A 144,179-nucleotide genomic window follows, 5' to 3' on the forward strand; every position below is an offset into this window, starting at 1 on the left:
GATCCCGGTGAAGTAGTTGTGGTGGTAGATAATATCATTCCCATGTGTTTTCCCCTAATATTCCCGTTTCTTCCCACATTTAATCCCCCCAGTTATTCCATCATCAGTCACTTTCCTTAATCATCCATTTACCTTGGCCTAAGGACATCATTGTGGGACGTCAAACTAAAGTTTCATTTAATCCTTTTCTAATCTTTTTGTTAATTCTAATGTACGCAAAAAGACGACAGTCTTAGAGAAAGATTAATTAAACAACTAAATGGCGTGGATAGTTCATTAGCTTAGTATTTCGTCTGGCCTACATGATTTCTTATTCTTAAGGTTTTGGATGATAAATTTGGTTTCTTTTCCATTCACAGGTACAAAGTACAAATTCTGGTTTATGCTTATGCTTTCTAAAGTTGGTTTATTTACTTGTAATTGTCAGTGTTATAATTCTTCGAGTGATTGTATAAAATAACTATTGATAATATTTACTACTTTCAGTGGCGTATTCACAGTTTTCTTTCGGGGGGCTTTGCTAACTTTATTAATGGAAATGTGAAAATTCTGCAAGATATTTCATTTACTTTAATATAGAAAATAAAATATCGGTGGGAGCTTAAACCCGTAATCCTCCCTTGATTACGGCAGTGGCTACTTTGGTAGGATAATGTGTTTCAATGATTTTATATTTATTGTTGTTTTGGAGTTGGGAAATTTTGCGAAGGAACGACTCTCTTATTCTTTGTATAATTTGTGAATTGCAATACTATAAAATATTATGAGACAGTTAAGTTATTGCAAACACACTGGAGTCAGGACCGTTCAACAGAACTAAACAGTTTTTATTGCGTTGACGCATATTGCTACTGAATGAGGACTCGCTATTTAGTGAGATCTAGGTAGCCCGAAGTTTGACTTTCCAATGTTCTAAAAATGTTTTTCTAAAAATATTTCCACGTGTCAGGGTACCGATAACCTATAATTTTTGTGTGTTTTGTAGTTTTTTTTTTAATAATCAAAGATTACTTTTTTTAACAACAAAAAAAAAAAAAAAATCCGTCCAGCACAGAATATTTCTAGTTCACTTTTCTTCTTCAGTTTCTTAACACCGGTGATGGGCGAAGCGAAAGTTGTTATACTTTCCCACAGTAGACGAGTGTGTCCATAAAACAATTTTATAATATTTATAGTTACGTAGATCGAGGGAGCAAAGAGAGAGAACTAAGTGCTAAAAGTTTATGTTTTGGTCATGATCACGTATTAATTATTTTTAAAAACTTTTTTTCTGAAAATGGACGTAGATTTTGAATTGTTTATAAGAAATATAGTGTGAAACCTACAACCTTCATGAACTTATAAGTAAATAATTAATAATTTTAGAAAAAAAAGTTTATGTGTACATATATGTAAATACAATGGTTACATTAGAACAAGTAAGGAAAGAATACCCTTTGCACTTGATGGTATGGAACAACGATTACAGGGAACTGGACAAATTATTGACCAAAGATTTGGTAAGTGATATTTTCGAAATTATTAATGCTGAGAGGTCTAATGTAATTCTTTTAATGAAGGATAAAAATGAGTTCAAGATAATTATTATCGGAAATCTGAGAAACGAAAAGATTACAACCGAGAGATTGATGATGCAGTCTAGTGTTTCGGAACCAAGGGATTGATGCAGTCTGGTGTTTCGGAACCAAGAGATTGATGCAGTTTGGTGTTTCCGAACCCAAGGGATTGATGATGCAGTGTGGTGTTTCATTTTTGGGTTAAATTCCGTTAAGCTTCACCTCTATTATATCATGATAAACCAAACAGAACCTAACCTACTGTAAATCAAACTACCTTGACCTAACAAAAAAAAAAAAAAAAAAAAACTAAACATCCCAACATTCCTAATGTATAAGCTGACAAATAATCAGAATTTGTCATTTTTTCAATATATTGAAATGCCCAGCTTCAGTATCACAGTAAATCTGGGCACGATAAGAAAATAATGGTTTACTTGAAGCACAATGTTATAGATTATCAAAAGAAACTTTATTTCCCACCACGCTTTCGCTCAGGGTGTGATAAACTTAATATTTGTGTTCCTCTTACCACCATCAATTGATGCACATGGAAGTTTAAAACATAATTATGTATAAAGAATTAATCATGAACTTCATAACAACACTACATATTTTTAAACACTATATTATATTAAACTGCATTAGTGAGAGAGATAGGATATATTTCAATATAATTGAATATCTGTCGTTTATACGCTAAGCTGAGCAGCAGTAATTTGAAAAGATTTCTCTGAAGGGAATCTGAATAGACGTGGTGTGAAAGTAGTAAGCAGACTAGTATCAAAGTAGAACCCAATTGGAAAAATGCCCTGGATGGTTTTTCTGTCAGGCTATCCTCTTGTATCATCACTTGTTGGGTGTTGTGAGATGATGATAGAATGGTAATTGATAACAGAGTTGGCAATTGAAGGGGCAGTATGGCCTGCGAATGAAAATTCTTCATATTAACTACGATAATTATGAAGACCAAGAAACATTTTCGAGGGTCACGATTCTCATCTTCAGCATATTTTTAAGTCTGAAAAATGTTAGATAGTCGCTTAAAAAATCGAAACAACTGCATGACTTCACATCATTGCCGTAGTGTTCTGTATGTATAGTTGCTTCGGGTTCACTCGAGCAGACGGTTCTACTAAATAAAAAAATTATCTAGGTAAAATGCGATGTGAAACATTTTATCGTGAAGGAATGAAAGACAGTATAAATAGCCTAATTTATGTACAACACATTGAAATGAAGTTTGAGTGATAGTAAAGGTATTGTATATGTAAGTGTGCTCTTCCACTATCTTCGTTTATGTGTATACCCCCCGAAGCTGACTCACCTGCTCCCTATGGACGCACCCCCTCGCTGCCGCTCGGACCCCCTGCTGTGTTCTTAGATAGCACTCGTGCTTTTTAGTGGCCACCTAGCACAAGTTTGGGTATATGTGTAGCACACGGGGTTCAGAAGTACGTAAGAAGTATAAAAATTTACGGGAGAAGTGAAAGATACAAATACTTAGACCTAACGTACCCTAACCGAATCTAACCTAACATAAAAAATTAACTTAAATTAACCTGAATGAAATATGCGAAATTCTATCATTTCGGAAATTATGCTCTACCCCTACACTAATGAAATGAAATCTTTAAGTTTTACGTCCCACACTTATGCCGGTTAAGCTAAAGGAGATGGTGATGATGAGAGATGAGTAAAAATGGTGAATGAATAAAGTGGGAGGAAACGAGAGAACCCCGAGAAAACCCACGAGCACGGTGTTTGTCTACACGGCGCGAGCTGGGATCGAACCAGGGACCCCAAACACCGGAGGTGAACGCTTTACCACTGAGCCACTAACATAAATAACCTAACCTAGCCGAAACTAACGTAACCTAACATAAACTAATCTAATGTGAACAGAAACTACCGAAATTGTAACTTTTTTAGAAAAAAATAGTTGGACCCCGTCTGCTAAACATTGTCCCAAGTTGGTTCGAAGTCTGGAAGTATTAATGGAGCCCCTTATTTAGTGCATGCTCTGCTAAAGGAAACAAAGCTCTAACCTAACCTGAAAATGTGTCAAAATTTGGTAGAACCGTCTTCTCCAGTAATGCCGTTGCTTCGAATGACGTTTTTATCCCTTCACTTTTTTAAAATAGTTTTGTAGTTTTTTTCAGACTTACAAATAAGCTGATGTTGAGAATCATGATCTTCGAAAACTTTTGTTACTTTTAATAATTATTATAGTGAGTATGGAGCATTTGCTTTTGTTTAGAATTGTGACTATTATCAGTGCTCGCAATTTAGCTATATATTTATAGTAACTGCCCTTTTGATTCCCTGCTTTGTCATTGTTTACCATTTTATTGTCATCTCACGATCACCGACCAGTAACGGTTTAAATGGGTGGCCAGGGGTAAAAAAACCTACCCGAGACCATTTCTCCGTGCGAGTTTAATCTGGGCTTCAAAAATATACGGACCAAATAACACAAGATATTGGGAAGAAAAGCTACGAAGACAACAAAAGTCTGGCCTACGATAGGGATGGATGAAAACTGAGCCAAACCAATCGAGAGATTGCTGACCTGAGGTGAGAAGATAAATGTTTTATTATTATTATTATTATTATTTTTTTAATGAAAACATCTCATTCTTCAGTTAAACATCTTACAACCTTTAGGCTAAAGCAGATGCTACTAAATTACTGTTGTGGATTGAGTAGAGTGAGAGTGCGGGAGGAAAAGGGAAATTCCTTAGAAAACCGACGTAAACAACGTTGTCCCGTAAATTCACATATTCTGCGATCCAGCCTTCTGTAACCATGCAATAATCAGTATAATGTGTCTGTTCATTGTTGCAATTTCGTTCAGTTAATTATAGATTTGATCACAGGCAGTTCCGACGTAGTAATAGTGACGCAACAAAATGGTAAAGCACTACCTCATGGAAAACTGTGGCCAGCCGCTCAGGGGTATACTAGTGATGCTGTAGACTTCACTCCTTCATTATTGACACATTTTTACTCAAAGCAGTAGAGTCTATTGGGAATCCTTTGAAATATTTACGCTATATTACACCAAATTCAAATGATTTTGTTTTAAAAATCAATCGTGAAATTTTTATTTATTGATATTCAATTGCAGAGAAGATCTCCCCAAGAAATGACGAATGTAACCGTTGCACTTCGCTGCAGCAAAAAATAGTCAACTGATGGAGCTGAAATTTAATACACAGGTAAACTCAGAAGTTCAAGGTCTGAAAGGACGCTACTGAATATACATTAAGGGGGTGGTTAATAAATCGCAAAACTATATACATAGAGGTTGATTCAGTTATAGAGTCGAATTCAATGTGCAACTGTACAGTCCACAGCAAAAACTCTGCAACATGAGCATGTAAGTTTATTGTGAAACTACGCCTAACAGCCCAGGGAATCAACATAACGTCTAAGTGGCACGAATCACGCCAGGAGAAACCTCGGCGTCCTCCCCTGCACACTTATTTTGAATCAAAAGACTTCGTCGTTTCACAATAAACTTACATGCTCATGTAGCAGGTTTTTTGCTGCGGACTGTACCATGCATGTGCAACCCAACGGCGTGAGTTTGCCACGAGTCAAACAACAGTATCTCGGTTCAGTCACGTAGTAGAGCTGTGTGGTTGAACATACTCTAATGCCGCCGAAACTGAACAGATTCTAGCAGCGGTCCATTGTGGCCTTTTCCGACGATAAGTTCACGGTGTCACGCGACGAAAAAAATATGCCAAGTACGTAATTTTTGTGTAGATCGCCGGGCAGTAGTCAGTAGAGGTATCCTGCAGATCGAACACAAACGGTGATAGAAATACGGCAGCCTTAGTGCGTTTGCACACGGCAACGATAATATCGGTGGAAGCGCCGATAATGTCGGCGGTGGAATCGACTTCAATCTACTCAAATCGTAGCTTGCAAACGCCACCGACATTATCGGCCAATCCTTCCGACATGGCAGATGCTGTCGGCCAAGCCCGCGATGTCGCCGACACCGGTTTTGTCGAGGGCAATGTTTTCTTATGGTTGGATGCACATGCGGCCGGTAATGTCGGCCGGCCGGTGGTTTAGGTGAAGAGAGAGTGAGTGACAAGGCGCTGTCAGGGCTCATAGCGAGTCACTTGTTTTTTTTTTTTTTTTTTTAACTAAAAGTTACTTTTTTTTCAAGTTTGTCACTAAAAGTTACAAATAAATGGAAAAAGGCAGAAACTTGTTACTCATTTCTCTTCTGAAAGCTTCAGTACTTGCTGCCACATGTGAAACAGTCGGTATTATTCTCACTTCAGCTTTTATTCTTTCTAAAGCACAGTGGATGGTTGGTGGGTGCTTAAGCTCTCAAGGTGGGATTGAGAACCCTTCTGTGTCTATTCTTCTATCATAATAATCTTTTAGTTTTCTCTCGTAATAGTTAACGCTCCGCTCAACATAGTGTGTATGTGTGTTTGAGTAGTTCATCGTGTTCGTCTTGTGTTATGCTTCTTGTATGTTCTTCTTAACAGTAGGTGATGAATTTGAATATTTCATAGCTTTGAAAAACTGTCAATGCTAAGTTAAGTATAATGTCTGGGATGAAGAAATTCGGAAATGGGCCAGAACTGGTTCCACTTACTCAGAAGCTTCTTATATCTGCTAAGTCTGCTTACCGAAACTACAAAGCATACTCAGAAAACCTAAGAAAGGAAGAAGCCCGTAAAGAAGAAAAGATAGAGAGAGAGCTAATGGAGAAATTAACAAAGGAAAAAGGGGGCATGATGATATTTTAGTGAATTTTTCGTGTGCTTTTGGTCACTTTTCAACTATTTACAAGAGACCAGACCACTATGAGCCCTGCGCTGTGTATTCTTCTTTCGTTTCTTATCTTTGGAATTTTGTTGTTTCCATTTTTTTCTATTACAATTGTATATTATTATTATTATCTTGTCCTACAAACAACTTCGAAACGGCTTATTATTTTCTTTACAGTCTCTGTTTTTGAGTAGCTAATTCTCTTTACTAAATAAAGTATAAAATGTGGGAATTCTAAAGAGTACTGATTTCCCTCTAAATAGCTATTATCAAATAGAATATAGGAAATTTAGATAACCAATTTCGGTTGATTATTTTATACTCCCTTTTTATTTTTATTCTTTCTCTCTCTCTTTGATTGTATCTTTTTTAATCCACTAATACGTTTAAATTTTATTACTTTCTGGAAATTAATTTAAGCGTAATTTTCAAAGTTTGATATACTGTGAACATAAGCGTATGTAAAAAATCCCGATTATTGTTACTTCCTTTTATTTTCATCAGAATTGTGTGCAGATAATTTTTCTCGGCCCTACTCAATAAGCAATGATTGAATAGAATATTTGACAAGGTAAAGTAGAATTGAAACGAAACCAGCACAATCAAACACTCTTTGGAAAACTCCCAAGGACAAGTGACTCATTTGGCATTTTCTTAGCCAAAGGACGAAAGAATGGATATGATTTTCAAACACCTTGTTGTTTGTTTAGTAAAATTAATTAGCTACTCAAATCTTCCGTTTTTAGGTGAGATATACTAGTTATTTTTTTTTTTAATCTGAAGAACGAAAACCGGGACAAACAGGCACCCCGAAAGCGTTTTACGGGACAGTTAATTCTTTCATTGAAAACCGGGTCGTCTGGCAACCCTACAACCACAGGGAAGCAAATAAAGGAAAAAAAACGAAGAATCTAGGAGTAGTCAGTCAATCAGTCAGTAACTTTATTAGAGCTTTATATTATATTAAATAATAATAATAATAATAATAATAATAATAATAGACTTTCCTTATAGCAACTGCCAACATTTGGATTGGTGGAATACAGGGTCTTATTTCTGTATTCTGGCGCTGAATATGGTTTCCAATTCTTTTTATTAGAAAATCAAAGGTTAGTGTGGACATACGATAGTAATTTAAAAAAATTCGCATCGTCTTCTGCTTAGTTTCTCATATAGTGTGTAAAAAACACCTACAGAACGCACAGTCAATAATGGATGAACCCAAAGCTTTCGTGACCTACATTTCCTGTTTCTGTGTCTTAAGTACAACAAGGCAAGAAGATATCTCTTGTTGGTAGCTGGACTCATCTTCTCTCTTTCACATCCTATCTAACACTAGCGCCGACATTGCCGGTCACGTGTGCAAATCATCACCGGCATCACCTACATTGTCGGCGACGTGTGCAAAGTACGCCGACACCGATATTAGCGGGGCTTCCGCTGATTTTGTCGGTATCGTGTGCAAACACGCTTAATCATCCGTCTCTGTTAGCCTAAGAAGCATAAACGTGGGGCGTTAAACTGAATGATTTCATTTCATGTTTACATTATTTCGAAAAGCTGTTTAGATAAGTAACTCATCCAAGTATTTGGTTTGCATACTATCTTCAAGACAGCAAGCGAGCACTACTAGTGTAATAGGAAGCTATATGGTTTCTAATCCAATCTCTACTTTTATTTTTTAACGTGTCTTTTCTTGATATAAAAAACTCACAAATGAACGTAAAAAATATAGATACGGAACAAGACGCGGCTTGGGGCATAGTGAATTAAAGATATATATATATGTTGTTGTGAAACTTTGGGCTTGCTTTCTCGTAACTGACTACGAAGTGCACGTAACTAATATTTTTCTTCAATAATTACGCGAAACTAAAATTCTCTAACCGGACTCTACCCTTGTAAAAGTTATTTTCTTAAAAAGAAGACGAGAGCAAACTAGGCCCAACTACAGTCTTTTATCACACGTAATCCAGCACAACTATAAGAAAGTAGTGCGTTGGTTTCCGTGGTGTAAATGGTTAATACATATCGTTTGATTTAAGTCCAGTGAGTGGAAATGATTGCAAAGCCTCAAGAAATATGCGTAGAGTTCCCTTGTGGCTATTATTTGGTTAACGTACTGGGCTTTGGCACGGGATACCTGGGTTCGATTCGCGGTAGCAACTCATGTAGTTCGGATCCCACGTTAAGCTGTAGACTTCTTGCAGAATGGAACACTAAACCCCAGTCCATCTAACAGAAAAATAAGCGCAGTATTGAACCACAATCGAACTATTGTTAGGAAAGTACGGAAGTTATCGTGCAATACTTTTAAGAAATTGAGGTGGAGGAGTGATCCACCCTTTGCTCTTCATTAATTTTAGCTCAGTAGAGAGGGAATGATTCAAGAATCTCAGAGAATATATGCACCAAATTACATCAAAAGCAAACAATTTTAAATAAAATCAACGTCGAACATGTTTTTTAAATGGGAAGGGAAGGGGAGTAAATTCACCCTTTGGGTAGGTTGTAACCCCAAGCTGTGGAAATAATCGGATCTTCTTACAGAAACTATACATATATTTTGTCAAAATCAAGAATTTTTAACGTATTTTATTCTGTAGAATTGTTTTATATTCATATGTTCAAACTTACAACATGGGGTAGATTTGATCCTTTATTCTTCATGGATTTTTATATCCCCTATTGTAAATTTTGTTTCTTTAAAGAACAATTAGTGCAAAGTATTCAGTGACTTAATATCGATTTCTGATTGCCGTTATTCACCATATTCACGGAAATTAAATGTCGACTAAAAGCAGGGAATTCGTGTTATTATTCAGTTCAAAATCTGTTATTGTCGCGAATTTTGTCGAGGAATTTGAAGCTTAAAATATATAAAACGATAAGCATGCTTGTTGTTCTCTATGGTTGCGAAACATGGTTGCCTACTCTGAGGGAAGAACGCAAACTGAAAGTATTTGAGAATAAAATCCTGACACGAATATTCGGACTCAAGAGAAACGGAAATGGGGAATGGCGGAAGTAATAAAATCTAGGAGGCTTAGGTGGACAGGTCATGTAGCCAGGATGGAAGAAAGTAGGAACGCTTTCGAAGTCTTAACTGGAAGACTAATCGGAAAATGACCATTAAGAAGACCCAGGCGCATATGGGAGGACAATATTAAGATGGATCTCGCAGAAATAGGAGTACAAAGTAAAAACTGGATCCAATTGGCTAAGGATAGAAGTCAGTGGAGAGCTTTTGTGAACGCGGCATTGAACCATTGGGTTCCATAGGCCATAGAATTAGTTAGTTAGTTATTTCCCGTCAATTCACTGTTTTTACAAAAACACTATTCACATTAATAATTTATGTGGAATTTCACGATATGTTTTAATTTGTGCTGTATATGGTTGTCCCTCAATTTGTGAAGATCTTGAATGAAGATAAAATCCAGCTCTTTTGAAGGCGAAATAATGTGATGGAATGATCTGTACTGTGAGAGTTGATTTTTACCTTATCGTCTTCTCACCTGCCAACTGCACCAGATTCAATCCGTATCGTAAGTCTACAGAGTCCACGTTAATAGTAGGTTCTGTCCTTCATAACCCTTGGTGTTGCACAAGCGCGTTAAACAGAAAACTCAGTTGAACTCAGAAGATAAAGACTCAACTGTGAGGGCACGCTCAATGGTAGAATGCTTAGCTGTGGAGCGCGGGGTTCGTAGTTCGATCCCCAGCCAGGTAAATTTGTGGTAGACAACATCAGGTCCTTGAGTTTCTTCGTGGTATTCCCGTTTCCTTCCACATGTCATTCCACCAATTCTTTAATCATCATTAAGTTGCCCTATTCACCTGTCTCCCTTAGCCTAATGTGCATAATTGTGGGACGTTAAACTGAAAGATTTCATTTCATTTTCAAGACACCAAGTGTTTCATGTAGCGTATTATATTCTACGGGGCAGGAACATGCAAAACTTAATGAAAATGACTCGAAGCTTTTCTAAATGTTGGTATGGAGGAAAATGGGAAAATTAGCTGGGTCGAACGAAAAACCAGAATTAAATGTATATTCAGTGGGATTTAATTTAAAAATCTGTAGAAAATAATAGGTATTCTACTACAAACACACTTGAAGTCATTCAATACATATTTAGGTAAATAAAGGAGAATTTGCTCCTTGTATACAGAAGAATAAAAATAATATGTAGGGGAAAGAGAAGTTCAAGATTCGACCTGAAAAAATTCGTTCTGAGGAGAATACAGAAGCAAAAGCAAGTGAAATACACGGTGGCTAAGTGGTTGAGTGTTCACCTGTGGTGCGTGGGGCTCCTGGTTCGATCTCAGCTCGCACCAAGTGGGCTTTGTGGTGGACAAACACAGTGTTCGTAGGTTTTTTCTTGATTCTCCCGTTTCTTCCCACTTCATTTATTCCCCATTGCATTCATTTCTCGTCATTGCCGTCTCCTGTAGCATATCCGACATAAACGTGGACGTAAAACTAAAATACTTTATTTCATTTTTTGATTATTGTGCTTACAGAACACAAGAGAAAATAGACTAGTTTAATGCTAATAATTGCGGTATTCTTCAGTTTTTATTGGTAAAATGAAACTTAATGTAATTAGAAAATAATCGATAAAGTTTGTATATCGCTAAGTTGTCTTTATATGTCGATTTTCATTGACAGCATGACAAGGAAAAACGAGATACCCGGGGCAGAACACCACTAATGCTTGCTGTAACTCTTGGCCACCTGGAAGCAGCCCGTGTCCTTTTACAACATGGCACTAACGTCAACACCGAAAGTAAGGAAGGTTGGACAGGTAAGTTACGTAGAATAATATTTCAGTTGTGTGAAAGTATTATACTTGCATTTTTTTTTTTTTTTGTCTGTTTCAGTGTTTTATCTTTTTTTTTTTTTCATTTAACCTCTGTGAACTACTGCTCAGTTCTGTCATTTGAGGCGTGTACCAATGTCAAGCTCAACATTTTTACCTCTGAATAAGGGAATCGTATAATGTAATGCACAAAAAAGTCTCACAGTTATGCAATGGGGGCGCGGTGACTCAGTGGTAGAGCGTTCACCTCCCTGGTTCAATCCCAGCTCGCGCCGTGTGGACTTTGTGGTGGACAGGGTGTCTATCGGTCACGAAAAAGTCACGAAATCAAAAAACGGTCATGAAAGTCACGAAATTCAGCTTTTGGGTCACGATTTTTTTAACTGTGCAAATATAAGTACAGATTGGAAAATTTTGTTCTATAAAACGTCAGAATTGAACACCAAAAATGTCTATCGTCGGCTTTAGACGCTACCAAATCGCAAGCAAATTACGTTTGTATCGCATGGATGAAAATTCGGCCTAATTCGCACCCAAATTCGCTCTTGAAAATGTTAGGAAATTTTATGATTTGGTGAAGAAAAGGTCACGAAAAAGTCATGAAATTTCATTGTGGAATTTTAGTAGACACCCTGGTGGACAAACACCGTGCTCGGGGGTTTTCTCGAGGTTCTCCCGTTTCCTCTCACCTTCATTCCACCATTTCACTCGTCTCTCATCATCACTGTCTCCTTTAGCCTAACCTGCATAACCATGGGACGTAAAACTTTAAGATTTCATTTCATTTCATTTTCATTTCTCACAGTTATGCACTTTAGGCTAAAGAAGACGAATGAAATTCGTATAATTAATTAATTAAAGTGGATTATTCTGATAGAAGTGGTCAAATGAGAATGGGAGAAGAAACTGGAATACCCTGAGAAAAACACGGACACGATGTTGTTCATCATAACTGATATGCCCTGCGATCCTTTGCACCAAAAATTAATGCTCTCTCATTGAGTCACCCTCTGTATAATATAATACATATCTTTTTTTCTCTTCCATTTTAGACTTCCAAACTATGCTATGTATAAGTGTCGGAAGTATTATGAAATAGCTTTGTCCGTCTGTCCGTCTGACGACAGGTATCAGAGCAAAGGCGGTAAGAAATATCTAATGGTTTTTTGCAATCGATTCAACGTCCTAAGGATAGGTCCATCTCCTTCATTAATTCTATTCAAATCGGGAATGGTTCAAATCAGTCATTTCCGGTTTTAACGTTTATCGCCATAAAACAAATACGGTAACAGATAGCGAGAAGCAGTTTTTTGCGAACGAATCAGCGGTCCAGGACAGTTTATCAGAGACATAACTATCCCGAACTCTTACCAAAATCGGAAGTGATTCAGATTTAATTTTAATTCCGGGATCGCGGTGGCTCAGTGGTAGAGTGTTCACCTCTGGTGCATAGGGTCCCTGATTCGATCCCAGCTTGCGCCAAGTGAACTTTGTGGTGGATAAACACCGTGTGTGGGGGGGGGAAGGTTCCTCGGGTTCTCCTGTTTCCTCCCACTTTCTACACCACCATTTCATGCATTTCTCACTATCACCGTCTTCTTTAGCCTAGCCGGCATTAGCGTGGGACGTAAAACTCAAAACAATTTAATTTAATTTTTTAATATTACTTCCGTTTTCAATACTAATTTCTACAGAGCAAAAACAATAAAAGATATGGAAATGCGTTTTTTACAATCGATTTAGCATATCAATAGGTTCCATCTTCTCCCTTAACGCTATATTCTAACCAGAAGTTGGTTTAAATTAACCATTTTCGGTTTTAACGTTTATCGCCATAGAACGAAAATTGTAATAGATAGCCAGAACCTGTTTTTCGCAAAGGATTCATCGTTTCAAAGGAATATATTATGACTATCCCGAACACTACTAAACCAAAAATGGTTGAAATTTTGTACTACTTCCGGTTTCAGTACTTACTTTCATAGAGCAAAAAGGATAAGAAATATTGAGATACGTTTTTTGCAGTTGATTCAGCATCCCAGGAATAGGATCCATTTTCCCCGTTAATCATCTGTTCAAACCGGAAGTGGTTCAAATTAACTATTTCCAATTCAGCATTTATCTCGATAGAAGAAAATGGTATTATATAGCAATAAGCGGTTTTCTGTAAACGATTCAGGCTATCAAGAGAACACACGATGACAATCCACAAAACTCTACCAAAGCCGGATATGGTTGAAATTTACTACTACTTCTGGATTCAGTGTTGATTTCCACATAAGGTATATGGAGATGCAGTTTGTTGCAATTGATTAAGCTCCAAGAACAGGTTCCCCTTCCCCATAACCCCGTATTCAAATCGGAAGTGGTTCAACTTAACCATTTCCGGTTTCTACTCTTAATAGCTATAGAACAAAAATGGTAATATAGGCCTATAGCGAGAACTATTTTCTGCTATCTATTCAGGCTATCACAAGAACATATCATGACATCATGCAACAGTCTACCAAAACCAGAAGTGGTTGAAATTTACTGCTACTTCCGTTTTCAATACTAATTTACACGAGCAAAGATGGTAAAATATATATCAAGGTTCAGTTTTTTGCAATCATTTTAGCTTCCGAAGAGATAGGTTCTACTTGTTTCTTTATCATATATTCAAACCGGAATTGGTTCCAATTAATGATTTTCGGTTTCAATCTTTATCACCATAGTACAAAAACAGTAAGGCATAGCAAGTAATGGCTTTTTGATATGGATTCAGCGCGCGAGTAACAGATTCTATCTTTGATCTTCTTAGTCTGTTGCAACCAGTAGTTATATATGTACTGCTCCAAGTTTGAGTATTGAATTGCCGTACTTTGGAAGTCTGCCGTAGCTTCACACTGTAAAACGAAACATTATTATTATTATTATTATTATTATTATTATTATTATTATTATTATTATTATTATTATTATTATTATTATTATTATATTTTTTGTTGTTGTTGTTGTTGTTGAAGAATCGTGTTTTACGTTTGTGTCTATAATCGTTTCTTTCATCAGGCAAAAGAATAAAATATGTGAAAAAAAGCGTAAGCTTGTGATTTTTTTAGATGTTAAATTTGAAGATGTTGTCACGTTTTATTTACAATACGAAATATGGAGTGGTTCTTTTAACAGTTCATTTTTTACATATTTTTCGTCTGTATGAATAATCTTGTAGCTTTTCTGCGAATTGGATCTGTGGAAGCCAAATAAGTGTGCTTGGGGAAACCTTTAATGCTGTTAATAGGAGGAATAGGAAGCATTGTAATTAAATTACAGCAGAAAATAAAAGAAACGCAGTTAACCCGATAGAATTCTCATGGTGAATATAGTATTGAGATTCTTCGATTTAACACAGAAATAAAATACCATTATTCAAAAATATAGCTTTAAAATTATCTTGAGTAGGTTTTCTTGTCTCACTGAGAGAAAGAAATGCTGGTCAGAAACAAAGAGAGAAAAAAGACTGTATGATACCAAGAATACCATGTGTTTAAATCTTCTGATTAGGCTTACGATCACAAAATTGATATTCATTCTTAAATCACACGCTACTGAGTTAAAAAGTTACACTGATGTGTAAAAAAAACTTTTTTTTTTGTTTGTTTGTTTGTTTTTTTGTTAGAAATGTATAGTAGTTTTGTGTTCACGATTGTACCCGACAGGTAAAAAGAGGTTGGGACTACATAAACCAATCTTTATTTTTTTATTTCTGTGATACTTTCCACAGTCCCTTTTCATGTAATTTGACACGTTGATTCACAATTTAAAATGAAATGTGGATTACATATGCTTTCAGAAACACGCACACAACTACTATCCATTTCATAGAGATAGGCCCCTGACTTCGCGGTGCTGCCGTGACGTTCACTCAAAACTTATATTGCATTGTCGTATCTCGTTAGAATTGTTGGAATGTTCCCTTTTTAATACTTAAGACATAAAAATTTTCTTTGTAGTGTGTAGTAATAAAAATACAAATTAATGAAAAAGTGCGTATTTTATCGTACTTTATTGGTAGATTAATGTTTATAGGACTATATCTCGGAAACGAGATTACGTGAAGTAATTTCCTGTGCACAATATGTAGGTGCATCTATTACCTGTAAATTCTGAAAATTTCATTATTCAACACCTAGTAATTTTCTTGTTATTCAGCCAAAAGTGAGACGTCATTATCTCTGAATTGCTGCGGTGTATTATCAATCTGAAAAACTATTAGAAAGATTTTAAAATAACTTTTTCAACCAAACTGTTTGGATTTGTTTTGAAAGATAAACAATGATAAATAATGATAAATATATTATAATTTTCTCTGCTATGCGCCTTTCGCTATCGCAGTTTATACGGAGTACTATGTTGCCACATTTTCCTGGCGTGTAACTCTTAGCTTGACGGGTATTTAAATTTGTCACGTACACTGTCCGGCACGTTTTTAAAAATATTTTTAAAATTGCATATCTCCACAGATTTTTAACGAATTTCTTAGAAATTAACAGGATGTACAGTAAACGTACCAATTGTTTAAAAATTAAGAAAACAAACTGTTTACCTTGTTTTGATTTGCATGTGATGGCCCTCGAAAATTCGTTGTTTTTTGTCAGTTTTTTTTTTTTTTTTAAATACCTACTTACTTACTGCACGCAGTACAAAATACACTTGCACAGAAACAAATACACTTACAAAGTTTATGATATGATGCAATCTTAGTTGATATGTAATATTGAGTTTACACTTCACAGAAAATCAGTTTTCAGATCTAGAAGTCAAAGTACTTCTCTTTAGTGTTGTACATTTCGAAGCACTTTCCCACGCAAAGTCCAACTTCATATATCAGACAATAAACGCTAATATTTTATTAAAAACTTCCTTTCACCTTGCGGACGCTACGCACTTTGCACCTCCTTTGTCCTACTCTATTAGGATTTGCGGATATTGGGGGAGCACTGGATGAGTAATGGCCCCTTGCTACCAGCCTTGTTAAACCGGCTGAAGATTGGAATAGTCTCTGTACTTCAATGCTGCTTTCGCATAAAAAGTTCGAAGTGCGATACTGTTTTCTTCCTGTACAGTATGTGAGCATTAACATGTGATAAGTCAAACAGCGGAAAAAAACAGCTTCTTCCACCATTTGACAGATATACTGATAGCTCTTGCGTAGTTAATTTGTAAAAATCGCGTATAACTGGCTTCCGTACAAAGCACATGCGAATAAGCACACATGTAAAAAATTTGTTATTTTCAATTGAAGTAACACGTTTTCACTTAGAAAACAAAATATTTTTGTTTTAGTAATTTTTCTTTTTTTCAATCTGCTGTTTTGCATACTGATTCATTTCTTTTTCTACTGTTCCCGGTGGGAGCTCATGTGGTTTGGATTCCACGTTAATCAGTAGGTTCACGTTTCATATAGCCATATGTAATACCGCCGCACGTAGAAGGAATACCCATAGTTTTTTCAATAAAAAAGCACGAGAAACACTCAGAAAAATATAAATGTACATTCGTCCGTCTTATTCAAATGAAAACATATGACGTGCGTGTGTAAGTTTTTGACGCCTACGAACTTAAGGGAAGTGTTGAAAACGTAATCAGTGCGACGTGATTAGACGCAAAAACAGCCCTCGTCACATACACATTGCATAGCTTTCTTTCATTGGAAGAAAACAAACATCAAGGACCCATGATTTTCTGTTACATTCCGCAGGGGGATTCATCGCAAAACAACTTGGGTGAACGCGTGATTGCCAAGGTTAAATTTCTTTTTTCCCCTTTAACATGTTCGTAAGCTGGAAAGTGTGTATACTGATAGATCTTGAGGTAGAAAAAGGAGCCATTGTTAATAAGTGTCCAGGAAGATAGCAGGAGCTGTGATGAGTCAACAAATGACAAAAGTGATTGAGTTAAATAGATTAAGAGATGAGTTTTTGGATGTGTTACTTCAACGTTTTATTTCTATTATATTGAGATATGTACATGCATTATTATTATTTTTAAGATGTTGTGAAAGGTTATGAGATGTTAAATACTTTTTCCTATTACATTCTTATGAAGTAGGCTTCACGCTGCAAGCTTCCTGAACGCGACAACACAGCACAACAGCGTTGTCACACTTCCAGTTACTTATGCTGTTTCTTTATATAAGCGCGGGGAATTTAAAGACTGGACTGCAACATGGCTCTCCGCTTAACGTACAGAATATGTTGGAGTGGACATTTTTTTTTTTTTTTTAAATAAATACTCTACCAACTAAACCCTTTTTGTTAAAAGTTTCAGATATTTGGAATACTAGAGTTCCAAATTTTCGAACTGTGTTTTGTACGTTTCTCTACCTACCACAGTAAAGGAGATCCGAGCGTCATACATTTATTTGAATTACACAAAAAGTATCAAGTGATGTAAATTGAACTTTTCACAACTTAAAGTTAATGGATGCATCTACATATTGTACATAGGAAATTATTTCACGTGAACTTATTTCCGAGATATAATTTAGTCCCATAAACATTGATTTACCAAAAGAATACGATAAAATACGCACTTTACTTCATTAATTTCTATTAAAATACTTCATTAATTTCTATTTTTTTCTCGCTACACAGTACAAAGAAAATTTGTATGTCTCAAGTATTGAAAAGACACCATTCCAGCAATTCCAACGAGGTACGACAATGCAATATAAGTTTTGAGTGAACGTCACGTCAGCACCGCGAAGTCAGGGACCTATCTTTCTTAAATGGATAGGTGGCTGTTCGGGAGCCCGTTCGGTTTAATAAATAATATATTGGGTGTTCTGAAAATGTTGCTTATGGACTACAGAGCACTATTCTACAAGTCAAAATAAGGCGAAAAATATATACAATTGTAACCTTTCCTCGCCTGGAGACGCGAATTGCATTATACGACAACGTCACAGATGAGAGTCATAGGGTACAACTACCAATCTATCAATAATTACAATCATTCTTTCCAGATAGAAGTTAAATTCGATATACGCTGACACTAGCACCACTTATGAGCATAACAATCGATGTAACTGCTGCTTAATGGGTTCGTAGAGAAATGCTAGTGGTCCCAACTTAATCTGCAACGTTGCTACAACGTGAAATTTTTATTCCTTATAGAAGCTCAAGGAGGCCCTGGAATGTATACCGTTATATAGGATTTTCCCTTATAACGGGATGTATTTTGACCTGAAATGAAATGAAGTGAAATTTTTAAGTTTTACGTTCCACGCATATGCCGGCTAGGCTAAAGGAAACAGTGATAATGAGAAATAGTGGAATTAAGAAAGTGTGAGGAAACGGGAGAACCCCTAGAAAACCCTCGCAGACGGTTTTTGTCCACCACAAAGCTCATTTGGCGCGAGCTGGGATCGAACCAAGGATCCTATGCAGGAGAGGTGAACGTTCTACCACTGAGCCACCGCGCCCCCTGTTTTGACGAAGAATAACGCTCTGTTGTCCGTGGGTGTCATTTTAGAACACTTGGTATAGAGGGTACATGCAACTTAAGACCCTCCCCCTACCACACACACCCACAGGCTTTTTATTATTATTATTATTATTATTATTATTTGAGTGAATAACCTAAAACCAATGAAGAACATTCTTTTCAAGAAAACTAAGTTAATGAACTACCTAATACTGCCAGAAATTTTGTCCCTCATAGGCATAATCGTATCTAGTAATAAGATGACTGAAGAAATTAACGTTGCCGTATTTATTCATCCAAATACAATAACATGAGAAACACTTAACGTTATTGAAATTGGTTTCCGTCATTCGTAATAGAAAGTCACAAAGGGCCAGGTCACGTGTCAAAGATATCACGCAATATTTGTAGAAGGATTTGCTTTACAATGTGGGTCTTTTTAGAGATTGCACATTGGAGTGACGTTTAGTACAGATCATCTCCAATTCATGCCACAAGTGATAGTCCAGCAGATTCAAGTCTTAAATAGTCATATCATAACTTACACTCTACCATACCATAACGGAAGACTCATGAAGACCTTCTTGAATGCTGGGAGGATCTTCAGAAACTTTCTCAGAATTTCGCGCATAAATCTTATAATTTTGGTGGTTGTAGAATTTCTGAATCGAGATTATCTTAACGTCTAAGAAGAACAGATTTGACTTTTGCACTTCGTAGCATACTAGACGAGCAATCTAATTTTTATTTTTTATTTATTTAATTATATATTTATTCTATTCAGAACAATAAAGCTGGAATTAAAAGCCGTCCTGTTCTATGGTGATAGGCACAGATTCTAAGATCATCGTGAATAAGACGTGATATTGTTTTGGGACTTGTTTTCATCTGTATGGCTATAATTTTTGGTTTCGTCCAGGATTTCAAGAGATTCTGGCTTTGACGGGTTTTATGGTCTTTAAAATTCACACTTTCCATAGTCTGTCAGATTGTGTCTTATTATTGCTTCTGCTAACTTTCTTAAATCTCGCAATAGTTCTATACACAACATTTTTTTTTTCTTTTTTTTAAATCCAAGCTTTTCTGTGAGCCTAAATGTCATTGGTGCATAATAGCCAGCCTTGTACAAGCTGATAATTGTTGTTTTGTTCTCTTTGGTTCTCCAGTCTAGTTTATTAACTGATGATATTGAACCTTTTTCAAGTGCAAAGTAAAGTCGAATATTTGTGCTCTTGAAGAAAATAGTATGCAGTACAACATTTAAAGTTTTTCGGAGTAACTATATAGGTGAGATTTGGGGCACAATTTACTAGATAAAATGTTTTGTCTGTTCTTCAGTTGGACTTTGTTTTGTTTCAGTGGTTCAAGAAGCTGTGGCTACTGGGGATCCCGAATTGCTTCAATTAGTCTTGGAAAGAAGAGATTTCCAGAGGTATTCAAGTCGTGTAGGAGGTATACCAGAACTTCTGCAGAAACTAAAAGAGGTAGAGCAGATAAATCAGATTTTTAAAAATTTTCTAATGCTCAAAATTTTGGTAATAGTAGTAATTTTGAAAGTTTTGTAAATGTTGCATTTCATAGCTTTAATTGGATGAGGTTACGTTATTCTACTTTTTCTTTCTTTCATGTCCGATTTATGAATACAATACAAACTGAAACGTAGAAAACTGTATGCCTTATGTTCAAACTAGTATGTAGTAAGTTACACATAGTTCAAGTTGAACGCATAGGAGATAATCCTATTGGGATTCTGTGTACAGTTAAAATCAGTGGTGAATATTGAATTCTCAGATTGCTTTCGTGATCCGCAGTGTAGATATTAATTTTTATCTTCAGGTAGAAAGGCGGGGGAAAATATGATTTTTTAAAAATTATTTACGGTTTACATTACGCTACGTTAATTTAAAAGATAGAAGTAATCATACTGTTTATTGATATTAATATTGTTTATTTTATTCGTTGGTGTTAAATTTTGTTGCAGGCACCTGATTTCTATGTCGAAATGAAATGGGAATTCACAAGTTGGGGTAAGTACATACTTTTTGTGTAAAAGTTGCCTTCAGTTTCTTTGTGTTCATATTTTCATAACTGAGCTGAGATAGCGAAGCTTTTTTATAGACTATATTTGCGAATTTTCCCAAGGCACCGGAAAGATAAAATCTCAGTACAATTTCGAGGCACTCCTCACCTCTTCTTCGTAGACTTACTGCTGCATAAAATATATAATATATATGAGATTCCTAGTACGTTTATTCTGTAGAGTCAAAACAAATTTCATACATCATTGTTTTTATGTAGCAGCAAGTTTTCTTAGGTTGCGCAGAGAATAGGTGAGAAGTGCTTCGAAACTTTACGCATATTTTCAGTCCTGTGAATGTTTTACGGGGATTTTTTTTTTTAATTTACACTCATGTTTCGGTTATTTTTCGTCATTTTGATTATTTTTTTTAAACTCATCTATCATTTTAGGATATTTTTCTTAACTTTACATCAGTTCAGTTATATTTCTAAGAAATATCACATTTTGAGCATAGTGTTTTTGATTAAACATACTTGTAGTTGAATGACCTCGCTGATTATTTGGGGCGAAAATCTTAATTATGAAGTTGCGGAGTCGGTTCCTGACATACTCTTGTTTTATGATGAAGTTTATTTCACGTTCTAGACTGAGGCAGGCACGTAGCCAAGGGGGGAGGGGTCCGGACCCCCCTGCGAGACCAGAAATGAAAAAAATTAAGGAAGGATGAAACAAAATGAAATGAGAAAAAGAAGGATCAGCGTTAAAAATAAAGCACAGGAAGCTTTTGATTACTCTTTCTTATGAGGAAATTTGTATTACTTTCAATACATTGTTGCGAGGTGAACTATATATCCTGGAAGAGTCAGGGAATTTGAAATTTCTAGAAAAGTTGCGGAATTCTCAGAATTTCTGCTACTAGTCAGGGGGATTTCAAGCTTCCGAAAGCTTAGTGCCGTTGTGTAACAGCGTGGACATTTTTTATCATAATTTTTCGTCAGCGCATCCTTGCAATATCAAACATGTTATTTCAAAAACAATTTTCTACTGCTCCTTTAACCTGTCATTTGAAACAGACAGTAGTTGACGGAATAATAAAAACAAAAATATATGTGGAAAGAAAGTTCTGTTAACATTTGATTGAACAGAAAAAGAAATGCAGATATTGTAAAATATTTTACAAGACATTATTGAGTATGTACTTTTTTATAATAGTGAATATGTACTTTCTATAATAGTTGAGATCGTAATGAAAGGAAAATTGTTATGTATTTGAATAAACAGAGGAAAGATGTAAATATTGTATAATCTTTTTCAATACTTTTTTTTATTATTATTATTATTTTACTCGAGATTTCTCTAGTTTATTAAAATACTTACCAACATATCCTCACAAACCAATATATGTTGATAGTAAAGTAGTTTAGATTGATCGAGCTCCTGGGCCTTTAGAATTTCATGTCACGTCCCCCCTCCTCCTCCCCGTTACGAAATCCTGGCTAAACGAACCAATTTATGTTCCAGTAAAATTGTTTAGAATGATCGAGCCCCTGGTGTGATGACCACAGCATTTCATGTCACGGATCCCCCCCCCCTCCTTCACGAAATCCTGGCTACGTGCCTGACTGAGGAGATATGAGATAGTTTAATTTGGGGCTCGAAAGACACAAAACACGAACTTCTAAGTCCGTGTAAGTGTCACAGCGTTTTTAAAAATCATGAACAGGGTTCCAAGTATATATATACGAGGAATAATCATAAATTTGTAATTATCACTTCGAAAAATCAAGCTACGACCATGAAACTTGGTATCAGTCCTTCCGTACATATTCAACCTCCAATACGATACATTTTTCCGAGCGGCGGATGACTTGGCGGAGACCTTAGTTGCAGAAGTCTTAATTTTGGCTGTTCAGGAAACGTTTCACCTCGAATATCATCTCATCATCACTCCAGAAATGCCTGCCACGCAGGTTTTTTTTTTTTTTTTTTTTTTTTATCCACGGAAAGAAAAAAAAAGTCACTGGGTGCCGTGTCTGGAGAATACAAGAGTGAGGCAAAATTTGATTGCCCAAAGAAGCAGCATGTGTGACTCTGTCCTGTACAGAATGAGCTGGAGCATTGTTGTGGAACAAAAATACCCACTTGGACAGCTTCCTTGACACTTTGTCTTGATAACCTCTCATAACCTCGTGTGGAAATTTTGGTAATATGCTTCTGTGATGATTTGTTTGCCTCTTATGAGCATAATCTGTTAGCACCACACCATGGAATTTCTAGAAAACTCAGCATCATCTTGTCCGACAATAGACTGGAATAGTGGTGACGTCATTTCCTCTCCGTTACCATGGTGATCGCCATTTTGTTTTCTATACAAACGTGAGTGTGTAAATGAGGTGTTGAGTAAACAATGGCTGTGAAATTATTTAGAATTTTTAAATACTCTAAGAACGAAGTAAAGTTGGTGCAAAAAGGCGAAAATGCTCTTGAATCTAATCACGTGTCCTCCGTAATGGATGGTGGATTTAAATATTTAAAAGGCAGAGTGCAGGCAAACATGAAGAACTGAAGTAGAGGTAAGTTTGTATCCATTATCCGTTTGTATCCTCGATATATTGCACAGAAGGGGAACAAACCATATGTAAAGATCGTGTTGATTTGTCTGTATTATGTAATATTACAATTGTGTGTTCTTATCGAATCATATTTGGTCATTTATTTTGACTTAGTAATTTTACTTTTGCGATTAAGAATTTTATGTTGCCTACAGAATATCGAAAATCTTTAGTAAAGAATTCTAGGATATTGCTTGTTCCATTTCTGCTCAATTACATTAATGTTTACAATTAAATACATAACCCATCACCATTTATGCGTTATTTCTCAGCCTTTGCTCGTTTTTGTATAGAAAATAAAATGGCGATCACCATGGCAACGAAAAGGATGTGACGTCACACTATTTCAGTCTATGGTTGGGTCTTCACTTTGTCGGTGGTTGTAAATCCACATATTTCCACTGCTTGCTTTGCTCATTTCAGGGTGTCTATCGGTCACGAATGTAACGAAAAAGTCACGAAATTTAGCTTTTGGGTCGCGTTTTTTTTTTTTTTTTTTCGTACAAATGTAAGTGCAGATTGGAAAATTTTGTTCTATAAAACGTAAAAATTCACCACCAAAAATGCCTATGGTCGGCTTTAGACTCTACCAAATCGCAAGCAAGGTATGTTTCTATTAGTGCTGTCGAAATCGGTTTTTGAAAAAACCGAAAACCGGTTTTTGAAAAAAGTGAAATTTCATAAAACCGAAATGTCGGTTTTGAAAACCGCTTTTGCGGTTTCGGTTTTGAAAACCACATTTGCGGTTTCGGTTTTGAAAACCGCTTTTGCGGTTTCGGTTTTGAAAACCGCAATTGCGGTTTCGGTTTTGAAAACCGCTTTTGCGGTTTCGGTTTTAAAAACCGCTTTTGCGGTTTCGGTTTTAAAAACCGCTTTTGCGGTTTCGGTTTTGAAAACCGCTTTTGCGGTTTTCGGTTTTCAGAAAATTGGTTTTCTGAAAAACCGAAAACCGCAAATGTCACAAAAATACGACAGCACTAATATCAAGTAACGAGAAAACAGCAAAGAATCTGTCCCCACTCCGGCTCACAGTTGCCTGATGGAGGGAAATTTCCCTCGGCGTAGGGAAAAAATGATCAAAATTTGCAGAAGGAAAAAAAGATATTTTTTTCTTAAAATGTCTTAAAGTGTGGGAAAATTCTTGGTGAATATACTTTTACAATTGGCAGAATAAAAAAATAAGTTGCAATTTCTCAAAGAGGCACGGCTATCGTTATTGGGAAGTAAAAAGATAGAATAAAATATGATCGGTGTTTCCTTCACGTATAAACTACTGCAGGTGTCTGGGACTTGCGATAATAAGCCAGTCAACACATGCAAAACCACAACATTCACATTTATCGGAGTGGCAACAAATCAACAATAAAATTGTGTATTGAGATAGAGATTTTCTTTTTTTCTTTTTTATTAAAAAAGGGAGGTGGTGCCTTTTTGTTAACAAAAGAAAGAGTGGCAGTACTATTTTTAAAAACAAGGGGAAAGAGTAATAATAATATAAAAGATGTCTGTCTAAGTGGATGATATTTCAAATTGAATTTCATGAGTTGCATGTGTATAGGGATATACCTCATTTCTATTGAGCTTAGTGTTGGCTTATTACCCCATTTTAGCGGGAACCACCCGATTTTCAGGTTCTATATTCGTCCCCCGCTTAAACATATCTTAATCACGAAAAACCACCCGCTTTTTGGGATTGGAGAAAAATCTAAGAGGACTTAGTTGGTATGGTACATTCAACGTAAACCGTTACACCTCTGACAATCTCAATCGCGATTGAGTTAAATTTGGACTCGCGCTCGGGCTCAGGCTCAGGCTCTGGGCTATCTGAGCAGTGCGCGTGTGCAGAATCATTTGCTAATAAGAGATCTGCTCTAATGCACAATGGTTTTCTTTGTGTAGTTCATGTGTTTTTAATGTAATGTATTGGAAGTTCTATACGAATGAATATTCGTTTGTAGATGTTGTGACAAACATACTTGAATTAATCATGCCTTCATAAGCTACAAGAATGCCGAACGACAATTTCAAGTGTAACTTTCAAGACTCTTATAGAAGCGAATTTACGTTTCTTAGCCAGGGCAGAACTCAGTTTGAAGCAAAATGTACACTCTGGAAAACTGTTTCGTTTGAAAAGTAGGATGCAGGGAAGCAAATTGGACCTCCCCTGATTTTTATATAGTTTGTAAATTAGACCACAAGGAACACGAATCTGAAGGAAATTTGACATTCCGAGTTTCAGAACTCGAGATATTAAAACTTAAAGTTTAATATAGACGCTATCTATCTATATGAAAAAACACAATATTCTCTATACGAAACATATTATGTCCTGTGAGATATATAAAGGTAACCAAGAAAGTTCTGTCGCTTTTTGTGGAAGTCTGTGTTCAATTGACCTTCATACCGTGAGTTGAATGCGAATGGATATAAGGCGAAGGTCAGTTGTTGGTGTGGGTATATCCAATATTCTACCTGGTTGTGGCAGTTCAGTTACAACGTGAATTTGTGTAAGGACTGAGTGAATATGGAACCTCCACAGAGCATCATAAGGGCGTGTATGCTATACGAGTTCAAACTTGGATCGAACACCACTGCAGCAGAGCGGAAGATACCTCAGGCCTTTCGTGAAGGTGTCGTGATTACGCAGACAGTGCAAGGGTAGTTTAACAAGTTTAAGAACGGTGACGAAACACTCACGAAAGACGCACCACACGTGCCGGAAGACCAACACATGTACAAAATGAGGATCTTCAGGTAGCAGTTGAGCCGAACTGTGGACAGACATGTGAGGAACTGGGGCTAATATTCAATGTTAGTGGAGAAACCATTCGCCAGCACCTCTATCAATTTGGGAAGCACTGATTTGTCTCCGGGCCAGAAGGCTACGCGTGCAGACACCTGTGATTCTTTGCTGTCTCGTCTGAGGAAGGAGGACAGGATGTTGACATGTGTTGAGAAGTGGGTCCTGTACGAAGCTCCACGGCGTCGTCATCATTGGTTAAAATCCCATGAACTGGTTCCAAAACAGCTGAAATCAGCAATGCAGCAGAAAGTCCTCCTGTGTGTTTGGACTGCTCACGACATCGTGCATCGGGAACTGCTACCGGGTGGTCAGAGAGAACATCAATGCAACTGTCTACTGTCAGCAGTTGAGCCGTGTTCAAGAAAAACTCAAAACCCTGGAGCCAACACTTCTCAATCGCTATGGGGTTCCCCCGTTACGGAACAACGCTATACCCCACATAGCTAGAATGAGCCGGGACACCATCCTACGCTTTGGATGGGAAACACTATTACATGCGCCATACTGTCCGGACATTGTACCGTCCTGTTATCACCTGTTCCTTTCCTTGGACACTCACTTTAGAGGACTCCAGTTCAACTCTGTAGTAGAGGTGCTAAATGCACTTGATACCTTCTTCGCTTCACGGCAAACCAAGTTCTACCGCGAAGGAATCCATGCCCATCCCAAACGTTGGCAGAAAGTCATTGATACTGATGGGTACTATTTTTGATCTTCCAGGTACGTCTTAGGTGATATATCAATGCTCTAAGTCATAGGTCAAAAAGCGACAAAACTTTCTTCGTTACTTTTTTACATATTACATAAAACTACTGTATAAGTTCTAGTATCTCGAGTTCGGGAAGTCAGAATGTCAAAATTCGTTCAGATTATTGCTCATTTTGGTCCAGTTTACAAAATATATAAAAATCAAATGGGGTCCTTTTTGCTTCCTGGTCAGTTTATGATCGAATATCTCGAGTTCCGAAATTCGGAATGTCAAAATTCCTTCAGATTCGTGTTCCTCGTGGTTTAGTTTACAAAATATATAAAAATCAATTGGGGTCTAGTTTGCTTCCGTGTTCACTTTATGTTCGAATATCTCGAGTTCCGAAATTCGGAATATCAAAATTCCTTCAGATACGTGTACCTTGTGGTCTACTTTACAAAATATATATAAATCAGGTAGAGTCCAGTTTGCTTCCATGGTCAATTTATGTTCGAATATCTCGAGTTCCGACATTTGAAATGTCAAAATTCCTTCATATTCGTGTTTTTTGTGGTCTAATTTACAAAATATATAAAAATCAGGTAGAGTCCAGTTTGCTTCCATGGTCAATTTATGTTCGAATATCTCGAGTTCCGACATTCGAAATGTCAAAATTCCTTCATATTCGTGTTCCTTGTGGTCTAATTTACAACATATATGAAAATCAGGTGGGATCCAGTTTGCTTCCCTGCAGCCGAAAAGTACATTGGAAGTGTCATCAAAGAAATAACTAAAAAAAAAAAAAAAAAAAAAAAGGACTAAGGATCGCAGGTCAGTATTTGTAACACGGAAGTTCACATCAATACTTACGGTTTAGAACCCTCACTTTTCTGATTTTAAAATATGGCAACCCTAATTTAACTGTGACTTGTACAACCATCGAACTATCCCTTTCGCACTGTGCTGCACATATTACCATAATAGCCTTGGAAAAAAAAAAAAAAAAAGTTAAAACACACATATAAATCAATTTATTTGTCTCGATCGATAGATGCTTTCACAATTGTTAAAAGGTGTAATTAAAAACAGCAAACATTGTTTCTGCTTTGAAAAGGGCAATCCCTTATAAAACCGCAAACACGGTTTCGGGCGGCTTTCGCTTTCGAAAAGAGCTTTTGCGGTTTCAGTTTCGAAAACCGCTTTTGCGGTTTCGGTTTTGAAAACCGCTTTTGCGGTTTCGGTTTTGAAAACCGCAATTGCGGTTTCGGTTTTGAAAACCGCTTTTGCGGTTTCAGTTTTGAAAACCGCAATTGCGGTTTCGGTTTTGAAAACCGCTTTTGCGGTTTCGGTTTTGAAAACCGCATGTGCGGTTTCGGTTTTGAAAACCGCATTTGCGGTTTCGGTTTTGAAAACCGCTTTTGCGGTTTCGGTTTTGAAAACCGCATTTGCGGTTTTCGGTTTTCAGAAAACCGGTTTTCTCAAAAACCGAAAACCGCAAATGTCACAAAAATTCAACAGCACTAGTTTCTATAGCATGGATGAAAATTCGGCCTAATTCGCACCCAAATTCGCTCTTAAAAATGTTAGGAAATTTTATGTTTTGGTAAAGAAAAGGTCACGAAATTTCATTTTGGAATTTTAGTAGATACCCTGTCTTTTGTCTCGGGGTCATAGTGGTACACCCAGCACTCATTCATGGTGATTTGATGTTTAAAGAAGTCATCTGGATTGGCCTGACGTAGCTGCAACATTTCCGCTGCTGGCTTGGTTCGGCGGGCGTTCTTGAGTGGTTGTGAGCAGTCGCTGAACCCAGCTGTCGGCGACCTTTGTCATGTCCAAGATGTTGAAAATTGATGCGTGATTAATTTTCATTTTTCCCATTATCGCCTTGATTCTGATACGCTGGTCTACGAGCACCTGGACCTCCACTTTTGCAATTCCCGGTTCTTCACAGAGAAATAATCTGCCATTTTGTTCTTTGTCATTCAGACTTGTCTGACTACACTGCAATCGTTTGCGCCACCGCAATCGTCTGTGTCACATGAGGTACAAAGTAGTTTTACTAACACATTAATAATATCTTTAACTAAGAATTACTCGATAATTAGTCGATTTTAAGACGTCCTCGAATCTAAGATGCACCCTGATTTCGCTGGGTTAAATTAAGGAAAAATAGTAATATGTTCCGTTTTTACTATTACGAAAGCGATCTTTGATATTGGTCATTTTCGTTGATTTTTATATATTCCTCTCCTCTCCCCATGTTGCGGGGCACGGCATGATAAAAATTATCCCAGCCCCGAATGACATGTATATTGAAAATTTGATTGAGATCGGTTGGGTGGTTTAAGAGTTAAGTTCTATTTATTTTTATATATTAATCTCCCCTCAGCCTCCCCTAGGTTCTACCGTCAAAGTGAAAATATTAAAAAAAAAAAAAAAAAAAAAAAAATCCAGACTCGAACGTCATCTATGTTGTAAATTTGAACATGGTCGGTCACGTGGTTCAAGACAATAAGTTTTATTTATTTTTATATATCTCTCCCCTCCCTTCCACCTACCCTAAGTTCTACCGTCAAAGGGATATGATAAAAACCAGCCCAGGTCCGAACCTGATCTATGTTGATAATTTGATTAAGATCGGTTCAGTGGTTTAAGCGTAATGAAGTCACAAAGACAGTCACTTTTATTTTATTTTGTTTTATTTATTTATTTTTTTACATATATGTTCCCCTTTCCCCTCCCCTACATTGTGCCGTCAAAGTAAAATGATGAGAACATCCCAGGTCCGAATCTTATCTATGTTGAAAGTTTGATCGAGGTCGGTCGGGTGGTTTAAGATGCATTAAGTTTTATTCATTTTCATATATTTACCCTCCTTCCCTCCCCTTCCCTAAGTTCTACCATCAAAATGAAATAATAAAAAAACTTCTCAAGTTCGAACTTCATCTGTGTTGAAAATTTGATTGAGATCGATCGGGTGGTTCAAACGTTATTAACTCACGAACATGGCCATTTTTATTTTAATATTTATTGATTTTTGTATATCTCCCCTCTTTTCCATCCCCTACGATATTCCGTCAAAGTGAAATGATAAAATCCATCCCAGGCACGAACGTCTTCTATGTTGAAAATTTCATCGAGATCGGTCGTTTGGTTTAAGAGTTATTAAGTTTTATTTATGTTTTTATAATTCCCCTCCTCCCCTTCCCCTAAGTTCTGACGTCAAGTGAATAGCTAAAAACACTTCCAGGCCAGAACTGCATCTACGTCAAAAATTGATCGAGATTGGTCGGGTGGTTCAAGAAATTAAGAGTCACAAACATAAGTCACTTTCAATTTGGATATGAAGTTTTTTTTGTTCACAGACACCGCTATTAATATATAGATGTATAAATTACGGAAAGTGACTCCAGAGCAACAGTTGGATTTTATTTTTTAAAAAATTAGTGGTATTAATACCTTTTAAAAATTATAATTTTGGTTGATTTTGAAGCAAATGTAAAGATGTTAGGTACAATTTTACTGATAAAATTTTTCAATCTGTATACTAATTATCACAATCATTACAGTATCGTACTTTCTTTCCCCCCGTTTTACATCGTACACAATCCCTTTATTTTCCATTAATTACAGATTTATTATTATTATTATTTTTAATATGTACGGACCTCCTTTATCCAATGATTGCATAATTAGTTAACTGTTACTTTGTTCTTTCAGTACCACTGGTGTCCAAAATGTGCCCGAGTGATACATACAAAGTGTATAAGCAAGGATCAAATGTTAGGATTGACACTACATTGTTGGGTTTCGATCAAACGAGTTGGCAGCGAGGGAGTAGAAGTTACATATTTAAAGGACAGCGTAAGTAAACCTTGGATTCTTTCAGCTGAACTTCTTAAGCTAAAACTATCTGTTGTAACTCTCTTTCTACAGTGGACTCTTTTTAATTCGAAGTCCAAGGGGACACGAAAAAACTTCGAATTATCCAAAATTCGAATTATCCATCAACATTCATTTTCACATATATAACAACAAACAAACCAAAGTACGGTGCATCAAAAACATATTCATATGGTGTAGACTTTATCTTTAAAGCAGCTTATTATTTGCTTGATCGAATACCCGCAAACTAACAAACGACATTGACTCCACATGATTCAAACTACGTGTACAATGGAAGATATATTTACGGACAACATCACAACATCCATTGAATAGCCGAAACAATTAAACTCCAGTAACAATTTGAATATTCTGTTCTCACTTTTAAGGAGCCGTAAACCTCATTTGCTTTAATTTGATTGTTTTTGTACGGTCAATAAATCTTGAATTTCATGTATTGCGTGGAATACGATATTAATAACATTTGGTTGACTTTATCAATGATTCAACTTAAATTTTCAACCAATCCTGAAACAAGATGAGATTGGCATCCGTTCTCTATCTTTACTTCTTCCCCAACTCACCTTCATCTTTATCATTACATAGATTTTCTATTTATCCTTTGTTTTACTCTTCCCTATGGCTGCATCTGGATAACTAAAAACACGTTAAAACTGTATTTCTCTGTTTACATCTGTCCAACATTAAAAATTTTCGACTGTATTTACTTCGAATTATCCAAAACATAGGTTCAAAAGTTCGATTTATCCAGGATTTTTTACTATTGTTTTCAATACAGTTTTCAAGGGGAATGAACTTCTGTTCGAATTATCCAATATTTCGAATTATCCAAGTTCGAATTAACGAGACTCCACTGTGTATATATATTGGTCACAAAAGTAAGAAAGGGTCGGTGTTATAGGTTTTGGGTCAATTTTTTCAATCTTACAGAGGACTACGTCGACTGAGTTTGGAGGCAAACGAATAAAATAGTTGGAATGAATTGCCAAAAGATTGATTTTTTTGCTCCACTCGTAGACATGCCACTGTAACAGACAGGTTTTCCCATACTTAATCTTCATTCCCCGATAAATATCAATCGGTTTACTCTATAAAAATAATTAATTTTTTACTCTATAAAAATAGAATAACTCCATGCTGTTTTTTCTTGGTGCAACTGCGTAATGGTCACGTCATATTGAATCAGCTGTTACTCAGCTCCAACCCCATCTACCGGCACTGCTTCTTACTAGCAGCTCGGAAAGACGTGGAAAACTGCGTCATATATATATATATATATATGGAGGTTGGTTGGTGTTGTGGGAAGAGAAGTTTCTGGATCAAGACTTAAAACTATTTCCCCATTTTGTTAGTGAACGGTGCTGACAATTGATTACTGTTCTTTAATGTTTAAACTTCAAATATTAAGAGACAACAATCAATTGTCAGCACAAAATGAGGGGGAGGGGGATTAAAAGTCTTGATCTGAAAATTGCGTTTAAACTTGTTTCCCATTCTCCCAAAAGCCACAGATAGTCGAATGAATAAAACAAATTAAATGAATTCGGGTGGCAGAAGATTCGCTTATGTTCTTAAGCGATTCAAGGCTGAAACTAGGAATACAATAAGGAAGAATTATTGTTAGTTATTTTCGTTGTATAGGCTGCGAAGAACTTCAGATAGTACAAAGGGCTCTGCAGAGTAATCCCTTAATTGGAACATTGAGTCAGAAATACATAACATCAAAATGTTAAGATTTATTTTAGTGTAAGTTAGAGTTGTATCACATTTTTCAAAATACTGGGGAAAAAAATAAAAAATAACACAATATTTTTAGTATTTACAAAGTGTTATAATCTAAATTAGTCAATCCAGGAAAATGTCATTGTTAACCATTGTATATCTCAATTGATTGTAAGTTTAGCAGCTTTTCTTGCCATTTTAAAGTATTGTATTTCATAAACTACTAAAAGTTTACGTTGTAAATGTATTATTATTATTATTATTATTATTATTATTATTATTATTATTATTATTATTATTATTATTATTATTATTTGTTTGTTTGTTTGTTTGTTATGAATTTAAGTGTCCCTTTTCAGCACCGAAGCTATATGAGACGTAGACTTACAGTTGAAGCCAAAATCCGAACCACCGTAATGCGTTCAAATTTTAATGCTCTGCTGCCGGAAATCGAACCCGGACCACATTCACCAAAGACGCACGCAGAGCCTCTAGGCCCGTGCGGATACTTATTTTTACTGAGTATTTACTATGTGTTAACCTTTTGGCACGATATGCATATGTTGGTATATTTATTAGTATGTTCTGTTCAGTTTTGGAATTGAAACATAAGGATAAGGATGATAACTTTAACATAACTGGAAATTTTGTGCTTATATATCATGATAACGATAGTATTTTCCACCATAATTTTTGTGAAAGTTTCAGTATTGATTTAATATCAGTAAGCATCAGTATTGATTTAATATAATCTTTCCAAAGGTTTTAATATTGCGTATATTTCGGCTGTGGTGAAATTTGGCGTGTTTCCGTAAGGCTTACCAGTCATTCGTATTTTCGGGGATTAACATTAGACAGGGATAAGCGGAGAAACACACCCCCAAAGAAAAAGAAAAAAAAACTTTCCTTTCCTACTGTTCAGCAGACCATTTCTTTTTCGTATTATTATTATTATTATTATTATTATTATTATTATTATTATTATTATTTGCTGATTGATACCAGTAAAAATTTTAGGAAATATGAACTAGCAGAGACTGGTAGAAAAGTAATAGTAATTGAGAAGAGTAAAGCTTCGTAAATTCATAAAGTTATGTGTAAAGATTGACAGGACGTTAAACTTATTAGGTAAGGAACATGACGTATTATAGGAAATTTGCTACAGAAGAACGTAAACAACATAATAATAATTATATCGTATTTGTAGATGATACAGCAATGATGATGGAGGTCGATCATGATTCCCAGCAAGTGTATGTAGAGCAAATGCATATGATCGCTGCGGAAGACCTACAGTTCCTACAACCAACAGAAGAAGCCGTTTGTACAAGACTGACCGCTCCTATTGTTACAACTTATGTAGATACAGAAAAGATCAGTTTCGAAAGGTCAGTATTGATTTAATATAACCTTTCCAAAGGTTTTTATATTGCGTATGAAATTGTAGATAAGTTTTTTTTTTTTTTTTTTTTTTTTTTTTTTTTTTTTTTTTTTTTAAATCGCCAACTATAAGTACGAAAAGGAACTTTTACTCTTAGTGATTTTTCCAAAATTACCTTTCAATTTTAGATGCACTACAGTGAATATTTAATCCTACAACAGCCAGTGTAGATAAAATACTTCTATTTGCTGACATAATAATTCTGTCACAAAATGCTTATATAAAATTCTTGTTTTAATTAGAAATGCATTTAAAAGGATAATGGTAAAGCTACAAATAGGAAGGATCATCAACATTTTTATAAATGGATAAGTTATTTGAATTATTGTTGTGAGGAGCATTTTTAATGTTACGCCTTACTTGTCAATAGCCCTGCAACTATGGATGGAGAATTTCACATTTACCCAAAATTGTATACCTGTATTCTACATGTTTTCTTGTCAATATACTCGGAATACATAGGTTCATTTGAGAGAATCTGGAACATATCGAAAATATAATTCTCTGTAAGTCATGGAAAACGAGTTCAATTAATTTACATTTTCTGTTATAAAGAAAGAACACTTCTATAGGCCACAGAAAACTGCATAATTTTATTTAGTTTCTTATAAGGTATTGATAAAGTAAATAAATAAAATAAAATAAAATAAAAAGCTGAATGATGCTAGTGACCTGCAGTTAGCATGTAGCAGGGGCGTCATTTGGGGGGGGGCAGGAGGGGGAAATTGCCTCCCCCCAAGAGTTTGAGGAATACATATACTTTAATCGATTGTGTGCTAATATACTAGCACAAATCGTAAAAGTCTTATGTTGGTGGTGCTCTTGCCTCCCTCAAGCGAAGGCTAAAATGACGCCCCTATCATGTAGTATGGATTTTTGACAAGGTATACAACGATGCTGTGTTGCAACCACGTGAATCAGGTATATTTTAGATTCTAATTTTTGATTCGTGCACGACTTAATGTAAATGTCCCTGAACCTTAGATATTTAGGTATATTAAAGGTTAATAGTTGTCCGAGAGTAGTATCTTCATTCGTAGGTAATTCTTCGCTTGCTTATATGGGAGAAAAAAAAACATATAAAAGAACTTTACAATTCACAAAATAGAAGTCGTAAAAGAGTAAATGACTAATATACTTTGACTTTTTTGAGTTTCAGTGAGATCTTGGCGCTATGTACTACCGTGCCATGCTGTTATTAATTATTGTCTACAAGTTAGGGGAGGCCGAAAGTGTAGTCTAGATAATGAATTATTGTAATCCACTCAGTGACTTACCAAGAACTGCTCCTCGTTTTATATACTATATTATATTCCATCAATATTTGGTACGTTTTCCTGCTGTTCAAAGATTTGGTACCAAGCTCGCTATAGCTTTTCCACATCACCACACGCAGTAAAAATTGCCTTAGGTTTGCACTAGGTTTTCTGTTCATTAGTTTTGCATCACTGAAAAGAGAATCCGAGAAAGTATAAAAACTATCAATTTGTAGCCCATAAACATATGCGATGATGTGGTTGATTCTGTATAGCTATATATTTTAGTGTTTATATACACCGTATATATATATATATATAAATGTTACTTGTCACAGTTATTCGTAGTGTGGAAATGTTTTTGAAGGGGGATAGTATAATGCCGACGATTATGCTCCGAGGCTATGAAGATGATGATATTGAACGAGATGATGGAATGACAGGGTTCCTACTGGTCAGAGAAAGTGGTGCAGGTCAGGGAAAAAGACTGGAAATCAGGGAAATTTTATAAAATATATTTTTTCTAACATTAATTGTACATCGATTTCAGCTTAGCCAAGTCAGACGTTTGTAAATATATATTAATGATCACAGTATGGGACGTTGTTCAGGTTTTTGTAGGAGGTAAATGGAATGTACGTATGAGGAATTGATTACTATTTGTCTTTATAGAATACTAGCAGCGTTCACCCCGCTTCGCTGGGGTCACCCCGGAACGCAATAAACTTTGTTACTTAGATAATTTTTACTTTTTCGCTTTCAAGTGATATGATAAAAACCATAGAAGATTGCAGTAAATGTTAACATTATATCGCCTGTCATTTATGTTAACCCGCCGAGTGACACGGTCATGTGGGTTGCATATAAATACGGTTAGATTTAGCTATGATGAGCTAACAAAGAATTTCTACGTTATGGACACTTGAATGGTCAATTATCTCAAGACACTGGTAATTGAAAATTAAAGTGATATGATAAAAACCATCTAGGGTCCAAATCTTAATAACCCCCCAAAAATGAAAGAAATTGGTTCAGCCGTATTAGCGTGATGAGCTAACAAAGGATTTGTACGTTCTCTTTTATATATATAGATATGTTCTCATATATAAATATTCACCGTTATTTATTCCTTACTTATATGCCAATGTCGTCCGACACCTGTCATGAAAGTCAGAGAATTTCCTGCCAAAGGTCAGGGAAATAGATTTCTCCAAATCAGATGGAACCCTGAATGAAGAAAGTGGTTGGTAGGAAACGAGAAAAAAAAAAAAAAAACCCACACGGTGATTGTCTATCATAAAGCCCACTTGCCGCGAGCTGTGATCGAACCAGGGACCCCACATAACAGAGATGAGCGCTCTAGTACTGACCCACCGTGGGCCTGATGCATTAAATGTAATACATCTTTCGGAAAGACTAGTGAAAATCAAAATTTGTCGACATGGAAAGATTGAACAGTCATAGTTTAGTGCAAATATGAGTAGAGTGAAACCTACGCGTACGGAAGTTATAGGTTACAAGTAAGTTTTAAAAGTCACAATTTTCCTTACATACAACTGATAAGGAGGCATTCGGCATTAAACCAGGAGCAGTTTTTGGTGAGACATTGAGTAATTGAAGAATGTGTGTGTGCTGTGTAAAGTTTCTAATTATTGAATGTATTTGTTAATACAATCACACACACTGCTTCACAATTACTAAGGAACAACTAATTTATGCCATGTAGCATTCCCAGCAGTCGACTAATTACGGTCAAATGCACTGCAGAGAGCGTAGTTTAGCAGGATCTTTTACCTATATAAAAGGCAAAGCACGAAAGCTCTGTCTTCAGTCGAAAGTGCATGCAGTGAGGTGTTTAACGTAAATAGCGCCATAGGTGGTGGAACTCAGTTCTGTGAAATTCAGTGTGGTGAGGCAATAATTAAAGGAGCAGTTCGAGTTAAAAACAAGTTTGGTGCAATAGAAAGAGAAACAAAAAATAAGAGACCCGTATTTTTTTATATCTTGATAGGCCGTCTCGTTCAGCTTCTACAGGCATTTGTTTTTGATGAATCGTAAATGGTGACGTCATTGGTGGGACGTGAAAAACTCAATGTGAGTCAGCAACCATTTCCTTGTACGCAGCTGATAAACCTTTAATAGTGCATTGGATTTAATAGATTGTGTTTTGGATTTGTTAGCAGTCTTGCTCTGTGTTGATTTCTTGAGGGAGGTTTCTGTTAGTTGTTTTTCCTATAGCATTAGTATAAGAGAGAGCAGTAATTACGTTTGTTGTGCGAAACAGTGTTTCTTCCAGACATGTTTTTAGGGTGGCACTGTCTCCCGGAGCTCTGAGAGATTCCCCCGGAGGAGACCAAAATAATACGTCTATATTGTAATAAATATAATAGTACTGTGAAAAATTATGTGCCTCTCCGAATACTAAGTGTCCCCCCCCGGAATTTTTTTTCCTGAAAGAAACACTAGTGTGAAGTAGAAAACACATGTTAGTACAGCGCGTGCTGTATCTGTGAAGTGAAGTAGAAATGCCTAACACCTGCTGTGTTTTCGGTTGTAATTCTTGTGCAATTAAAGCTGAGGACGTAAAGTATCTTTTCTTACGTTTCTAAGTTGTGAGAAATCACCAGATTGATATAGATTATGGCCCAAGAAAATCAATGAAAAAAAGAAAGAAAAAAAAGAAAGAAACCAAATAAAATCACTCGTGTTCCAAACATCTTGAAGAGCTTGTCTTCGAGAAGTCAAGTTTAATGAAAGAAAAGTTAATGCCAGTGGCGGATCTAGGCTGGGGCCGGGGGCCTAGGCCCCCCAGTTTTTGAGTGACAAAATTGATTTAAGTTATTATTTAGATATTTTTGAAAGTTTTTAGTAAACATGATGTACATATCATAGTCTGAGTTCTGACCCCCCCTGAGTTTTTACCGTCTACATCCACTTCTGGCTAATGCCAAGATAATTATTTACACGCAAACTGATGAAGAATGCTGTTCCAACTATATTATTGAAAGGTTTAAAATCCGAGCCATTGAACAAGCACCGATCTATGTCCAGTTACCAACATACAAATATCGTACAAGACGCAATTGATGGTTGTAGTCAAGACGAAGCATTAGAGGGTAATAGAGACGATGTCACTCATGATTCTGAAGATATTGCTTTAGAAATAAGCTATACAATATAAATTAGGGAGTGAAATATACCGGCTTGTAGAAGGAATCAGTGACGATGACTGTTCCTCAAGACATTGATCCATCGTTTAATTTCTCTGTATCATGTGACAATGATGATGAAACGGGTGATGAGAGTTGTTCCGGGGACAGCTAAGAGAATAAAAGAAATTTAACCGGTGAAGTGGTTTTCGTATTCTGGCAAACTTTACAGATGTTATTTCATTTTTGCCTCATATGTTACGCTCCTGTAATACCTTGAAGAACAAAATTATAGGGTCAGTGTTAAAAATTGCAACAAAACGTGAAAATGAACATACTTATGTTTGGGAATCGGAAGAATGATTAAAGAAAAGGTACTTAGGTGTTGCAGCAATCTCGTCCGCCATCTATTTACATATCGGTTTCAATTTTTTTTTTTTTTTTTTTTTTTTTTTTTTTTTTTTTTTTTTTTTTTTTTGAAACACTGAACTCATGCTTTATAGGATACGTTTTATAATATTATAAAAACGTTTGTACAGCCCACCATCAGATATAATTTTCTACATGCAGATGATATTTGTAAGTCTTTGCAATCAGTTCTGAAAAAGGAAACCGTACTTAGAACGTGCCACCGCACCTCTCACAAACGAAATGCTTGGCACTGTTATAGTATGTAAGCCTGCTCTAGCTCTTTGCCCACCTATGACGTCATCACAAAATCTTTCTTCCTCTGTTACTCGCTAACGACTGAACGTATCGCGATCAAACAAACACCATTCCTTTTAGAATTTTCAACTCTACAAATGGAAATGAATTGTAAAAAATGCATTTCTAAGTCGAACTGCTCCTTTAAGTGCAAAATGGCTTCAAGACAGCATTTAAGTGCGTACAATCGTTGACGTGCCGTTAGACGGCTGGAAGCTGGTCAAAATGGTCACTGCTGTGGTGTCAGCAATAGGAGTGTCAAAAAGTGTCATCTCGCGATTGAAAAAGGCCGCGGAAGGTGGAAATGCGATACGAAAGCATGCTGGTGGTCGTCGAAGGAAGACCACACCTCAAGGCGATCTATATGCATCTATAGTGGCGAAAAGGAATAGAAAGTGCACTCCGCGTCAATAGTTGCAGACCTTGCAACTGCTACTGGTACACATGTATCTGCCAGAACCATTTCGCGGCCCTTAAATCAAGTTGGTTTGTATGCAAGGAAGCTTGTTAAATGCATCCCACTTCAGCAACGCTTTTGTCGCGAACGATTACAGTGGTCTCAGGAACATGTAGGGTGGGATCAGTAACAGTAGTCCAGAGTGATATTCTCCGACGAATCCCGTTTCATTGTGACAAGTGATTGTGGTCACCAATTACAGTGGAGAGAGCGGGAAACATGTTATGCACAACAGAATGTTCATGAGCGTGATCGCTATAGCCAGGGCATGACGGTGTGGGCAAGCATTATGCACAATGGCGGAATACCGCGTGATATCTTTGAGCGACGTAGCGCGACATCGCAGCGGTATTGCAGATAGATTCTTCTGAATCATGTTCGTCGTTTTCGGGGTGCGGAAGGTCCGGACTTTCTGTTCATGGATGACAATGCGCGTCCACACAGGACCGCTGAAGTATCGGACACATTTGAACATGAAGTTATTACACGTATGCAATGGCCTGCTTACTCTCCGGAGCTTAATCCGATTGAGCATGCCTGGGATATCCTTGATAGACATGTTTCTCAGCGAACGCCCCCTCCAGAAATCTTGCAAGAACTGACAAACGCCTTCCAAGAGGAGTGGGACAATATTCCCTAAAGACTCCTCACTAGTTTAGAGGTCAGCATGAAGAACAGATGCAGAATGTGCGTTAGTGTCCGAGGAGGACACACATCTTACTGAAACACTTATACCTGTGTCCTTCTGGCGGAAGGACCTATTTTGCGTGCCTGTTTGGACATGTCCCAAAGAGTACCTTTTCCTTTTTTCGTTCTCTTCTTTCTCCGTGTGGCGCAATCTGTACCATATTCTATTAGAATAATAGTACACTGTCTCTACTGCATATGTACTGCGTTTCATTTCTTCCCTCAATGTCTATTCTGAATTATTCCGAAAAATGGCACTGTTTCTTAGCATTTGTCAAGCAGTGTAGTACAACTAATTCTTTGGATGCTGCTATGTTCTTTAATATTAAGTATAGTAATCCCGTTTTTCTTTGTTACAGAAATAAATCGGGTCTTTGGGGTTGGAGGTCAGACAAAACAGAAAACGTGAATGGACACGACTGTAAAGTATTCAGTGCAACCAACGTGGAACTTGTGACCAAGACTCGGACGGAACATTTAACGGAGGTAGACAAGGTAAAAGCTAAAACGCCAAAGACGCCTCTTCAGTCATTTCTCGGTATTGCAGAAATGGAAGAGAAGGATGCGGCACCGGAAAATAATAGTGTATGTTTTTTTCTTTTCTTTCTTGTTTTCTTTCTTTCCATTTTTTCTTGTGGTACATGCTTCTCCATATATTTACGATGCATGAAGAATTAATGACACAATTATTTTACAACGTTGTGATTGTGAATGTTGTTACACGTTCTGCATAGAATTACTGACGGGATGTGTATTCTTAGAAAAAAATGCATGATTGCGTAACTAAAAAAACAAATAGGTCAGACTTCGCGAATTTTCTGCTTCAATATTAGCAATATTTCAGTAAAGCCATATAGTCATTTTATTTAATTAGCACGAATTTTTGTGTCGGTATAAAAGGAAAATATACTATTTTACCTTAGTACACTGAAGAGAAAATGTATTTAAAAAATTGTATTTATTTTGACTGTTATTTCTTGTATTTCTAATATGTATTTGTCAAACTTACGAAAAGCTTAGTATTTAAGATACTAAGAAGAAATGATAATACAATGCCCCGGTACTTCAATTACTTATTGAGTTTAGAAAGACTTAGGGCTCGGTTAGAAGAGAAACTTTGTACAACATTCTTACAGAGTTTGGAATACCGAAAAAGCTAAATTAAGATTAATTAAGGTATATTTAAATGAATCCCAAAGTAAAGTCCAAGTAGGAAAATTTATATCCACAAGCTTTCACGTTGAGAATGGCCTGAAACAAGGAGATGCGTTGTCGCCATTATTATTTAACTTTGTTCTGGAATACTCTATAAGGAAAATCAAAGATAGTAACCAGGGCCTAGAGTTGAACGGCATGGCATATGCTTATGATGTAAATTTAATAGGGGATGATAGGAGAAAAATAGAAAGAAATGCAGAGGTCTTGCAGGGACATGGGTTTAGAAGTAAATGCAGAGAAAACTAAATACATGGAAGTTCGTCGGGATAGTAATAGGCAAATTAAGGATGCGTTAAAATATCAAATAATACTTTTGATAAAGTGGATACTTTCAAATATCTAGGATCAATATTAACAGACCATAACCATATTCACGAAGAAATTAATTGTCGACTAAAAGCAGGGAATTCGTGGTATTATTCAGTTCAAAATCTCTTGTTGTGGCGAATTCTGTCGAGAAATTTGAAACTTATAATATATAAAACGATAATCATGCCTGTTCTCTATGATTGCGAAACATAGTCGCTTACTCTGAGGGAAGAAAGTAGACTGAAAGTATTTGAGAACAAGATTCTGAGACGAATATTCGGAGCCAAGAGGAACGGGAATGGGGAATGGCGGAAACTTCATAACGAGGAACAACATAATTTATACGGTTTACCAAACATTGTTAGAGTCATCAAATCTAGGAGGCTAAGGTGGGCAGGTCATATAGCGAAGATGGAAGAAAGTAGGAACGCTTTCAAAGTCTTAACTAAAAGACCAATGGGAAAACTACCATTAGGAAAACCTAGGCGCAGATGGCAGGACAATATTAAGATGAATGTCGCAGAATTAGGAATACAAAGTAGAAACTGGATCCAGTGTACTAAGGATAGTAGTCAATGGAGAGGTTTTGTGAACACGGCAGTGAACCTTCGGGTTCCATAGGCCATAGAATTAGTTTTTTTCAAAAAGAAGAAATGATTTCTCCAGGTTCTGAGTTACCCAGTAAAGTTAGGAGTAAGTGACTTGGAGTTATATTTACTATTAATCGTACAGTCAAAGTGCCTGGACGGATGTCTAGAATAGGATTTGAAAGTCTGGTAAGTTAAAATTTGATAAAGATTAAAGGTCTGTTTGATAAAACATATATGATAATACACGTGAATTATCTGTATTAAAGGTCTATTCTTATATACTTTGTAAGTATACTTCAGGTAGACGAAGTATTTACAGAAGTGAAGCGAATATTTTTAAATGTCTTCAAGATGAAAGTAGCGTAACCGCTTCAGGATGAAGAAGCTAATATACAGTTTAGTGCCAATAAAATTAAAAATCTGTAACTAAGTTACACAAGTGAAGTACTAACTAACAGAAAAGAATGCAGGTTGATATAAATATTTGAAAAAGCTAACAAACAATCAGAAAAACTGGTAAGTGCCTAGAATTTGGTAATAGGGCATCCCACCGAATATACTGTACATACAACAAGAAGATATTGTTTCAGATAGGCGACACGCGTTGCTTGCATTGGAAATATGCATGAGGTGAATAAGGTTTTAGTTGGGTAGTCTTTAGCAAGCAGACCTTTGGATAAGCAATAGCCAAAGAAATCTGCAAGATGGGTAGATCTTTCGTAGATGGTAATAATGATCCTATGTGGATTGGTTAACCCAACAAAATATCCATGGCGAGCTTTAGTTTCTGTTGCTGTGAGCGTTCATGTTTTTCAGGCATAAATTTAGTTAGTGGGCTAACAGAGAGTGTTTTGTGAATCTAACACATAGCTGTCATTTTGATCGTAGTTATCAGAGCATTTTTATATACTGTTATCTGCGAGAATCTCAATACCATGAGGGAATCACGCAAAGAAATGAAATACCCTATGTTACTGTCATGAATGAACGATTAAGTTTCAGATCACTATTACTGGCAAAACTTATCATTTTGTAAAGCTTCTACGAGCTACAATAAAAGGAACTTGTGTTCATCAGTTCGCTAGTATTGTCTTCTGAAGGAGTGAAGAACTAATTGCCGAACGACCTTATTCCAGATTTGTGCAGTAGGTGGAAGTGATATGCCTGTCGATTGTACCGACAGGGAAAAATCAATATTTGCTATGGTAGCGTGATTGGTGCGCAAAAGGAAGGACATGCCTCTTTCCGTTTGGTATCCAACAGAACCTCCCTTAGTTACGCGGTAAATGTCAAAACGGTATTCCTCCTCAATCCAAAGGTTCTCAAGCATCTGTGGGGTGATGTTGCTTATTGCAACTACACTTCTTTCATCCAAGTCATTCAGATCTTGAACCTGAGTAAAATAAACCTAGTCCTTAACAAATCCCCATAAGAAAAAGCCACACAATAAGATCTGGTGATCGTAGGGGCTATGTCATGAACTTTAAATCTCTTCTAAACCATCTTCCATTGAAATTGTCATCAAGGAAGTCTCTGACGACGTACGAAAAATGGCATGAGCTCCATCTTGTTAGAGAATTGCTCCGTGTGGGAGTTTTACAAGGCATTGCTGCAACATGTTTAGATAATTGTTCGAATTCACTGTTGCCTCAGCGAAAAAGAAGGGATCGATAATTGTGTTCTTCATGACACTACATTACACTTTACTTTCGGAGAATCGCGTTCTTTTACACGCACTTCGTTAGGATGTTCTTACCCTCAATAGTTACTTCTGTTAACATGCCCACTCCCATGGAAGATCGCCTCGTGTGAAAAACAAACACTGTTTTTATTTTATTTATTTTTTTTTTTTTTGTAAGCATTTGTTCTGTGACTTGTATCTTCAGCGGCTTGTCAACCGGTTTTTATGCACTGATAAAGTTGAATCTTTTAAGCATGCAGGTGCAATCTTTTGTGGAGTACCCTATGTACAGTTGCTTTTGGGGATTGTAGTTTCTGCTAGCTTGTATGGATTGGCGGGGTTTTCTGCTAAATGAAATACGAATTCTCTCCACGCTTTTTTCTGGCAATTTCCCGTTTTGCGTGTTTACTAGTCATTGGTATCAACGATCCCGTTTCTCGTAACTCCTGGTCCCATTTCTTGATGCATATGTAAGTTGAAACTTCGTCGTTTGCACTGACACAATAATGTACACGAAAACGTCTCTGAACAAGTTCCACCAACTTCAATTCCGCCAGCAATAACACATAAAACACCTGCTGCGGTGTCCATATGATGACTGGCAAACAAGCAATAAGTGTTTGACGGCTTTGTGGCTACTGCGGAAGATGGCAGCACTTGTGACACTCGATGCATTGTTAACAAAACTTTCTGAATTATTCTCTACAGTTCTACAATTATTCTACAGTTCTGAATTATTTCTTACCTTCATTTTAATCATTTGTTTCATTGTTACATTTTTTCTTCTATTATAGTCCTAAGCGGGACACACTACTATCTGAAATGCCGTTCTTCGAACGGGGAAAAATATTTATGGAAAAATATTTTAAACGGTTTATGGAAAAATATTTTAAACTCTCTTACTATACGCATTTTAATGAAAGTGTAATGATAAAAATTCATTAAATACTTCTATTTTTTTTTTTTTTTTTTAGAAAGTTTGAACCCCTTTCCCTTTAAAACGGGAATTTTCAAAGACGCTGGAACAGGTCCTCCTCACCAAATTTCATCTTCCTAACTTAACAGGATCGTGAGAAACTCAATTTTTCGCATATATTTAATCTCCCGTTCCCCTTCCCCCTTAGGATACGTTTTAATTCAAGTAATGTGATAGGAACACAGGTCAAGGTAGTTGATAACTATATCAGGGTGTCTATCGCTCACGAAAGTCATGAAAAAGTCACGAAAAAGAAAACGGTCATGAAAGTCAAGAAAAGGTCACGAAATTTAGCTTTTGAGTCACGATTTTTTTTTTTTTTTTATCTGTACAAATATAAGCACAGACTGGAAAATTTTGTTCTATAAAACGTCAAAATTCACCACCAAAAATGTCTGTGATCGGCTTTAGACGCTACTAAATCGCAAGCAAAGCATTATTCTATCACATGCTTGAAAATTCGGCCTAATTTGCACCGAAATTCGCTCTTGAGAATGTTAGGAAATTTTATGGTTTTGTAAAGAAAAGGTCACGAAAAAGTCACGAAATTTCATTTTGGAATTTGAGTAGACACCCTGTATATACAAAAATTCATTTCAAACGGTTCAGCAGTTTTCCCGTGATGCAATCAAAAACAAGATCTTGGAGGACACGAGATTGCCCACGTCTATGTGTGAGGTCCGTGGTTCGATCCCCAGCCAGATAAGTTTCTGGTGGACAACAATGTGTCTGTGTTCCTCAAGATACGTCCGTTTTCTCCCACAATCTTATTCCACCAGTTCTTTTATCATCATTCACTTGTCTTAATTATCCATTTTCCTTAGCCTAAAGGACATAAAAGGTGGGGCGTTAAACTGAAAGATTTGATTTAATTTATTTACAAACAATATCCTTGAAGAAAGAATTTAATTTTTCCTTGCGGCGTGATTTTTAGTAAGTTTACATTCGACGTTTCGAATGCAGACAGTGCATTCTTCTTCATCTTCAGGAATAGTAAGAGACCGAAGATATGGGCATGTATATATGGTGACTACTTAGGGGCAGAGCTGAATGGGGGCTTGTGATTACCTGAGGAAAATGCTGGCTCCAGATTGGCTGTTGTTGTGGCTACGAAAAATGGCTTTGTTGAATGTCTGTTTTTTGTTCCTGAAAAAGGCCAACCAGATAGGGCTGAGTTGAAACACCTTATCTCTATTGAAACTGTTCCTTCCCCGTGAGATAGCTATGACTTCCTTTATTGTTCTGTCTAAAAAATTGCTGCACTTGTCTACTATGGTGGTATGTGTAAAATCAATTCTGTGCCCGGGGCCGCAGTGGCTCAGTGGTAAAGCTGTCACCTCTGGTGCATGGGGTCCCGGGTTCAAACCCTGCTCCCGCCAAGTAAACTTTGTGGTGGACAAACACCGTGTGCGTGGGTTTTGTCGGGGTTCTCCCGTTTCCTCTCACTGTCTTCATTCCACTATTTCATCCATTTCTCACCATCACCGTCTCCTTTAGCCTAACCGGCATAACCGTGAGATGTAAAACTCAAAAATTTCACTTCATTTTTCATTTCAATTCTGTGTCCAAGCTGTAGGCTATGCTCTGAAAAAATGAAATGAAATCTTTAAGTTTAACGTCCCACGGTTATGCCGGTTAGGCTAAAGGAGACGGTGATAATGAGAAATGAGTGAAATGGTGGAATGAAAAAAGTGGGAGGAAACGGCAGAACCCCTAGAAAACCCACGAGCACGGTGTTTGACCACCACAAAGTCCACACGGCGCGAGCTGGGATCGAACCAAGGACCCCAAGCACCGGAGGTAAACGCTCTACCACTGAGCCACCGCGCCCCCCAGGCTATGCTCTGCTAGTCCTGACTTCAGCACCATAGTAGCCACTAGTCTCTTCAGTACTGTTCCTGAAGATGAATACAATGTCTGCATTCGAAACGTCGGATGTCAGTATATTCACCTGGCTGATAGCCCGAGAAGACTACTAAAAGCAATATCCTTATCATTTTTATATAATAGATAATGTTATATTATCCTTTGTCTTTCTTATGTACTTTTCCATTTTTGCATTAGTAGTAGTTTTTCAACTTCTTCTTAGCTAAAGTATACAAATAATGTGGCTAAGGTAGACATCTCTAAACTAGGATTCGATGTTAAGGTGAGTTTAATGGGGCGTTAATAATCGATAGATCACGTATCGGCTGTCTTTCCAATCTACAATATTCAAAATAATCCATTCAAATTCAAGATATAAATGTTCAAACATAATGTACAGACAAATTGAATAAGTAGTAAGGAGGGTGGATCAAAATCTAAGGTTAGAAGGCCGATATGTCTGGAGTTTCGTCTGTTACAGAGGAATGAGGAGTGTGCGGCAATTTTAATACATGGAGTAGTCAACTGTGCAGAGTTTCAGTCACTCACTACGTACGGTGCTAAGTGTATGTAAACACAAAATAGGACTCGTTTGAAAAATGATCTCGCGAAGAAGTCCGTTCATTTATTCCATTTCTGTCGGCAAAACATGTAACTGCGACTAAAATTCACCTGCAGCTGGTAAAGGTTTACGGAGAGACTGTACTGTCTCGTCAATATGCCGCAGAATGTCTCTTTCACGGCAACACGTGCCCGCATACAGTCCGGAAGACCACGACGCTGTTGAAGCAGTTTCGTTGGGACATCATCGATCACCCTCTCTACAGCTCGGACCTCCCTCCAAGCGACTTTCACCTGTTCCCGCACTTGAAAGAGCGCCTAGGAGTTCGTCACTTCGCTTCAGAGAAGATGAAACACTTCAGGACAACATGGCTGAACTTACGCAAAGGCAGGATTTTTACCAGGAGGGAATCTTCAAATTCATCAATCGATGCGACAGATGCCTCAACCGATATTGAAATATGTCGAGAAATAACCTAACGTATGTAGTATCTGTTGGCTGCACTAGTTGTATGAAATAATATATACACGTTTGACTGCAGGCTTTGTAACCTTACTTTTCGATAACCCCTCGTAAAATAATAGTACAGTTACTTGGTATTTTTGTTTCTTTCATCGTTGGGAGTGTTCCATTATTGGGAGGATGTTTCTAGTGAGTAAAATGAAGTGTTTTTCACACACTATACATGTGTAAATTCCATCGTCTGGATACTTTATGACCTGCATTTAGAACTGATCTTATGCATATGATGCTGTTCATGGACGCAAATTTAAACCTATTTCTGCTGATTCTCATTGGTAAAATAAGCTTTCATAATAAAGCAATAACCACAACATTAAATCATAGTAAAATAAAACGATTGTAAAATACGAACAAATGAAGCTAGTTGTCTCACCAATATTCTCAGAAAAGTATATTCTAGAACTCTTCAATTATTGTTTTAGATCAGGAACGTAACATTTCGGTATTAGTTTCGCCCGAAGCAGTCTTCTACTTCATTGCGTTAGCAACGTCACAGCAACCGGGTTGGCCGACATAAGAGGAGCGCTGAAGGTCATACACCAGTTCGCGTACCATGCATATGCCATTAATAAATCAAAGGTTCTAAATCGAGTTTCAGTTAGGGCATCGGCGTTCTTGTTTAGACGATGGTTTAGAAATTATTTCTTCAGTTAGCCAACCTTCGTCTTTGGTCTAGTGGCTAGCACGCATGCCTTTGGTGCACAATGTACCAAGTTCGATTCCTGGTGAGAGAGCATCGAATATATTGTTCTGGTTAAGACATCACTTTAATCTGTAAGTCTTTATAGCTTAACTCGTGCAAAATGCATAAATACGAGGCGCATCCAGAAAGTAACTTTCTCATGCGTCCCATAGCTAGGAAACCGTATGTTGTGCGAAGCGACTGCATGCACGTGAGAGAGTAAGGTCTTAGCATGACGCATGTTCCAGCGGAATGTCCCTAGTGCTCTCAGTAGCGTCGTAGCAGTAGTTGAAGATGGACGTTCCTATTCCAGCTTCATCCGCGTGTGAAGTGCGAGCAGTGATAAAGTTTTTGAATGCATAGCGCCGAATGAAATCCATCGTCAGCTATATCGTTGCAAGAATGTCAATGCTGACTCCATGTGCGTTGCTTTATGTTCTGGAGACAGTTACTTCAGCACATACCTGGCACACAACTTGTTGAACAGCAGGCGCTTCGTGACAGTGGTGTGCAATAAGGAGCGGGAAATCTGCTGGAACTGACCACTGAGTTCCGTTATTGTGAAGCGACGATTCTGCATGATGCGTTCCCGAACAAAGTCTACAAGGTCGTCTGTGATGACGGTTGGCCTCCCACTGCGCTTCTCATCATGTACATTTGGCGTCCTGCTGCAAATTGTGTACACCAGCAATGCACCATCTGCTTGCTCATGACGTTAGGCTCGTAAAGCTGGCACAGTTAACGATTTATTTCAATCGGCACTGTACCCTTTGCATTGAAAAACTTCACACGCGGCTGGAGCTGAAATGGGAACGTTTATCTTCAATCACTGTCACGACGGTACTGAGAGTACTAGGAAGTTCCGCTGGCGCATGCGCCATGCTAGGACCTGACTCTCTCACGCGAAGCAGTCCCTTCGCGCAACATACGATTTCCCAGCTATGGGATGCGTGGGAAATTTACTTTCTGGATGCACCTCGTACAAATCAATCAATCATTTCTTTTGAGAAGACAACTACGAAATATGTTGGGATATTTAACGTAAGGCTCAAGTTTTAATAAGAGTCGACACCATCTCCTTACTAATGTGAATCTCTTAACGGCTAATGTGAATAAGATCACAAAGACTACACCGCAGAAGTTCATAATAATAATAATAATAATAATAATAATAATAATAATAATAATAATAATATTGTTCACCATCATCCTGGAATACTATTGTAATATACAGGGTGTTATATGAAGTCCGGAAACACTTTCAAAAATTTATTGTAGACAAATGAGTGAAATCACAAAGTACACGATTTTAAAGAGTGAAATTGTAAGTTATTTTTCCCATTGCAAGTGTCTCGTGTAGTTGCATATATCGTCGCTAGGTGATGTCAGAATCAAGAAGGCGTTTTCTAGATCTGAGAAGGTTTTTTTGTTTGCTAGAATTTGAAAAAAACAAAGAATGCAACGGACGTCCAACGAAAATTGAAGTAACGTGCGAGAAAGGTATTGCAACTGGATGTTTATGCGAAGAAAGTAAGTGGTCATCCATGCGTACATGAGAGAATCGTTCATAAGGAATTCGAGAAGATCCATACGCACAACTTCACGTGAGCTGGAAATACCAATAATAATTGTGTAGAATGTTTTGCATAAAAACAATTAAACATGAGAGCGTAGATACTATAATTAGCATAAAAGCTGTATCTCCAAGACAAGGACAAGCGATTCCAGTTTCGCTGTACATTGCAACTGAAGATGCTGATTATGTGAATTTGATAAATGTTGTAACGAGGGAACATTTCATCCGAATGGGAAAATAAACCGGCACAATTGTAGAGGTTTTATAACACACAAGCCCAATAACATGGTTGAATACGAGCATTATTCTCCAATGCTTGTTTGTGTCATGTCTCGCAAGAAACTTCATGAGACTTTCTTCTTTACAGAATCAATGATTCTTCCTTTAGATATTGTAGAACTGGTTTAGTACCGTTGTTGGGACATTGACGGTCGTGTGCACCAGTGACGTACAAATGAGCGTTCATGTACGTAATAAATGAGTTCGAAACTGAACTTTATAACTTGAACATAGTTCAAGAAGTATAATTGCACCATTGAAATTCAGTACTGTAGACTAATCAAGGTCAACGAAGTTAAACCCCAAAAATCGTCCATTTGAGGTTAAACCTAGTTCATCCACCACTTGATTGGGACTTGACGTTGCAGCGTAACTTTAATGCTTGCGTAGGGAAAACCTCGGTTCGATCAATGAGACCTCCAAGTATAATTAATTTTCATTGTGAGTTTTTTTCTGATATATTGAATATCCAAACAACAACTTTAAAAACTAAATATCTCATGCAAAATGCAAACGTGAAATATATATGCAGACTGAATATAAAATCCGTGCTAAGTACCAAAAATGGAAAAGTTCGGTTAAATGCAAAAATGTGTCCTATGTGCCTAACACTACTCAGTAAAAAAAACTGACTTTCTAGTATTCACTCTGGAAGTAGTTCAAATAATCCCCAGAAGAATGCGCGTGGCCTGTGCCTAACACTACTCAGTAAAAAAAACTGACTTTCTAGTATTCACTGTGGAAGTAGTTCAAATAATCACCAGAAGAATGCGCGTGGCCTGTGCCTAACACTACTTAGTAAAAAAACTGACTTTCTAGTATTCACTGTGGAAGTAGTTCAAATAATCACCAGAAGAATGCGCGTGGCCTGTGCCTAACACTACTCAGTAAAAAAACTGACTTTCTAGTATTCACTGTGGAAGTAGTTCAAATAATCCCCAGAAGAATGCGCGTGGCCTGTGCCTAACACTACTCAGTAAAAAAACTGACTTTCTAGTATTCACTGTGGAAGTAGTTCAAATAATCACCAGAAGAATGCGCGTGGCCTGTGCCTAACACTACTCAGTAAAAAAACTGACTTTCTAGTATTCACTCTGGAAGTAGTTCAAATAATCCCCAGAAGAATGCGCGTGGCCTGTGCCTAACACTACTCAGTAAAAAAACTGACTTTCTAGTATTCACTGTGGAAGTAGTTCAAATAATCCCCAGAAGAATGCGCGTGGCCTATGTGCCTAACACTACTCAGTAAAAAAACTGACTTTCTAGTATTCACTGTGGAAGTAGTTCAAATAATCCCCAGAAGAATGCGCGTGGCCTATGTGCCTAACACTACTCAGTAAAAAAACTGACTTTCTAGTATTCACTGTGGAAGTAGTTCAAATAATCACCAGAAGAATGCGCGTGGCCTGTGCCTAACACTACTCAGTAAAAAAACTGACTTTCTAGTATTCACTGTGGAAGTAGTTCAAATAATCACCAGAAGAATGCGCGTGGCCTGTGCCTAACACTACTCAGTAAAAAAACTGACTTTCTAGTATTCACTGTGGAAGTAGTTCAAATAATCCCCAGAAGAATGCGCGTGGCCTGTGCCTAACACTACTCAGTAAAAAAACTGACTTTCTAGTATTCACTGTGGAAGTAGTTCAAATAATCCCCAGAAGAATGCGCGTGGCATGTGCCTAACACTACTCAGTAAAAAAACTGACTTTCTAGTATTCACTGTGGAAGTAGTTCAAATAATCACCAGAAGAATGCGCGTGGCCTATGTGCCTAACACTACTCAGTAAACTTGACTTTCTAGTATTCACTGTGGAAGTAGTTCAAATAATCCCCAGAAGAATGCGCGTGGCCTATGTGCCTAACACTACTCAGTAAACTTGACTTTCTAGTATTCACTGTGGAAGTAGTTCAAATAATCCCCAGAAGAATGCGCGTGGCCTATGTGCCTAACACTACTCAGTAAACTTGACTTTCTAGTATTCACTGTGGAAGTAGTTCAAATAATCCCCAGAAGAATGCGCGTGGCCTATGTGCCTAACACTACTCAGTAAAAAAACTGACTTTCTAGTATTCACTGTGGAAGTAGTTCAAATAATCCCCAGAAGAATGCGCGTGGCCTATGTGCCTAACACTACTCAGTAAAAAAACTGACTTTCTAGTATTCACTGTGGAAGTAGTTCAAATAATCCCCAGAAGAATGCGCGTGGCCTATGTGCCTAACACTACTCAGTAAACTTGACTTTCTAGTATTCACTGTGGAAGTAGTTCAAATAATCCCCAGAAGAATGCGCGTGGCCTATGTGCCTAACACTACTCAGTAAACTTGACTTTCTAGTATTCACTGTGGAAGTAGTTCAAATAATGACCGAAAGAATGCGCGTGCCTATATGTTCCATCAGTTCTGAAGTAACATCTGGGCTGTGTACTCAATATTTTCGTTTTGGCACTTTGCACGGATTTTATATTCAGTTTATATACAGAGTATTTCAAAACAACACTGAGAACGTTTGAGAGGTGATTCCTGACACCAAGATAAGACAAAAAAATATAGACTTACCTGGGCGCACAAATGCTTCCTTTCGGAGTTACAGGCTGCCGAAAACATGAAAAAATGAACTCTAAAGTTTCATAGTTCCAAAAGTATGGGACCTACCGTACTCAGGTCAAGACTTCATTTAGGAACTGACATGTGCACTATCCAAAAATATAGGTTTCAGAATCCTAAAGTACTCACGAAGCATTTTTATAGAGGGAGTTTGACTACGGGCACAATTTGAAGCACTCTCCAATTAACTCTATAAAAATTGGTGCGGAAGTACCGCAGGATTATGTATACACACACACCGCGGATCATATATATATATATATATATATAGAGAGAGAGAGAGAGAGAGAGAGAGATGAAAAGACACAACGTAATTTTCTGGAGGAAACAATTCTCTGCGTTAATTTGATAGTAATATTTTCAGCTGTTGCGAAACTAAAATTAATTGGTTTTAAAACATCATTTATATATGTAGAAAGAATCCAAGAAAACGGTAAATACAAAAACAATTTGTCTATTGAAAGGATACTTTAATATTCTTAGCTCACATGTAGTTGCCTTCAAAACATGTTCCAACTTGTCAAATTTAGTAGTAAGCCAATAAGTAGCGAATGCATAAATTTCAATTACAAATACTAAAATAACAATTATCACCATTTAAAAGGGGAAAAGTAACAGGTTTCAATTTAGTTTACGTTAGCCTAAAACTTAGTCCCCTTTAAAAGTGAAAATTCTTCTTTGGATTACTTGCCCAATAAACTTCAAACTCTATTTAACTTTACACAATGGAAGAGAAATTACAAGCCAATATACTTCCAACCTACCGGAGATTAGAACAGACGAAATTTTACCCGCTACACAAGATTCACGGGCCAGCCACCAGAGGGCATACAAGTCAGTCACAAGGTAGGCAAGTTCCAGTAACGTTTTACTCTAGCGTTAAAAACGCAAACCAGTTAATCAAAGTCGAGGAATTGCCATTATAATATGATAGTGCATTTTTCTCTTTATAATTTAACCTTTTTTTTTTCTTTCCTTCGAGATGAACGAAAATTCACGTTATAACGTTGAACGTCATTCAACAATTGAGCTTTGTTGCTGTACACGGTAGTGAGTCTGATAATTTTTGCCTTTCGTTAGACAGAGCGCCTCCATATTTTAACCGCGATGTTAAGGAATATCTAAACGTAGAATTATCCAATCATTAGATTTGTCGTGGTGGAGCAACCGACCATGTGCGCTAACATGGGCTCCTAGGTCCCCGAATATCACTCTATATTACTTTTTTGTGAAGTTAGATAAAAGACTTCGTAGGTTCCACATCTCTTCTCTCCCATATGATGTAGAATTCAGGAGGATTGAACAAGCATCAGCCACGGTCTCGGAGAACATGCTTGGCAGTGTCTAGCGAGAGCTCAATTATAGCGTTAACATTTCTCGGGTTATACATAATGTGAATGCTGAGCTTAAAAATAATTATTCTTCTAAATTATGTATTTTGTTATTTTTTTAATGCGATTCCTTTATCTACAATAAATTTTGAAAATGTTCCCGGGCTTAATACGAGGGGCGCTCAATAAGTTTTTGTCCTCACTATAAAGGAAGGGCCAAATGCAAACATTCTTTAGTCTTACTCTACATATTCACTAAGCAAAGTAACATTTCTGCAACCGGTCTTTCAGCTTCCACAGCCCCTCTTTGTAGAAAGTCAAACAGTGGCTGAAAAAACAGTGCTCCACTGCAGCAATGACCTCCGCATATGAAGAAAAACGCCATCCTTTTAGAGACTCTTTTGGAAACATTAACGGCGCGAGGTCAGGTGAATATGGAGGATGGGGAAGTAATTGGTACCCTAGGCGTTGGACAAGATTTATGGTGTCCTGTGCTTTGTGGGTGAGAGCATCGTCATCAAACAGGCGAACCTCTGGTGAGGATGCCACGCCGCTTTTCCTTTAGAGCACCGTGAAGTTTTTCCAGCAGGCGTCTGTAATATGCTCCAGTCATACTATGCCCGTAAGTTACGTAATCCACAAGAATAACGCCATTACAATCCCAGAAAAATGAAAACATGACCTTCTTAGCAAAAGGCTGCATACGGCCTTTTTAGGAAGTGAGGAGCTGCTATGTTTCCACTGTTTACTCATCACTTTAGTCTCTGGCTCAAAGTGATATACCCAATAGTCATCCATTGTCACGGAACGATTGAAAAAGCCGTTCTCAATGGGTACCCAGAGAGCCAACACTTCCCATGCACAATCAGCGCGTTGCTGTTTTTGAAAAGGAGTAACCTGGGAACCCACAGTGCGGACACTTTGGATAGGTGCAGGTGATCATGCAAGATAGTGGATACTGAGCCATGGGAAATCTTCAACTTATTTCGTCTGTCGTCCATCACTAGGAGTTCTACTTTTAGAATCATGTTGTCATCAATAGCTGAGCACGGTCTTCCTTCTCTAGATTCGTCCTCCAAACTCTGCGTCCACATTTCAGCTGTCTCTTTTAAATTTTAATAGTGCTTAAGGATGGGTATTTTTAATCATAAACAGTTTTCATGTCTGCATAGATGTCCTTGGCTTTCATCCCCTTTAGATGGAGGAACTTCATGACCGCGCGATATTCCACTTTTGCCACATCTGCACTTTCACTCTTTCCAGACGCCATATCTTCAACAGTTTTGAACCTAGAAACGTAAAATTTACACATTAGTCTCATCAGATATTGCCGCATTTCGTACATAATTTGCATACAAATAGCTAAAATATTACGAGGGCAAAAATATATTGACTGCCGTTCGTATACACTGGTATAATGAGAATATCAATACTATGGAAAAGCATATCATTAAAGTAAATTCCTTCCTTAGGGGAACTGCTTTCCACTAATATTGAGAGAAACTTATAGAATTATATTTATTTTAGTTCTTTTTATTTATATTATTTATTTATTTATTTATTCTTTTCTTGTCATATTTCTGAGCATATTCTTTGTCAGACAATTGCAGATTCTAAAAGTTTCAAGAAGAAGTTGAAAGACAAACTACTAAATTCCTTGGTACCTTTCAATGCAAACCTCCCAAGCACATCACGTTCAGTACAGCCACAGCAACTAGTTAAAAAGGATGAAAAGGTTGTTTGTATAACTAAGAATATTAGTACAAATTCTACCTTATATACAGGGTGGACGAAAAGACCATGCCCAATGAATGTATAAGTACTATATCTTATTCTACAGAAAACAAGATACCTCTACTCTTGTACCTGTATACTGTATACTTGTCTCTTGGTAATTCCCTTGTTCAGTGTGGTAGGATCTTAACTTCTCAATGGACATAATATTAGGATAGTTAACATCATAGTACTGGACCAATACGAGATACAAGTACTCGCCATTTATGAAACTCGTGCGCATGTCGGAAAACAAAGAACATGTACACTATACTGCATTTTGTATTTATTATTGCTCAGAGAAAAGTATAATGCATCTTTTTTTGTAAACATTTTCCAGAACATTTTGCGACTAGGTGTTAATAGCAAGCAGCTTTATCTATTTCTATATTTCTAGAAAAATCAAGTATCCATTTCATTTTAAACTAGGAAGTGTGGAAATACTAGGGGTAGGGAAGTTCGAAGTACATATTGTAAATAATTTGTAAAGAATAGTATTATCTGTACTAATAATGCCGACCGTTATTTGGAGAATTTCAAGAAAACCCTTGAAAAGCTCTGGAAAAATATCGAGTTAAGTCGCATATAATACACATGTATATTTTAGAGGAAATTGGGAAGATCATATACATGAAGACGAAATTTACGATACGATCTCTGCAAATACTGGAAGGGTGTTTAGATCTGTTACCATGTTGTAAGTCTGCACAAATTAATAGCAAGACCGTATTAGAGTAAAGTTTTCAAGTTGTATGTTGTAATTTCAATGATTCCTTTATATCATTTGTAAAGATCAATTGCAGGTAAGCTTATAACTAGCTAAAAATAAATTCCTCGTGTATATTACGTATCTCCTTTTTTATGTTTTATTTTAATTTTTTATACATGAGTATAAAAGTGCGTGTTATACATGAGTAAATGTAATTGTACGAGTCTGCATACGAACTCTGGGAAGTGCGAAATGTGTGGGTTTTCGTCTTGCGTCCGTACGTGTTCGATGAAACTCTTGAATCTGATAAATTAACTGTGTGTCTGGCATTTGTAAATAAGATACTGTGTACATGGGATTCTTGAAAAATACACTACACCTGAAATAACAAATAACATGTCACCTCAGTTGTAATGTATACTCTTCCAAGATAGGTCAGTGATCGTCCACCCTGTATAAGTACCAGAATCGATTAGTATGTAGTCTACTAGCTACATATGTCGATATAACATGTAGTTTCTTTAGTTTTGTTGAATAAGAGGAGTACTTAGCAAAATAGTTTCAGCATGTAACAACGTCTTCATCAAATACAATTTTAGATTGTATCTAGTAAAAGCATTGTTATAGTGTCTAAACTATTCAACTGTAGTGCTTTGTTCATTGTTTTATATATCAATAACAATTCATACAAAGCTGAAATATGAGATTTGATGTCGGTATGACCTGTATAAGTAGGAGTGTCGCACGAAAATCCACTTTTAAGCCGACCGTCATTTGTTCATATTTAAATTATGTTTGTATTACACCGTTTGAAGTCCACAAAAGCTAATGCACACTGGGGAAATATAACAGTTCTGTTTTTGATACATTACATGATTTCTAACTTGCTCTTTACGTGCATTTTTATCACAACAGTTCATGTCACCTCGTGGTAGTCCCGGGTTCGATTCCCAGTAGGATACTTGCTTTGAATTTTGATTGAAGTAATGTGATAGAAACCCTGTTCGAAGTAGGTAATATCTATATCCAAAAAATTATTTCGAACGATTCAGCCATTTTAATATGATGCGGTCAAAAACAAGATCCTTTTCATTTTTATATAATAGATGTTATGTTATCCTTTGTTCTTCCTATGTACTTTTCCATTTTTGTATTAGTAGTAGTTTTTCAACTTCTTCTTAGCTAGGGTATACAAATAATGTGGCTAAGGTAGGTAAGTAAGGTATGTCCAAACTAGGATCGATGCTCGATCTTAAGGTGAGTTTAAAGAATCGTTAATAACGCAGCCACACACAATAAATAAATAAATAAAAGTTCCATGCACCGGACCCCAGGGTATGGATTCGATGTATTTTGTTACACAGAATCGTAATTTCTGAACTCCAGAACGATCGATCTTTTTTTAATAACGAGAAACGTTAGCGATTTTGGATAGGGAATATACACGTAACACAGTCATGCGAGAAAGCAGAAGTTCTGTGCGGCAGACCCCAAGGCATGGATTCGATGTATCTCTTTACGCCGAATCCAAATTTCGAAACCCAGGACGATTGACCGTGTCAGTTTTGTTTTATGAGCGAAATCGTGAGCGATTTTGGATAGAGAGCACACACGTTTTTCTCCTATAAAACAAAATTGACACGGTCAATCGTCCTGGGGTTTCGAAATTTGGATTCGGCGTAAAGAGATACATCGAATCCATACCTTGGGGTCCACCGCACAGAACTTCTGTTTTCTCGTATGACTGTGTTACGTGTATATTCCCTATCCAAAATCGATAGTTTTTCGCTCATTAAAAAAGACACGATCGATCGTCCTGGGGTTTCGAAATTTGGATTCTGTGTAACAAAATACATCGAATCCATACTCTGGGGTCCGCCCCACAGAACTTCTGTTTTCTCGTATGACTGTGTTACGTGTATATTCCCTATCCAAAATCGATAGTTTTTCGCTCATTAAAAAAGACACGATCGATCGTCCTGGGGTTTCGAAATTTGGATTCTGTGTAACAAAATACATCGAATCCATACTCTGGGGTCCGCCCCACAGAACTTCTGTTTTCTCGTATGACTGTGTTACGTGTATATTCCCTATCCAAAATCGATAGTTTTTCGCTCATTAAAAAAGACACGATCGATCGTCCTGGGGTTTCGAAATTTGGATTCTGTGTAACAAAATACATCGAATCCATACTCCGGGGTCCGCCGCACAGAACGTTTGTTTTTCTATATGGCTGTTTTACGAGTATCCTCCTATCCAAAATCGCTAAAGTTTTTCGCCCATAAAAAAATTGACATGATGGATCGTCCTAGAGTTCGATATTTGGATTCTGCGTAACAACATACATCGAATCCATAGCCTGGAGTGCGGTGCACAGAACTTTTACTTTTTGTGTGTGGCTGTGTAATCAATAAATAGATGGCAGCACGTACAGACTGTCTTCCCAATGTATTTTGTAGAGAGATATAACATTCAAAATAATTCATTCAAATTCAAGAGATAAATGTTCAAACTTTATCTACAGACAAATTGAATAATAATGAAGTTTTGATATTTTGTACCTTTCATTGTTGGGAGTGTTTCATTATTGGGAGCATGTTTGCAGTGAGTAAAATAATGTGCTCTCAACGACGAAAGAAACAAAATACCAAAGAACTTCACGGATTATTCTCTGATTACTTGTTCAACTTGACTGTAGACAAAATTCGAACATTTACACAGTATGTCGAAAAAATAACGGAACTTTTTAAATTAAACAAAACGAATTAGGTGTTTTACCAACTGTAGCTCTTTTCATTCAAAATACATCTCTTCCGCATCAATACACCGCTGGACACGTTCAACCAATGCTAGCATAGAGTTTTGTATGCCCTTTATCGGAATAGACTCAATGACCCTTGTCACGGCAGACTGGATGTGTATAATTGTCATAAAATGTTCCTTTCATGTCCAATTTTAGTTTTGGGAATAGGAAATAGTCACACGGTGATAAATCAGGCGAATACGGAAGATGTGGAAGCACACAGATTTGCTTTTTTAGCCAAAAAGTCACGAACTGCGACGGTTCTGTAGCTTGGTGCATTGTCATGCAATAAAGTCCAACTGACTGGCGCTCGATACTCGGGCCTTACTTGAACGATTCGCTTCCACAAGCGCTCCATAACACCCAGATAATCACCATTAACAGTTTGACCCTGTGGAATGAATTTCCGAAGTATAATACCTTTGGAATCGTAAAACAAAAATCAACATTTTCTTCTCATGTGACTTTTGAAACGCAATTTTTTTCGCTTTCGTAGAACCTGGGGACTTCCACGTAGCTCTTCAACGTTGTGTTTGTGCGTCGTACTTGAAGCACCAAGTCTCATTACCAGTTACAATCGATTCCAGGAATGTTCTGTTCCGTATGGCTGTTTTAATCAAGTTCTTACAATGTTGAACGCGAGCAAGTTTTTGGTCGTCAGTTAAGGTGTGCGGAACAGATGGAGCACATACTTTCCGTTTCTTTAAATCCTTTGTCAAAATATCGTGAACCATGTCTTTCGTCGTATTTAGTTCCTTCGCCATCCATCTCACAGTTGAATTTGCATCTTGGGCAATCATTTCACGCACTTGTTCTACAAACTCATCGCGATTCTTGTGTTTCGTTCTGCCTAGCTTTGGGTCATCTACCACGGACTCACGACTCTCCCGGAATCGCATACCACTCGAACACACGTACTAGGTAAGCACTCATCATACCCTTGTTTCATCATTTCAATTGTTTGTGTAAATGTTTTACTTAGCTTGAAACAAAATTTAATATTGGCTCTTTGCACCATTGCGTTTCTTTGACGAGGTGACACCAGATACCACTCACTTTTCTTGCCATAACTTGATACTCCGTTATTGGTTCGCATGATTGTGGTCTCGTTTTGTTGAGCAGATATCCAGTTTTCCGATGATATGTTGCATCATTAGATGAAGTTAGTTGTAATCTGTAAAGAAAAAAAAGTTCCGTTACTTTTCCGACATACTGTATATCTCTTGAATTTGATTGAATTATTTTGAATAATGTAGCTGCCTACAAAATACATTGAAAAAAAGGGGGACACGTGGTGCCATCTATCGGTGATAATCGAACCTTTACACTTAATTACTTAAAAAAAAAAAAAAATTAAACTCACTGTCATGAAATTTTCTCTCTTAACTTTGTTTCTTGTTAACATGCGATGGGAAACAAAGTAATCTTAATTGAATGTACTGTCCAAATATTTGAGAGATAAGTGTAAAGAAATTTTCTTTGATTCGTGTACAAAAACTGCAAATCAGTTACCTACAATAATTAGAATATCAAGAATAATAATAATTAATAATAATAATAGCTTTCATTTCAAAAAGAAAAAAAAAGAGCAAGCTGCAACTTCGTCGGTAAAAGGCCAAAAAAAAAAAAAAAAAAAAAAGTAAAATAATAGGTGAACAATGGAACATTTTTATTGTAATAAGTATTTTCGAAATCTGTAGTATAATCATTAACCATGTCGGTCCCGGCAACCCCACAGGGGACATAAAATTAGACGACATTATTATTTCTTTACAACTTTGAAATCAGACTGGCAACATTGGAAAGTGTTTACAGGAGATGATCATAGATGGATCATCCCTTGTAAACAGTTTTCAATGTTGGCATCTGATTTTAAAGTTGTAAAGAAATAATAATGTCGTGTAATTTTATGTCCCCTGTGGGGGACACCAGGACCAACATGGTTAAGGAGATCTTAAGTTCAGTACTGAAGACTAACCAAAATCAACGAAGATAAACCCCGAAAATCGTTTATTGAAGATTAAACCTACTTCATCCACCACGTGATCGAGACTTGACGTTGAACGTCATTCAACAGTTGAGCTTCGTTGTTGTACATGGTAGGGAGTCTGATAATTTTTGTCCTTCAGTTAGACAGAGCTCTTCTACATTTTAACCATGGGGTTAGGACATATCTAAACGTAGAATTATCCAGTCGTTGGCTTTATCGCTGTAAGAACAACCGACTGTGTGTGCTAACGCTATGTTCCTGGATATCACTCCATGTGGCTTTTTTTGTGGAGTTCTCTAAAAGACTTCGTAAGTTACACATCCCTTCTCTTCCACATGATGTAGAACAACCACAGTTTCAGAGGATATGATGTACAGTGTCTGGCAAGAGCTCAATTATAGCGTTGGCGTTTGTCGGATGCTACATAGTGTGTTCGTAAACTAAATGCTGAGCTTTTGCGAAATATTCTTCCAAATTATGTATTTCGTTTTCTAATGCGACTCATTTATCTATAATAAATTTTAAAAATGTTCTAGGACTTCATGTATACTTGTATAATGAGAATATCGATACCATGGAGGAGCATAGCATTAAAGTGAATGCCTTCCTTAAGAAAACTGCTTTCCCCTAATATTGAGAGAGAATTTTACAGAATTATATTTATTTTAGTTCTTTTTATTTATATTATTTATTTATTCTTTTCTTGCATATTTTGAACATATTCTTTGTCAGGCAATTGCAGATTCTAAAAATTTCAAGGAGAAGTTGAAAGCGAAACTAGATTCCTTGGTACCTTTCAATCCAAACCTCCCAACCTCATCAAGTTCAGTACAGCCACATGGACAAGTTAAAAAGGATAAAAAGGTTATTAGTATAACTAAGGATATTAGTAAAAGTTTTTCCTTATATACAGGGTGGACGAAAAGTTACCATACTCCAATGGATGTGTAAAAATTCCACAGAAAGCAAGGTACCTTCATGTCGTTTGTGACATGGAACGAAGAGTTTCCGATGTAGTATACTTGTCCGGTGTGGTAGGACCTTAACTTCTCAATAGTCATGATATTGGAAAAGGCAACGTCAAAGTACTGCGGCCAATACGAGATATAAGTACACGCTATTTATGAAATTTATCGTTCGTGCGCATGTCGGAAAACCAAGAACATATATACTGTACTGCATCATGTATTTATTATCGCTAAGAAAAAGTACAATGCATTTTTTTCGTAAATATTTTACAAAACTTATTGCGACTAGATACTAGCTCTAAGCAGTTGCATCTATTTCTATACAGGGTGTCTCAAAAGTCCCCTGACATAGGGTAACTCTGTTATCAGAGTTACAATAAAATGTAAAATGGGAAACCGTCTCCAAATATGATGTTTTCAATATAAAATGAAGGAATTTTTTAAATCGAACGAGCCGTTTGGGCTGTTGTACACTCTTTGTGCGCCCAATGTTAAGTAAAAAAAAAAAAATGCAACGTTGCCATTTATTTGGGTCTGGAGACGGAACGGGAGATGGACAAATTTTATAAGAGTGTTGTGAATGGGGGCATGTTTGTAAGAGTATGGTGAATGGGGGCATGTTTGAAATAGAGGCTGTCCATCGAAACGTTAGCATAACAGACAGTAACTTCATTCACTTATGTTGTGGATCCAGGTAAATGGCAACGTTTCATTTTCATTTAACGTTGGGTACATAAAGATGTACAGCCAAAACGGCTCGTCCGATTTAAAAAAAATTCTTCACTTTAGACTGAAAACGTCATATTTTGAAACGGTTTTCCATCTTACATGTTATTGTAACTCTGATAACAGTTACCCTATGCCAGGGGACTTTTGAGACACCCTGCATAGAAATAGATACAACTGCTTACAGCAATAAGTTCTATAAATTATTTACGAAGAAAAATGCATTTTGTTGTAGCTTTAATAATAACAGGAGTTACCCTATTTTAGGGGACTTTTGAGACACCCTGTATTTAAAAAAAATTAAATTATTATATTTTAAAATAGGAAATGGGAAAATAATAGGTGTAGGGACGTTTGAAGTACACATTGTAAATAATAATAATAATACTGATAATTAGGGATGGCCTCATATTTTCGAAAACGAAAAATTTTTCAAAAAAATGAAAAATGAAATTTCCGAAAATCGAAAAACAGATTTTTCGAAAAAGGCCATCCCTACTAATAATGCCAGTCGATATTTGGAGAATTTCAAGAAAACCCTTGAAATGGTCTTGAACGATATGTTAAATCGCGTATATTACGCACGTAGATTTTGGAAGGAATTCAGAAGATCATATACGTAAAGGAAGGGTGGTTAGATCAGCTACCGTATTATAAGTGTGCACAGATGTATTATTAATAGCAATTGAGTATTTGAGTAAAGTTTGCAAGTTGGATATTGTAATTTCAATGATTCCTTTATATCATTTAGAAATGTCACTTGCAGCTAAGCTTATAACTGGCTATAAAATAAATTCCTCATGTATATTACGTACCTCTTTTATTTATTTTTTATTTATTTTTTTTTTAATTTTATTTTTAAAGTGTGTGTTATATGTGAATAAATATGGTTGTACGAGTCTGCGTACGAACTTCGAGAAGTGCGAAGTTGCGTAGGTTTTCGTGTTGCGTCTATACTTGTTCGATGGGATCCTTGAACCTGAAGAATTTAACTGTGTGTCCGGCATTTGTAAATAAGATACTGCGTACATGGGATTCTTGAAAAATGCAGTACATCTAAAGTAACAAGTAACGTCACTTCAGCTATGTGCGTGGGCTTTCTCGGGGTTCTCTCGTTTCCTCCCACTTTCTTCATCCTACTATTTCATTCATTTCTCATCATCATCGTCTCCTTCAGTCTAGCGGGCGTAACTGTGAGACGTAAAACTTAAAGATGTCACCTCAGCTGGATTGTATACTCTTCAAAGATAGGTCAATGGTCGTCCACCCTGTATAAGTACCAGAATCAATTTGTATGTACTACTGGTAAAAACTAGCTAGCTACATATGTCGATATAATATATAATTTGTTTAATCAAATACTGAGTTAAAAATAGTAAAAATGATAGTTTTCGTTGAATAAGAGGTGTCCGTAGCAAAATAAAATACTGTTTCAGGTCATCTTATATCAATTTATTATACACTCCGCTTGCATGAGAATTATATTGCAAAATTCAAATATTGCAGTAAATAAACAAACAAAAAAAAAAAAAAAAATGGCTACTGACCAATAAATCCTCTCTTGGGAAGCCTAAATATTTTCCATACGTTTCGGAACGACAAGCTGGTTCCTTCTTCAGTGACAAGGTAACAAGAGTAAAAACGGATAGCAGATAAAAGATGTAAGACAAGGGATACATACCACTAAATAAATGTAACGTAAAGAATGGATCCTGAAATGTCACGAGCAGAGCAACGCGCAAAAGAGTGAACTGAATCGAACGAAGCGCGATGTCTATTATTGCAAATGTTCCATACATTCAGTAAGTAATTAGATAAGTAATTAGAAAGGCAGTTACTTGTGGAATCAGTTGACTTGCCTGTGGGTTTACTCTCCGTTCATGTAGAGAATGTTCTAAAGCAGATAGTCAGATAGCCTACCGATACTCAGGCATACAATATGCCAAATAAGTTGAAACTGCAACTACAAAAAAATTCGAACTATTTTTTGGTTCTAGGCTGTTTTTGATGATATATTTACACTGTATATTGAATAATTGAAGCTTATGGTACAAGTATTTGAACATGTAAGTGAAACTGTGAAAACCTGTTATTATAGGTCTCAAAGGTACGCCAGATTTATATATTTTAATATAAGACTTATATAATGGGTAAGGCCGAGTCTTGGGTATTGAATTTGGATTTAGTCTCATTAGGTATTCTTGGCGAAAATTTTGGGGACAATGGATTGCCCTTGCACAGTGTGAAACAACTTGCATGCACATTCATGAATTGTATCACTATACTGTTGTTATATTTGGTCTAGGAATTAATTCGTGCGGTTGGTACGCACACATTGAAGCTGTAGTACAAACACAAAATACATAAATACCTTAAGAAAAATATTGTCCATCGCTAGCCACCACTTTCACCCATCTGTCAGGCAATGTACGGATTCCGTGGCGAAAGAAGTCCTCATCCTTGGAAGCGATCCAGTCAGAGACCCATGTTTCGATATCTTCTGAAGAAGTAAACCGCTGTCCAATCAAATCGTTGTTCATGCAATCGAACAAGTAGTAGTCCGAAGGAGCAACGTCTGGTGAATACGGCGGGTGGGGTAAAACTTCCCATCCGACATTTTCTAAATAGGTTTTGACCGGTTTTGCGACATGTGAGCGAGCGTTATCATGTTGAACAATAAGTTTATCATGTCTGTTCTCCCATTCTGGTCGTGTTCTGGCCAGAGCTTGCTTCAAACGCATTAATTGTCGTCGATAACGTTCTCCATTCATAGTTTCACCCGGTTGCAGCAGCTCATAGTACACCACACCTTTCATATCCCACCATATGCACAGCATAACCTTTGCACAGTGAATATCTCGTTTTGGTTGTGATGGACCTGGTTCACCTGGTTTCACCCAGGCCTTTTTTTCGTTTAGGGTTCTCGTAATGGATCCACTTCTCATCACCCGTAATAATTCGATGCAGAAACCCCTTTCTGCTCTGTCGTTGAAGCAGCAATTCGCAAATGGTTTTTCGTCTTTCAACGTCTCTGTCTTTCAATTCATGTGGAACCCAATGTGACATCTTTTGAATCATTCCCATGGCTTTCAAGCGTTTGGAGACTGTTGTTTGATCAACGCCTAATGCTGCTGCAAGTTGTTCCTACGTTTGACACGAATCCTGCTCGAGCAATGCTGTCAATTCTTCGTCTTGAAATTTTTTGGCTGTCCAGCTCGCTCTTGGTCTGCCAAGCCGAAATCACCACTTCTAAACCGTGCAAACCACTTCTGACACGTTCGCTCAGCTAGAGCATGGTCACCATACACTTCTACCAAAATACGATGACTTTCAGTCGCACTTTTCTGCATGTTAAAGTAATGCAGCAGGACACCCCGCAAAAACACTTTATCAGGTACAAATTGCGCCATGTTCACTTAACTACAAACTGGTGTTGTTGACGCTTTAATCCACTGCCCTATACTACGAACGATACGCGATGACAGGGGTTTGCAACACATGTGTGGGTACACGGAACTGTGGGACGCTCCGTTCGTTGCGCCATCTCTTATCCACCCGCACGAATTAATTCCTAGACCAAATATTTTATTCCATATTTGATGACTTTGTAAGCCTTCATACAGAAAAAGATCGTACTTGCGTAAGAAGTTGAATTGTTTGTCTCTCAATGTGTCCAGAATAATCTTTTCTTTGAATATGCTGGTATATTACAAGGACACATTGTTTCCTTATTTCATTTACGTCTTCCAGATTAGAAAAATAAAATATGTCGCTTTTTCAACTGCAACAACACATGACTTGACATATGAGTGGGTTAGAAACCGTAAGTCCGAGTCTGAAAATTTTATAAACTTTTTTGGAATATCAATGAGATTCACTAAAAAGTTGACTAACAGAAGTTTGGTTGTCATCATACTGTTCCCTTGTATAATGAGTCCAAGAACTACCTAAAGCTTAGATTTTCTTCTTAAGTCTGACTAAACTAACTCTATGGTTTATGGAACCCAGAGGTTCAATGACGTGCTCACAGAAGCTCTCCATTAACTTCTGTCCTTAACCAACTGTATCCAGTTTCTACTTTGTATTCCTATTTCTGCGAAATCCATCTTAATATTGTCCTTCCATCTGCGCCTAGGTCTTCCTAATGGTCTTGAGTCTATAATATTATATATATATATATATATATATATATTTCAGTCTAAGAAAAATAGTAGTAAAATGGTATCCACATAGAGTGGTAATCCGTTTGAGAGTCCAAGGCCAAAAATTTTTTGTAACAATTATGACTTAAAATGTCAATTTCTTTATGCCTTAATACGATGTCTGCTTGTAATAATTGTTGCCGTATCTTTAAAATGTGTGCGACAAAATTTTTCCCCAGTTGTGATAATTTGATTTTAAGGAAATTAGAGATTAGTCCCTCTTTGGAACTGTCAAGATTGCACACATTTTAAGTCGCTAACTTTTTCAGTCTTTCGCATTTCCACCAGCATCGGACGATCAATATAAAAGTACAGAATTGCGAGTGTTGATGATAGAGTAATAAACAAAAAGGAGAAAGCTTAGTAGTTACCGCAGTATTTATAAACACTAAGGAACGTTTTCGAGAATCGTGGTCCTCATCATCAACTTAAATGTCTGAAGGAAGTTAAAAATTAAGGTGAAAAAATATGAAGGGCACGGTTCATATGGTTTTGGACATGTCTGAAATTAAAACCAATGTTTTTTCCTAAATTTCCTCACATAAAGTATATCCGTTAGAGATAAAGTATTCAGATAATATCCTAATTTTGGATTTTAAAAACCCTGTTTGATGAATACATCCAAAACACACCCTAGAATTAAGTTCACCATGAAACATGAAAATAATGGTACGCTCAATTTTTTGGACAAAATTTTTGACTTCAGTATATCGCAACCTTTGGCCGGCACAGACTCATTTCAAACATTTAATATCATATACCAACTAAATTACATGTCACCATATAACTTCTGCTAACAGTTGAGAGGCAAGTTACAATTTCCCTTCCAAATGTATTTCCCTGTGTTTACAAACATATGTATGACATATTGATTATCTTTAATTCGTCTTTAGTATACATCATATAGTAAAAACAGGACAGTGACTATTACATAAAACTATCAGATAAGAGTTGTAATATATCAGCTTGTTTTTGACTCACAGAATTAATTTAAACTAACTAAAATGATGGAAGTACTTGCTTACTGAAATGTACGTACTTGGATATATTCCAATGTTGCAAAAGAAAAAAAAAATCCTTCACTGTTAATATTTAGATTGTAAAAATTCCTACATAAGTGTGACTACAACAAATATTGGAACTAGAATGAAGGAGCATATTAGGGATTCCAAAGAAAGTACCGTAATTATGTCAAGACTATCAAGGCAGCTAAATTTTAGTAAATATAACATTTTGGAGGCTCAGATGGACTCCCATATTTAGGACTGTCATAAATTGAGAAAAGTGTATTTGTGAATAATTCTGTATAAGGTAAAGAAACCCATAGTTGATTGATTTGTATTTACGTCTTTTGTCATTGGCAACGCTATATAGGATGAGTATTGGTTGGTAGATGCTATAAGGTACATAATTCAAATTAGAGTAGTCTTGTATCTAGATATTTTATTTATGTTCATACGGTTCAAATGTTCTGACACTTTCTTCAGTGACGTCTAGAAATTGCTAATCGTTAAATTTCCTCCCTTTCTGTGAAACTCTCAGGAATTATTATTTAAAAGAAAGCCTCACTCCTCAAAATCTATAGCAAATTTGGAGCCGCGGTGGCTCAATGGTAGAACGTTCACCTCTGGTGCGTCGGGTCCCTGGTTCGATCTCAGCTCGCGCCAAGTGGACTTTGTGGAGGACAAACACCGTGTGCGTGGGTTTTCTCGGGGTTCTCCCGTTTCTTCTCACTTTCTTCATTCCACCATTACATTAATTTCTCATCATCACCGTCTCCTCTAACCCACACGGCATAACCGTGAGAAGTAAAACTCAAAAATTTTATTTTTCTATAGTAAGTTATTTTACTTTCTTTAAAAAAAAAAGAAAGAAAGAAAAACGTCATAATGTCAGCTAACATATTAACTACATACTCTTCAGACATTAATGTATATTAATTTCTACAACCAACACAAAAGCAAATTTACATTTATCTAGAAATTCTTTGTAATTTCGGCGCGCAAAATGGAAAATGTTTTTAAATTCAGTGCCCAGCATTTAATCTGTGCATCAAATTAGTTCTAAAAGGCATATTTTCATTTAAGTAGCGGAAAATGATCAATAGTTATTTGGAATTTCGTCACTGTTTTACTCATACGAAAGATGAAGATCGTAACACTTGCGAGGAACATTATTATCTGTGTAATACACGTTTTGCCAAAAAGAAAAAGAAATCTATTGTTTTCAAGTGATCAATTTATCTATTTTTTCTTTTTATCAGAAGAGTTCCAGAGAAAAGAAGGGACCTCAATAGTGCTTCTAGTTAAGCAGTTTTTAGACATCACTGAAATAAGTGTAGGAGAACATTGAAACTGTAAGAGTAAATAAAAAAGTTGATCTGCACCACTTCAGTGCGTTCGATACTTTCTCACTGGGAATCGAACTCAGGATCACTGTTCAAAAATACCGCCACCAGCTACCACACACACCAGCGAGGAGAGCTAAACCTTAAGTTGAATACGGAGAAAGGTAGTGTAGACCACTTCATTAGTAAATATTACATAACAGATTTATCCATGTAGCCACTACTTAAAAAAAAAAAAAATGTCAACTGAAAAAGATTTTACAGGTAGCTAGTTGGCAACTTTTGAAACGGGGAAATTCAGTCATTCATTATTCGTATGTAAATTTACTTTTGTTAAAGTGTGTTTGACTCGTTGCCAGAGTTTGTGTATTTAGTGAACTCGAATACAAACAGAGTTAGTGCAAGTACGTGTTTTCAAGAAACTGTGATAGATACCCATGCTAACAAGACATTTTTTATAACACTGGTTAATTTTTCTAATAGCAGTTAAGAGTTTATTCTTCAAGAATGCAGAGAAGAAGCCATTGTGTCAATTGTCCAGGTGATGAAATTCAAATGATTTCTAAAAACGTTGGTCGTTCAGTATGTTTCCCTGGGCTGGAAAAGAAAATATTTTTAAAGATACATTTGTAAACGATGTAGTGTAGGTGAGTCCTTCCTTACTTCTCTATATAATCCCTATTGAAATTCAGGCATTTGTCCCACCGTTGTACCAATTTGTCCAAATCCTTTGCAAAAAAAAATCAGGGCTGTAGCTATTTAGCACTGTCCTCACATTCCGCTTCTCTTCTTCATCTGTTCCAAAATGTTCATTGTCCATCGAAAGTGTAATGAAAGCATTGCCACCTTGCTGATATCGCATTAAACCTTCAAGACTGTCTATTATCGCCAGTCACTTGATGAGGAACCCATTGTGCACCCCCTTGCGGTATTGCAGTTTCTCGTGAATGATGTGATGGACTGTTTCAACAAAAATGTACAACCTTTCTGCAACTTTGCATGCCTTAATTCGACGGTTTTCTTGAGCTAGTTCATCCACCCTGTCAATGTTTTAACCCAAATAGTCAGAGCCCTGATTTTTTCTTTGGACAAATTGCTGCAACAGTGGGACAAATGCCTGAATCTCAATTGGGATTATGTGGAGAAGTGAGGAAGGACTCACCTATACATGCATGCGTAGCTTACAAATGTATCAAAAAAAATATTTTTTTTTATAGCTTAGGGAAACTTCTATAGGGTGTTTCAAAACAGCACCGACAACGTTTGGGACACCAAAATAAGACGAAAAGTATAGACCAACCTGGGTGCACAAATGCTTCCTTTCGGAGTTATAGGCTGCCGAAAACATGAAAAAATGAACTTTAAAGGTCCATAGCTTCAAGACTATGGGACCTACCGACCTTACTTAGGAACTAATATGTGCTCTATCCAAAAATACATGTTTCAGAATCCTAAGGTACTCACGCAACAATTTTTGTACAGGCAGTTTGGTTACGGGCATATAACCTGAAGTACTCACTAACTACCTCTATAAAAATTGTTGCGGAAGTAGTTGTTGGTGTTGTTTTGAAACACCCTGTATATTGAACGTCTCTAGTATTTACAATGAAGAAAATTACTTTTTGCAGCAGCGGAACGTACCAAGTAAATACTCCTCGTTCTTAAATAAATGTTTTGTGCATATTCTCTCAACCGCAAATAATAATTATGGTTCTTGTATATCTTCTTTTACAGGAAGAAACCTTTAGTATTGGTAATCCATGTCACATTACACCAGAAGAATACTTTAGTGCATTAGATCTAAAAGGAAGAGATATCGGGAGACCAAAAGAAATTAATATTAAAATTCAAAAATTTAAAGTAAGTATATTTCGTCAAAGATTGGAATGCGTACAAAAATAATAACACAAAATAACTAGTGATAAGTTTCAGTGTTAAGAATTATGAATGAGTGTGTGTTCACTTGTAATTCTAATCCAACTTCAAAAGGTAAGGAAATTGAAAGTAAGGATTGGTAAGAAAGGAAAAAAAACATTTACTCGTTGGAGTAGATAATGATAACCGGAAGTAGTAGAATGCGCTGACTTATTTTGTATAACAGCAGCTGTAAGTGAGTATTACTAAATACATTATATACCGTGGATGGACAAAACTATGGAAACACCTGAAAACTTACACATTATCTTTATTAATAGCGAGTAGAACCACTTTTGGTACGCAGAACGGCCTACAGTCGACGGGGAATGGAGAAATACAGTTCGCGTTTGGTTGCCAAAGGCATGTTATACAATTCTTCCGCCAAAGGAGCTGCAAGTTGTTGTAGAGACGACAGTGGTAGGTAGCGGGCTCTCACCTTGGTCTCCAAATCTGACCACAAGGGCGCAATGATATTGAGGTCTGGCGATAGTGGAGGTCATGGCAGATGTGACACTTCATCTTCGTGCTCATCAAACCAGTCCTGGACAGTGTGAGCTGTATGACAAGGGGCTGTGTCATCTTGAAACATTACATTACCATCAGGGAATAAAGTTTGCGCCATGGGATGCAGCTAGTCACTCAAAATGGTTACGCAGTCCTTAGCAGTGACATGTCCATGCAGGGTGATGATGGGTCCGGTAGAATACCAGGATATGGCTGCCCAAATCATCACTGAACCGCCGCCATGCTTCACTCTTGGTAACAGACAGCCTGTATTGTACACTTGTGCTGGAGTTCTCTACACGAAAACTTGGCCAGCAGTTGGAAACAGTGTAAACCAGATGACAGTCTTACATAGCTCCATTGTCCAGTTTTTATGGGGATTGCACCACTGTCTCCGTGTCAGTGGTCAACAGTCACGAGTGATTTGAGAATTGCGGATCTGCCATAAATTCCCTGTTTGTGCAGTTTTCTTCTGATGGTTTTGACGCTAACAGGGTTTGTAAGCATTGTATTCAGCTCAGCTGTGACTTTTGGCACCATGGCGTCCTTCTCTGTCACGCAACACATACTTCCGTCCACGCTTTTGCTTTGCTGATGCTGTTTTTTCGGAACACTTGTAGACAGTCATGATCTTCGAAACTGTGTCTCTTAATACACCAAACATTTCCTCCACTTTCGTCATGGAAGCTCCCACCATACACGCACCCACAATTTGCCCTCACTGAAACTCTGTCAGCTCAGATATGATTCACGATAATCTGCACGGACAAGTCGCTGAACTGTAACTGGACTATCTGATCGATTGGCCAGGTTGTATACCTCACAAGATGTGCCGGTGACCACAGCGATACCTACCAAATCGTATTTGAAATGGCTACCTCTTTTATACCAGGTGTTTCCATATTTTTGTCCATCTCCTGTATGATAAGTGAAGGAAATAACCAACGTTATCACACACTAGTTCCTTTATAAGTACGACTTCAATTATATACTGTGAAAAAATGCATGACTGGACCAAGCATGAAACCTAAGTCTCTAGTATACTGTGCTGATACGCTGTACCGTCCGCTCCCAAAACAGGCTTTCATTCTATCACTTTTGAAGTCTTGATGTCGGTGCTCAGCTACACAGAACGCATGTACTACAACTCCAGTTGTGCTTAGACAACCCAATGTCTAACATTACAGAACATCTTTCGTGATTGAATTATGATAATGAAGGAAATGATACAGTTCATGTGGTCTTTTTTGTTTGTTTTACTTTAACGCCCCACGATTATGCACCGACGCTAAAGGAGGCGGTAATGATGGGATGGATGATAATAGTGGAATGACAAAAGCGGAAGGAAGCGGGAGAACCCCGAGAAAATCCACTCACACGTTGTTTATCCACTAGAAAACCCACTTCCGAAAACCCACCTAAAATAAAATTAGGAACCTCATGTACAGATGTGAGCGCTCTACCATTGAGTGACCAAACACCGATCTCCAGAGTGATTAAATGTATGGCTATTCAGAGAATGGACTAGGTAGCGTAGAGATTAACGTATCGGCTCGGTAAGTCGGAGACACGTGTTCGATTACCGCTCCAATTGTATATTCTTTTATTGTTTGTATATTACTAAATACGCTTGGGTGTGTTTTTAAAATCAGTTGTTTTGATTGGACAGGGAGGTTAAAACAATATATATAATATATATATATATTTCTTTTGTGTGTGTGTGTGTGTATAAAAGTTCTATTCTCATGTGTGAATGAGAATGACCGAATCTGTCCTATTTTCCGCTTTCACTATTTCTTCTTCTTCTTCTTTAGCTTATAAGACTAGGCGTGTGATGTTAAGATTTCATTTTATAACTAGACAGTTAATGAAAACTTTTGTGTTTTATGGTACGGTTTTCTGACTTGCATCATGTAAGAGAAAAGTAATTAAATTTAACATATTTTTAAATAGACTTCAATTTTACTTCGTTGTCTGGATTTATCTTTATTATAACCCTGAGTCCCTGGTGAAATAACCCTGAAATTTAAAAGATGGTAAAACTTGGCAAAGAACATTTTCTGTGCTTCCTTTTCTTCTTTAAATAAAGAAGTGGGAGGGGGGGGGGTTCTTTTTGAAGGCACAATCTAATTAGCACGTGAGACACCTGAATCATGCTTCGTATGAATCCGATTTGGTTAGTGTTAACGGTTATTTCACCATTCCAGTCTAGATAAACAGCTAGCCGTCGGAAGGTCTCAGATTCTGATCCTGGGACCTCATTATTTTTTCACTTTTCTCAGTGCTACCAAGGGTATGCCAAAATTATATCTTCATTACATATGCTCTGACTGACTGACTTCCAAAAACAGTAACATAAGTGATACTTTCACTATCGATTGAATTCCAGAATACAGTTTTCTTTAGCTTTCTACCTTAAATACAGGTCATTTTTGATTTATGGTAACTGAGTTGAGTTAATTGTGAGTTTAACGTCCCGTTCAGCAGCGAGGCTATATGAGACGTGGACCTACTGATTAACGTGGAATCCGAACCACATGAGCTCCCGCCGGGAACCGAACCGGGTTTTCCACGCCAAAGGCGCGTATGCTAACCGCTTAGCCACAGAGGAACTCCTTTTATGGTAACTAATTCGATCACTAGGTAGCAGTACACGTGAACACACCCGAATTGCAGATAGTTCGAAAGTGCTGTGTATTGACTTGCAGGACGGCGGTTATATATGTGAGTGGTCATATGGCTCCCAAAACATTGCGACTTTCTGTGAGGGGTGTTAGAGCCAAATAAGTAAACAGTGTATGAGAAAAGGTTTCCGCGTGTCAAAGACAGGGATCAATGGTGCATTGGATCGCAACAAAACAGGCACCTCTGCTGTTATTGGGCTTTACAGTATTGGACATCGTAAATATCGGAGACCCAAGCGTACAATATTCTCGATGTGTTGTAAAAACTGTGTTCCTTGCCACGACGTGAGAACCCACCCTCTCAAAGGACAATACCAAGGGTAGTACAATGTGCCAAACCACATAATTGCGCAAGATTTATATCTAGTAAAGAAACATAAGGCTTGAGTTCATATGCTGCATCCCTTACATCCCTTACATGGAGAATTTAAACAGTCTAAAGCAGGCTTCGTCATCGCAAATAAACGTCCAATAAGAGAACCTTTTGGGTCTCGGAGAACGAAACCCGTGAGAACTTATAGAGGCTGCAGAGGTGTTGCCATTTCCAATGTAGCTGTACGGACATAAAAGAAGAGTTTGGTACGTTTTCTTTTTCATTTTTCTTTTTTAAATCGCTGATTAGAAGTTGTTAGTGTACTGGTTTGTAGACCTGTTCACTCTTTGTAGATAAAGGCATTAATGGAAAGTAAAGCGATAGAACGTGTAGTGATGCCTCTTGTTTTTGAATGATTCCTATGAAGTATTTGTAATTAAAACGAAACGCAAATAAGTGGTTAATGGTAACAGACAACTACACTAACATTACAATTGTCATTGACGACATTAAGCATTGTCTTATGTAGAATTGGATCAAATAGAAATTTTCCACGTGGTTGATAGTTACTGCTATAATGGCGAACTCACGCTAGCTACGGAGAGTGGACGAAAAAGCAGTTTATTACCAGGCGAATATTTTGCAGCCATTATTCCACCATGATAATTCATCACTTTATGGCAGCGAAACATCTCGCGATGAAATTCACCAGTGATACGACAAAGTCAGCGGTGACGCATAAAGAGCTCATAGCACGTGAAAAGGGAATTGATTCAATCCGTTTTACAGATATTCATGTGAAATTCCTTGATATATTCCCCGCGTATTTCTGAGGTTTCTGTTGTTGAAACGAGCGTTGGGTTGTCAACAGCCTCGCAGACGTGACGGTCTTTGAAACGATTGTCAAGAGGAGTGAATCAAACTGCGTTTTAACCCAGCCTTCTTCTGTGGAAACTGAGATGCAGAACGATAGTTAGTAGACAGGGCTTGCACGTTGGGTACAACGGCTGGTAATTTTTAAGCTAGTGAGAGTGCCAAAATCGTTACCATAAAGCTGAAATTGTCTTGTTTGCCCAACCGTTATACAAAAGCTAAGGTTACCTCTCTCTCTCTCTCTCTCTCACTCACTCACTCACTCACACACATATATATATATAGGATAACCAAGATACACGAATTGTAGAAATATATTTGATTTTAACGAAAAGAATCTTTGAAACGACTTTTAAATTATATTCTGGTGGAAAGATTTTTATTTATTTTGTATGTATGTATGTGTTGTAAAAAAGGTTTTCTGTATCATATTTTCTAATTGAATATACCATCACTAATGCAGGCAACACTTTGGCTGTGTGAGAACTATCCATTGAGTCTTCAAGAGCAAATAATGCCAGTGGTTGATCTTATGGCTATTTCCAGTTCGCATTTTGCCAAGTTGAAAGACTTCATTCAGATGCAACTTCCAGCAGGATTTCCAGTGAAAATAGGTGAGACAAGAGAAACAAAAGGAAAAAATCTCTATAGTGTGGAGGAAGCTCCCGAAACCTGCAAGAACATTTTATTTATTTATTTATTTATTTCGTGCAGAACCTCTGTAGGAATATCAATTATATATTTGACAAAGTAATATTTTGGTCAGGATTTCTTATATTTGAGTGAGAAGTATTTTATGATACTGATTCTACTTTTAAACTTTAATCAGATAGGTGACAAAAGTGTTGTAGTGATTTACGTGAATAACAAACAGGATATTTCTAAATTCTTAATATAACTTTTGGAAGATAGTTTTATTAAAACAAAATTTCAAAATTCTGTGTAAAGAAAGGTCGAAATCTGATCCACTATTGTGATATAAACTTCAGAAACAGTGAAAGTGTATGATCTTCTGACATCTCATACTTCTAACATTAATGGCTTAACAAGTAAGAAATAATAGAAAACTTTCAAGCAAGGATTATTTAGGACAACCTATAGCCTAAATAAAACGATGCTTTAGAGCTCGTTTCCCGGTAGGAGCTCACATGGTTCGGGTCCCATGTTAAATTGAAGGTGAATGTCTCATGTGGCCTCGCTGCTAAAAGGGACACAGAACTTCAGTTAAACCAACCACAATCTTAAGGAGGTCAAAAATTAATTGTTAACAAAACGCCAAGACCGCAAATAAAAGACATTTTTAGTCATATTTCGTTAAAACCAAATATCCAACATTAAATTTCGATGAGGACAACCTCGATAAGAATTGTGATAGTGTTATAAACAGCGTCATTAAAAAATACTAGTTTCAATAATGTTAAATTGAATGAGTAACTCAATTTTCCGGTTATATCCAGGAATTGTAAGGTGAAGCTTTTTGTATATGTCATATTTAGCAACAAAAGTAGATGTGGATATTTCGCAATTTTCATCCTTTAAAATGAGAATAGTGTGTGTACATAGTTGCGTCTTACATTGTTTTATTTGTTTATCACTGTCATTTTCAAAGTGTTTAGCTTGAGTAGGTAATTAATACTTAAAACACTTGACTGTAGTAAGGTGAATATGTAAAAATCTTTAGAAAGCTAACGTTCTCAGTTAAATATCTGGCCGATGATAACAGGATTGGTTACTGAAATGATCCCAGTAATCATCAGAATAGAAATCACAAGCTATCTAGAAAGTTAGTGATTATTAATTATTGACATTATTTGTCTTTTGTAGCACAATTAACCGTATATTGAAAATTGTGATAATTCTTTTCAGAAATTCCGTTATTCCACGTACTGAACGCAAGGATAACGTTCGGGAATATCTTTGGTCTCGATGAAGAAATCCCAGGAGTCACGAGGTTGACAGAGGATGACAGGATATCGTGTATCGTGGACGACAGTTGCTTTGTACCTCCAGTGAATTACGTTAAACTAGGTCATTTTTTCCTCTTATTTTTAATTTATTTTGTAAAACGGGATTAGTCTGAAGTATTTGAAGAAAAGAATGTTTCTGAGTTCAATTAAATATTTAAAATCTGATATAATTTAAACTAAATGTATAATTCTCATTAGAAAGAAAAAGGCGACCAAAAGAAAAATCGAATTATGTAAGATGTGTTTAATTGATATATCAAGTTCGTATGTTTGCATATACTTACGTAAAATGATTGACAGGAAAAAGTTTTATTTTTAATTGGTTTATGGACAGAAAGTGTTCGGTTTAATTAAAAGTGTTAGGTGATTACCTATAATCGATTGGGGCAGATATATATAACATCTATATCTGCCCCAATCCATTATAGGTAATCACCTAACACTAGATGTCATATATTTCATGTTTATTGTGTATGATGAAGATTTATGTACGCTGCTCATAATTTCTTCTTATTCATTTTATACATACAATACAATGCAAGAAACATGCAAAAATTAATAATAAAACATGAGAAGAATACAGCTACAGCAGCAAATATTTGCAAATTTAAAGTAACTCCATTAATCCATGAAAATCTTTTTTCCAAGAGGTTTTATGGATATCTTCTGAGGAGTCATTGAACGTGAAAACAGGACATTGATGTGCTGAGTTCATGAACCTGGTATGGTCAGACTTCCCATAAATTTTTGTGCTGAAATCCTGCCTCTTTAACGCAAGAATTCAATCTTTACAATTATCAGGAGGGAGGGGGGTCAAATGAAACGCATTCGGAGGCCATATATCCATTGTCAGTAGGAGTATTGTTAGAAAACGTGTACATGAGAAACATTCATATGTGATGACTGTTATGATGTTTGCAGTTCAGAAAAAGTTCGTTTATGCGTTGAGACACATGTCCTTCTGTACCACTCATTGCATCCTGAACCGTTGCATCACTGTGCAACTGACGACCCTTTAGTGCTTTCGTCTGTATTAATGCTAACTCATTCGTACACCGCAGTACTGTTGTAATCTGTGGCAACATGTACGCGGACGGGATGGGGGAAATCATTTCTTCTACCTTTGCGAAACATTGTGCCCAATCCACGATGATCGCCTTCGATACACATGAACCTGCATAGACGTCCTTCATCCGAAAGAACGTGCCAGGTGGTTGACATCCCTCTGCACTCAGAAACTGGATGACTGCTTATTGATCCGACTTGGACGGATTTGGAATAGTTGAATGCCATGGTTCAAATCTTATTCCTGCGAAGACAAGAAACGTTTCACAATTATTACTACACATATGCCACAAGTATACATGCCACTACAACAGTGCAAGCCTATGTCATCAACTATTCTTACCAGAGGTCAAACAGGTTTCGTTTGATCACCCTTTAAATTATTTCAGGTGTTTACAAAGTGAAACAGTGGTTTAATAAAATATAACTTTCACTGAAAATGGAAAGATCGGCACATTCAGCATAGCGCACATGGAGTGTAGCACGACAATATCCACAGATACAGAGAAAGATCAAACATTGTGAGTTCTTTAAGATTTCATTTATGAGCTACATTTCTGAATGTTGAAAAAGTTCCTCTAAATTGTACCTTGTAGGGTGTCGATTTAACTGCAAACATAAACATCATAACATAGAATCTATTGAAAAAGAAATCACTGCGGGATTAGTTTTCAGCAAGGTGATTTTGTAGCAGGGTGATTCTAAATGAATTCCGAAACTTCATTTAGAAATTAGGAGCAGAAAAACTAATCTTAATCATAAATATTCTACCGTTTTTGGCAGGTCAAGTGTCGCAAATTAAGAGACTTCCAGAGATGGCCGCTTTACAGTCGAAGCTCAGGATTGCTATCCTTAAAAGAGCTTGCGCTAGCTCTACCCCGTGTTCATTTATCTCGTTAATCTTGGGTTTCTATTCTCTTGTGCTCACGCTTATACCTTTTATTAGACGCACGATCGATCATTCAGCTCAAGGCCAATCGAGCCTAAGAGATGGGGCTCGCAGTCGATTATTGAGCTCAAAGCCAATTAAGGCTAAGAGATGGGGCTCACAGCCGATTATTGAGGTCAAGGGCAATTAAGTTCAAGAAATGGGGCACGAAGTCGAGTATTGAGCTCAAGGCCAATAGAGCCAAAGAGATGCGGCTTGCGGTCGATCATTGAGCTCAAGCCCAATTGAACCCAAGAGATGGAGCTCGCAGTCGATCATTGAGCTCAAAGCCAGTTGAGCCCAGGAGATGGGACTCGCAGTCGGTCATTGAGCTCAAGACCAATTGAGCCCAAGAACCGAGCTCGCAAGTTTGGACACAGTCTTCTTCTTAACATAGGGAATGTTCATTTTTATACCGTCCAAAGTTGTAGTATTTCGACTCTTGTTATCTTCTATCATGCCTTCTGTTGCATCACTTAGAATATGATTTCTTCTTATTGTTCTAACCATTTTTCCGCTCTTAATTTCCTCTAATATTTTTTCTCACTACTTAGCACTTTCTCATTTCTTGTCAGCTCTACCAAAGTAGTTTTCTCCAGACCCATATTCCAAAATTCTTATTCATTTTCTTCACATCTGCATAAAGTCCCATAACTTTTTGGCAGAGTTGTTTCTGCCCCATACAATGCAGAATCTTTTTAAATTCCTTATTGTAAAACCCACATAATGTGGCTAGCGCGTGTGCCTTTGATGCTCATGATCCCGGGTTCGATTTCCGATGGAGGACACAAAAGATTTTTAATTCCACAATCATTCACTTCCATCAATCATCCGTCTCCTTTAGCCTAACTATGGGACGTAAAACTAAAAAATATCATTTTATATTTTACTTCTTTCTCTTCTTGATTTCATTTCTCATTTTCACGTCATGTCGTGGCTAGTAACATTACCTAGGTATCGAAAATACCACTCGTTCTACTTTCTCATACTCTGTTTTTTATAGTTGGTATCAGACCACTGCGTTACAATCATACTTTTAATACTTGATTTTTATCCCATATTCTAAATCTTTTGCTCAGATTTTTTTTTTTTTTTTTATAAGCATTTTCTTGATGTTTCATTCAGATTCATTAACAAGAAGTATGCAACATACCATGTCAGCTTTTTACCGAAATACTTCGTTAGATCCATTTTCGAGCGGTCTCGGGTTCGATTCCTGGTGGGGGCACTCGGTCGAAAAAAGTGTAAAAAGGTTTTTTCAGGTCAGCCATCCTGAATGAGATTTTCCTGGGTTTCACCCCATTCACACCAGGCAAATGCCGGAGTAGTACCTAACATAGGTCCCAGGCCGCTTCCTTCCTTCCCCAAGCCTTTTTTCCTTCCCTTTCCCCGGATAGTATGCTCGCCGAGGGACGTCATCTCTCATATGTGACGGGCTAAATGGCCTTAGATGCCGAACTCTCCTAAATACTTATATTTCGATTCATATTTTTCCAATTCTAACTCGTATTTGTCAAAAAAAAAAAAAATCTTTATCCACTTACGGCTTTTATAACAGTACTTTCTGTTGGCATTGTTTTCTTTCTTGTAAGTTTCAAAAGTTACCATAGGTTGAAAAGTAAGATTCAATATAATAGATAGGACACCAAACACAACACTGTTAAAACTCAGATTCTTCCGTAGAACGAAGATGGCTTGATTGGTTGATGAATTATTGTTAAAACGAAAATATAAAATACCATAAAACATTCTGTGTTAAGCATAATAAATGTAAGAAGTCAGCGAATGGATTTAAAATATATTTAGATCTTATGAGACTGTGCTGCATATAGCGAAAGAAAATACATATATAAATCATTTCATAAAAAGATAAAAAAATCAGTTGATGAATGCGCTCGATAAAATACCGGTATCGCACTTCTGCACAATCTCTTTTTTTCCTTTAAAAAAAAACACACACAAACAGCTTATTTTTGTACGTACAGGTATTATCATTTATTATACTTTGTTTGCGTCCCTTCGTACCACTTATATATTAGCCAAAAAATATAAGAGAATTAAACAATCTTCTTTTCATCTTACTTTTTTTTCCCCCTTTCTTCGAAGCTCGCTACTCATTACTCATTCCTTTTATTTAACTTAATTTGACACATTCGCAGAATATCAGTTCCAGTCTTTGTTCTTCATTCATATAGAATTAGTTCTAATACGACAGTTTCACTATTTTAAAATAGAGTAACTTATATTATTATGGCCAGTATATTTCATCAGAGAACGGATGTTTTTCAAAATGTATGTTTCTTATGGTTTCAGGTGCTGAAGTTCGAAGACAGTTCAGTGTAGAAGAGGAGGACGAATTATTGCAATTCGCAATTCAACAGAGTTTAATTGAAGCTGGAAGTGAAAGAGATGAGGTATTATTAAATGAATTAGGCTTATTTGTTATTGTAAGCGTATTGAGCGTATTAAAAAAAAAAAAAAAGAAAAAAAAAGAAAAATTTTTTTTTTACACATTATTGTCTAGCTATTGAACCACTACCAGACATCGCGGATAAAACGCATTGTTTGTCCCAGGTCAGTAAAATTATTAGACATTGCTGGTCTTCTTAATTATGCATGAGAATTTTGGATTTTCATGCCAACTGCGAGGCATCCTGTACGAATATTTCACAAAACGCAGGATTTTATTTATTTATTTATTTTTATGAAATTATGTAAAATACGCTGTTTTCAGTTCTGTAGAATCAAGAAACCTTTGTCCAAAGATTTCAGTAACTAAGAGCCAGTACTACTTTCAGAGACTAATGACTAAGGAAAGTATATTCAAAAACGTGACTTGGGAGTAAATGACAAAAGTGTTACAAGATTTTTTTTGCAGAGCTAAATATTCGAAAATTACGGGTTTCTGAGTTATTTTTAAAAATTATTTAATTGTAAACTTTTTTTAGTTTTTTTTCTTTTCTCCTTTTAATGTATGCTTGCGTGTGTGTGTCAGTTTTGTATAAATTTTGATCGTCTTACTGTTTCGTCGTTTAATTATAGCTCACTATTTTGAACCTTATCCTTTACTCCTGAAGATGAGCAACCGCTTTCAGAAGCTGAAATTATTCAGAGATTTTCTTCTCTATTGTAGGAACGTCTTGAAATGTTAAATGTTATATTGATGTGAGTTTCGTTTATAATCTTGCATATGAAGAATAGAGTTTATTACCATGGTAGCATCTATCTAATCTACTTCTATTTATTCGTATGCGTTTGTATATATGTTTTAGAACGTGTAAGTGTATTAATTCTTTTTATGAGCCCATAAAAGCAAGATATACTCCCTTTCGTAGAGATTTGGAACTAAAATGTATATTTGAGATTTGTATGCTAGTATAAAACTAAGGTATTTTCCGAGAGCCCATCAACTAAATTGATGTAATGTTTGTTCGTAGTTAGACCGCGGTGGCTCAGTGATAGAGCGTTCACCTCTGGTGCATGAGGTCACGGGTTCAAACCCTACTCCCGCCAAGTAAACTTTGTGATGGACAAGCACCGTGTGCGTGGGTTTTCTCGGGGTTCTCCCGTTTCCTCCCACTTTCTTCATTCCACCATTTCATTCATCTCTCATCATCACCGTCTCCTTTAGCCTAGCTGGCATAACCGTGGGACGTAAAACTCAAAAATTTCATTTCATTTTGTTCGTAGTTGTAGACTCGCTTAGCCAAGCGCAATAGTTCAGTAGTAGAGCGCTCATCTCAAGCGCGAGAGGTCGCTGGTTTGATCCCAGAGCAAGCAAAGTTGTGATAGATAGCATCGTGTATAGGGTTTTCTCGTGATCCGGCCGTTTTCCCCCATGTTGTCAATCCACCAATTACTTTACGAATTAATTATCCGTCTCCTTTAGCATATTATGGAACGTAAAACTAGAACTTCATTTTATTTCGCTTAGCTCAATTATGGATTTGATTGTTGGAGATAAATCCGATATAGGTATATGTATTAAGGGTCTTCACTACAGCGAAATTAAACTACGCTAATTTTAGAGTTTTTCTGTAATATCTTCAAAACAAATAAAAATATTTGAAAAGCAGGAACATAGTGACTGACTCTGATATACATTTACAAGAGCGTTTGCAGCGAGTACAAAATGCTTGTGTACGTTTTATTTTTAACTTAAAATTCGCCGATCATGTAACGCCATTCTTTAAAAAGCTGCAATGGCTGAAGATGCAGCAACGGCGAAAATTGCACTCGTTGGTACTTCTGCATAAAACACTTACTTTTGCAGAACCTTCCTATCTCCTAAAACATCTTAATTTTTTAAGCGATTTCCATGAGAGGGACACAAGATCACGTTTTAATAGCCAGCTCTCAATTCCTATTCATAAATCAACTTATTCCTCGAAATCATATATAATCTCAACGTGTCGTGATTGGAATACTTTGCCAACCTCGGTACGTGAGTCAAACTCTCTAGCATCTTTCAGAAGAGCAGTTTATAATTTATTATTATCGGAGCAGGGTTGAATGGACACACACATAGAAGAGCCAATAGAGAAGCTTGTCACAAAGATGTAAAACTCAACATTTATTACATATTGTAACATGTATGTACTTTCGTGTAGCACTATATTATATTTGTGTGTTATGTGTGCGTGTGTCTGTGTGTGTGTGTGTATTCAAGTGACCGTCTGTTTCTTGTATGTTTCTTTTTACTATCTTATTTTTTTTCTTTTGCTATTGTTTACTATATTTTTTGATTTTTCAATTTTGTATCATATTTAGGTATTAGAGAAGGCTTCATATAGCCTTAACCTCGACATGTAAAATAAGTTGAAATAAATAAATAAATAGTGTACTAGACAATACGATTTTGTATATGATACCGTTATCACAACTCATCTATCTGCTTTCAATGTGCCACTGTAGATAGATTTGGCATTTTTTGCAGGTTCTGTAAATAGCGGCATACCAAAAGCAGATAGGTGAATTGTGATAAAGGTATCACATGTAAAATCGTATTGTCTAGTTCACTACGTTTCTGCTTTTCAAATATTTTTGTTTTGAAGACGTTACAGAAAAACTCTAAAATTAGCGGTAGTTCAATTTCGCTGTAGTGAAGACCCTTAATATAAAAATTCATCAAAAATACGAAAATTGTTAAGTTTTAATACAAATGTTCGAGCCGGAAAACATGGCAACATTGATTAAATTGCATAGCCTGGCATACAGTATTTCAAGAATATCAAATTCATCCCATCCTACTCCTTTAAAAAAGTAAACAAATAAATAAAAACAAATAGAAATATAAAACGAGATAAAAATATTTTATTGTCGATCAATTGCGTACATGCATATATATTAGATTATTTTCCCCATTACAGGTTGATATTTGGGAAGCTCTTCGTGCGCAACGTCCATCAAGACCTACAACTCCTAATATGCAAGCTGAAGAAGAAAGACAACTTCAAAGGTAAAATAACTGAAGAAAAAAAAGGATGATTCATATGGAAACCATATATTTTCCTCTATAAATGATATAATAATGTTTTTGAACATATGTATTTTATTGAAAGAGTTATATTGATTTTGAAATGCTTTTTCATTTCAAGAAACTTTAAAAAAATACATATATATTTAGGACTATATATACAAGTATATATTATGTAGACATACTATTATTTGTGATCTTAAAATTATAAATTAAGAGTAGGGGAGTTTTTGTTGTAATTATTATTTAATGGCGATAATTGTTTACACAGTGTCACCTGTTCACTTTAAACTTAACTAATTTTCCTGCGTTACAGTGATGACTTTTAGTCAGGCGATGTGTGGTCAGCACATCAGCACCCATCGTTGTTATTTCTGACTTTCTAGTCAGGAGTCCACCCTCTCTTAATCCGGATAGCTTTACAGTTGCCATATGATGCAAAGTTATCACGAGGAGGAAAATTCTGTGCCTCTGTCGAAAATTGAGGGGCCATGGTGGCTCAGTGGTACAGTTTTTACTTCTAATGCGTGAGGTCTCTGGTTCGACTCCAGCAGTTCACCATGTGCGTTGGTTTTCTTAAGAGTTCTCCCGTTTCCTCACACTTTCTTCAATTCATTCATTCTAAGTAGCGCAGTCTCCTTTAGCTTAAACGAGATAATCATGGGACGTAAAACAAAAATTTCATTTTTTCCACGGAAAATCTAATCCGATAGTATATTTATTCGTTTAGAAAGTGGCGTGGAAAAAGTTACATTTTTCCTTTCTTATCAATTTTGCCATAAACAACTTTTGAGATATCCATTGTTTGGTGTAGGCGTGGTGGCTCAATGGTAGAACGCTCATCTGGCAAGGAGTTTGGTTCGATCCGGCGTCTGTGGGCATGTATGTTGTTTTCTTGGGTTTCCTTCCTGTCCTTCCCTTTACATATTCTTCTGTCGTCCTTCATTTGCATTTATTATCAGTCTCCTCGAAACTTGTATTAAATATGTAATTTTATTACATTTGCTTTACAGTAATTAGTTCAAAAGAGTAATTCCCGATTAAATTATAGTAGTCTTTGATTGTAGGTTGCTATAAAGTCAAATTTACGGGGCTTCATAGTTTAGTGGTTAGAACGTTGGACTCATGTCAGCTTGGTCCTGAGTTAAATTCCCGGCTGGTAATCACCAGTTTTGGGCGTCCACAGCGTCGTGAGGTAAACACATGAATAAAGATATGACGGCCCCTAGCTTCAGAAAGCTCCTGTCCTGATCCGTCAGTTAGAGGCACGGGGACGTGACGCGCTGACTATCAGAAAAAATTATTGAGAGTTTGGAAAGAAGGGAAAAATGTACCCTTAATTGTGATAGAGTTAAAATGGGAACAAAATCTTGGAAACTGTTTTATTCTCAGAATAATTGGACATTATTACATGAGTCACACTGTTTATTTTGTCAATATTTTTTCTTTCTGTCTTTTTTTAAATTCTGCCAACTGGAAATGAAAGTTGCTAATTTTTAGCGTAACTATTTTCACTAAAAGTTTACGTAATAATTTATCATTTCACTACTATATTTAGTACTTTTTGTTTGTCTCATCCATACCCTTCACGTTTTTCTTTCTTCGTTTTTCAAAGAACGTCTTGCATTAGGCTAAAATTGATCTAAATATAATACTATATATTTGCAATGCAGTTATAGTCTGACATAACAGATTTTTGTATCTAGCGGACGGCAGTTAAAAATCCGACAAATGGAGCAGTTACTATCAATTAATATGTATAGAAACTTGCTCTCAGATCGGGACGTGATTTTTTTTCTTTCTTCCACGTTGGACAAAATAATTTTTAATTAAAGTGATATATATATATATATGCCATAATGCTAATTAGAACTAATGCATCGTCTATTATGGATAAGATTCCTTGTATAAGTAATATCCCAATCTCCATCTGTTCAATAAATTGTGCAAATAATCATCAAAATTCTGTCAATAACCTAGTATGTGGTACCTTATTGCAGATTATTAATATATGCATGTATTTAATAAATGTTATTGTTATGTTATATGATAGCTAAAGTAATTCGAAAGCTTTCTAAAGTATTACTTTATTCACACTCGTAGTTATTAGTGCATGTATTGTTATTTAATCAGTGTTAATAAATGTTAATCAGTATATAGAAAATATTTATAAGATAATCGCTATTCGTGTCAATTTTATGGAAGGGGTTTTACAATTAATTAAAAACTATGAAGATAACAGAAATGCATTACAGCATTAACATAAAATATGTGTGTGCTATTCAAATTAAAAAAAAAAAAAAAAAAATCCGTGGTAGTGTTCTGTATTTACCAATGTATATTTCTCCTTAGAATTTGTACGGTTTTATTAATTATTACTAGACTGAAGTATGCATTCTTATAGCATTCTGCTTCATTAATATTTTGCTAACTAGCTGAAGTTATTGTATTGTATTTAAGCGCTTGCTAGAAGTATACTATTATCTTCGTCATTAATAATTATTTTAAGAATAATTATAAACTGGGCATAACGAATTTTTGAAAACGTTTTTTCATTAAATTATCCCATTAAAACAAATGTTTTTACCTTTCTTATTCAGAAATTCACATTTTGCTTCTAATCAATGGGAAAACATTTGAAGAAAAAATAATGTGATACTCAACACCTTCCATATACCCTTTTGGCATTGTATGTAACTATTCCGTGAAGTATAAAGGAGTAAGGGGAGATGAGAACGCGTTATTTACATCATACAAAGTCATATTGTAGAGTACTTCCACTTCTTATGTTTGCCCCGATGTCAACTTCATATTTATAGGAAAGTCCAATATTGAACCTTCAAATAGTAAGCGCCGTCTTACGGTGTGGCATTGTACTTTCCATCAATCTATTAATAGAAACTTTGGAATGCCCTACTTCTCAACATTTTGTTGACGGTCTTATTTTTATTGTTTGTGCATTTTCGCTTAGTAAAGCATTTGTTCTTGTTATTGATCTGAATACTATCATTTATTCATTTTAGTCCAATTTTTCCAATTTCAAACGGTAAAAAGTTAGTCTTTGGGTAAAACCAATTGAAATACGGATAGTATATGTCTGTATGTAATTTAACGATTGTTACGATTTTACTAGGGTGCCTCTGTTTACCCTTTATTCATTTCACTTTATTTCTCATGTTTTACTCCTTTTTCTTATAATAAATCTCTGTCCCACCACATAAAAGAACTTCATAACCACTCTAAATCTACAGATGAATATAACAAAGTACTTAAGTCTCTAACTCTGAAACATATCCTATCTTATCTAATTTTATTGTTCTATATTCTGTTTGCATGGGCTAAATTCGCTTGTCACAAATATCTAAACATGTGACTTAACGTTTGAATCGCTTTTGCCCGAATACTGCTTCCAACACAAACTAATCCCCTTCATGCGAAGTATTAGCCGTAAGTTGCCGTCCCTATGTCGGGTATTGCAATTAGTGAAGAAAGAAGTTAGATGTATGTATATATAGTGGCATGCTATTATTGATTAGTAGTAATATATATTTAAGTGTATTTTGTTTGTTTAATTATCTCCCAATCGTGCCGTAACTTTTAAGAAGTAAGGTTTAGAAAGTACTAACGTAATCTCTTTCGCCCTTTCTTTTGACTTCTGTTGAGTACTCACGACTTCTTTTTTTCTCATTGATTCATACGGGGAATTATTTTTCAGTTTTCTTTGAAATGAACTGCAATTCTAAAGATGTGATTTTATTAATATCTTATTCAAATTTAATTAAATGTACGAGGGCGGTTCCGAAAGTAACCTCTGATTGGTTAAAAAAGAAACACCAAAGTAAATAAGAAAAATTTATTGTATACATCTGAAAACTACTTTTTTGCTCTTATTTTTCAACATAGTTTCCATAAGCATTCAAACACTTATCATGTCTCTACACTAGCTTAGAAATTCCATTAGCATAAAAATCTCCCGCCTGTTCCTTGATCCACAGTACTTCCTGTAGCCTAATCTCTGAGTCACTACGTCATATAACACAGTCCTGCAAGTTGTGGAAATTCATCGGAAAGCTCCAAGATTGTGAAACTGAAAAACTGATGTTCATGAACTTTTCCATCAATTTTCTGAACGATTACATCAGTGACCACTGATGGCCTGCCACTCCTCTCTTCGTCATGAATGTTTGTTCGTCCACTTTTCAATGAACGAACCCATTCACAAACAACTCCTTCATTCGTCACACTTGGTTCATACATGGCACACAGTTCCCGATTAATAGCTGCTGCTGCCGGATATTGTTTTGCCGTAAGAAAACGTAAAATTGCACTTGGCGGGATTTTCTGTTGCAGCACACATTTTGAGACGCTACAAAAGTGGAACTAGTGTTTTAAGGCAACTTTCACTCTACCGCGGCTGAATGCAGCCTGATCTAGCGCGCACATTTGTGCAAAACTGGTAGCGCTGCACCCACTACTTTATGTACAGTGACCAATCGGAGGTTATTTTCCGAACGCCCCTCGTACCTTGGTTTTCGACGTGAATTTGCATTATGTATAAATTCAATATTACTTAAAATCAAAATATGTTTTATTAAATATTAAAATTATATAAAATAACATTTAATTTTCACGAAGCAAGGGACAGTTGGATAGATTCGAAAAAAGAAGTCAGTCAAATCAGAGCATTAAAAACTCTTATTTCATTTCAAAGAAAACAGGAAAATAATTCTTCATAAAGATCAATGGGCTAAAAAAAAAAAGAAAAAAGAGAAAAAAGAAACATGGCGTACGTATTCAGCACTGTTAACTTTTAGATTATACGGAGTTGCATCATAGAGCAGTAGTTGTTTTCTTCATACGCAATCCATTTCCCGGCCCTTCCTAGTTGTTCCAATATTTTAGCATCCCTTTAATATTGTTGTTGTAAAGAGAGCTTTGTTAAAAATATCCTGTATTCAGTAGGCTATGGCTATTGTTATTGCTTACATTTTACTACTATTTCCTTTAGGGCAATCCAGGCCAGTTTAGCCTATTACCACAATAATATGTGTAGTACCCTGCCGCCAGACTCGTCAGACGTCGCGGGTGACTCTTTACTCCAGATGGCGCTCGCGTTGTCGGAGAAAGAGCAAGAAGAGGAGAACCGGAAGCGACAAGAAGAAGAAGAAATGTTGGAGAAAGTTCTTCAGTTGTCGCTGACAGAGAAATGATCGTTGTATGACGACATTCGTTGGAAAGTGAATTGTTGTTGTTGCAGGTCTCAGCAGCGACCGATGAAGGTACAATATTGCTTGGCTAATTCCTCAGTGATAAAAGTGCAATTTAACACTGTACAGTCCGCGAACACACGTAAATTCTCTACTGCTTACTACGACGTATGTATATGATTCTTCTTTTGTTTTTGTTGATTTTTTTTTCAGTAAGATAAGAACTTGTAAAAAAATTTTATTCCATAGACGGTTAAAAAAAAAAAAAGAAATGTAAACATTGTAAATGAAAACTTTTTTCGTTGTTTCATACGTATTTATATAGTAATAATTTATTTCTATGGTACTGTGAAATAATTTTTGTAATTCAATCACTAATAAAAATTACTTTGTTACTGGTTGTTCTCAGGTACTATTGTTGCTAATATACTGTATACAACATGTTTTTTGGACTATACAGGTTAATTTGTAATAATGCAACAAAAGACGTAATACTTCTCCAACAATTACATTGATATTACTTAAAATATTTTTTGGTAGCATTTATGCTGGGAATTTCTTTCTTTATTTTTTTTAACTAATTGAGAAAGGCATAATTATTTAGTTTTTAAACGAAGGCTTTGCCAATTTGGTAATTTAAGATATGCAGAACACATTGAAATCTTCGCTGCAGTGCAGTTGTTCTTTTGGTATCCGAAATTCTATATTCCCGTGCCTTGCGTTTGCTTCAATACCCAATAATAATAATAATATAGATATGGAAAAAATGCAAAATCACTTGCAGCTTTCTTCTTGAATTATTGTAATGTGAAAGTTAATTATTAATAAATCATTATAATAATAATAAGCATAATAATAATAATAAGCATAATAATAATAATGGGATAAGGATCAATAAATAAGTGGTTACATTTTTTGTACAACTACAAAAAAAAGAACATACTTTGTAAATAAATCGGCATAATAGTCCTTGACATGGTAGTTTATTTTTATTTACTTATGTAAAAGCTAGCAATACCTTATGAAACCTCTGCCAAGAATATGCCATGAAACCATATGAACTCACTGTGTCGTTCATTCCTGAAATTTTAACTGACATGCGCAAGCTACTAACAGTATAATCAGTGGCGGGGCCAAGGGAGGGCCTGGGGGGCCAGGCTCCCCTAGTGCACCCCCTACACAGAGTGATACTGCTATAGGTCGACATACGGTGAGTTGATAGTGGTCACAAGTGAAACTACTACCGAAACATCTTTCAACAACAGTTACCAACTGCAAACACCGTTTATTGCAATAGACTGCGTTCCGAGTAAAAACTCCAGGCTCGTTTTTGTTTGTAGTACAGCAAGATCTAATTCATCGAAATCTGTAATGTGCATGCATTGACCTCACCATCTGAACGTTCCTTTTAATCTCTGTTCTTTATCTGTTTATCTTCTTTGTTTTCGACAAAGAACGAGAGAGAGAAAAAAAGGAAAATCAGTCGACATTCTCATTCGCTTCGATGTTGAAAGTCATACTAAAATAAGAGATGCTTACTTACACTGCTGTAGATCATTACGCTTGTATTGGACGAAAGAAATCTTCGTACACTGAGTAGTTAATTTCTATTGATTATGCCAACATAAAACAAATGCATAGCATCCATTAAATAATTTGGTATTATTATTATCAAATAATATCGAGCCGTCTTCTTTAATATACATTAAAAGAAGAGAGCAGAAGTTCTTATTAATTCTGTCATTCTCTCTGTTGTTTGAATCCCAATCGTTCGAGAAAATTAAGATTCTAAATACTACCAACACCACTATTTGCTACTGATACTGGTTCTCCTTCTCGACTATCTTCTGGTCTTGTCTCTAGTACGTCTAGTTTCCTAACGCTACTGAGGCTAACAAACATCAATAATCCTTTATAAATAAATCGTTCAGAAGTATTTTCTTTTAAACGGTTTTAACTAGATTAATCCCAAAACTGCCACTACTAGAGAAATTCCGAAGTTTATCACAGAGCTAGTGCTATAATCTCCTGATTACTAACCATCAGGTAAGATACATGATGATACAACTTGGTCGCGGCAGTAATGCTATTTTGTGTAAAAGTGGTAATTACTCTCGTATCATCAAGTTATCTGATGTTTAGTAATCAGATATGTATCAGGAGTTTGTGGGAGTGGTCCACAGATATTCAATTCAGTATGTTCAGTCAAAGAATACCCATTTTTATTATAGATTTATATTTTTTGTTTGTCAAAATATGCATTTCTGAGAAAATTAAGCACTAAGTATTTCTGAGAAAATTACATTGCAGAAATTATGCAGAATAGTAAATCAGTGCTGACATAAATTTTTAACAGGATATACTAATTAATGCCCCTCCTTCAAATCTAATCTCAAAACTAACAATATTAATTTAGCATCAACTACAAGATAGTAGCATTAAGTTATTTCAACCACATTTGAATTTCTTTTAAGGCTTTGAAACATCCGAGACTCAGAGGATAGAAATGAGGGAAATGAGTCAATAGGTCTATAAAAATTTCCCTAGTGACACCGAGGAAAATCCTTGGTAAACCCCTCAGTCGAAATATTTATCCACGAGAGATCGACCCACACCATTTTCCGAATCTGAAGTCGATGTTCTACCGCTGAGCTTTGGCCATTCGGTATGGGTATGAAATATTTGCGTATTTGAATTCACGTCAAATTCTAAAACTAGTGAAGGTAAACAAACGAAAGAAAGAAAAAAGGCCAGGTATATTTCTTTTGCTGTAAGGAGTCCCGATTGAAACGTCTGTTTTAAGACTGTTTGATATTAGGGAAAGAAAAACACGTTTCCTCATTTTGCTTCAAAGAATGTTCACTTTATCATTTTAATGAAGTAAAGGCAGGCTCATTACTCAGTTTTAGAGCTCAAGGGTAAATGTAATCAAAAGTAATTGAACTACGGCCAGATCAAAACAAGATGCTGTATCCGGGGCAGTTGTCCCGGACGCCAGCAAACTAATTTGTGTGTTTATTGGTGTAGATGAAGGGGGTGCTAATAGCAAAATTTGCCCTGGGCACCACATGTCTAGTTTCGTGACTGATTAGGCTACCATATTTTTAGAGCGTGAAATCGGGACATTTTTCTGAAATATTAAGAATACATTATAATTATTGGAAATTTACTTTAAAGTGAAACTTAAGAGTCTTCATCCCGGCGAAATTAAAATACCGCTAATTTTACAGTAATTATGTGATATCTTCAAATAGATAAGAGATAATTGAAATATGGAACAAGAGCGCCCTAGACAATATTATTTTGCGTGAGGTACCGTTATCACAAGTCACCTAGTGGCTTTCCGTTTTCAGCTGTTTAGAAACGCGAAAATAAATGCCGATTTTCAAAATGGCTCGAAATCGAAAGCAGAAGTGAGTCGTGATAACGATTTCTCATGTAAAGTAATATTGTGTAGGGCGCTCTTGTTCCACATTTCGATTATCTTTTATCTATTTGAAGATATCACATAATTACTGTAAAATTAGCGGTATTTTAATTTCGCCGGGATGAAGACTCTTAAGCTTCAAGAGCAAGGCTTAAAATTAAAAATGGGTTGGAACGGCAAATCAGCGTGTTGTTAGAGTTCAGTTCCTGTTTCTGTACGACGTTTGTCTCTTAAGAACATTTGTCCTTGTCCATTACTTTTTACTTTATTATCATTAATAATAATACAGTTTATCTACCAAACAACTATTTATATTATTATGCGGTATTAAACCAAATCTGGAACTTGTGATATTTATTTACTTCTATCATTCCATCCGGCAGCCCGGCATGTTTTCGGGCTGCTAAAATTCGAGATGACTGGTGTATGCTATAATTTTGAGCTTCGCCTTATCTCAAGTAGATGCAAACATGTCGGAAGGTTTGATTCTTGCAGATTCACTAGTTCAAACGCTGACAAAGATGAGGTCTGGAGAAAATTACTCTCAACGAACAACATTCGAACAAATTTATCAAGAATGTTTGGAGATATACAAAGAAAATGGTTTTGAAATTCCAGAACCGGAAACAGATAGACTATAGGGGTTCCTCGTGGCGAACTAGACATTCGCCATCGAAATATCACAAATTCATTTTGGATGAATCTCTTCCTTCATTGGAGGCAGAAAACGAATTTTCTAAAGATAATATACTAAGAGACATTTTTCTACCTACTATTGATAAGGCAATTACTGACGAAAAACGTTTTGGATCATATTGCAAAATCATTAGATCAATCACCACGCTACATCCAAAACGTAAAAACTTTCTAAATTACAACATTGTGAAGCCTATGGCCCAGTATTATGGAAGTGATCTGGAAATATTCAAATGAGAGCTCAAAATCTCGGCCGGCCAGTCCGCTGCACTATTAGTGAATGTGCAGTTTTGGAGAGAATCCCCTTTAGTTAGTTACTGTATGTAGTCAGATTAGAGATTCTGCTACAAGACAGATGTCCGCTAAAGCAATTGAGCTTTGGCCGTAAGATGGTTTAATTCAAGTTAGGGAATTAGGAATTAAGTTTGTTTTTTTTAGAAGTTTGATCCTACGCCTATAACAGAGACTACTTGGGTCATTTATTGGTTGATTAGAATGGAAGTATGTAAGCTTCCTATGGGGTCTATGTCGGATGTGAGTGAGGCTCGAATAGACTTAGGAATTGGTTCCGTTCTAGTGGTGGAGGAACTTTTTATTTGAATCCGAATGCGTTTGCAGGGTGTCTACTGACCTGGAAAACCTTGAAAACCTGGAATTAGCCTGGAATTTACTTTTGGATCTGGAAAACCTGGAAATAGCCTAGAATTGGATGAGGAACCTGGAAGTTTTAAAATTGTTTTTAAAATACGTGTTATTGGGATACGTATTTTAAAAACGATTTTAAAACTTCCCGATATTGTTTTTGGGATTATTATGGAATAAGTATATTTTTGTAAAATGCAAGAAAGTTATATACTACAGCATGTTAAAAGCCAATATATATACTTCATGTGGTTCGGATTCCACGTTAATCAGTAGGTCCACGTCTCATATAGCCTCGCTGCTGGTCGGGACGTTAAACTCAAAATCACCTCACCTCACCAATATATATACTACAGCATAAGTTAAAAGCCAGTAATAACTTATTCAGTGGAGACGTAGTTGAGAAAGACAGACAGACGTAAGCAGGGTGCAAGCGGTGAATGTTTTTGGAAAGTAGGTATGTAGATGTAGAGAGTGCAGCTTAATATCTTTTTAAGGAAGTCTTATCTGTTCTGAACATATGATTTCCTTGGTGAGATTTTAAGCAGCACTCTCTACTTTGGATAATTTTGGAAATATAGGCGTCGGAAGTTCATTTTCCACACTTTCGGCACCTTTTAGCTCGGAAACTATGCGCCCTGGAGAAGAGTTAAAGAGGATTTTTTTTCTTGTTTGGGTGCCGAGAATCATTTCCCGAAGTTAGTCGGTTTAATTAAGGTTCACCCCTGTATAGTATTCCTACATTAGGCTATTTAAAGCTACTGCACATTTTTCTCAAGCGGCCTTCTGGTAGGGGGTATTTTAATTAAACATTTTATTGTGTAAAATGTTTTGAGAACCTACATTTCAGTCAGTTTTTTTCTTTTCATCTTGTCACTTAAAGAAACTATCACTTGCCATATGCATTTTCTAATTATAACCAGTTTTTGTTAAGAACTATATAAAATTGAATTAACTTACATGTGTTACAATAAATGTCACTCTACTGAATAGACCTGGAAAAAAAAGGAAAAATAAACCTTGAAAACCTTGATAAAACCTGGAATTTGAAAACTAACATTTAGTAGACACCCTGGTTTGAGTTCGATCCCCTGTGTATTTATTTATTAGCACAATTAGGTGCTATGAATAATTAGAAACTTTCTCACTGCAACTTTCGTGCAGGAAAGGGTGAGAGTGAGTGGAGACCTAATTCCTCATTTCTTGAATGCAAGGAAATTTATTCAAAGCCGTGAAGTGAAGGCTGACAACCTATCCTACAAATATATTTTAGATAGATTCCTTATGGTAGACTTGATTTGGAGTCTTAGATTCAAGGTTAGGCCAGACTGTGTCCTGTGAGTCAAAGTCCAGTCTTTGAATTGTAAGGAGTGTGGGCCAGATTTAAGTGATTACTGTAACTCGTATTTCCACAGGTCCCTCCTTAATTAGAGAGACTTAATAAGTAATGAATTAGAAGCCATTATCCCACCTCCTAAATTAGAATATTTATTTGTAATAAATAATTAATTTCCATACCAATTCCTCGAACTTTTCATTTAATTTCTTTGATTTGAACCAATCCTAGACATAACGAGCAGGACGTATAGATATATATTTGTAGAGCAGATGGTAGTAAATGCGAAGTTTTTCGTTATTTCAAATTTATTTTATTTGGAAGAAAAATAATAGTATAATTTCTTGACGGAAGTGAAGGTTACTCAGTAACTTAATCTCAAGTGGAGGCTGAGCCAAATATCTAATAAATATTTAAATTTAGTTGTATAGCTTCGAGCTGTAGAGAGTTCTGTCAATAGAGATCAGAGAGAGAAAAAAAAACTACCGTACGGATAGACGGACAGCCAGAAATTTTTATATATTTTTTTCTTCCACGCTATTATCAGTTTCGACTATGGCGATCAGAGTTGAGTCGGAAACTGTATATTTGCATCACTCCCGGTTTACATAGAGAAATAAAGGTAGAGATGGAAGTTACTCTTTGGGCGCCCAATCTATATCAAAAAGTCATTTCTTGCCGTTTCGTACCGTTTTTGCTGTATAGAAATCAAGTTTTGAAAGTGTAAGTAGTGGTATAAATATACCACATTGACTTGATCCCTAGTCTTCCGTTGCAAGCGCTGCCATCGGCTGAAGGAATTCCACTCGCTTTCTCTCGCTTAGCAACAGCTGAACCCTTATTGGCTCAACGCGTGGGTGTGTGAGCTTTAGTTCGCATTTTTGCCACGGCTCAAGACATTTTGGCAGCACAATAGTACATTTCTACCACTTCTGGTTTTAATAAAGAGCTACAGGTGCAGACGGTACTCTTTCTTCAGATGTTGAATCGATTGAAAAAAGAAAAAGCTTGTCGCTATGTATTACCTTTTTTGTATTATGACAAGAAATGTTGAAATCGGAAACTATTAATTTTTACCACTTCCATTCTGAATAAGGAGGGAATGGAATTTGTCCTTAGGACACTGAATCGATTTCAATAGACCATTGCTCGCTATCTGTCTCAGTTTTTGCTCTGGACCGCTAAAACCGGAAATAACTTCTGGTTTCAATAGAGGGTTAACAGATGTTCGGACCCTGAATAGGTTCCAGGCACCACTTTTTGGTATCTCTTACCAGGGAGTAATCTACACCCCCCCAACACCTCCCTAACACCCCTCCAAATTTCTTTACACACACCCCTGGATGGAAAAGGAATACTCCGCCAAATCCAATTGTATCAATCAGTATCATATAGGTTATTTATTACATCAAGTTAAAAAAGGTTTAGGCCTTTAGGAAGGAAGGCAATATTCTTATTTATTTATTTCACTTCAAAATACGAAGTGACCTTTTTCTCATGTACGGCTTCGAGAATCACATGACCTCATTGTTTCGGGCGGTGTTTTGATCGAAACAATTGACAAAACAGACCGCTGATACCTATCCTCCTGGGTTCTGCGGTCGTTTCCGAGAAAAGATATTGATAAACAGATGCAGATGACTGAAATTGGCAACGTCTTGAGCGGTCATTCACCTATCTCCTCCTCAATAAGGAAAAATGTGACAATATAGTAATAAGCCTATAACAGATTCAGTGCTACTCTGCAACAGGCTCGCAACCAGAGGAGGGCTAGGGAGGACCTGGCCCTACCTAAATTTTTCATTGCCCCTCCAGACCTCAATACAAAATGCACAATTTAGATATTTGTAAGAGAATTTTTAATGACTTGGCCCCTCCTAATATATTCATGGCCCCCCAAAGGTCTGTGGCTGGTTTCGAGCCTGCTCTGCAAGTGGTGTATCAACGGACGGACGTTAGAAGGGTGTAGTCAAAACGTTTTTAGAAATGAAGAGATCGATCGAAGTAAGAATTATATATATTTTAGACTGAATCTAGTGTTATACAGGAACGCATTTGGCGCTAGCTTAATTTTTTGTAAAGTATGTATTTATTCACGTAAATTCATTGAGCAGAACAGGGCTCATAGCGAGTCACTTTTTTAACTAAAATTTACTTTTCTTCAAATTGGTCACTAAAAGTTACTTTTTTCAAATTTGTCACTAAAAGTTACTTTTTTGAGAGGTAAAGTGACTTTTTCGTGTGATTTATGTTTTGCATTGGCAGTTTTCTAAGAAAAATATTATAAAAGTAAATGGAAAAAGGCAAAAACTTGTTACTCATTACTCTTCTGAAAGCTTCAGTACTTGCTGCCACATGTGAAACAGTCAGCTTTATTCTCACTTCAGCTTATTCTTTCTAAAGCACAGTGGACGGTTGGTGGATGCTTAAGCTCTCAAGGCGGGGCTGAGAACCCTTCTGTGTCTATTCTTTTCTTCTATCATAATAATCTTTTAGTTTTCTCTCGTAATAGTTAACGTTCCGTTCAAAGTTGTGTGTGTGTGTTTGTGTGGTTCATCATGTTCGTCTTGTGGTATGCTTCTTGTATGTTCTTCTTAAGAGTAGGTGATGAATTTGAATATTTCACTTTTTTGAGAACTCGTAATGCGAAGTAAAATATAATATCTGGGATGAAGAAATTCGGAAATAGGCCAGAACTGGTTCCACTTACTCAGAAGCTTTTTTACATCTGCTAAGTCTGCTTACCGTAACTACAAAGCTTACTCTGAAAACCAAAGAAAGGAGAAGAAGAAGTAAAGAAGAAGCAAAACAAAAAACATAAAGAGAGGTGATGGAGAAATTGACCAAGGAAAAAAGGGGCATGATGAGATTTTGGTCACTTTTTCGTGTGCTTTTTGCCATTTTTGGTCACTTTTCAACTATTTACAAGAGATTAGACCACTATGGGTCCTGGGATTATTAAAATTAGGGTATATTAAAGAAGACAAAACAGAAAGATACAAAATATTTGTAAATTGAAAAGCTGGATTTCTGGAAAACAACTAAATCAATGAATAATTTTCTTATGAAAGATATTCAGAGCCAATAACGTAGCCAGGAAGGGGCAGGAACGGATATTAAGAGATCAAATAATATTACAACGATTAACGTTAACAATAGAGTTAGAATATTAAAATAATGATATTGGAACTATGTACAGTATTAATTACTAAACGAATGTGATTTCAGCATGGGACGAGGGATTTTTTTCCCAATTAATATTTAAAAAAAAAAAAAATCACCCACTAAAACTTGCTGGGGTGAATAAATTGAAATAATAGCAGAATTTTGTAAAATAATTACAATAATTCGTATGTAATCAATTCACATGTAATTACTGGGTAAAATAATGGAGGTTAATTAGTAATACAGTGAAACCTCTCTTAACGGGCATCTCTCAGTAGTTGACATCTTCATAAGAGGACAAGCTTTCTTATTCTTCCATGCCATAATATGTGTGGTGTGGTGTTATGAGAGAGAACCCTTCCTTTTAGGGACAACTCTCATTTGCGGACAAATAATCGGTTCCACCGATGTCCGTTTTGAGAGGTTTCACTGTATTAAATGCTCAAATGTTTGAACTTACTTTATTAAACCTACCACTGCGAAGAGCTGATGTTATTATTATTATTATTATTATTATTATTATTATTATTATTACTAGTAGTAGTGGTAGTAGTATTGAAATAGTTGCGTAACAAAATATACTGATTTCTTGTTTTTGTTTAAAAAATATATCACTATTCTGAGAGCACACTCCTCCTTTAATTTTGAACACACCCCCAAGTAAAAATTTCTGGCGTACTTACTGGGCGTTAGTGTTCCAAATCTCAGGATATATGAATCCCAGCGGGTCAAACGCAACGTTCTTTTGAGAGCTGATAGTTGAAGCTAGTAGATGTGTAAAATGTTTTGGAATATATTCTTATAATCATACGAAGAATACGTGTAACAGTCCGTTTCGATCAACACTACATCTTCGTTCGCATTTCTGTTTTATCGAGATGTGAGATTTTGTGCAACTGAAATGTTGATCCTATGTTCGTGGTGGCTTGCTATTAGCGAAGTTCTCCATGCTGAATTGGTCTTAACGAAGTAGCCAAACGGAAAAAAAAAATACATCCTGGGAAAAGGCTGCAGTTCTTTCAGTAGCCAATTTCCCAGAAATTGTAGTGATTGTTATGAGAACCTGAATATAGTCCCAGAATTAGATGTGATAAGAAGAATTAACTGTGAGAATACATCCTTGTGGAAATCAAAGGGGAACTACCACACTATTTTTCCCCCTAGTGCGTCGACAGAGAGAAAAACTATGGACAATGGTCTTCTGCAAGACAAAATTCCGTGGTTGTGTTTGCATTTTATTGTATTTGCATTTTAGAGAGGATGTCTTGACAAAAGATATTTAGATGAGAGAGAGTAAGAATTTGAGAGAGATAGCTAAAGGGAAAAGGGACGAGCAAAAGCAAAATAATTAGGCTATAAATTGTAGAACATACGAAACATGTTATAGGGAGGAAAGAAGTAACAAAGCGAGAAAATCTATATTTTTTAGATAGAGCGAGTTATTTATGAAGTTAGATAGGAAGGTAATAGGAAATTGCAAAGCGAAGGATTATCATACATAACGCTTTATTCAGTTGCAGTAAAAAGGTAATAATAATGGTATGACGATGATTCTGGGAAAGTAAGCTATTATATAAACATTACCGACGCTATCATCCATCGATAAACATGAGTACGTAAGCAAGAAACAACAGAAAATATAAATCATTATTACGCAATTCGTAATGTACCATAAAAGATTTAATATCTACACTAAAATAAAAAAAAGTTCCATATAATTCTTCCTTTTTCTTCGTGGTAATACGAGGGCTGTCCAAATAGTAACGGACGTTTTGAAAAATAAAAGTAACAAATGAAGAAACCAAATTGTATTATATACATTTGAAAGGTACACCCTAAGCTATTTTTCCACATAATCGCCATGCAAATTAAGATACTTATCATAACGTCGCACAAGTTTTTCAATACCGTCACGGTAGAAATCTGTCGCGTGCTTACACTGGCATGCAGTTCGGCGTCAGTATTGTGGAGAAAATGTTCAGCAAGTTCCGTAATCGTGAAACGACGAATTTGCACGAATTTTGTCGTCCATTTGCCTCATCAGTTCATCAGACACAAACACAAAGCTAGGCCTACCACTGCGGTCCTCATCGTGAACATTGAAACTGCCATTTTAAAAATCAATGCACCTTTATTGTCTCACTCAGTCGTCATTCATTATTCTATGTCCGTACACTTCACACAGTTGGCGATGGATTTTAATTGGCTTGTGGTTCCTTTGCCAACAAAAACTTAATCATAGAACACATCTCACAAAAGGCAGGATTTTCTATTGCAACGCACGTTGTAACTCGTCACAGAAAACACAGTAAGAGCATCACAGTCCTCACGCCACCATAGCTGGATTACTGAGTGTAGCAGCTCTGACACCTAGATGGCTACTCTAGCCCCGCCCACTGCTGCGTTAGGCCAAAACGTCAGGTACTTTTTGGATAGCCTTCGTAGAAACAATATTCAACACTGTCAGGAAAGTATGTACAGTATTGAATAGAGATGCAAGAGCTCACATATTTAAGGTCATTTTTTTTTATCTGATTTCTGCATCCACGTTAGTCTATATTTTTTGTCTTATCTTGGTGACAGGAATCACCTCCCGTTCATCTCATGGTTCTTCCGTTTCCTCCCACTTTCTTTATTCCACTATTTCATTCATCTTTCATCATCACCGTCTCCTTTAGCCTAACCGGTATAACCGTGGGACGTAAAACTTAAAGATTTCATTTCTACTTATAGATGTTAATTGAATAAAGAAATCATAGTTTTTTTTTTTTTTTTTAATTTCTGGTGGTAAGATATAGTCGGCAACCAGCTCGTTACTGCACACAATAATCAGATAATTATGTAGATGACCGTGTAGCAAAAATACTACATTGAACGTTGACGGATTAACATCCATTTTAAGCACTAAGACTGTTACCTAAACTTAACAGGAATTCAAGCTACATGAAGTACTACTTCCAGTGGAAATCGAACTCGGGTCTTCTTCAGTGGAAAAGGAAATTAACTATTTATCGAAAATAAAACAAACTCGTGAGCAAGGGCGCCGATTTCTCTGTAAATTTGGGGGCCCATTCAGATGCGGAAGGTACATATATGAGGATTTTAAGACAAATTGCATTCAAATTATGCCAAATATTGTATATTCATAAATACAATAGGGGGCCCGGCCCCCCAGGATCGGCGACCTTGCTCGTGAGTAAGACAAGAAGTAGCATTTGTAACTTGGACCAATTCTATCATTTCTAATAATAGAGTTACAATAAAAAAGTCTTGTATGATATAATTTCTTTTATTTATGTTATTCTTTAATACAATATTTCATGAACAATGAAATTGTTTTTGTCGAGTTGCTAATCTTATGAGGGAAAAAAATCTTAATGCCTCTTGTCAGAAAATTTAGAATTAAATTGATCGTAGCTATATGATGTATGGAACTTTAATGGCTAAAATTAAAATATAACATCCTCTCTCTTGATACACAATGATAATAATATATTATGATCATTATTTATAATGAAAAATAGCATAAATATATATCATGTAGTTCATTGTCTTGAATGGACCTTCAAGCTATAATCACAAATGAAATTCCATATCACATGAATTTCGTAATGGATAAAATGTCTTAGGTCATACACCACACATAAATACATGCATGTTCAACATATTTCTTATCTCTACAGAAATGGATTTTTATTTTCTTAAAAATCACAGATTGAAATATTATTATTACTATGCCTGCATAGTCTGAGTAAAATAATGACGTCAAATTGAAGTGAGTGCTTGATATTTGGTCCCACTTTTTTTTCAGCTAAAAGAAAGAAAATAAAAAGTGTTCAAACAACAGACATGAATAATATAATATGTAAATTGATCGAAAGTAGTTGACAGCTGAGTTAACAATGAAAATAGCACTTGTACAATAAAATAATAATAATTAATTAAAACAACTAACAATATAACAAGAATGAGTAAGTTAATATCGATGTACAGTAGTATTTATATTTTAACTTTGGTACATACACAAATATCATGTGCATCATCATCATTTGAATGTATTCAGCCTCATCAAGGTTATAACTGAGCAGGTGATTCCATTCACGCGTCATGATCAAACACAAACTCTCTCTCTCTCTCATGCTATTGGTTCGCTGTTTGTTTCTATATATACTGTTATATATAATAATTGTAATAATAATAATAATAATATTAATGTATAACATGGGGAATGCTATGAAATTGGAATTATGTCCATTATACTTTCGGTAAACACACTTTTCCTTTAATGCCACAAACACACAAACACTCATAAATTCACACGTATATAAATTCGTAGTTTGTCTTTTATGCCTTCATATAATCCGACATCACTGTTCCTTTTCAATTCTTTAAAACACTGTATAAGATCCCACATTTAGAAGTCATTGGAATTCACAGCATAATAATTATAATAAAAATGGTGCTGCATTGTTTCTCTTTAAAAAATATATGTATACTGTAAGACAAATATACTTCAAGCATCTATTGGAGTTGTTGCTGAATTCATTTGTTGGTTTGGATAATCTAATTTGCTTAATAATAGTGTTTCTGGAATAACTTCGTTGCTTTCTTCATGTAGACAGTTCTTTGCTTGGCCACATAATGGACATTCCATAATTTGCGATTTCACTGAATTCCGAAGTTTCTGAAACAAATAAAGAATTTAATTTCTATACAAAAACTATGTATTCACAGATGCAAATTTAATTTAAAAAAAAAAAAAAAAGCGGAAGTTGAAGATTTGTTTTTTTGACGAATACAGGGTAGCTATATCGGTACTAGTCGGAAGGGGTTATTATATATATATATATAGTGCGTTCAGAAAATCTTTCCGCAGTGGACAACACAGCAATTGACTAAAATGTGACATGCGCCGTATTTATTTCGCAATATACGTCTGAAAGTTAAAGTACAGACTTATTCATGTGTTCTAGATATTACCATCAGGGTGCGAACTACCAGGAAGAGGGTGATAGCGCGAATGTTCCTCCTCAATCAGATTTTGATCCCCCTCAAAGAAACTAACTGAAGCATCCCTACCAGGGATGCCTCCTCCCGCAACCATGATTAATGATTAAGAAAAAACAAAGTTTGAGTTTGCTATCAAATTCCACTACTTTTATGTAATTCTTATCTGTTAGCTGTATTCCGAAATGAAAAATATAAACTATTTTCTTTTGGATTCTAATTTTACGCTCATAGCTACTACAGAAAATGAATAAAATAAAATAAAAAATAGCATCCGTTTAAGAGTTATAGTGCGAAATAACGAAACGACTGACAGACAAACGTACTAATAAAAATATTATAAGTCTCAATGCGTGATCCCAATAAATTTCTTCTTTATCACAGCTGTCAGAAAAATCATATTTGTGTATGTGAAGGAGGAGAGAGGAGTGCGTCATTGTATCATTTTGAATTATTCCACCTTTAGACTTCTGTGTTCCATTTTATCCCCCTCTCCCCCAAAGTCACTGACCTAATTCGTACACTAATTACTATAACATAATATACACATACATAAAGGCAAAAGTGGTTAATGCGAAATTTTTCTCTCAATAGCAAGACCTATATATCCACTGGAAAGACTTTTTGAACGCACTACAATTTACGCCTATTTTAGGCATCTAAAATGTGACTTTCAGACTCTGAACTTGTGCAATCTACTAAAATTAACCATACGGAAGTACTGAAATACATTATTTGTTCAAGTAAACATTTCCTGCTCCTGGAAAATACAAGTTTTTTTTTGTTAAGTTTCAATTGTATATTGTTTACAAACTAGTTGCTAATAATTGGGGAGGCAGATAAAAAAAAAAAAAAAAAAAAAAAAAAAAAAAAACATTACTACAGAGAAATCAAACCAGTAGCTGCGAAACCGAAACTGGAACCCTTGCTTTAACGACGACACAATGAAATACCTAGTTACTTGATACACATTTCTGACTCCTTGTATTTGAAGAATGTGATCCACTTATCTACAGAAACTTATTGTTTAGAATCGTCGACACATGTAGTCCTTCTTCCTCTTTTGTCCATACCTTAATTTTGGAAATGAAATAAAATGAAACCTTTAAGTTTTACGTCTCACGATGATGCCGGCTAGGCTAAAGGAGTCGGTGATGAGAGAGAAACGGAGGAAATGGTGTAATGAAGAAAGTGGGAGGCAGTGGTGCTATTCAGCCGGTTCGTGCTGGTTCTCCAGAACCGGTTGTAAAAATATTTCGAGTTCGCAGAACCGTTTGTTATACCCAGACATAAACACACATACACACGCATTACCTAGCCAAGAGTAAAAGAAAGAAACCAATCAAATTTCTGAGAACACCTCTGTACTTTTCTGCTCACTTACATTGTTGTGAAAACAAGCAACTTTGAGTTGTTTCACTTCAATAAACAGACAGAGATTTGAATATGAATTCCGGGATAATGGGATCCGTATCGTTCATTCGTATGACATGCCCTATCCGCCTGACTCTATGTGACTGCTATGCGTACTATGTTTTTATTATTGACTAACTGGTCCATTTCATGATTGTAATTTTGTCTTATGTGTGTCATCATCCTTCTTAATTGCTCTGAAAATTATTCTTAAAATTTTCCTTTCAAACATTAACAGCTGCTCTGCAGATCCGTATGTGAATTTCCACGATTTGCATCCATGGGTCACCACCGGTCTTATTAGAGTTTTATACATTCTCACCTTTGTTTCCTTAGATACTGTCTTGGTCCTGAATAGTTTTTCGTATTTGTAAGAACATTTGTTGCCAGCCTGTATTCTGTGTCTTAATGGTTTTCATTACATCATGGTCAGTCGTTATTAAGTATCCAAATAGTTGAACTGTTTGACACTTGTAACGATTGCAAAATCGTTACATTTTTGTTAATATCTTTATTCTCAAAATACTCTTTTTCTTTTCTTTTTTTTAAAAGTAAGAAAGGTTAAAAATTTGTTTTTGAAGATATATTTTGTTGTATCTTGTTATATTCAATTGAAAATACTTTCATTGTAAAAATCGTTAAAAAAAAAAAAAAAAAAAAAAGCTTTAAAATGATGTATAGGCCCTATATATCTATATGTTAACTTAGTAATACTTGTAATACGGCAGAGCATCAATCTTTTTTTTAACATTCGCAACCACTTCAGTTTAGCGCAGTATCTAATGAGTTGGGCCCTGCGCAGTAGCGAGAGTCTTACTCTTATATATGCCATTCTAATCCGCTGCGCCTCGTAACTTTCGTAGTTTATTGAGCCAACACGAGTTGGACTCAAGTAGTTGATTTACTTTACTTCGCGCCAAAAGTTGTTCTTTTTAGAAAAAAGGAATAGTAAAAAACGTGGTCGAAGTGTTCGATGTAGAGGTGCTTCGTATTATATTGTGAAAGAGTGCCTTAATTATAATTGTGCTTCTAAACTTAGTGCTAAATTACGCAGAGTTTTAAAAGGCTTAATTTAAATTATGGGTCTAATTAAATTCACTAAAGTTGAATCAGTTTAAAAGTGTCAAGGTTACTTGTATTTTCCTCGTTTCAAGTGCTGTGAAGTTGGTGTTAAAGAAGACGTATCTTGCAAGTGAATGATATGAAATTAAAAAGACTTCCGTATTAATACTTTTTTAAAAGCTGAGAAATACGTTAACTTTACTAATGTGGTTATGAGAGACGGTATATATATACGGTTGTTAAAAAATTAGAATAGCACCACTGGTGGTATAGTTAAACGTTTAGAAAATTACATTCTTTATAATTTACTGAAAACTGTACTCAAATTGTCCTTCCATTCTGAGGTTATTTACTAGACTAATTTTATCAAACGGGAAGAACTTTTGTCGCTGACTGTACAGTCTTGTTCAAAAAATCTTAGCCACCCACCTTTTTTTACAAGACCACATTCTGGCAACTGTACGTAGGAAAATCGAATACTATGGCTCTAAATAAAGATCTCAATTCGCCGAAAACAAATCAATATCTGTTTGATGTAATTTCAAATGTGGCTTTTACGAAGAAAGCTAGTTGGTTAGGTTTTTTGAACAAGACTGTACATTTTGAACAAGATTCAATTGCTCACACCGCGAATGATAAATAAATAAATACAAGGAATAGAATGGAACATAACAGGGTCAGAAAGGAGGCTCGCAAAGAAATAAATGACCTCTATCTAAATTTCAATACTATAAACCCTAAGCTTTCAGACGATGTATTTTTATATTTACCTCCCATAATGATTTGCCTTCCGTTCGACTGAGTACAACAATAGCTAATGCGGGAATGCAGATAAGAGAAAGGGATGCAATGCCCCATCCCAAGCCCTCTGCCCAGCGGGGGTACACATATTGTCCATTGTCGTATGTCGGAGGCTTGTAGTCAATCAAACTGAATACCCACACTGCCTGCAAAAGATAGATATGTAAGTTAATATCACATACAGAAAATTATGCTTTCATCAGGAACCGGACCTAAGACTTCGCACACTAAAGATACGCACAGTAATCATTTGGTCATATGGAAAAAGTGTATAATAGGCTTTGGTTATATAGAAAAAGTGTATAATAGGCTAAAAGTCAGAACAAACATACAAAAATGCGTAATTTACTTGAGAATTAAGGCTACAAATTGGGATGCGGACGAGACAAGTCGAGACAGAATTTTCCTGACAAAATTCGAGTCGAGACACAGCTCTTCCAATTGAGAAATATACATTCTTCGAGTGGAGACATCGCTTTTACAGCACATTTTCAAGACGAGACAGCCTCAAATCTTGTCTCCTGCGCATCCCTACTACAAACACACACCATTATGATATCCATTAAATCTTATAAGAAAGTTTTCTCTGTTTTTATTAAGGAGTGTGGTTTACCAAACGTCCTTTATATATTTACCTTATCTGTACTGTACCAGTCCGTCCGTGCGGAAGATAAAAGTGCGTGATCGATTGTCCGAGGCAAAAGTACGTGTTCATCCGTCGGAAGACAAAAGTGTGTGTTCGTCTGTTCGGAAGACAAAAGTGTGTGTTCGTCCGTCCGGGAGATAAAAGTGCGTGTTCGTCCATCCGGGAGATAAAAGTGCGTGTTCGTTCGTCGGAAGACAAAAGTGTGTGTTCGTCTGTTCGGAAGACAAAAGTGCGTGTTCGTCCATCGGAAGACAAAATTGTGTTTGTCTGTTCGGAAGACAAAAGTACGTGTTCGTCCGTCGAAAGACAAAATTGTGTGTTTGTCTGTTCGGAAGACAAAAGTGCGTGTTCGTCCGTCCGGGAGATAAAAGTGCGTGTTCGTCCGTCCGGGAGACAAAAGTGTGTGTTCGTTCGTCGGAAGACAAAAGTGTGTGTTTGTCTGTTCGGAAGACAAAAGTACGTGTTCGTCCGTCCGGGAGATAAAAGTACGTGTTCGTCCGTCCGGGAGACAAAAGTGTGTGTTCGTCCGTCCGGGAGATAAAAGTGCGTGTTCGTCCGTCCGGGAGATAAAAGTGCGTGTTCGTTCGTCGGAAGACAAAAGTGTGTGTTCGTCTGTTCGGAAGACAAAAGTGCGTGTTCGTCCGTCGGAAGACAAAATTGTGTGTTTGTCTGTTCGGAAGACAAAAGTACGTGTTCGTCCGTCGGAAGACAAAATTGTGTGTTTGTCTGTTCGGAAGACAAAAGTACGTGTTCGTCCGTCCGGGAGATAAAAGTGCGTGTTCGTCCGTCCGGGTGATAAAAGTGCGTGTTCGTCCGTCCGGGAGATAAAAGTACGTGTTCGTCCGTCCGGGAGACAAAAGTGTGTGTTCGTTCGTCGGAAGACAAAAGTGTGTGTTTGTCTGTTCGGAAGACAAAAGTGCGTGTTCGTCCGTCCAGGAGATAAAAGTGCGTGTTCGTCCGTCCGGGAGACAAAAGTGTGTGTTCGTCTGTTCGGAAGACAAAAGTGTGTGTTCGTCCGTCGGAAGACAAAGGTGTATGTTCGTCTGATCGGAAGACAGAAGTGTGTGTTCGTCCGTCCGGGAGACAAAAGTACGTGTTCATCCGTCGGAAGACAAGAGTGCATGTTCGTCTATCTGGGAGACAAAAGTACGTGTTCGTCCGTCGGAAGACAAAAGTGGGTGTTCGTCTGTTCGGAAGACAAAAGTGTGTGTTCGTCCGTCGGAAGACAAAGGTGTATGTTCGTCTGATCGGAAGACAAAAGTGTGTGTTCGTCCGTCCGGGAGACAAAAGTACGTGTTCATCCGTCGGAAGACAAGAGTGCATGTTCGTCTATCTGGGAGACAAAAGTACCTGTTCGTCCGTCGGAAGACAAAAGCGTGTGTTCGTCTGTTCGGAAGACAAAAGTGCGTGTTCATCCGTCCGGGAGACAAAGTCTCATGAACTACTTGAGAACCAGCACCAATTTTGACCAGGATGTAGGGCGTCAAAAGTTAGGAATCGAGCTCGCTGATGGTGATATTCAAACCGGAAGTGATAAAAATCAACCATTTCCAGTTTTAACGTTGATTACTATACACGGAAAACAATAATAAATAGCAGTAAGTAGTTAGCTGGAATCGAGTAAGCGTGTCAAGCATACTACACTTCGTGTCCTTAACTTGCTACTTGAACCAGACATGTATTTAAGCATTAATTTTTCTATTTGAAAAATATGTTTAAAGTATTAAAATCACTGTAATAAAATGTAAAATATATAGGACTACGGAGGGCGCCAAAAAGTCACTTTACCCGGTGAAAATTTTGCCTGGGTCCGCTCCTGTACATAGGGCAAAAAAGGTGAGAAATAGCGAGACAGATATTTTAAAATCGATTTAGCGTTCTAAGAAAACTACCATATTCTCTGTTAACCTTCTATGCAAACTTTAAGCGTCAGAAATCAAATGCTTTAGAGTTTAACGTTGATTGCTATAGAGTGAAAACGGTTATAGATCTCAAGCAGCTGTTTTCTTCAATCGAAAAAACGTTCAAAGATTATATTCCATTTTCACTCTAATCCCTCCATTAAAACGGAAAGTAGTAGAAATATGACTACCACTCCCGGTTTCAATATTAATCGAGAAAATATCACGCCATACTTAGAGACGAAACTTTTCCGCTAATGCGATATGTGCGAAACGTTAAAAAAAATGTTTCAGAAAACCTCAAACTTTTCGTTTCAGAGCCAGAAATCACGTTCATATTATCGCGATTTTTTTTTTTTTTTTTTTTTTTTTGCGAAATTCGGCATTACTTGCGATAAATGCGAATAAAAACGAAAAAGTGGAATTCTTGCTAATTATTGCTAATAATAACTAAAAAGTGCATTTCCAATATTATTTAAGTTAAAGTCAGTGGCTAGAAAATTTTAGCAGTAACAGAAAAGATACGTTTGAGGTTCAAGTGGAAGCATCATTTGTCAGTGAACATGGAAGGGCTGTTGCTCAACTGATTAAGGGAGCAGAAGGGTCCAGTTTACAGAGTGTCTACTAAAATTCCAAAATGAAATTTCGTGACTTTTTCGTGACCTTTTCTTTACCAAATCATAAAATTTCCTAACATTTTCAAGAGCGAATTTGGGTACGAATTAGACCGAATTTTCATTAATGCGATAGAAACGTACTTTGCTTGCGATTTGGTAGCGTCTATATACATTTTTGGTGGGAATTTCTGTACTTACATTTGTACAGTTTTTAAAAAATCGTGACCCAAAAGCTAAATTTCGTACCTTTTTCGTGACTTTCATGACCATCTTCTGATTTCGTGACTTTTTCGTGACATTCGTGACTTTCGTGAGCGATAGACACCCTGAGTTACTCTTATGCTCACCTTATCGTGGTAAAACGAAAAACTTGCGAAATAAATTAGTTAGCTCAAGCAGGAAAATTTGGGTCTGCTACTGTAGAGTTAATTAAAAAGGGTAGTGCTTCTCACCAGACTGAAGTTGAAGTAAAGTTGAAAACCTGCGTATCAAAAATTACACGCAAGCATGTGATGACAATTCTGTGGAGGGTTTACGAAAAGCTCTGCAAGCTATTTGATCCAGAAACTGTTTCACTTAATAAAGATGTAGACATCAACCAAACTGGACTGTTTTTATTTATTTATTTATTTATTTATTTATTTATTTATTTTTATTTTTAATTGTTGACTGTGTTTTGTGGTGAAAATGTTCATGATCTGTTGGTTGCGTACCGTGAATTTAAAAGTAAGGTTATTGAAGTTCTCAACGGTGAGGATAAGGAAGCTGATATAGTATCAATTTTAAACAGTTTAAAAGTTAACCATAGGTCTTTTGTTGTCAGTTCGTTACGTTCAATATGGTTACCAGTCTCGAGTGTTGATGCCGAGAGATTCTTTTCCAAGTATAGTAATATGATTGTTACTGACAGGAGAACAAACTTAAAAGAAGAATTGATAACGTCTTGCATGCTGCATGTTATTCTTTAACTAAGGATGAGGTTAGAGGAAGTGTTTATATTTTTACATTAATTTCTACATTTCAGTGAATACATTAGTTAAATTTGCACTTAATTAAGGTATATCCTCGTTTTTGTATTAGATACACCTTACTACCAAAAATATACTGTTTAAAAGTACCATAATGTTTTTTTTTTAAAAAAAACTTGTTACACATTATAAAAAATACAACATAAATGCGAAACTTGTAATTAATGCTACAAAATGTCAAAATTGTTGCGAAAAAGTTTCGTCTTTAGCCATACAAAGCGTCAGTCCAGTCACAGTCGTTCTGTGACTGTAGCGCCAGAGTGTTTAGCTTCTAATATTCACTGACTGTTACGAAGTAAAAAAGCGAGACATCTATTAATATAAATCATAAACTTTCAAATACGATGAAGATCCCTTATGCTCATATACAATTATACGTGATTCTTCCAACTAGGGGCGGATCCAGGCGGGGAGCGATCGGGGAAATCGCCCCTTCCCCCTAGAAGAGGATACTTTCTTATTTTATATATAAATGAAACCCATCCCAGAGTTTGGAGCTCTTAAAAGTAGCTCTAAGTAGCAGTATTACAACCCATCGCTCCCCCCCCCCCCCCAGAAGTCCGTCCTGGATCTGCCCCTGCTTCCAACGATGTAACCTATTTCTGAAGAAATAACACATTATATGTAATACCATAAAAATTGTAGTATCACACGGTACATCACGGGAAGAAATTTGGTTTGTCACAGGGTACACAACATGGAAAATGAAGTGTGAATTTTAGCATTTCCCCTCACTCTACATTTTCCACTCAAAAACTCAAAGTAAGATGAATGAATATCCGAAACTACAAATTATTTAAATGTTTGTCGAATAGAAAAGTCATTTAGTTTTATTTTAGCATTGTATTCCACGAACATTTGTTAATTTCCACGAACAAGATCCACATCCAACAAACAAGATTAACATTTTACATCCTGAACATTATACTAATCCGCTAATCTCAACAGCACTGCAGGTAGTCTATCAAATAAAAATAATATCCAAAATTACTTCCATATGAATACATGGAGAATTGATTTTTTGGTTTTCTATATTCTTTGGATCAAGTGGATGAATCACATCCATCAACGAACTTGTTTCCTAAGTTTTGATTCTCTACATTCTGGCCTAAGTTTTGATTCTCTACATTCTGGCCTAAGTTTTGATTCTCTACATTCTGGCCTAAGTTTTGATTCTCTATATTCTGGCCTAAGTTTTGATTCTCTACATTCTGGCCTAAGTTTTGATTCTCTACATTCTGGTCTAAATTTTGATTCTCTACATTCTGGCCTAAGTTTTGATTCTCTACATTGATGGTGATCCAGCAAGTGGTTCTTGAGGTTTCTTGTCTCCCAGACGGAGGAAAACACAGACCGACAGGATAAATATATAAAGGAGCTTTTGGTAAACCAATCTCCTTAAAAATATAAAATCTAAAAATAGAAAAATTTTCTTTGACTATTCTCTACATTGAGTACAAGGAAGGATCAGAAACTAAAGTTACAAGGTCGATATTTCTGGAGTTTCGTTTGTTATAGAGCAATAGTTCTCAAAGTGGTGTCCGCGGACCCTTAGGGGTTCGTGGGACCTAGCCAGGCGGTCCGCGACGCTTAAAAATTGAAATGTATTGTAATAAAATGGAACTCACAGCTTTATGCAAAAAGTATTTTTTTTCAGCTACTAAAAAGAAAGTAATTAGAAATGATACCTACGTTTGTAAATTTAAATGTTTTCTTACTTCACTAAATTTCTATAAAGCTGCTCAATCGTTATATAGCTACTTCATGTGAGAAGTTTCTTCTTTGTTAGGGCACCTTTTCAAAAGCAATTGTACAATAACTGCACGATGTCTCGGAATTTCATGGATTTCATCTTCAAGTGGCGGAAAGAAAAAAAAAAAAAAAACGTTGAAAGTTACTGTATTTACAATTGAAATTTCGTTCACTAGGAAACAATCATGCATCTTTAGAATAAATTAGAATTTTTGATCTTTTTCTTGTCAGTGATAATTCTGATTAGTATATATATTTTTAATGAAATGTGAAATTTCAGATGGAATTGCAAGGGAGTCCGCAGATCACTTCCCGAATGAAAAGGGGGTCCGCGTTATCGGATAGTTTGAGAACCACTGTTATAGAGGAATAAGGAGTGTGTGGTAATTTTAATTCATTTAGTTGGCAACTATGCAGAGTTTCGGCCATTTTCCGCCTTCGGCGCTAGTTGTAGGTAAACACAAATGGCGACTCCTTTGGAAAACTGATCTCGCGAGGAAGTCCGCTTAGTTATTCGATTTCTATGGGCGAAACATGTAACACGGTTGAAATTTACCGGCAGCTGGTAGAGGTTAACGGAGAGACTGTAATGTCTCGTCATCATTTCGCAGAATGGTGTCGAAAGTTTACGGCTAGTAGAGAAAACGTCACGGACGAGGAACGCAGTGGCCAACCCAGCACGACATCAACAGACTTGAACACAGCTGGGACATCATTGACCACCCTCCCTACACCCCAGACCTCACTCCAAATTACTTTTACCTGTTCCTGCACTTGAAGGAGCACCTAGGAGGATATCGCTTTGCTTCAGATGAGGAGGTGAAACACTTTGTGACAACTTGTCTGAACACGCAAGGATATGATTTTTATCAGGAGGGAATGGTCAAACTCATCCGATGATGCGACAAATGCCTCAACCAATATGCAAACTCTGTTGAAAATTAACCTAATCTATGTACTATACGTTGGCTGTATTGGTTGTATGAAATAATATATACACGTTTCACTGCAGGATTTGTAACCTTACTTTCTGATCACTAGAGACCGGATGTTAGGCAAAATGCCTATTCTTTAATATTAAAGATATGATCAAAAATAACGTTTCAAAGTTTATGTGGGGGGTTATAGTTTCGATTTCAGCCAATTTTATTTTGCCTATTTTGCCTATTTCGACCTTTACTGCCTAAATAATTGCTTTAGTGCCTAATGTTGCCTATTTTATGCATTTTCTTTAAAATAAGCCTTCATTGGGAAAATATATAATTTATACAACATAAATAAAGATGCATATATACGTATAATAAGTGTTTGTAAATACAAACACGTGCTACGTTACGATGTACATACAGGGTGAACTTCAAAGATGTGCATATACTTTGGGAAATGATTAATGACATCAAAAGAAGACAAAAAGTCCTCTTGTATTTTGTCGAATTCTGTGTCGTGTACGAGTGACAGTGGTGCCACTTGGAATCGAAAATCAAATCTTGACAATTGGAACGGATCAGATAGATGTGCAATACGTTGGGAGGTGATTCGTGACATGAAAAGAAGACAAAAAGTCCTGTTGCAAGTTGTCGAATTCCTCGTCGTGTACGAGTGACAGAGGTGCCAACTTGGAATCGAAAATCGTACACATACTTCGACAGATGATTCGTGACATGTAAAGAAGACAAAAAGTCCTCTTGAATGTCAGGAAACACCTCCCGAACTATGTGCACACTTTTATGTCTCGTTCCAATCGTCAGGATACGATTTTCAATTTTAAGATGGCACCCCTGTCACTCGTACACGACGCAGAATTCCACAACATGCAACAGGACTTTTTGCCTTCTTTTGATATGCATCATGCAACATGTCTTCTTTTGATATCACGAATCACCTCCCGAAGTATGTGCAGATCTTTTAGGTTCACCCAGTATGTATAAATACATAACAAGCTTCGTTTTTATATGTACAATAAAAGAAGATATTAACAAACAGGTATGTTTCTATATTCTTTGAACATTATCTATGACCTGAACCTATTTTTTAATGGTATTGAGTATTTATCTTCATTATTTCGAGTTACATTTTAGTGCCTATTTTACTGCCTATTTTTAAAATTTTTAGTGCCTATTTGCCTGCCTATTTTACAGTAGCGGTTCGTTGTCTGTACAAGCACCGGTTGCAAAGTTGCAATATCAAAGGTATGTAGGTACGTGCAAGTGTCCCCCTCCCCAAGCATTCTTGAGTCTTATCCAAAAAATATTCAGGAAATGTGAAGAGGAAAGTCTTTTAAGCTCAATTTGTATATTATTGATTAAATTATTTCTCTAATATTGATTTAATATATAAGCTATTTCCTTTTTTTCAAACAACCACTATCAATGTACGTTTATACACTATTTATATACAAAACCTCTACACTCGTGTTAATTAACACGAGATAAATCGAATATATAGCATGTGCTGTAAGCCATGAATGATGTCGTTAATCCGAAACGAAGAAAAAAGCAAGAAAATTGCATGCACGTAGTTAAACAAAATTATTTAATTATATAAACTATGCATTATTTTAGAATGGAAGGTCTTTCTTCGTTCTTTTGGGCTTCAAATTTTTCTATGACTTAATTGAAATTTGAAATGCTGCTCGCCAAAGTTTTTCTGAATAGAAAGCATCGCTACCGCAAATATTTTCCGCTTTATTTTCTTTAGAGTCCAGAAACACCTCTCTCCTGTTCCAATATGCATTTTGTTAGCATTTCATTGAATAAATATACTGTACAAAAAAATCCATTTTCAGAAACCACGTATTTTTGTCTGCTGTTCTAGTGTAAAGAACCATGAAATCTAAGATGTTTTCTTTCGAAAATGAAAAAAAAAAAAATAGTTTAACATTCCAACAAAGGCTAAAGAAGACAGATGAGTATTGGAAGTGAATGATTTGATATTAATTTATGCTCTCCGCCGGAAATCGAACATGGAATCATGTGCACGAAAGACACAGAGCTAGGAATTGGACCAGTAGTAAGACATTTTCTTCTTCGAGACTCGATCGACCCCCCACAGAATTGAATTTTTTAAAAAAATAAATCTTATCCCAAGAATTTTCACCTTTGTATTATAAATGTTAAATAAAATCTATTGACTTCGAACGACCGCTCCCCAAAGTTTCAGCCTGGATCCGTCCCTGCTACTACCAGACTTATATTTGTTCTTTGCGAGTTTGTGTTTTGTGAATAACTTCTTTCTTCCAAGCGTCTGTATCTCCTTCACCCTATCAATTGAGTCAAGCGCTGCTAAGCGGAGGAATTCGTAACTATTACAGAAACTGACCAGTTGCGGAGAACGTGCAACTGCAAGCGGGCAATACGGGAAAATATGAACAATGCAAGAATAAATCCACTTCCCCATGTTAAGAGATAGGAGCTCATTGCCATATGCTCAACGTTACTGCTTCCAGTGGCAACGTTCGCTGCCACTGGAAATGTAAATCTCTCTCTTTCTTTCCGTTTTTTAATTGATATTTTAAAGAAATGCATCAATACTCTTTTACGCTCAAGAGCAAAGGTTTATTTTTTGCTGATACACTACTTTAATATTTAAAAATATTTTTAGTATTAAAAAAAAATATTCGGTTGCACAATCAAGCAACATATAGTACCAGCCGCCGCTGCTATTTTACAGGTTTTTAGTGCCTACACATCCGGTCTCTACTGATCACCCTCATATTTCATACGGCCAGACCAACAAACTTCATTTTTCGTAAATAAACTTTTTCTTCTTTTTCTTACCATAATAAGCACTGGAGCTGCAACCCACCAGCAAAATCTAAAATACATTGAAGGATATCTCCCCGTCATTTCTTGCACGTTCCTTGCAAGACGGTCTGCTCCATAAAACCAGGAAACAGCTATCACTTCAAAAAATGCGAGGTACATTATGGAAATGGAAGCTGCATAATGGTCAATCAGTTGAAAGAAAAATATTCCACCCTGAAAAAAAAAATGAATAATAACTGCATTAATTGTAGACATACAATACATTGGTTTTATTTTTGTAAATTAAGTATCATATTCTATGATTACTAGAGCAACCCAAAAGCATAAAAAGCATAATAGCAATTTAGACATATGGTTGGTACTTTAAACGTGGTTGTGGTCGTCTAAGGGTCCAGAAGAAACTAATTTTAAAAGCATAATTTTAGAAAACAAAGCATAAAGCATAATTTAAAATATATAGCACAATTCTTGGACAATTCTATTTAACTGCAAGTTTAACATACTGTATTAATATTTTTTAAAATCAATATTTACAATACAAAATCATTGAGAACATAACAATAACAATGAAAAGCTTATTTTTATTTCTGTAAACTTTTCGCTGTAATCCTTTCATGTGGAAAAAAGAAAGAAAAAAAAAAGAAAAGAATAAAACTTTCCGGCAACAATGAATAGTACACAAGAGCTCCACACTATATTGTTATGTGTACCTCGTGAACTTGAGCACTTTCTGTACTTTTTGGTGGCATCTTTTACTTTCCCTCTCTGTATATATGCACCGCTAAGGCGCACACAAGTGATAGAAAAAACTGACTCGAGTAAAGCATACCTCTTTACAGTGCATTAAGTAGAAAGTTCATTAAATATGAAAGAAATTGCTTGCATAAAATATTAATAAATAGATCAAGATATTTAGAATACTTAATGTACAGTAAATATTATACATTATACACGATTAATGTACAACAATGATTGAAATTAACAATAAAGCATAATTTGGAGAAAAATAAAGCATAATTAAACAAAAAAAAGCATAATGTGGGTTGCTCTAATGATTACACTTTATTGATTTTGCACATAAAGCTGTCAATTCTTCCGTAACAGCTCCACGATCTTGAAAGAATAAATTGTGTCTATGTACAACCCGCGGCAAAAAAAAAAAAAAAAAAAAAAAACCTGCAACATGAGGATGTAAGTTTATTGTGAAACTACGCCTAACAACACAGGGAATGAACATAACGTCTAAGTGGAACGAATCACGCCAGGATAAACCTTGGCCTCCTCCAGTGCACACTTATTTTGGAGCAAAAGACTTCGTCATTTCACTATAAACTTATATGCTTATGTTGCAGGTTTTTTTGCCGCGGATTGTACAATTTTTCCAACTACAGGGATTTGCAAGTTATGACTACTTTCCCTTCAGTTCTTATTTTACATTCATATTCAACTTCTACCCGCCGGCGGCCTTTTTCAGAGTGCTATTGTTTTGAAATAAAGAAGTACTGCTTTTGTTTAAAGCTTTATAAATTTTTCGTGACTTAATATTCAAGTCAACTACAGCATACACATTATTATTCTTACTTTTTCATAAATCTGGTGTTTCGTCTACGGACAAATTTCTTCGTTTAATGATCCCTGCACCAAAGGCAGCTTTAGGATTTTAATTTTGGGTAGGCCCGCACCCTCGCTTATGGACACATAAAAACATTTGATTGATTAATGATAGTAGGAAATTACTTTTACAGTAGGGTTGATGCTATTTGTTAAACAATTATCTACCATTAATATAAATAGTGGAAACTCAAATATATTTACTCTTTATTGTATATTTTAGCGTTTATATACTTTTCAAAATTTCTGTGTAGGCCCATGCCGCCGCTGCCCTCCACCACCTTGGCATTACCTTTCGGATGTTAGTATGAAGTCGAACCCGGGTCTCCCATGCAAAAGGCGCGTACGCTAACAGCTTAACCACGTAGGAGATATGTGGTAATTATGTGTTCTATCATAATTTGATAATACTAAAATTAAGTTTGATATAAACATTAATACATTTTAACTTTAATAGAAGATCGTAAAACTGTCTCTTAGTGAGAGAAAAGTTATGTACATTATCTGATTACATGATCATTTTTCAAATGATCCTCGGAAAATTATTAGTAGTACTACAAATGCAGATGTATGGGACAATATGGCATCAACAATCGAATTCACACTGATCTTAAAACATATCAAAGAATTGCTTAGCTAATGAGAGAATAGTTTCCCTGCCTTAGACAGAAACATACTTCTTTGTAAAGTTACCCACTTTGAGCACTGATTAATGAATAAATTTCTTGTCCGGACAAGTCACGCATTCACTCTCGCATATGTATCCCAGCTTTGTTGTACGCAAATTACATAATGCATAAAATTATATACATAGAATTGGCCCAGTACCTGAGTTATATTTGGAAGTCCAAACAAAAAGGACACAATACAGACTATGAGTACTAAAAATTCATGGCATTTTAGGTGCTTCTTTATCCAGTTAGGGAAGCCATCTTGGATTGAGGTCACCACAACTTCGACAGTAGCGAACTGAAACAGAAAAAATAGTTAAGACATCAAATAATATAAGCCATTATTATTATTATTATTATTATTATTATTATTATTATTATTATTATTATTATTATTATTATTATTATTATTATTATTATTATTATTATTGTTATTAATAATAATAGAAATGCTTGGCTTTGCATGTGAAGAATATGGTTAATTCAAAGAAGTCAAAGATCTGAAAAATATACAACCTGAAACACGCGCAAACTGTTGAGTTGCCTATTTCACAGGCAAAAATGATTCATTATACATAATTTTATCATAAACTTTGACCCCATTCCCCTCTCGAGACGAAAATCGAAAAATGGCTTTGTACGCTACTAGATCGGGTGAAGATCTAGCTGTACAAAAATTTTGTGAATTTAGATTACTTCTTTCTTCGTGAAAATCTGCTCAAAGAAACACACACACATTTTTTTATGTATTAGCATAGGTAATTGCAGACATTGATGTAGAACAGATACAAATTTAGAAACCACAAAGAAATAATAAATACTTAAATTTTCAAGTTTAGGTTAAATTTCAATTTGTGTGTATATGCGTGAGTTTATTTTTCAAAAAAGTTTTTTTTTTCTATCAAGTATAAAAGAAGGGAAGAATAAAAATTAAAAAAAAAATAAAAACTACAGTTCAAAAGAATAGGATAGACTTTTTAACATTGGTCAAGTTAACAATGCTAAAATTACCAAGATTCTAACATTTTTTTTCAAAAAATGAAATGAATCAACCGCTTTCGAGTGCGAGAAAGTAGTTTCGCTAGGCAGAAACTTACGAACAACATATTTAGAGGGCATAGTGCTAAAAGTCACCTCGGCCCAAGAATCGGAAAGTGAAATTTCCGATTCCGGAAAATTTGGGCCATCCCTACTATTAACATAGTCTTTTTTCTTAATAGGTATCGTATAAGCTGGTTCCTATTTGCAGAATGTAGTAAAATTAATAACTTAAGTTCAATAAGATATGTATTTTATTCAGACGCATACGCAGAATATCGTCAAGGGGGCTCAAGAACCTAATCTAACATTCTTACCTAATACATAAATGTTTATTTTTCCATACTATTTTGCAGGAGTGAGGAGTTAAAACACCAAAATCCCCTTTTGCGTACGTCACTGATCTTAAATCAAAAAGGGTATCTTGCATACATGTAGGCTTATAATAAATGTATTATGGGTAATAAATTTCTGGTTAATCTTATGAATTCTTTGTTCAGTCGTACAGAAAATATACGCATGAATACTAGTTAAGGCATATTGTAATTTATGGGTTACTATCTTAAAGTAAAATTATCAAAAGAAAAACTTACCTGGCTATCAAGACCCAGACATAACAGCATGAAGAAAAAGAGCACAGCCCACAATTGTGATACAGGCATTTTCGCAAGAGCTTGGGGATAAACTACAAACACGAGGCCGGGACCTGTAACAAGAAAATACAATTTATTTAGAGTTTGTAATCACGTTTACTGACATCTCATATTAAAAAATTCTGCACGATTTTTAACAGATGATATTAATAACTACACTTTCTACCAGCTGAAATACCCATTCTTCGCATGGGTCAGATAAAATATCTACGTAAAGAACGAAAGGGAAAATATCAGTCATTTTCTACTACTTTTACATATCCCGGTGAACGCCCCCTGAGACCCCCTGGTTCGAATTTTTTTAAAAAATGCCTCTGACCCCAAGCCAATGGAGGCTGTATTTGGAAGACAAAGCCTACGGAAGTATCACCATTCATCTCAGAGACCGCGATGGATCTCACACTAATATCGGTCATTTTGGATTATTTTTACGTATTTCGGTGCCCTCCTCCCCGTAGGTGATCCCCGGCCCGCATACAATGATAGATGAGTTGATTTTGAGTTTAATGTCCCTTGCAATAGCGAGGCTATATGAGACGAGACCCTACTGATTAACGTGGAATCCGAACCACATGAGCTCCCGCCGGAATTGAACCTGGGTCTTCCGCGCCAAGGGCGCGTACCTAACCGCTTAGCCACGAATGAGTTCTACAATGGTAATTGAAATTGAAAGTCATCGCTAATGGAAGTATCACCACTGACCTCAGCGAGCGCGAAATCTATGGATTTCACACTATATCAGTCATTTTGGATTATTTTTACATGTCTCGGTATCCCCCGGTGACCCCCGGCCCGCAGCCGAATGGGGTGAATTTGGAAGTTCATGCGATCGGAGTTTCACTATTGATCTCAGCGACAGCGAAAATTATGAATTTGACACTAATATCGGTCATTTTCTACTACTTTTACATGCCCCTGAAATCCCCTGGTACGAATTTAAAAAAAACGCTTCGTTCCGATCTGGGGCCTGTACCAAGGTACCCGTGACCAACATTTGGTAACTCTCGGTCCACTTGTCTGGTCCCCAGACCGCACACAGGCAGACACACAAACTCTATTTTATTTATATTAGACTATGCCTGTTTAAAAACTATATAAAACGTTTTCACCTTACATCTTTAAACAATTTTACTTTCACAGCGAAAATCATAAGCTTATAGACGAAATTAACTTCTTTTTAGAAACCGCCCTATACATTTGAGCTAATTTCACGTCTTAACTACATTAGGGTGGAAAACTCCAAACCCTACCGGCTTCCCCTGAATTTCCTATTTTATATTTCATCTATATTTGCGACCTTCTTCAGGGGTATTATTATTATAGGTCTCGCACACGAAAGAGTTTGTGGGTTAATTAGGTAAAAAAGGGAAAGGAAACGTCATCAGCAATTACTTTCATTAAAGATTCTGCATTTCTACTTTTGTTTCTCGTCCAGTTTTCCATCTAATATCCTTTCTTATATTAATTTGAAGCAGCCGAACGTTATGCGAGAAATATCTATACGAAGATGGCGAAACATGATAAGTACAGTCTTGATCAAAAATCTTGGGAACCGATATTGCTTTAGAAGGCGGTATTGAGGCAACTGAACGCAGGAAATCTTAATTCTTTTTTCTGAAAAAAAGATCTTAGTTATTCAAAGAAAATGTACATTCGTTTGATTTAATTTCAGCTGTAAGTAAGAGTGCAGGGCTTTTGAAAGAAAGATGGGCGGCCAGTTTTTTTTTTTTTATTTTTTTTTTTTATTTTATTTAATACAACTGTACATTTGTACAGGCGAACAAATTACAACCTTATAAATTAAATTTAAAATACTTTCAGATAACTGGTGAAAACGAAACATACAGGTATACTTTCTAAATAAGGGATTGTTGACAAAGCCACTTAATATTTTCTAGTATATAGTTAGATCTCAATGTAACTAACTTATCATCTTACGCATTCTGTCATTACTAGCAATTCACTTGCCGCAACTGAGAAGCTTTCATACTCCACGGTCTTTCGCTATTTTTCGTCTTCACGTACGATTTTTCTGTTTAAATATCGTCCATTAATTGTTATCTCCTTCGCCCTTTCTCTCTCTTTCCTGCCACCATATCCTCTAGCAAGTCCCTCATGATACAGTTCCTTCTTAGTCAATGTCCCAACCAGTTTCTCTTGTTCTCTTTTTAATAATATCTAAAAATGTTCTTTTCCCCCCACTATTTCTAACACCTTCTCAGTCGTTTTCCGTTCGAATCAGCTAATTATTTCCATTTTCTCCACACCCACATTTCAAAAGCTTCCATTCGTTTTTCATCATTTTTTGCGTTATGTCCATGTTTCTGTTCCACAGTACAATACTCCACACGAAGCGTGTTATGAGTCTTTTTCTCAACTCTTTATTCACGGTCCCACCCAAGCGAAAAACTAGAAAATGGCTATAAAGTAGCATATTATGTTTTGCCATCCTCGTATAGGTTTAACTCAAAAGATTGTTTTGCTTTCCTTGTACAGCGGGGGACACTTCTAAATGGTACACCTTAGCCGTAAATCTCCATATGGCTGTACCATTTAGAAGTGTCCCCCGCTGTACAAAATATAGGCCTACATATCATTTAAACACAAACAAACTATTTGCTAAGCAAAACAATATATTCACATAAAAAACTACATACGTGTTACAGTTTCGCCAACTAACACTTTGGCTTCATCAGACATTATCTAGTCACATGAAGCCAAAGTGTTAGTTGGCGAAACTGTAACACGTATGTAGTTTTTTTATGTGAATATATTGTTTTGCTCAGCAAATAGTTGGTTTGTGTTTAAGTATATACAAAGCAAAGCTTCTACTTATGGAAAATATTACATATCATGTTTTATCATTCTCGTATAGACATATAAAGTAGTACAACAAACTTTTTCGGGATTGGTTAGCCACAATATTAGTTTCCAAGCTAACTGGATGAACGAAAGACAAATAACATGGTTAGGTGCGGAGGAGCATGTTGGAAATATTTCTCATTTTCGAACAATTTGTGCTTCAAGTGAACCAATGTAAGCCGATTATGCGCAGATTCGTTAGAAAATACAGCTCATCAGTATATTTTTGCAATCAAAATCATCTACGCTGTTCAAAATTCGTTCAAATTAGAATATTGTCAAGTTTAATAATAACATGTGCTATTGATCAGATCTAATCTTTCTTTAATCTTGAAACTAACTGATACACGATAGAATGATCGCTCTTAAACTTCATCAATGTATCTAAAACATGAGACAAAGAAGAAAACCCACATATTATTTATTTAGGTACACTTTCGTTGTAAGTGATAAGAATTTATTGGTGTATCTCAAAAACTAACTGTTACTGGTACATGTCAATCAACAAGAACAGATCAGAACCCTACAGCACCACATGAATGATCAAATTCTGTAATCTCTGAATCTCTCTTTATTTTGCTTTATATTCATTCACTACTGGGGTTATTCGCAACTCTGAACTCTGAAATCTCTTGGGGATACCACGAAACCATACTTCGCTATGAGAAATATCTTCAACAATTATCATCTAAATCTCGGAACTATCTTCACCATGAACATCCATATGGGTATGTCCATGGTAACTCACGTTACGTAATGACGTATATTTTGAAGAATACTAACCACAAATAAACTTAAAAGCTCCGCTTTTTTTAAAAAAAAAGAAAAAAGAAAAAGAAAAGCTGTCATATTTATACAGATAATTACCAAATATCGTCATTTTATATGATACGGCAAACCTAGGAGAAAAGAATATACTATAGTAACTCACGTTATAAATTTTTCCCTACATTCAGAACCTGTGATTTTTCAGTACATTTTCTTTTGTCCTGGTATAGCTATGTGCATGAAATTACTATGTAAGATAGGGACATATATAATTTAATTATGGCAAAAATATTAAATTTTTATTTACATTTTATGACTACTTATTTTAGTGGAATATGCACAGAATCGGGTAACTCACGTTACATTTGTCAACAATCTTTTATTATTAAGTATAAGCAACATACATTTATAATAACTTGAAATAAGCACAGTTTAATTAAATTGAACATTGAACTTTATTTTAAGAAAAGGTTTCATATTAATATATCAGTTATATGAAATTTTACTTGGGACACCGACATAGAAAAAAATAAGACCTATGTAATAATAAATAAAGCTTGTATAATATAATCAACATTAAAACTTAGTAGATGAAAGGTAACCTACAGAAAAAATAAGAAAATAGTAATTCTATGAAAAAAAGTTAATGATGCCAGCTACATACAACTATATTTTTATCAAAAGAAAAACTTGACTAAAAATTATAATGATATTTCTTACATAAATTTTTGGCCCTGTTTCCGTGGACATGCCCATATTTATGTCACCTAAATTCTCTATTATTTCCGTAGTATCAACTAAACTTTTACAGTAACATAGGTGCCTCATTCCTAAAACATATTCCACATTTCATTGATACCTCTAACAACATTAAAAATGATTTAATTTGTCTTGAATTTACAAACAAACTTCTCTGTACATAAATAAGACATAATAGTTTTGAATATGTTAAGATGTCATTTACAATTTCCTGTACTACAGACGTTGTATTGATTCAGTTATGAATCTCAATCTTAATATGATAATTATATTAAACAAGAGACACTTATTAATATCTTCTATTATTCTTTGTGGCATTTCAATCTATTAAATTAATTATGACCTGTACCGAAAACTCTTTTGAAACCACTTTCCGCACTGTGGACAGAGGTAAGGTATCAGAAATGTCATCCAAGACTGCCAGACTGTAAGGTAACAAAAACGTCATCAAAGATTGTGGATTATAAGATAATAAATGTCAAAGATTATGATGAGACTATAAGGTAACAAATATCATCAAAGATCATGAAATTATAATACGGTAACAGAAATATCATCAAAGATTATAAAGTAACAGGAATGTCACAGACTACAAGGTAATAAATAATATCAAAGAATATCAGACTATAAGGTGATAGAAATATCATCAAAGACTATAAGGTAAGAGAAATATCACCAAAGAATGTAAGACTACAAGGTAACGAATGGCATCAAAGATTATAAGGTAACAGAAATGTCACAGGGACTACAAGGTAATAAATAATATCAAAAAATATCAGACTATAAGGTGATAGAAATATCATCAAAGACTATAAGGTAAGAGAAATGTCACCAAAGAATGTAAGTCTACAAGGTAACGAATGGCATCAAAGATTATAAGGTAACAGAAATGTCACAGGGACTACAAGGTAATAAATAATATTAAAAAATATCAGACTATAAGGTGATAGAAATATCACCAAAGATTATAAGACTATAAGGTAACAGAAATATCATCAGAGATTATAAGACTATACGGTAACAGAAATATCATCAAAGAATGTAAGATTACAAGGTAACAGAAATATCATCAAAGATTATTAGGTAACAGAAATGTCACAAAGACTACAAGGTAATAAATAATATCAAAGAATATCAGACTATAAGGTGATCGAAGGATCATCAAAGATTATAAGATAATAAGGTAAGAAAAATGTCACCAAAGAATGTAAGAATACAAGGTAACAAGTGGTATCAAAGATTATCAGGCTAAAAAGTAACAGAGATATCATCAAAGATTACGGTATATGACGATAAGGTATCAGAAATATCACCAAAGATTGTAAGACTACAAGGTAACAAATGGTATGAAAGTTTATCAGACTGTAAGATAAATTGAAGATTATAATACTATAACGTAACAGAAATATAACCAAAGAATGTAAGACTACAAAGTAACAAATGGTATCAAAGATTATCAGATTGTGGAGCATTAAAAAAAGATAAGACTATAAGGTAACAGAAATGTCACCAAAGAATTTAAGACTACAACAAGATAACAAATAGTATCAGACATTATCAGATTATAAGGTAACAGAAATATCATCAAATATTATAAGACTATAAGGTAATAAATGTTATCAAAGATTATGACATAAAGTAATAGAAATGATATGAAAGATTATAAGATAAAGAAATGTCATTGATCCAACTTACCATCGGTGACTACATCTTCTACCGTCGTCATTTGTTCTGCGGCTATATTTCCGATTGTTGCAAATGCGAAGATACCAACAAGAATACTAGTGATGGCATTTATCACAGACACAGCTAAAGTATCCACTATAATCTGATTATTGAAACGATTATAACTGGAAAAAGCTATTATGGAACCAAATGCAATTCCTATGGAATTGAAGATTTGCGCGGCAGCATTCACCCACACCTGGAAAGAAAGACGTGTAGAGAATTATACAATGTGAAAGCGTTGAGAACTAACACAAATGAAACTGTTTTAGGTATTTTTTATAAACATTTTTTTTCGATTTTTTTTTTTTTTTAAACTAATTTTTATCTCAATTTTCACCAAGATAGTGCTTGGTATCTTCAAATAAACCATGTACTAAGATGAAATACCTACATATACAGGTATAAAAGCAAGAAAATAAAAATAGGAATTCACTAAAACATTTCTCATGTACAAAACGCCACTTTTAAATATGATTAAGGTGAAAATGCTAGTTGTTACTCATTAACTGTTTAAAAATCAAAACGTGAAATATGAATTATTTCTTCTAGCTACTAGCTTATTTTATGTGTACATTCGTATCAGTCAATGGAAACATATAATTAAGCGTCTCAGTTTATTACTTGTTATTACATGATTTTATTGCTGCTATAAGTTTTAACTTAGTAGCAATTACACAACCTATAAAGTCAATCAGATAAAACCAGATACGAAACACACTCTACCACTTAAACCTCCTCTCTGTGTGATCCAGGAGCCAAAGGCCTCTGTTAAGTAGTTCTTCGGACTGTGTGCGGAGAGCCAATATTAAATCTTCTCCTGCAGTTCTTGATCTTCTCCAGACACACGAAAATCGCATTGAGATAAATCAAGGCTGTAGGCTAGGCGAGTCAGGATTCCCCAATGTCAATCGCATGGGAATATATTGGGGATGTAAGATCAATGGATCAAGATCTCCCAAAGGAATTTTTAAAGTGCAACATGCATACTGTTGGCTATGTGAGATTTAGCATTAACGTACAAAAAAAGTCTCTAAAAAACTTCTCTTTTTAGGAACTATATTTCTTTATTTCCTGTGCAAGTATGTTGATATATTCACTAGCATTGATGGTTGCATTTTCCTCCAAAAATTCCCTGAATATAGAAGCGTGATGGCAGACGAACAGCATATTTTGTTCTTCGAATATAATTTAATTTCTTCGTCCTTTTATTCTTGTTAGTTGGGCATAACAGCAGCCTAATGTCGACATATTAAAAATTGGAAGGAACCTTCTCCATTCAGTTTTAACACGATTGTGTGTACAATATGTATCTCAGATATGCCTTTTATTTACATTTCATATGACACAACATATGGGGTTTCCTCGACGCAGGAAATGAAAAACTTCTTACAGTTATTTTCAGATATCTATTATTTCGTATGTACACGATGAATGCGAAGCAGATTTGATTAGGCAATTTTTCATTGCTGTCGTTTGAATAATTGCATAGTATTTTGGATTTGGCTATGTATTTCTTTCTTGGGCACAAGATATTGATATCGTTATCATAGGGCCCTGATCGACTTTTCTACAGCTAGGACTCGTATTAAGGAATGTCTGGAGCTTTATGAGAACAAGAGGAACCAAATACAACATGTTTTCTTAGAGCCTGTAACGGCTGGTTGTGTGGCCGCAACCGATTAACGTTAATTCCCTAGTTTGGTGGCTATATTTGCTGCTTTGTGTTCAGAAAATTACATGGCCCAGCAGGGTTGTTACTGATTTGAAAAAAAAATATTCGTATACATACATTAACTTCGAATAATACAGGGTGATCGAAAAGTCATGTAGATATTTAGTCTTTTTTTCTATTGTTGCGTGTGATAAGTGGTGACAATTGAGGCAAGGAACATGTAGTACAGTCCATAACAGCATGATGTACATTCTGGAGGGAAAATAAAAGTTATTCTGGTAACCAGTTTGAGTTACGAAACGTCCGCAGTATCCTATACAGAAACATATCCCGGCAAGGTATCTTCGAATAAATCCACCATTAAACGTTTCACGATAAATTTAAGAAAACAAAAGAATGTCAAATGACCTCCGAAATAGCAGACGGACCCGCGACGCTTCTTACCGAGGACTCATTGGCGGATATCAATGCAGCAATGAAGAACCTGCATTGATTGCCTGACTTTTTTTTTTTTTATCACTCTGTAGCAATAAATATTTTATTCCTACATCAATATAGTTGTAGTGTAAAGAACTACAAAACTAACTCTAGGCAGAATGAAGAATAGATATTCGAAATTTGCATGAACAATAGTAATTTGTAATTTTCACTATCTTACCTGCGCTTCCCCCAGCAAACTCCACTGAGGCTTAAAAAAGTATCGAAGTCCCACATCTGCTCCGTCCAAAGTAAGCGCTCGCGCAAGGAATGCTACGATGAGTACATAAGGGAATGTAGCAGTAAAGTAAACTACTTTACCAGATGACTTAACGCTCTTCCAAATGGAAAAATAGACTAGAATCCACGCAACTAGCAAACAGGCTACCAATTCCCATCTTATATGGCCCTGGTCCTCTATCCCATCAGTGATTTGTAACACCTTATGGCTGAAAGAAGAAAAAAGTGGAAAGTTTACATAAGTCTGATATCAAATCGTACACAAAACATCGGCAACCTAGTTTTAATTGATTATTTTCAATAATCTAGTGCTATAGTGTTCTTGAAGTATTATCTTGAATTCTCAATGATTCAGGTAAGAATTATATTGATAACCATCTTATTTCCTTTTTCGGGAAATAATTCTACTTATACGATATATCATTTGTTTGAAGTTTGATCCCTGCCTAAACTCTTCACCAACCAATAGCTTTTAAAGGATTGTTTAGACAGGACGCAAAATTTCCGTTCGCCAGGTCGCCATTGGTGACTAGAAATTTAGAGCGGGCGACCAGTGTTAGTAGGGAATGGTTTCTGCCTAAATTCACAGGGCTGCGCAGTTTGTTTCGCACGAAAATAATTATCACTCAGTAAGAGAAAACACAAAATGTGAAGTCTTCACAACGTATATGGAAAGTAACGTCTATACAACGTTATAATTCGCCCCTCCTTTCCTTAAGGACTTTAGGACTTTGGTCCGAAAACTGCAATCCACAACTGGTACTTCAGTGGAGAGAGAGAGACTGTTATACAAACTGTAACATATATATGAATTGTCCAATTGAAAATTATCCTAAATGTAATTGTCTGGTTTTGAAATTTTATGCCCCGATGTAATCTCTCTGCCAAACCGAAGTTCGTGGGGGACGGGGGTACATCTCATAATTTGTACGTAAGAGATACGGGCGATCATCACTTTTAGACTGGTGAGTGCGTCTGACTTTGAAATTTTGCGCCCTGTTTTAGGAACAACCCTCAGTTCATCAAATGATTAAGCTTCGTTTTTCTGTATTGAAGTAACAAGTAGTTCTTTAGCTGGCGGTGTTGCTGAGTTTAAAAGTACAGTTGGTCCGGTTTTAATGATGTTCTTGTTCTATATTGTTATTTTACTTTCGTGTTTTTCAGCACATGCTTTGCATAGGCTGATTAGCATATTTTTATGTATTTTCTTTCTTAGAAAATACTACTACATTTGGTTTCCTAACGAATCTGATCTGTGTACATAGAGTAAAGATGGCTTTCAAGTCGTTTTCTTGTATAAAAATATCGTAAGAAATATTGTCATATATATATATATATATATATATATATATATATATATATATATATACTGTATATAGAATGAACCTGAAAGATGTGCATACCTTTCTGTTCCGTTCCAATTGTCACGATTGGAGTTTCGATTCCAAATTTGCACCTCTGTCACTGGTACACGACGCGGAATTCGATAACATGCAAAAGGACTTTTTCTCTTCTTTTAATGTTACGAATCACCTCCCGGAATATGTACACATCTTTTAGGTTTACCCTATTTTATATATATATATATATATATATATATATATATATATATATATATATATATATATATATAAAATAGGGTGTTAATGAACTATACCGACAAACTGTAAGAGGTAATTCCTCACATCAAAATAAGAGGAAAGTTCATATGGACCTATGGCGAAAAGTGCATAGTTTCAGAGCTAGGGCTGTCCAAAATCGCTAGGGCTGTCACATCGTTTAGAAACTCTTTGCCTATTCTCATAATAAAGCCAAGATTTCTGTATGAATTATTAATAATTGTCCCAATATGATACGTAAAACTTAATTTAGGATCGAATAGCACTCCTAGATCTTTAATTAACCCTTTCAGCAGATATCCTTACAATTGTGAATGCTACTTTCAGTTGTCAAAAATGCCAATCAAAGGATTTTAGTACGCAAATTAGGTACAAGCACATTATTGTGAGTGTCTGAATGATAAGTTGTCAGGTACTGAATTGCCATCTGTTGAGTATATTGGAAATCACAACGTTTATAAGTAGTGTGTTCTGCACTCACAATTATGAGGGTATCTGTTGAAAGGGTTAAGTTAGGTGTCTCTAAAATAGTTCCTTTGAAAGTGTTGTCATGTAGAGTGGCCCAAAAGTAGGTATACATCCCTGGATTGATCAAGTATAACGTTCTAGATTATAGGTTTATTTGCTTTGGCACTTCCGAGCTTAAAAACAAATTAAGAACAAATAATAAAGCAACTAAGTCTACCTGATGGATAACAATAAGAAATTATCTAAAATGCAATGAGCTGATCAGTATGGTACTGTATACCTACTTTTGGGCCACCCTGTATTGTTTGCTTTGTGGCATAAAAGAAGTTTTGCTTTATTCACGTTCAACTTAATTTTGTTATTGTCATACCAGTTCTTAACATTGTACAAGTCTATTGGCAGTTTTACACTTACAATTGAACTCCATAAAGCATCTTACTTACTCGTAAAATTCCTGTGTAGGAGTCCGAGACATGTTGGGCCTGGTCTCATTATTTTCTGTTGGTAGCCAGCATTTTGGAGTATTCCACTTGTTCCGACAACCTCCCCAAGGAACTTCCGGTTTGAAGGAGGCGAAGAAATAATACAACGCCCAAGCAATGATCACATTATAATACGTTGATAACAAAAATGAGATTACTACAGTCGCTAAACCAGCACCTGCAACAAAAATGAAAAAAGATATTTTAATAGGATTTTTTTTTTTTTTACCAGTAATAAACACCTTAATTTTTTTAATATTAATTTTATTTTACTAAACAAAGAAAAGGATCACGATGAGTCAATATTTACGTCTTAAGCTATTCCTAGCCTCCTCTATTTCTAGCATTATATTACTATTATTATATTGTACTCTATTTATGCTAGTATAAAAATTCTAATGGGTGAGTATTATTTGTGTATTATTTAATCAGAATTTTTATCCGGATTTAACCATGGATCTGTACGGATCTTCACTAACATAATTAAACTCATGGGTGTCATATTTCTCCTATTGTTCGACTTTCCCACCAGGTCGAACCGGTAACCATAGTAAGGCATTTCAAACGATTGATTTTGACATATTACTTCAGAAATTATCATTATTGTTTAATTTTTCTGAATCAGTGGTTAAATGGTTTCATTCTTACCTTCATGAACGTAAACAAAGAGTAGTGATCAATCAGGATCACATATCGACATGGCATTGTATCAACAGTGGAGTGCCGCAAGGTAGTGTACTAGGTCTTCTTCTCTTTGCCCTTTACATTAATGATCCCCCTAAAATCTCACATATTGTAAATACCATATTTACGCTGATGATTTTCAGTTATATGCTTCTTTTCCCCAACAAGATAATAATAATGCGATTGAGAAAATAAATACAAATCAGCGACTGGTTTACGGCTCACGGGTTAAAATTAAATGCCACAAAATCGCAGTGCATCTTAATTGGCTCCCCAAGAATTCTTTCTTCTATTAATATCTATCAGCTCCCAAATATAAAATTGTCCAATACTGTTATTCCATTCTCTACAAATGTAAAAAATTTAAAAGTCGTACTAAATCAAAATCTCTCCTGGTCAGATCGAATAAATGGAGTTTGTAAGAGAGCATTTGGTGCCCTGCATACGTTAAATCGACTAAGAAATTTCTTACCAATATCTCTGAAGATCAAACTTGTCAAGGTACTGGTGTTTCCACATCTTGACTATTGCGACTCAGTCTATTCTGATCTAACAGAAAATCAATCAAAGCGCTTGCAAAGAGTCCAAAATGCCTGCATTAGATTTATTTTCAATATAACTTACAGGGAACATCTCACATCTTTTTATATAAAAAAAAACTGTCATGGCTGACGTTAGTTGGAAGAAGAAATTTCCATTATCTTACCCTATTGTACAAAATACTTACTATGTCAGAACCATCGTACCTAGCCCGTAGATTTTTATATTTATCAGACTTTCATACTAGAAGCACAAGATCACAAGATAATATCTTGCTCTCCATATCCAGTCACAATTCTGATTCATACTCAAAATCCTTCACAGTAAGTACTACACGTCTCTGGAACAGTTTACCTCAATTAATACACAACGTTTCCACAGTTGCCAAATTTAAAAAATCTGTAAATTCTCTTCTCTTAAGTAAAGATAAGGATACTGGTAGCACATGAGGCATCTTCGTTTTACCAGATTATTAATAACCCACATATGAACACACAACCAATAGGTAACCTATCTTAATTTGTACTGCTTATATATTCATACTTCTAGTATCGCTATATGCAATATGCAATTTAGGTTTCTCCATGTTATTTTGTTTCCTCTATTGTATATTATTTTCAATTTTTGTTTTTGAAGTGTTTAACTTTTTTAAAAGTAGTATATTCCTTTTGTTATGTGGTTCAATACTTTTCTTTTGTAATTGTTAATATTTTCTATGTATTGTTTTTTTTTTTTTTTTTTTAAGAAAAATGTATGCACGTGGTTTAAGTGCTCGGAGAAGGCTGCAGAGCCTTAACTTCGCCACGTAAAAGAAGTCATAAATAAATAAATAAATATTTTCTCAATACACCGCATTACAATACCAATACAGGCATTACCAATACCGCATACCAATACAGGCATTACATGGAGGATATATGTATATGTTACGACAGACTCTCACAATATCGATTGAAAGATGGCTGCACTTGAGTAAATATTGTCAAACTCAACCTTCAAATATATAGTGTGGACAGATTTTTGTATCTAAAGGATACTTTACCAGCAGAAATTCATCTCTAGCATGTTGAAATATATGGTGCCAATATTGGCAAGACAGATGTGGAGAGAGTCAATGGAATGATCAGTCAAAATTGGAAATACACGTCGTTGTTATCTGGAATGGTTTCCAGTCCATTGAAAAAGCACGTGGGTGACAAAAAAAAGTCGCCAATCAGAAATACGATTATCTTGAAAGTCGAATTAGCAATATTTTACCTAGATTGGCAACACTGATGATGCCTGAATCAGACTTCCACATCACAGCGTTGGGAGTGTTGCTGGAAGACCGTTGGCCGAAGTAACAGTAGCGCTCGACGTTAACTATTAGTCAATTCGGCTGTCACGCACAACAGAATTCAAAACTAAGATGATTTTTCTTCCGGCGATGTTTCACGCTTGACAGCGGGGTCCCGGATTCGATCTCCGGTTAAGTAATTTTGTGGTAGACAACATCATGTCTGTGGTTTTTCTCGGGGTACTCCCGTTTCCTCCCACTTTCTCATTACACCAATTATTACATCATCATATACTTGCCATAATCATCTTTCCCTTATCCCAGGGGCGGATTCAGGACCGACTTCTGGGGGGGGGCGGTGGATTGTCATAATGCTACTTTTAAGGGTTCTAAACTCTGGGATGGATATTATTTATATATATAAAACAAGAAATTTTCCTCTTCTGGGGGCGGCGATCGCCCCCCCCCCTGGATCCGCCCCTGCCTTAGCCTAAAGGACATAATCGTGGGACGTTAAACTGATAATTTCATTTAATTTCATTTTACATACACGCTCGACAACCATTCCAAATCGCAATTATTTTCGTCCTTACAACATTTACTTTCATATCATATTATTCAGTTCCTACATTTAAGTAACTTTTGTTTTAGATTGTGCTTTTTACACATACTGTATACTTTAAATAATATTGCTGATCGACGATTGGAAAACACTAAAACAAGGGCACTTTTTAGAGAAGTCACATTATAATGTACACCAATGATGTGACTTGGACTTCCCTCATTCACCCTCGAAAAGTTTCGATGTTATTGTACAGAGTCCGCCAGAAAAATGTATGCACTCTTTATCAACCTGTATCAGGATACTGGGATTGACAACTGTTCTGAAATTTAACCCTTAACTAGTGTGATACGGGTCAGATCGCTGTAACGAGTAAGACTTAGTATGTTTATTTTCCATTGCGGTACGGGTTAGTATATTTTCCTAAAATTTGTATTGTAATTTGCTATTCAATAAATACATACAAATGGTGCGAAAGGTGCGAATAAACATTAAAAAATGTTTTAACATTCTTCGTCTTTTATACTTAGTATGTTTAGCTTTAAAAAAAAATGTTTAGGTAATTTTGACCCGTACCACACCACTTGCGTAGCAGATACCCACCGTTAAGGGTTAAATATGTTGTTGTATGGTTTTTCACCCAACAGATGTCGCCATTGTCAATTGTTTTCAGTTAAAATTATGATGTAGTAACGTTTTTCGTTCAACAGATGTCGGTACTGTCAGTACAGTTAGTGAGATAAGAAAATGTTGGGAGTACGCTTGACGTTCGAGCAGCTTAAGTACGTTTTGAAGTGTTTTATCAGGTTTGGGTATGCCATCAAAGTGCAGCATCAGTGGAGAGGGGAGTTTGGTACTGAATCACCAACCCGTCAAGCAATCAAACGCATTGTTGACGAGTTCGAGTCGCATTAAACGATTTGCGATATTCACAAAAGAAGGTCTGGAAGAACGCCTACAGCAACAAGTCCTGCTTCGTCAGCTCTCGTGTTGGAAAAGTTTTAAACACTTTGAACATCTAATGTAAACATATGCTTACTTGAAGGTTTGTAACACATGTTTGAACAATAATTAAATGTAATTTAAAAATGTTATATAGTATTTTTTCTAACAGTGTATACATTTATCTGGCGGACTCTGTATACAAGAATACATTAGGTCTTAGCTTGGAACGATAACACTGTAATTATTGCCGATGTAGTTTCACTCAAGATCTGCCACTGAAAAGGAAAAATAATTTTCCTAATTTTCATCGAGCTAGTTTCTGATATAAGTTGCTACGATTAAGTTTACTAGTAAGAAACAAGAAAAGGAAACTGTTAAAGCAGCTGAAGATTCAAAGTATAGAATAGAGCTTCTTTTGTACTCTGCTATCTTATCTAATATAAAGAGAAAGCTATAAAACAGGATTCACAAAGAACCCTCATAAAGACCATGATTTCAAGAAGAACCATAACCAAAATTCCCACTCCAAGGACCAAATAACCAAAACGACCATAAAAATGTTTTATTGCTTCAGAACTAAACTCACACCCATTTTGCTCTGCGTGAGAAAAAAGAATGTACTCTATAATAACTTACGAAGCACAATAAAGAAAAGAAGCTACAATTTTATTTTTTCAGTTGATTTAAAGAACTGCTGTCTTTGTTCTGACAAACTGTTCTTCTTTTCTGTTCGTACAGCGTCTTCCAGTTAGTTGGTCTTGGGCGTCCAAATACAATGCAGTATTGTTACAGAAGATAAGTGACGTGTATCAACATGGATAAGCATGGTAATATTTAACTTTCACTTATTTTATTATCCAATGCCGTGGACAGGTTCAAATTAATCTACCACTGCTAGAAATACAATATAATTAGTACCGTATTGAATCTATGAGTATAAACGCTTCCGTTTCGCATTAAGAAAGACGAATCTGTAATAAATTAACTAATTAACTTAGGAGATATTAAAATTAATATGGAACTAATATACATAGTGTTGCCAACTCTGAAAAATAAAATTACCGGCAACCACTCATAATCCTCAAAGCAGATGAACAATAAAAACCTTTAAACACATACAGTATAGTTGAGCCTGGCAAAAGTAACGGTCTGCCGGGAAAATATCGGCCAATTTGCAACCCTACACATATTATATATATATATATATATATATATATATATATATATATATATATATATATATATATATATATATATATATATATAGTGGTGCCCCCCCCCTTATGTCCATGACGCACCCCCCCAATTGTCTACCCGTAGGTGTTCTTCCATGAAAAAATCTTCCTTTCGATTAATTTTTACACTCCCTCAAACATATTTATACAGATTTTTTTACCCCCCTAAATATTTCAATGACCCAATTTGCGTCATGGTCCCCCCTTGTGGGCACCCCTGATATATATATATATATATATATATATATATATATATATATATATATATATATATATATATATATATATATATTTATTTATTTATTTATTTATTTATTTACTATCACGTACATTGAAAGTTTTAATAATAAGACGGGTAGATTAATGCAGAGCGCTAATTTCTACTACGAGGAGCCATGGAGAGGTACAACACCGTGACTGGGTTTTCTCGGAGATCCCCCGTTTCCCCTTAAATCCTTGTTATAGAAAAGAAGTTCTGACTGTCTGACTAATCAACTCCCGGACCAAACCACTTAAGCTAGAAACTTAAAATTTCGGATAATGCATAGAATTTGTGACGTAACGTACCAGTATGGAAGGATTTTTGGAAATTCGACGGGGTAGGGGAAAATAAGGGTGGCAATTATTATTATAATATCATCAACAATCCCTGAAGGTTAAAGACATGAAATTTAATGTATGACATGATAGGTTATCATTTTAAACACTTCGACACGCGTTTTAAGGTGTTTCAGTATTTGACCTAGAAGGGAAGAAAATGGTATGAGAAGAAAAAGCGGTGGTGATTATTATAATAAGATAGCCACATTTTGAATCCCTTAGACACATGGAATTTGGTATTTGGACTTCCTATTTAAATTAATTAACACGTGTCTCAATGTATTTTGATATTTGTCCCAGGAGAGAAGAAGAGATTAAAGAAGAAAGAAGGGCGAGTGTTTCAAAGATTATAAAATGTCTGTATCTCGGAATCTCTTCAGGGTCGATGAAGTTAATGCAAATATCGCCAAAATATTTCACTTTTGGACATCAGTGTGCACTTTTGTTCAGTGGTTATGTATATATGAAAGAATAAAAAAAAAGAGAGAGAGAGAGAGAAACGCCGGGAAACATTTGATCAGAGGTCATGAACTCATGTGGTGACGTCATCAAAATGGCCGCCGTGTCGTAAGACATAGGGCTGTTTAAATGATCGTATCTCCATTACCAATCATATTTCAACACATTCGAATGATTTTGATTTAAGCTATATATATATATATATATATATATATATATATATATATATATATATATATATATATATATATATATATATATATATATATATATATATATAAAAGATTCAGTAACTTTTTTCGGTTTGAATACAACCTCCATCAACAAACTCGGTTCCTAATTGTTGCCCCTCTACACCCTGGTCAAAATTTAGGGTGACTCATCAAGTAGTCCTTGAGGTTTCTTGTCTCCCGGATGCATGAAAACACATTTTTTTTAATCTGCCGAACGGACGGACGGGCGAACACACGGACAGACAGTTTTGGTAAACCCCAACTCCTCATAAAATGAGTAGAAAAATTACTTCTTCAGAGAAAAGGGTTGCGTATCGACAGAAAAAGCTCTGCATTTTCCTGATAAATACAAAAACACCTCCCGATAAGCCGGTTAGTGACAGGGCTGACCACGCGCTCGTCGTAGTTGAGCCGGTCGCTGACAGATGGCATCAAAGCGGCTCAGATTCTCAAAATGGGTTGTTTACGCCAAGTGGTTTAGTGGTTATTATTAATATTAATAATAATAGTAATAATCGTATTAAGGTGTCCTATAGATGCCTCCTGTCCGTGGGTTTTGTCGGGGTACTTCCATTTCCTTCCACATAATTATTCCAACAATTCTTCATCATTGTTCACTTGCCTTATCATCCGCCCATCTTAACTCAAAGGACATAATCGTGGGACATCAGAGTCTAAACAAAGATTCCATTTCATTTCGTATAGATACTTTCATATTCGCATTTTTTTAATTATTGTGCGTTATCAATATTATTTTGAAAACTCCTTCATATATCTGTTTAGAGGACCGCGGTGGCTCAGTGGTAGAGCGTTTACCTATGGTGCTTGGGGTCCCGGGTTCAAACCCTGCTCCCGCCAAGTGAACTTTGTGATGGACAAACACCGTGTGCGTGGGTTTTCTCGGGGTTCTCCCACTTTCTTCATTCCACCATTTCATTCATCTGTCATCATCACCGTCTCCTTTAGCCTAACCGGCGTGGGACGTAAAATTCAAAAACTTCATTTCATATACCTGTTTACTTTTAGAGAATATTTGTTATTTTATTAGCTTGTTTATTTCCCTTTTATTATTATTTTTTTTATTTAAAAAAAAGCTTTTTTCTCCTGCTCATGTTGGGAACAGACCTGTTAAAATACTGGAAGTAGTAGCAGTAATTCCTTCAGGAAAACATTATTTATTATCCAAACCAAACAGTTTTTTACTATATATCACCCCCAGTTTCAACATACAGTAATGCCCACCGCCTTTTAAATACATGTTAATATACTAGTATTACCTGGAAAGCGCACGCTTCAGTACTTCATTAATCATTTACCTTACACGACAATCTGACAAGAACACAAATAAAAGGAGAGAATATACATGCAGATTTTTATCAGGAACAACTTCTTTACTATACGGCAAGTGGACTTGTAATTCCATTTCATTTATATAATTTATTTCTTGGACATTTTCTGCATACAAAGTACAGCAAGATACGTATAAGATTACCTTTAAAGAGTGGGCAGATCTTCCCTAAAGCGCCAATCGGCCCCCGTCGTGTGTACTGTCCAACGGCCAACTCCATGTAGAGAAGCGGGATCCCGCACACGACCAGCATAATGAAGTAAGGAACTAGAAACGCACCTGAAATTATAAGTAATTCACAGTATTAATTAAAACGTGTACTAACAGATAGATAAAATCAATTATGATCATAAGACACGTGACAAATCACATGTTATAGCCGTCAAAATTATTAAGCACAAATAATTTTCTTGCAAATACAGGATGGCTTTTAAAAACTAGGAAATATAATGACTTTCTTCATTTGTCGGTATCCAGCAGCCTCAAAACTAGAATCATGCATCCCTCTGCCTTGTTCATTATCATCAGCCGAGTATATTAATAGCAACGGTAGTCATTTCAAACACACACTTTTAATTCATCTCACTGAGTCACGATCTGTTAGAGCACCCTGTATGCAAACATTTTTTTTTAACTACATAATTAAGATAAGTAAATTTGAAATGCTAAGCAGCTGTAGAAGAAAGGAATCCTTGAAGATCTCAGGAATCTTGTAGATCTCAAGATGAGATCAGGAGGTAAAAGTGAGGGGGAACGCGTGGAGACGCCGTTACCCCACTTCCAAAAATATCTACGGCGTACCCCAAGTTCCTAAAAAATATACAATTGGCAAAGATTGGCATGGGGGACGGTGTGACGTCATGCGTCCCCATAGCTTTCCAGATCCGCTTTTATACCTGGATGAGATAGTAATAAGTAAGCAGCTGTATTTGAAGATGAGATAGTACAGTCCAGAAAGGAAAACTATTAAGTTCTAGAGAATCTTTGAGTTAAGGAAACTCTTGCAATGAAGTTCATTAGGTGTTCTCGGTATGAACCGTTAGACTGCTTACAGACTTTAACACACAGAACGATATGTATTATGCAGCGACATTGTGATGCAAAGTTATACTTAGCGAGTTTACCATCACCAAGTAAAAGTTATCCAACAACCGATGGCTGTACCTTTGTGACAACTGGCCAAGCCCGGTCTCACACTGACCACAGGACAGGACAGCTGAGCTGAGGTTCAAGTACTGAGAGCAATACAGCAAAGCCTCATATCATATATTCACTACAGCATGTGCTAGACAAACGTCTCTACAACGTTGCGATTGAACTCATGGTCAATGTATTCAGCTGCTCACTCTCCATATTCTCCCTGGTCTTCCTCCACCACGATTTCATTGTCCCATCTCTGTTCAATGTGCTGCCGGCCTTACGCTCGTGCTTTCTGTTCTCCTGATCTGATACAAACCCAAACAGGGGTTAGGATCCCATTTGAAACAGAAGATTCCATTTTATATAGTCCCGGTTCCGAAAAGGGACTTTAAATTACGGTTAAATTACCTTGAGAAGGTACAAGGTAGAGCAATTTATACACGGGATTCGGTTTTCTCCCACAACCTTTTACTACAAAAGTTTCTGTTATAAAACAATGTAACCCAGAACTACTGTAAGTGTGATCCTAAGACCAATACAAAATCCAATAAGTACTTAGGGTAAACAATTGTCCCAAGACCCAAACAACCAAGGGAAGGATTCCTACAAAGCTCCAGGTAAGCTGAGTGGGAATGAGTTAGAATTATCAGTACTCCAGGTAAGCAAAGAGAGGCTGGAGTTTCGGAAAGCTCCAGGCAAGCTAGGTGGGAAGGAAAACCACGAAACTCCACGCAAGCTGGGTGGTTGCAGTTAGGAATCTCTCAAAGCTACACTTAAGCTAGAAGATTAATTGAGTCCCCACAAAGCTCAAGAGAAGCTGAGTGGGCAGAAGGCCTCGAAGCTCCAGGCAAGCTAGGAGGTTTGGGTTAGAATCTCTCAGAGCTCCAGGCAAACTAAGAGAGAGGAGTTGACCAGCCGAAACTGATGTCGATTGTGGCGATTCATGGAGTTGCAGCAGTGGCGCTGGTGTTCCTCTTCTGTCACATGACCAGATAATGACAAGGATTCCTGTCGTGTGTTTCATGTAGTAATTGTAACATCTGGTTTTGTTTATAAATAAAAAGCACATGTTGATGTTTACAAATATAAAGCACATTCACTCAATTAATTTTAGTGGAGAAAGATTTGGCTCGATGAAAAGAAGTTTTCCAAACTCCTCTCCTCTCCGAATTTGCTTCTAGACGTTGTCTCAAAATTGAATATCTGCTTTTCGAAGAAATACGCGAAAGACTGAGCAATAGATCGGTGATAGGAAACTTTCTTTATCCCCTAGACATTACAATCATTGTCAGCATCATAGGTATTTTGCCATCAATGGCAGGCTATTTGGTGCAACTGAAAAGCTTCCACACACCAAAGTCCACAATTAATCTCTTTGTCCATACATTTTTTTTTTTAGTTTAAAGCATCAATTTATTGTAGTTTTCTTGCCTCCTTCCTCTTTTTCCTTCCACCTAATCTTGCCCACGAGAGAGGAAATTTCTCTGGGAGGAGAAGTCAGGAGAAAAGTAAATTCGAAACGAGACAAGAAAGATGACATTTCTCGTGAGCAATACTAAAGATATGCCACATTGACTTGAACCCTAGTCTTCCGTTGCAAGCGCTGCTATCGGCTGAAGGAACTCCACTCGCTTTCTCTCGCTTAGCAAGAGCTGAACCCTTATTGGTTCAACGCGTGGGTGTGTGAAAGTGTGAGCTTTAGTTCGCATTTTTGCCACGGCTCAAGACATTTTGGCAGCACAATAGTTCATCCAAGTCTTAGATCTCGAGCACTATTTTGGTGTTACGTGACTCACAGTATAAAATTATAAATTGATAAAAATGATTATACGAAGACAATCAAGAGTATTTAGGCCTATCGACGTTTAAAGATACGCAACTCAATACAGAGTACCGGTATGTTCCACTAATGAAAGAATTCGTGGAATGATAAAATGAAAAGAAGCCAAAAACAACCAAGCATATGACGAAATCAATCAGAAATCTATAGGCCTACGGCCTGGAATCGACTAAGATGCTCTTCGCACCGTATTTGAACGTTCTTAAACTCAAGCTATTATAACTCCCTGGGGAAATTCTCGTTAATGAACAGGAGAACAAGAGTT

The 144,179-nt window shown here is 36.1% G+C and overlaps 2 protein-coding genes across 3 annotated transcripts in view; one reads left to right on the plus strand and one right to left on the minus strand.

Annotated features, from left to right (window-relative positions):
- Nucleotides 1–1,075: 1,075 nt before the first annotated feature.
- LOC145694574 (ankyrin repeat domain-containing protein 13D) lies at nt 1,076–91,721 on the plus strand. Its single transcript, XM_081770915.1, has 13 exons — nt 1,076–1,499; nt 11,035–11,170; nt 20,009–20,133; nt 20,631–20,676; nt 30,496–30,639; nt 33,611–33,791; nt 40,458–40,683; nt 71,548–71,673; nt 76,568–76,718; nt 77,971–78,132; nt 82,378–82,478; nt 85,434–85,522; nt 90,549–91,721. Exons 1-13 carry the CDS (start codon nt 1,401–1,403, stop codon nt 90,748–90,750), a joined length of 1,788 nt encoding a protein of 595 aa, XP_081627041.1. The 5' UTR covers nt 1,076–1,400; the 3' UTR covers nt 90,751–91,721.
- An 11,712-nt stretch (nt 91,722–103,433) lies between these two features.
- Nucleotides 103,434–144,179, minus strand: part of ine (solute carrier family 6 member inebriated) — a 252,301-nt gene continuing 211,555 nt past the window's right edge. For both annotated transcript variants that reach the window (XM_081770916.1, XM_081770917.1), the window contains exons 3-11: nt 141,079–141,213; nt 133,014–133,230; nt 130,425–130,692; nt 128,062–128,290; nt 121,918–122,030; nt 120,444–120,584; nt 118,017–118,217; nt 108,266–108,442; nt 103,434–104,697 (exon numbers count right to left, since the gene is read on the minus strand). In XM_081770916.1, coding sequence (XP_081627042.1) covers nt 104,527–104,697; nt 108,266–108,442; nt 118,017–118,217; nt 120,444–120,584; nt 121,918–122,030; nt 128,062–128,290; nt 130,425–130,692; nt 133,014–133,230; nt 141,079–141,213 — 1,652 coding nt within the window. In that variant the 3' untranslated portion in view covers nt 103,434–104,526. The remainder of the gene's footprint in view (nt 104,698–108,265; nt 108,443–118,016; nt 118,218–120,443; nt 120,585–121,917; nt 122,031–128,061; nt 128,291–130,424; nt 130,693–133,013; nt 133,231–141,078; nt 141,214–144,179) is intronic.

The sequence above is a fragment of the Thermobia domestica genome, chromosome 9 (genome assembly GCF_964235325.1).
Source record: "Thermobia domestica chromosome 9, izTheDome1.hap1.1, whole genome shotgun sequence".
NCBI lineage: Eukaryota > Metazoa > Arthropoda > Insecta > Zygentoma > Lepismatidae > Thermobia > Thermobia domestica.

Excerpts from the sequence above, each read along its gene's own strand:
- LOC145694574 (XM_081770915.1), top strand. The coding sequence starts at position 1,401 with ATGGTTACATTAGAACAAGTAAGGAAAGAATACCCTTTGCACTTGATG. Across the intron at positions 1,500-11,034 it reads AATTATTGACCAAAGATTTG|CATGACAAGGAAAAACGAGA; the intron begins GTAAGTGATATT and ends TTTCATTGACAG. Across the intron at positions 82,479-85,433 it reads CTGGAAGTGAAAGAGATGAG|GTTGATATTTGGGAAGCTCT; the intron begins GTATTATTAAAT and ends TCCCCATTACAG.